This window comes from Scomber japonicus, chromosome 20 (assembly GCF_027409825.1).
Source record: "Scomber japonicus isolate fScoJap1 chromosome 20, fScoJap1.pri, whole genome shotgun sequence".
NCBI lineage: Eukaryota > Metazoa > Chordata > Actinopteri > Scombriformes > Scombridae > Scomber > Scomber japonicus.
Window position 1 is genome coordinate 13,678,293 of NC_070597.1, and position 144,179 is coordinate 13,822,471.

At 38.5% G+C, this 144,179-nt stretch overlaps 7 protein-coding genes across 11 annotated transcripts; 4 read left to right on the forward strand and 3 right to left on the reverse strand.

Moving 5' to 3' along the window:
• Positions 1-1,366: 1,366 nt before the first annotated feature.
• Positions 1,367-28,707, forward strand: LOC128380880 (rho-related GTP-binding protein RhoN-like). The gene is made up of 5 exons (XM_053340755.1): positions 1,367-1,471; positions 2,772-2,859; positions 21,887-21,996; positions 25,703-25,837; positions 28,453-28,707. The coding sequence occupies exons 1-5, from the start codon at positions 1,367-1,369 to the stop codon at positions 28,705-28,707; spliced, it is 693 nt and encodes a 230-aa protein (XP_053196730.1).
• A 13,264-nt stretch (positions 28,708-41,971) lies between these two features.
• On the reverse strand, positions 41,972-65,400 carry LOC128381104 (breast cancer type 1 susceptibility protein homolog). Its single transcript, XM_053341056.1, has 22 exons — positions 65,354-65,400; positions 63,799-63,878; positions 63,608-63,661; positions 63,435-63,515; positions 63,251-63,339; positions 63,132-63,168; positions 62,912-63,042; positions 62,028-62,632; positions 59,897-61,937; positions 59,608-59,678; positions 58,376-58,511; positions 57,787-57,844; positions 54,571-54,659; positions 54,004-54,200; positions 53,834-53,921; positions 51,821-51,898; positions 51,583-51,623; positions 50,420-50,503; positions 48,167-48,224; positions 45,345-45,418; positions 44,717-44,777; positions 41,972-42,199 (listed from the first exon to the last, which is right to left on the reverse strand). The coding sequence occupies exons 2-22, from the start codon at positions 63,870-63,872 to the stop codon at positions 42,105-42,107; spliced, it is 4,242 nt and encodes a 1,413-aa protein (XP_053197031.1). The 5' UTR covers positions 63,873-63,878; positions 65,354-65,400; the 3' UTR covers positions 41,972-42,104.
• Positions 65,401-66,673: 1,273 nt separating this feature from the next.
• becn1 (beclin 1, autophagy related) lies at positions 66,674-75,026 on the forward strand. 3 transcript variants are annotated; one of them, XM_053340744.1, is made up of 12 exons: positions 66,674-66,799; positions 67,055-67,187; positions 67,873-67,937; positions 68,550-68,608; positions 68,803-68,896; positions 69,081-69,217; positions 69,374-69,568; positions 69,649-69,795; positions 69,958-70,107; positions 70,873-70,933; positions 71,034-71,176; positions 74,068-75,026. In XM_053340744.1, exons 2-12 carry the CDS (start codon positions 67,061-67,063, stop codon positions 74,234-74,236), a joined length of 1,347 nt encoding a protein of 448 aa, XP_053196719.1. In that variant the 5' UTR covers positions 66,674-66,799; positions 67,055-67,060; the 3' UTR covers positions 74,237-75,026. The 3 variants fall into 3 exon arrangements, with proteins under 3 accessions (XP_053196719.1, XP_053196718.1, XP_053196720.1); XM_053340743.1 differs by having other exon boundaries at positions 66,692-66,895; XM_053340745.1 differs by having other exon boundaries at positions 66,692-66,895; positions 68,806-68,896.
• Positions 75,027-75,210: 184 nt separating this feature from the next.
• On the reverse strand, positions 75,211-87,220 carry LOC128380862 (serine/threonine-protein kinase tousled-like 2). Of its 3 annotated transcripts, none has more exons than XM_053340730.1 (21): positions 86,744-87,220; positions 85,232-85,326; positions 83,937-84,008; positions 83,265-83,337; positions 82,906-82,943; positions 82,585-82,677; positions 80,741-80,848; positions 80,041-80,133; positions 79,568-79,678; positions 79,279-79,415; positions 79,034-79,186; positions 78,713-78,779; positions 78,521-78,618; positions 78,331-78,412; positions 78,144-78,235; positions 77,904-77,993; positions 77,342-77,511; positions 77,105-77,243; positions 76,860-76,971; positions 76,637-76,744; positions 75,211-76,250 (listed from the first exon to the last, which is right to left on the reverse strand). In XM_053340730.1, the coding sequence occupies exons 2-21, from the start codon at positions 85,322-85,324 to the stop codon at positions 76,077-76,079; spliced, it is 2,103 nt and encodes a 700-aa protein (XP_053196705.1). In that variant the 5' UTR covers positions 85,325-85,326; positions 86,744-87,220; the 3' UTR covers positions 75,211-76,076. The 3 variants fall into 3 exon arrangements, with proteins under 3 accessions (XP_053196705.1, XP_053196704.1, XP_053196706.1); XM_053340729.1 differs by having other exon boundaries at positions 83,868-84,008; XM_053340731.1 differs by lacking the exon at positions 82,585-82,677 and having other exon boundaries at positions 83,868-84,008.
• A 5,204-nt stretch (positions 87,221-92,424) lies between these two features.
• On the forward strand, positions 92,425-94,009 carry LOC128381105 (GTPase IMAP family member 9-like). Its single transcript, XM_053341057.1, has 2 exons — positions 92,425-92,437; positions 93,150-94,009. The coding sequence occupies exons 1-2, from the start codon at positions 92,425-92,427 to the stop codon at positions 94,007-94,009; spliced, it is 873 nt and encodes a 290-aa protein (XP_053197032.1).
• Positions 94,010-96,904: 2,895 nt separating this feature from the next.
• On the reverse strand, positions 96,905-115,415 carry LOC128380881 (integrin beta-3-like). The gene is made up of 15 exons (XM_053340756.1): positions 115,219-115,415; positions 114,335-114,420; positions 113,313-113,517; positions 112,849-113,101; positions 110,703-110,865; positions 110,363-110,524; positions 110,162-110,257; positions 109,289-109,378; positions 108,594-108,728; positions 105,631-106,075; positions 100,901-101,123; positions 100,702-100,802; positions 100,030-100,149; positions 97,902-98,068; positions 96,905-97,207 (listed from the first exon to the last, which is right to left on the reverse strand). The coding sequence occupies exons 1-15, from the start codon at positions 115,289-115,291 to the stop codon at positions 97,139-97,141; spliced, it is 2,388 nt and encodes a 795-aa protein (XP_053196731.1). The 5' UTR covers positions 115,292-115,415; the 3' UTR covers positions 96,905-97,138.
• A 3,101-nt stretch (positions 115,416-118,516) lies between these two features.
• cpn1 (carboxypeptidase N, polypeptide 1) lies at positions 118,517-133,438 on the forward strand. The gene is made up of 9 exons (XM_053340742.1): positions 118,517-118,983; positions 121,049-121,245; positions 123,049-123,204; positions 128,093-128,269; positions 128,387-128,498; positions 131,225-131,364; positions 132,039-132,138; positions 132,592-132,710; positions 132,932-133,438. Exons 1-9 carry the CDS (start codon positions 118,749-118,751, stop codon positions 133,040-133,042), a joined length of 1,347 nt encoding a protein of 448 aa, XP_053196717.1. The 5' UTR covers positions 118,517-118,748; the 3' UTR covers positions 133,043-133,438.
• Positions 133,439-144,179: the final 10,741 nt, after the last annotated feature.

The following is a 144,179-nucleotide window of genomic DNA, read 5'->3' on the forward strand; positions in this document are numbered from 1 at the left end:
ATTTACTGTAGTTATATCATTATTTAAAGCCTTCACTTACAATGAATAAAATTATGCTTTATTTTGACCAGAAGATGGCGCTAAAACACTTGTGAAAAGTTACTCTGCAGCTCCAGTTATCTCATCTTGTTACAGCTGATTTACTAATGAACCTCATACATGCACAAAGTGACTCATAGGCTACCAAACTACCATGAGCCATTTTTTTACGCAGGTTAATTAACCCAGCGCCCCTTATTAAAATAATCTAAAACTCTGTCCATTCATGTGTGAAAAAAAGCTATTATTATTAATATATATTTGTTATGTATTTATGACACTTGTTCGCATTGACTAGTTGCTTATTTTAACAGTACTCATCAGGACAGTTACTTAATTGAATCATTAATTATTCTACTTGTGTGTATGTATTTGATAGGAATAACTATTGTACTGTGTGCCAAAGCTCTAAAAACTGCACCGTGTCTTATTATTTGTTTTCTGTTACTCTCTGCTGTTTGAATTTGTATCAATAACGTAGCCTACAAAATGCTGCTAAATAGAGTCCTCCTTAATAAACTGGAACCCAGCATTTACCATAAAGTAGCTTATTCTCTCACATGCGCCTGAATGGAACAATATAATTCAGACTCCTGACATGCAGAGATTGATCCTGTGACTTGTGAGTTAAAAGTCAGAGGATGGGATGGAAACGTACGGTTGCTCAGCCAAGCCAGCCTCAAAAGATGGGAAGTACAGTGACTTTTCCTTCAAAGTAGGAGTCGTTGTAATAGTAGTTGTAGAAGACCACTATTACTTCTACCACTGGTTATAATAATACAGCCAATAACATAAACGTGTTTCATTGTTTTAACCCAAATCTAAGGTGGTCAGAGGTCTTAAGATAAGGGCCAAAGCTTAGTCTCAGTCTCACTCTCTGACACTTGTATACCGACTGAAACTTAACCCCCTGCTGTGTGAGGTTAAAGTTGTATCATTATAAGAGTCATTAAGTCCAACCTGACTCCACCCTGATTCTTGGTCAGTTTTGCTGCACCAGCTACTGTTCACCACTAGCACGCGTTTGATAAATACATATGGGTTTATTGTGAAACATCTAACAGGAAAGCATTTTATAGTGACGCTGTCTTGACAGGTGGAGTCAGTGTCCCTTACTTCACCGGTGGAGCAGCGGAGCGCAGCATTGCGCAGAGCATGTAGTCAAAACTACACCAGACTGTGGAGCTGAAGTTTTTAGTCTAAAGAGTTTTCTTCTTCAGGAGAAACATTTACAACAGTTAAGACTTGTTCATCGACGCTCAACTTGTTGGGAGCTAAATGACAAAGAGACAGCAACACAGAACCACTCAGTGATACGCCGGGCACGATGGAGAGCAAAGGATTACTTCGCTGTAAGATTGTGGTTGTCGGTGACACGCAGTGTGGAAAGACGGCTCTCCTCCACGTTTTTGCCAAAGACTCGTACCCAGAGGTAAGGCAGGATTACATAAAGATAAACGCATGGGTGATGACTGCAATACATGTGCGTAAAACCCTTAAACCATATAGCAGCACAAAGTCTCGACGTAGTCTGACATTTCCAGTAAAACTTCAAAACCTGCGTGAATAACCTACATTCTGGAAACTGACGACTGATGACTTTATTTGTTTACATTTATTTATTTTAATGTGACTTTGTCCTTTTCTCACCACGAACTGACGCACTGTAAATTGGAGCAGAATGACACCCAGGGGTGATTTCTTTAGATAGGGTTCTCTATTTTTTATACAATGTTCTCTGTTCTCTATTATAAAAGCAAAGCAACAAATAAACACAACATAAAACAAAAAAACGATAAACCACTTTGGGCTTCAGATCCCTGCTCATATCTTGTGTTTCTACAGCGCATTAAACGCTGGTAGTTTGTGCGCTTTTGCGCACCGCGCGCGTGTGCTGCCGTCGGTCGCTGAACTGGAGCAATCTGGTCTGTAAATACAAAAACATCACAGCAACCAAAATTCCTCTGAGCAACACGCTGAATGACCACCTGTGCGTGTACATGTGCATGTGTAGGTTGTGTGCTGCAGAGAGACATGTTGTAGTGTGGGGTCCAAATACTCTGGTTGTCTAATCAACAATCAGGATAAAACAATTTAGGCACCAGAGTTTGTCTCTTAAAGATATTAACTACTGGACATGACACTTTTTGTGAATGACTGCATAAAATAATCTTAATCTCACTATGCAGGAACATGCATGGTACTGTAAACAATTTGGAAAGGATCAATTCAGATTTTGAACTGATAAATACAATATTATTATATATATCTTACCTGTGTGTAAATTCTGATGTCAATACATGTACAATACACTAACAACTACAAGGAATACAAATAAAATTCATTTACATATCTTACACTGAGCAGATGCAAAACATATTGTATTTTGTCCCAAAGAAGAAATAAAAAAAAGATGTCTTGGACTTGAGGGTTTTTTTTTTTAAAGTTCAATCTAAACTCTTGAACAGTTGAGGATAATCGAATCAAAGCTTTTTGACCTAAATGAGTTTGAAAATAGGTCAAAGCTTATAGAACTGGCCTTATCTACTTCCCATACACACCATCTTGTGCCTCTCATGTTTATCATTGCAACCTCATCTGCACTACAGTTGATTTAATGTATTGGTTTTTTTCTACCCTAAAGTATCTTGATATACCTTCAAACAAAAATGACAATGTAAATTACACACCTCCCAGTTTCAGTCTAATTTTAGCGATATGTCTCATTTCAGAATTATGTTCCCACGGTGTTTGAGAATTACACAGCCAGCTTCGAGATCGACAAACAGCGGATCGAGCTCAACATGTGGGACACTTCAGGTAAGACGCTCTTGGATTTGGTTTGAGCATCACCCATTCTTGGCAGGATTACAGTAGCATGCCAACGCGATGAGAGGTGTACCGCATCATCAGGCCATGAAGAAGTTAACAGGCTCTCCAGATTGGCAGACAGCTGACTCCTCGGAGCATTCAACAACATCCAGGCTGTGGGCCAAAAACATTAGCAGCCACAGCTAGAGTGTGTCACGTTAATCTGTTGGGAGTTCTGAGACATATATAAAAAAAACCACTTCAAACTAATTTGAGTCTGTTTTACATGTAGGCACAGCAGTGGCAGACACAGTACTAGTCAGTGTTTATGTAACTCCACTCCTGTCATCGCCTTTAGACTTAATTTGACACTTGTAGTTGGTTTTAAACAGACGCTTCAGAGTTACAGCAGCTCTGTGAGAGGATAAACAACTTGTCATTCAACACTTATCTGTTCCACATAAAAGCAACACTTACGCATGCTGAGAATTGGCTGCATACATGATTCAATTGCTCTTGTGAATTGGCATCATGAACAAATAGATGCGACAGTGTTGTAACAAGTTAATTTTGTTATTTTGAGATAAAAAAAATGTTGACTGCAGAGTTGTTTGTCCACTCCAAGTACTAATATAGCTTTGGGCATGTTGTTCTAAACCGTAAAGTTAACTGTAATATGTCCGGATGTCGCAATGTTGACTTTTACACTCAAAAAGTTTTTCAGTGCAGGGTATTGAGTAAAAAAGCTGATTTTGTACAGTCAGATTCTTTCAGGCTCCAAATGCAAACTAACTTTCTTCCTATTTTAGCCTTTAGGCCCTTTGGCATTTCATTCCCACTTATGTAACAACACCCTAAAACTTGTTCTCACAACGCAGCGTTAATGCAGAGCTTCCCATTTATCTCCACCCAGGCAGACAGACAGACCAGCTAAACAAGCTGCTTAAAAGCCACAGCTGCTTAGGCGGGTGTTGCCTCTTGGTACGCAGTGGGTGAGGCCTCTCCACTGTGTTTGAATAACACCCTCTAACACTGCTGGTTGTCCCACACACACCTTTCTTTCATCGAGCTGTGTGGTTGATAACAATTGCACCCATGCAACACTTAAACAGTAATTTACTGCATTGCACAGACCAAAAACATTAAATTCATCGCTTTGTGTGAAATATTTGACATTCAGGCCATTACTGTTTTATTAATGGGATACAATAAAGGCTGGATAGGTGTGAATGTGTGTACCTTGATGATTAGGATGTGTGAGGTGTTTGTGAAAGAGTCTTCATGCTTAGCCAAGTTTTGCTAAACCTTCTCCATAAATACATTTAACAAAAATCTATTTCTGAGCATCTGTGCAACCGGGAGAGAAAAATAGTATTATTTTTTAATAAAGAATACTTATAAAGAGTTTATGAGAGGATACACACCAGCCAAAAGGGGATTTTTACAACCTGGCAACCCAAATGTTGACTTTTTTGATGAATTTTTACTGAGTTATAAAACAACAGTAACTAACTTATTTGCCTTTTTTCGAACATGACCTATAAGAGAGTGATATTAAAAGCTGTAGAGGTAAAAGTAAAGAAAGAACCTGAGTGGCACCAGGCTTTAACAAACACATTTTGGGAAAAAAAGGTTTGTGAGAGTTAGATGAGAAGATTGATACACATCTTAAGCTGCTAGTCTGGCTCTCTCTTGAGGTAGAAGGTATCTGAATACCAGTACCTCTAAAGCTCAAACAAGATATAACATGTCAATAAGTCAGCTTTGTTGCAGAGATACTAGTAGGCAGATTTTGTCTAGTTTCCTGTTTCCACTCTTCATGTCAAGCTAAGCTAACCAGCTAAAGGCTCCAGCTTCACACTTAAAGGGTAGCCTATAGCTGTTTATCTTAGCTTAGCATAAAGAAGGGAAACAAAATCTCAAATTAACAAAGCTCACCAATTAACACGTTACATCTCACTGAAGCATAAAAATGTGTGCGTACATATTAAACACATGGGATATACTGTGTTGAATTTGTGAGTTTTATTTTATAACCTTTAGACAGAGCTGGAGCTTTTCCCATGTTTCCAGTTATTATGCTAAGCTAAGCAAACCACAGCTAATCTTAGGCTCATTTTTGATGTGGGGAGAAATGGGAGTCATATCTTCTAATCTATCTCTGTGGAAAAAATGTAAAAAAATATATGATTAAATTGTATCTAAAAGATGAGTAAAAATGTTGAATTTGTCCTTTAAATATAATAAATTGGATACCTGCTGAAATCTAGTTCATGGCTGGTGATCCATGTCTGACCGTCGCTGACTTACTACACCTCCCCATAATCTGTTGAGAGGAAATGTGTGTGTGCGTCCCGGTGAGCTATTCTGGGTCTGTCTCAGCAGACAGGTGAATTGGCACCTACATCCGTATTATAACAATTCCCCCCGGTACCTGCTTCTCCCAACTAATGACTCAATAGGGGGATTACAGACACTTGGCGAGCATACAAGGACGATTTCGTGTGTCTGTGTAATACCCATAAGTTTTTAACTTCTGGTCTTACTTGCATCACAATTTCTTATGCAATAACACTTTTGCTGGAATATGTAGCTACATACCTAAGCTGGTGTGTGTTTGTGTATTCACAGGCATGTGCAGGCATGCGTGAGAGACAGCCGGGCAAATGTTTGTAAGCATTCAGTTTGTCGGTGTGTGTGGTTTTGTGTTGGTGTACGGCATGCCAGTGTGAGCCGTTAGCACAATAGTTGAACGACACTAGTGGGAGTGAGGGAATGACTGAAACTTCATAGACAAATCTGTTGTGTTTTCATCACCGAATATCATAACCATGCCATTCGTCCGACAGCCCATTATTTCAAAACCCCAATAGTTCGTAAAACTTCCCATTAGACCAAAAGCCCATTAGTCTGCTAGCCCGTTATCCCAAAAACAAAAGCAAACTGCTCCAAAAATACACACTCTCCCTGCAGGTTTTTTAAAACTTTAATATTTTAGTGTATTTTGATGTACAGTTTACAGAATGCTTGCTTTTTAGTGCATACTAACCCAAACCCAAAAGATGACAGACGGCCTTTTCAGTACATACCTTATATAATGGCAGAATCTGCACCACTGGCATGGGCATTGTGTATTTTTGGAGTAATGGGTGTTCTTTTATCGAGATAGCAGGTCGTCCAGTGGGATATTGTACAAATTATTGGAGTTTCAGAATAATGGACCCTTGGACCAAAGAGCAGTCCCCTAATTTTGAATGATTAAAATGACATCAGGATATAAAGCCTCAATAACAGAATACTTTCAGGGTAAAATATCAGACTTTAATTGATAATCTTGGGTTTGCAAGTAAAGTGGTACAAACCGAATCCTATCAAATATCGCATTTATTCAGAAAGCACCTTTAACTGAACTGATTTGTGATATGTGGCTTCAGAGCACCAAAGTACACAAACTCATCACAGATTTGAAGATATAAAGCCAGAGCTGCTATGTGGACAACAGCAGAGTTAAGATTAGAAGAAGGGAAGATAGGAAGAGATGGAGCAGGTCGGGTGTTGTTGAGTCTCACAGAGAGGAGAGAGCATCAGGCAAGGTGCCAGAACGAGCCTCCGAGCCGCCTGCTCATTGTGCAGAAACAAACAGTGGGTTTAATTAATCGGGCACTTGCTGTGTGACCAAACACTTGCCCCCTGTCTCCTTCATTCTTCATCTCGCTGCACCCCCCTCCAACTCGTCAACCTCCTGCCTCCCTCTTTTACAGCCTTGTTTTCAGACTCCCTGCCTCGTAGGTTAAACTCTATTTCTCTTTTTTTCTTTCTTGCTGCCAAACCAAATTCTTCTTTCCGTCTCTTCTGTGTACAACTGCATTAGCCCTCAGTCTTCTCCCATGTTAGTCTTTCTCTTTCTCTTTCTTGCACTGATGAAGATGAGGAGCAATGTGATTTCAGCTCAAGACCATTACTTGGCAACTGTGTGCCTGCATGACAGTGTAACGAGAAGTTAAAGTGATACAGAGGCGATATTTCTCACTCTGTGCATGAGCGTGTGTTTGTATTACTTAATAACTCATTTGTGGTAATATGCTTCAGTGAAGAGTTATGAATATGCATCATGTAAGCACAATATAAACAAATAAAAGACTAGATTTCAATTTAGAATATTAAGATTATTATTATTATTAGATTAAGCCTCAAGATTACTGTAGGTAATATTGCTTGTGTCACCTTTAGGCCCTTATTATTCAATCTTAACAAAAAAATAACCTAATTAGCAAATAATGAAATTATCACAATCTAATTGGCATATGGTGAACATGGACCCCTTTGGCTCCAGAACTGTGGGTCTTGGGCTCCAGAGCAGTTGTTGCTAAACTTGATTGTTAATCCTGTCTTTAAGTGATGTTCTCCCTCTTTGCTATTTTCCATTTTTGAAGGGGTTGTCATTTTGCTCTAAACTATAATACCAGAGGTGGTTGGAATGAACAGTTAGCTCAATGTTTTTCATGTCAATCAAAGAAATCAAAACCTTTCTGTGAGGTTTTTTTTCCTCATCTTTTTGGCTGTGGCACATGCCATCAAAAAATTGAAGAAAGTCTCTGCACACCTAAATATGTGACAGGTGCGTCGGCGGAAAAGCACAACTTGAATAAAACTCATCATAAATGAATAAATACTCCAGCAGTAAGTGAGACCGTGTGTGTGGGAGTTTTTAAAAAATCATTGAGATGATGTCCCCGTTCTTAATCCTGCTTGCAGAGCTCTGATTGGCTTGGTCATTTTTTCAACCTGGCTCTTGGTGCATTTACCAATAAGCTCAATGCCTTGTTAAATCAGGCAGCAATTCAGAGGCCTGTAACCAAAATCTATCGAATACTTACTCCTTCAGTCTGTTTTGTAATTGTATAAATGTTTCCTGTACGCTATAATGCTAGGCTTGAAAATAATCATGAACTTGAAATGAGAAAAACCAGGAAACACCTAAAAATCAACAAAATAGTTTCTGCTCATAACAAATTGCTCAAGTCCTCCTTTGTAAGAAGCTTCTGCAATATTTTAACATGCAATGGACCTTGTGGAGTCATTAAAAAATCATCATTAGATCAATTCACCATAAAACTCAAAACAGTCTCATCATCTGTAAAAACTGTTGATTATAAATACACAATAGTTGTGTATTGAGCGGTTTTTACTCTTACTCTTAAATAAAAAATACAAGACTAAGAACATGTAATCTGATCCCAGGTGACCTCATGTGCCATACATTTTAGTGTCTGGATTTGCTCTTCTCTGCTCTTTTTCTTCATCTCTTTAAACTCATTCTTTCTTTTTAATATCCACTCTGGCTGCCAGCCTCTCACCGCTCTTGCACTTTCTCATTGTTTCCAACAAGTCAAGGTCAAGAGTCCCACTGTATTGGGGCAGTGCCCTCTCAGCACTCTTGAGCATGATTGGCTTACCTTGCGTTTTCTTTGTCTGTCTCTCCATCTGTCTCAATGTCTCTCTCACTCAATCTTTCTCTCATTTCCTCTGAAAACCCCCACACAGTCATCATCCTTTCCTCTGTGCATCCTAGCATTTCAGATACCACATATGGCTCCCTCTAATCTATCTCTATGTGCTGTGACAAAGAAGAAAAGACTGTGCTTAGTGTAATTTCACAACTGCTTGATCTGTTTCTAGCTGACCATCTTGCGACTAGTATCAAACATCGCAACAAATGATCTTTATCCAGCATGTGTGTATGAGGTGATTTGTGAATGTCTGCATGTTACTGGTTCTGTAGTTTCCCAGTGTGATTTCATTTATTTTCGCAGTTGGCATTCTTGACTGTGTGTTAGCCTAAAGGAATTCACTTTTGATGAGCATCTGCTGTGGTTATTGTCAACTAATTTGCCAGTAAGGTCATAAATTAAATTATGTAGTCATAGACAGAACAATTATACTGAATAATCAGCGACTTCGCAACAACATGACATGTTTTGTTTTTGTGATAATGTGCATAATAGGCTCTGAAATTAGGGTTTGAAGTTTGAGGTAGCTGGCAGGCAAGGCTTTTAGTCGTCTTTGTTGGTTTCATTAAGAACCGGTGTATTTTCTATTTGCTGCAAAAATAATTATAGGTGTAAATCTGAGTTTTGTGTCCTCAGTGGCAGGCTGATGACAACTGGTTTTATGCCTGCAGGATACAAACACAACCCTCCAAAAAAAGCAGGCATCACAGCTGAGCATGTGAAAGTATGAGTCGCCATATGAACTGGCTCGACCGGCAGCGTGACACTTTAAAACAGTGAACAGTGGAAGAATCCATTGATGTTTGCCGCCTTGAACTCTGTCCTCTTCTGGTTCAGAGGTTTTTCTGGGACACTTTCTTGATGGCCTGATAAGTCAATAAAAACATGTCCGAACATATTCCTGAACACAAAAGCCTGTTTGCTTGTTCATATAATCAATTTAGACATGCTGATCCTCATATTTCTGGCACTATACAGTATGTCCTGTATCCATTCCTGTATCCATCTCAAGTTGATGGAGTCAGAGGCTGAGATTGCCCTAACAATCCATCATTCATTCATGAGTAGTTTCTATGACCCCAATTACACGTGCACTCCTTGAAAGAACTACCCAGATGTGCTCTCGGTGAGCATCTGCGTGCATGAGTGGCACCTGGCTCCATGACAGAAACAAGCACAGAAAATAGCTTGGTGTGTTGAAGCGTTTCAGAGGTTTTTGGGATAGAAGCATAGATAGAGGAGAACTGGGTTTTTAGTCCAAGTGCTGTCAGTGTGTTTGTGGTGTATGAGGGTGAGTAAGCATATGAGTAAGTGCCTTGAGAGATTAGACAAGTGGGAAAATATATAAATAGAGACAGTGGAGAGAAAGAGAGATATAGTGTCAAAGAGAAGTGCTCAGTTGTAAGTGCCCATAGGCGAAAGCTGAGTGAGGACTAAATGAGTGTCAGTAGGTTTTCATGGTGCGAGCCAGTTCTCCAGTCAACCTGGTCTGATTCTCTGCTGCTCATGCGGCCCATTAGAAGAGCAAGGGTACATTGAAAATCAATGGCCTAGATGCGTCTCCATTCTCACTCCCAGGGGACTGCTGGTCTGTCTTTCAGTCAGTGGTGCATGTGTAACTGAGAGGTCTGTCCAAGAAAGACACTGAGTCTGGATGAAGATGCACACAGTAGTAACTTTTACACATGACTTTGGATTCACTCTCTCTACAAATTTCTGCATTTTTTTAAATCAGCACTGATTGGTCTCCAAGACTGAGAACTTCTTTCTAACTAATTCAGTTATTCACTCCTACTCCACCAGGCAGTGTAAGCAGGTTTATCCTCCTTTATTTTCATTTAGACACAGAGGCTGTTTTGTGGAGTTTACTACCAACCAGTCATCATCATGTTTTAATATATAGTACCGGTATGTGGTTTTTGGATTTTTACTGACAGTAAGTAACAAAACAACATACTTTATAGTTCAGTAGAATTTAGCTGGTATTTAGATGCTGTTAAATCAATAGACTATACACTTTGAGCCAGTTATCCATATAGTTAAGGTCCATTTTTCATTAAGATGGCCACTTTTACTGACACAGCTGCATATATAATAAGGTGCTTTGTTTGCTTTGACTTTACATTCTAATATTGTTTTCCAAGTCAATGTCCAAACATTTGTTCACATCATTTCTACTTTGCATGAAATGATGCAGATTAACCCATATATCTCACTAAAACACATCTTTTCAATAGAGCTTAGAAAGAATTTTGACATTTTTGGAGCAGGGGTGGAATCCCTCAATGACAAATATTTGGATTGTAACCAATAAAGAAAGCAAAGCAAAACTGAAAAGTGAATATTATTGTCATCAGGTAATTCAAGTATAGGCTAGACTAAAAAAATAAAGTACTTAGATCTAGATGGACATTTCAAGATAGAAAAAATTATTTTGTAGGAATTGGCAGCACCAACTAAAATCATTGAACTCAATTGAAGTAAACAGAACATTGTTCCAAACCCAAACTAAACTCCCTCACCTAACAACTGCTCCGTTGCTAACACCAACATCGTGCAACCAAGGTGAGGGTGAAACAGATGTCAGCTCCACAAACATGCTCATGGAAAGAAATACCTTTTGACAGAAACATGGATTTTATAAATTGTTATGAAGCCGTGTCGATGCACACAGGATCAGATGTCATGTTTTAGGCAGTGGGTCAAACCCATAATGGCTCAGTCGTTACATTATGTGGTTGGAAAAAAGTAATTAGATTTTGTAGTGCACTTTGTTTAGGCACAAAAACACACACAGAGGGCACTCAAGGGGTCTATCTATCCACTTAAGACCCTCTCTATCCTTTATCTATAATTCAAGACGTAGCAATGACCACTCCATTCAACCCCCAACACCCCAGCCATTACCGAGAGGTGAAAAGAGGAAGTGGAGTGGTGGTGGTGGTGTTGACCCTATTTCTGCTGCGTTGTTATATACAGAAATGAAGCATTAGCATTTTTCTGGTGTCATGTTTGTAGAATTAAAAAAAAAATGTATACAGTGCTTAATAAGGCCTCATTGGTCATATACTGACCTCTGAAAGCGAGATCAGATTGAGAATGGTTTATTAAACACTGAATATAAAAATGTAATATTATCAAAGCAACAAATTGTAAACTGATCCAGTATAACACACATACTTACATACTGTATTATCAAATATGTACAATCTGTATCAAGTATCATAGTATAAAATGCTTTTAACTTTTTGATAAACTGCCAATGATTTAGAGTTATAAAACTTATTTTTACTACTTGATTTTATGTCTTAAACTAAAGTAAAATATAAGTTACTCAATGTAAGTTATGCAACAGTGCACAAAGCTTTTAATATATTATTGCTCTACTATTTTTTGGTAGATTTTGATCTCTGTTATCTCTTTTCTTTCCTTTTTCTTAGGCTGTATGGCTTTATAAACCCAAGGCAAGGTTTAGAAGCAGCAGAACAAAGTGTTTGTTTCTATTAAACGAGATATATGGATCAGAGGCTCACATATATTCTCAGAGTTTGAACTCAGAGTCACGGCTGCAGACAGAAATATAAGTTTCTGTGCTGAACTTGACAGCATATAAAATCACAACAGGAGCGGGGAAGTTTAATGTGACGGAGAGATGCCCAGATGCCAGTCTGCTCCCTCTGTCATTAATTTTAGGTCCTGCAGGATTACTGCTGATTTCAGGCAAAACTGCGCTCTGGCAGCGCTCTCCCTCTGTGCTTACTGAGTTAGAAATATGCCAGAGCATCACGTAGAATTTATCATTGCACATCCCATTTTTAATAAATAAACTTTAAGTCAGAATGGAGTAATCTGATTAGACAGAGCTTCAGTGAATTTAGCTCAGTTGTGATTTGCAAGTGGCTGATAAATGTCTGACATCCTCATGCATCATTTTATTACACAATAGTTTTAAATGCTTAACCTGAAGATTCCCCATAAAGACCAGCTGTGGTACGGAAAATATATCTGTCTGTCACATTTTTGACATGCACATTCTCCTCTCTCTCTCTGCTTCTTGATGTGATTGGCAGCACCAGCATCACTTATTCCTCCATGCTGCTTTTCAGGCTATTGTCTCATACTCCGGCAGAGGAGTAAGCATGACAACCAGCAGTTTCTGCTCCACTTACATGAATTCATGTTATATGAACACTAAAAATGGATTATGCTCAACATAGAAAAGAACATCTTGTAGTGTCAATTCGCCACAACTTTAAAATAAACTTTGAATTAAAGAAAGCATTCATCCTCTTGAGCTATTGTTAATTGATTTTGGTAACATTTTAGATGAGGCACTGCTCATCAGGCAGTTTAACCTCTTATGATCACATTGTTAAACATACAATTAGTATAAGTTCTCTAATATTTACTGCAGTATGTAAAGAGTCTCCTTTAACATATTGTTTTTCTGACTGGATTATAACATACAAATCTATCTTTAAAATTCCCTCATAATAAAGCACTATGGGCTGTTTCTTCCCTTCTAATTCCATGTTTAAAATAGAAGGTAAATGATATAAAATGAAACCAGACAGTCAAACTCAGATGTGTGAGAAAGGTCCACGCACAAGCTTGTCCTGGAGCTTTTAACCACAGCTCACAGCCTTCAAACATGACCAAAAGACCACACAAGAGCAAAAGTACAAAGTTTAGTTCCATTAAGACTTCACTTGTGAGAAAAAACATCACTGAATCAACAGTTGCAAAATCTGTAAGAAACCTGTTTTATGACCTTTCTTTACATAGCTAAACTGATCATTTGTTTTTATCAAATGCAAAACAACCTGACACAGTGGAGACAAAGCAAAGCTATATCAGGATTAACTGAATATTGATGTAATTCTGGACGAGGAGAGAGCACATTGTCTCTGCAGGGTGTCTCAAAGTGTTCACGCGTATACGCTGAGTGATTAGCCACGCTGAGCAGGTGTGTGTGTGTGTGTGTATGTGTCTACTGAGTGGACTCTATTACTGTATGATAATCATCTGAACACACCGGCTGATTTCTCTCTTCTGTTATTTTGTAGACAGTTGTATCATCCACACTTTTCACGCAGCGTGAGTGTGTAGCAGTAATGGCGAATCTCTGTGGGTGGTATTATTTTTATGTTCAGGTGGTGGAACTAAAATTCAGTGTATTGGCGTTGAATCTTACTGCCACTTCCCCCATTGGATGTAGCACAGGATTTCAGACCTAGATAAGAACATGAAAAGGCGCTATTTGGTTGAAAGGGCATGACTGGGACAAACAGGATTGTAATATTAATGAGAATTACTGTGCTCTGATGGAAATTGTCATAAGAAAGGATTAACAATGATTTTCTCCGCAAACATCTGAAGGTGTGTGTCTGTTCCTTATGAATGACGCACAGCTGTGAATACTGAAAGATACAACATGAGTGCGATTGTTTCTTATGAGTCACTTTACAGCTTTGAGCTTGACTAACGAAAGAAATCTCTGAAAATACAACAGTGGATGTTTAATAATGAGTTCAGCCAGAATGAAAAAAAAAAGAAAAAAAAAGGAGATATCTCTGGAGCATTGAAAATCACTAACAAGATTTGCCATATTTAACATAGAATAGATAATATGCCTCCCTTCATTTCATAATTAAGAAACCTGCCTAGTGGGGCTCATTAAAGGTTGCTCATCATGAAATTCATAAAAAGCTTATATTCCTCTAAGCTGAATTTATAGCACAGGAATACACACATGGGGTGAGAAATTAAAGGGAAAGTCTGAATAAATACTTGGAAAAACAAAGAGTGCAGGTGATTATATATATATAGAGAGTGTAAGGGTGCTTTCAACCCAATTTAAAACTTAAATAGAAGAATTTGGAATGAAATATCCTTTGCTAAAGAGCATTCACGCTGGCCTGGAAGCTCATGGTGGCCCTTACTAAGACCGTTTATGTTACCTTGTCGCCCCCTAAAACCACAAATTATTGTTTTCTTGCTGTTCAGATTGCAGGAAGTATTAATTAATAAGCTTTAGAGGTGCTGGTAGGCGTATTTCTAGCCAGAGTAGGTAAGCTGTTTCCCCTTGTCATTATGCTAAGCTAAGCTAAGCTAACCACCTCCTTGCTCCAGCACCACAGTTAACACAGGGACATTTTTCTCATCTAACTGTCAGAAAGTATATTTCCCAAAATGCTGAACAATTTCTTTCATCTTTCCCCCATCTGCATTCACTAATTAAAACAATGTTAGATTTATAAATCAGGGAAATGTATGAGAGCTTCGATTATTTAGGGTTATTCTCTGATTCTTTATCTTGGTGTTGAATAAAGAATTGTTAGGGTGTTACCTCTGGGTACTTCATTTAAGCTGTGAATGAGTGCTCCCCTGTGGCACATTAGGGCTGGACAATATCATCTCAAATCTGTACAACAACATACTGTCACATTTATCTTTATAAATGTAATGAGAAGTATGAAGAAATATTCCAGTAGGCTATATGATGTTTCCTCTCTCATGCATTCCCTTTTTATATGTTTGAGTTGGATTCAGGGTTAGATGTTGTTGGTTATTGTAGATATGCTCCATTTAACATCAGATTGAGATCATTTATTTGTTAGAAACTGCTATGAAAGTTGTTGATAATTGTAAGTTGTAAGAGGAAATTAGAAGTGTGGTTTACTGTCCAGCAATATAGGACAACAAATGATGTGCATCAAATTGCACATTTACTTTACTTTGAAGGAAAATGTGTGCATGTTGAACTTCGTGTGTGTATGCTGCCTTCGTCAACTCACAAGGACTCATGCCAACCCTTTTGGACACACCATTATTCCATCTGAAATTAGCAATCTTATGCTTTGTTCACATTTGCTGCCTGGATCGACACATCTTGGCTTCTTCTTTTGTATGAATGATGTACTCTGAAAACTTTGTGTTACACCCAGTGTCTGCTGCACTCAAGTCCACTTGTGTTTTGAGTGCTCACACTCAATGAATTATATGTTAGGAACAGGATACACAAGCATAGTTGATCCTGTAATGTATCATGTAGATTGAGGTTGCTTACATACCAGCTCCTCTGTATTTAAAACTTCAAAGCATGTACTTAATTGAGGGCTTTCTGTCCAGCTTTACGTGTCACATGCAGAAATGTGGTGTAATTCTCCTAAAAGAAAAACAAAATCATTCAGGGAGGACAAACCTTTCTAAGCAGCCACTAAATGCAGAGGAGATATGTTTAAAGCCTGACACAAGTGGATTACATAAAATTACAAGGGGGCAGGGACAATTCATACTTAGCGGTGTGCTGCTGCAAGTAACCAAACAGACAAGAGAAGAAAGGAAATGCAGCTTTCATAAGCATCAAACATCAAAAGTATGACAGAGCCATGTGGAGTCACAGCATGGTGTTGCTGTTTTCCGGACTGCTGTGCGTCACTGTGCCAAACGTTACACAGCAGCCACACATCTAACACAGGCTTGACGTTTTGTTGGCTGCTTATCAGAGAAAATAAAATATAAGCCTGTATGTTATTTTTTACATTCCGTCCTGGTTTGTAAAACATCGTCAGGCAGGATATTACGATTTCAAACTAGCTTTGACGTTCTGTACTTATGTATTTTGGTGTAAACATGTCAAAAAATATTGCCAAACAGAAATGATGTAGTGGATGGTGCCTTTAAATGCTCTAATAATGTCTTTTGAGAGTGTTTGTTATGAGTTAGTTCCTGTTCTGCGGGTTTTACATGGAGACAGATGGTCTGAAGTCTCTTCCCATGAGGGGCATCATACTACAGGTCCCCAAGAGGGTCAGAAAAGCTCACAGATCAATACACATTAGCTGCGGCTCCAGTGCTGAACACGGATTAGTTGACATCATGGAGCCTTGAGGGTAGAGCTTGGGTTGCTGTTAGAAGTGTGTAGGTGTGTGTGTGTGAGTGTGTGTGTGTGTGTGTGTGTGTGTGTGTGTGTACATGTGTGTCTGTGTCAGTGTGAATTTGTCCTTATTATGAAGAGTCAAGTAAGCACTTTCATTATCCAATATGCTAATACTGGTTTTATGAGGAATAGTACGGCTGAATTCACTTATAAGCATGAATGATTTCTTGGTTTCCTACATTTGAAGTAACATATTTAATATAAAAAACATAATAATATGATAATAATGACAGTGAAACGACAATGGCTACAACCTCAAACCCCCTCTAAAATGATAAAAATAAGGATAGTTACAGTTAAGTGCACATGTTATTGAAATAATTAAACATTTGCTATTCTTGGAGCAAGAAAGGAAGGGTTTATTTTGGGGGAAAACATGCATTTGCGTATATTTCATTATCACTCTCATGTGTATAAAGTGTGGAGCTAAAGCCAACAAGTGATTAGCATAAATTTGCTTAACATAAAAACTGGCAACAGGGGGAAACATCTGGCCTGGCTACCAGCCTTTCTAAAGCCCACTAAAACACATTATACAGGTTGTTTAATCTGTACAGACACATTAAAGGATGGGTTCACAATAATCAGGTGTTCATATGAACACTGGAATAGGCCTTTCTTTTTCAATATTATTTCATTATATCATACTGACCATTTGAGGATCCCCTCTTTATGCACTTACAATGTACTGTAAGTGATGGAGGACAAAATCCACAATCCTCTTTCTGTGTAAAAATGCATATTGAAGTTTATCTTAAGCCAGTTTGAAGGTTCAGTTCTCCAAACAAGTCAAATCAAGTAGATATCTATCATCATTACAGTCTTTTTAGTGCAGGAGTATAAAATAATACTATAGTTACTTTACTTCCACTGCAGGTCACAAAAAAGAAGGAATTCAATGCTAAAAATACTGCAAATGTGGCAGATATCAATTAAATATGACTAACTCAGACAGAAGCCTCATATAGGCCTTGGATCAACTTTTAAATGCATTTTTGCATAAAATGACTGGACACACTATTGATTTTGGCCCCCATCATTTGCACTTTTAACAGCCAGTATGAACAGGAGGGATGATTACAGCAAGGAAAACCTCTTTCAGTGTTCATATGGATACATTACTGTTGTTTAAAACAGAATTGGAAAACTTTGAACCTATCCTTTAATGTAAAAATGATAATAATCATGGTGACAACAAAGATGACTCCAGGCAGTCATTGCACACAACTGTTGTGCAATCTTTAGAGATACCCACAGGCATATTATCTAAATTTAGACAGAGCCAGGCTAACTCTTTCCCCCTGTTTCCAGCCTTTATGCTAGGCTAACTAATCACCATCTAGTTCCAACTCTTTATTACTGCACTGTTCTGGTTTTGTATCTTACTTTCAAACAAGCCAGTCAGGCACCACATGAGACTTCCATCCCATTCCTTTATCTTCTTACTGTGAGATGATTTTGCTTGTATGTCTTCTCTTGACAGATGAGGCGAATGGATGTTTGAATATGTTATGTAAATGTGTGTATCTATGGTGTTATGTGTACTCTGTGTATCTGTAGTGGCCTTATGCCAAGTTCAGATCAAAGTAGCATAATGCAGGCTAAAGAAATTATTCATATGAATTCAAAGTATCAAAACAATAAGCAATAATAAAGTCTGTTGGTTTAATTAACTTCTTGCTGGGTTAGGATTAGGGTTGTGCTACATCATTGGTTGATACCAATTTGAGCCAATCATCTACCAAAATATACTTGAAAAATGGCTCCAACTTGCTCAAACATGAGAGTGGTATCAATCTAGTCCTCAGAAAAAAGCAAATAACTGTATTTCCCATATGTACTATTTAAGGTACAACCTCCTGCATGTTGTTGGGATGGTTGATGGCACAATTCAAAAGCCTTTGACAGTTTAATTAAATGACAGTTTTTTTTCAAAGCTGACTCTGAGGTATCTGTTTCTGAAACCATTGATGAGAGAAGGAGGATTCAAGTGCAGAGACACTCCAATCTCAGGAGATTCTCGATGCTTGTTTATTCTGGAAGCTGTAGATGGACTGAACAGAGGACTGAATACACCAGAGAAAAGCAATCACCTAAACCTGACAGACAGGTTGCTAAATACACAGCTCACGTTGTCTTTATGGGCAGCAAGTTCTAAGACTAAACATTTTGGAGTGAGGGTACCAAACAGTTACATTAGATAATGCTGTAGATATTTCTGTTGATCAGTTTGATTATCTGATCTACCAGCAGGAAATTTAGCTCCTTTACTACATTGACAGTTACAGAGTGCACTGCCTAATCAGCACCCTGGATAGCTCTTTTATATCAGTTTATTTTAAAAAAAATCGTGGTGCTTATTTGCATAGACCTGTTGTTGTTTGCAACTGTTATGACTCCTAACTTTTATAATGGAGAATAGATTTCCAGCGACATTATTTCCGCTTGAAAAAATGCAGACGTGGACCAGAAAGTTACATGCCTTTTTAAAATAACATTAAAGCACAATGGAGTTTCATTGTTATTATTCAGTATTCAGCTGTGCTCCTTTTTATTCTGTCTTGCCTTGGGGGGAAGTTTAGGAGAGAATTCATTGTTGTGATGGGAGGCTTTATAGAATAGAGAGAAGAGAACATTTTTGAATAAAACTTGACTTTCATCCCCAAAAAACCCAATCATAACTCAAAGTCCACTTACTAGCTTTTTAGAGAGCTCGTGCCCTCTTCTTGCCTTCCTCAGTAGATGGAGTTGCTCAGTTGTCATGGAGATAGCTCCATTATTATGACTGGTCGTCAAATATGTTAAGACTTGATTATATATATATAATATCATAATTACTGAGATTTATTTTTCTTCCTCATTGTCATGATTGATGCACAACTTAGTCTGCTGTTCAATCTTTTATAAGAAGCTAAAGACAGAAAAAGATGTGGATAATGAAAATAATAACTTATATCTTAAGTTGGTTATCTCTGTACATGAAATCATTTTAGGTGTGTGGTAAAATTAATTTGTTATTTTGCAGTAGTCGGCATGAGTTACAATGATAGCAGCTAACCAAGAGAAATTACTCTGCTGTAGCCTGTACAGACCCGGTGTACTTCCAAAAGTGCTTGCTAAGCAGCTCTGCAAATGACTTCTTTTACTGCATCCCATCCTATTGCTCAGATGTGGCCAGCAGTATTTCATAAATACAGTTTGCATGGCTTCAGGAAGCTTGTTGTATCATAACTGCAGAAAACAGATTAAAAGATATTAGATATTTCACATTCTTTCCTTTTCTGTTGGAGCCATATGTCTGGCACTGTTATAAAATAGCTCAACATTTTGCAATTATGTAAATACAAAAAAACACCAAACATCCCAGTAATATTTAAAAACAAATGTCTGAACTGTACAGCTTTATGAATACAAATATAAAAAACTCAGACTTTTCAACACTGCAGCTGATCACATTGGCTATCTGATGCAGAGGTGGAGCTGTCAGTGTGAAGCTGAGCTACAGTTGTCAGAGACGGTTCACTGCTGCCATTGAGTACGTGTGGAGGCTGTGGAGACCATGGTTTATGGGGACCATCGGACATGCTTTCATTCTCCCCTGTTCCCTTCGCCTCTTGTTGAATGAATCGTTCTCATTTTCTGCAGATATTTAGATAGTCTGAACTCACTAAATGCTAAAATGCAAAAGGGAAAGTGAGATAGTGTATGTGTGCATGCATGTTCACATGTGTAAACCCCAGGAGCACGAATTAGTCAGCGTGACCGGAAACAATGGTTAGGTCTTTAATTTGAGATGTCTGACCTGGACAAACACTTTTTGCTTTGGGGTAGATTTTTATACCACAGTGAAAATTACATTAAATGTGGCAGCTTTTTTTAGCTTGTGTCTTCCACACAAGCTATCTGTTTGTTTGCCTGCAGGTGTGTTGATGTTGTATAATCAAAATATGAAATTACCTGGGTGAGTGTTTTTCATAGTTTTGGCCATCCATTATTATCAGCTGTGACATCATTTTACTCTCTAAATGATACGAGACAGGTTGCAAACAAAACCCCATTTTCATGATTGATGTTATGTCATATATCAAAATTACAATACATTGGAAAATTGTGCTTAACTTCATTTTAACTTCCAAATTTATGCAGACAATACAGTTTAACTGGGGATTTGTTTACAACCTGAACCCTGTTTAAAATTGAGACAGAGCTACATTGTTTAATAAAATATCACAGCTGATACAAGATGGTCAAAACTACACAAATTGGGTTGCAAAATAACAGAATTTTCATTTTAAAGTCACAGTAAAATGGCATCTAGCTTCTTTAATGTGAACTATTTCTGAGTGAAATGTAATATGCAGGCAGGGTATAACTTTGAGAGGGATTTGATGAAATTGTTCAGGGATTATGGTTTGATCACTCATAGTGGGAGTAGCTTTGTGAGCATGGAGTCTCTGGAAAGCACAGTGATTTGGAGCTGTAGATTTATTCGCCTCCATTGACACATCTCTCAATATTAAAAAATTATAGGATAGTCCTCAACCACATACAGTACCAATCAAAAGTTTGGACAAACTTTCCCATTTGGTACTGTACATTGTAATGTACACTGAAAAAATGTAAGATTTATTGCTGACTGATATCTGAACACACTGAAAATATAGCTCTGCTCAGTATTATGACTAACAAGCAGATTAGACATGATGTGCGGAATTAGCTGGAAACCTGAAATCACATTACATTGGCTCATGTATATGCCCCTGAGTACAGGATGAGTCATCAAAAATGTTCTATATCTTGCAGGAAAAGAGAGAAATTCTTATTTTTTGATACATATATTTGGTTCATATCAAGAAATAATATAGCAATTAATGCTGAAAATATATAATAGAAACAGATTAAGGACTACAATAATGCAATTTCTATTTCACTTGATCTGTAAGAATCTACTACAACCATAAAAGTTTGATTATTTCCAAAGTAATGTCTGTGTAAATAATTTAAATGCCATGTATTGTGTTTTTGTTTGTATGTGTGGCAGCAGCTCTAGAGACAGCCAGGCTCTATGGGAATTTTCTCTCGAACCCGTTTTTGTTTAGTTGCCAAAGCCCTGTGTATTGATACAAAAGCACGTAGTGTTGGAGACAATGAAATGGAGAGAGAATGTTGTCCCCTCTGGATAGGAATGTGTCCTCTTGCCCAGGTCACAATGCTCAAATTCAGCCCGGGCCCCCGCAAAAAAAAATGCCATTCTGAAATACCAGGTGACAGTTTTTGTGAGCCATTCATTATATCACTGTCACTGGTCTGCCTGTTGGCTTATTCAAGACTGTCAGACCAACAGACCAGTTGTTGACGAGGCCCCTCTGTTCATTTTGAAAGTCATGAATCACACCCACTCATTGTCATGTGCTGAGCGGGTTAGTTTATTGTAATTACATTTAATCATAGTAATTTCTGCCAGAGGTGCTCCATAATCACTCACCTTGTGACAAAAAAAACGTAACTTTTAAGCCAAGTAACTAAATTACATACAATCGACCTGGAAATTTTGGTCACGTCTGTTTGCATTTTTCGCCCACAGGTTCAGCCTACTATGACAATGTGCGGCCGTTGGCCTATCCCGACTCAGACGCTGTACTCATCTGCTTTGACATCAGCCGCCCGGAGACGATGGACAGCGTGCTGAAAAAGGTCAGTGTCACATTACTAAAAGTGTGAATGTGTCCTGATTTTTGCCTTTTTTCCAACATAGCTGAAACTGCTTTAAGGTACATTTTGTCTCCAGCAGAAACAGGGCACCCTCAATGGATAGGATGGTGATATTCTATATTTGATTATTGCTGACAAATCCCATTTAAACATAAAAACCAATGATGAAACCCTGAACTCCATTGTAGCTTATTCCACAGTGCTATAAACCTCCATTGTTTACCAAATGTGCAGCTTAAAATAGTCCCCAACAAATGCACTAATTAGAGATGTCTGCAAAAAACTACTGTGCCCAGCTGTTTTAGTAAATTATTTATTGTTTTTGGGCCTTTCATTTGGTTTACTGGTGATAAGACAAATATAAAATAATGCCAGATTTATCCTTTAAAACTATGTAAATAAAACTAAGTGGACAAAACCTTCCAATTACGAGGTAATTTATTCAAGAACTGCTGAAAGGTTTCACAGCTAACTAACACATATCAGCATTAAGCATCAAGTGCATTGGAGCGTTTGATGGGACCTCCTTTCACTTGGTAGACATTCCTTCAGTTGACGCCTTATTCATTCAATCCTTGACATCATCAGCACAAGACAAAACACTTATCTTTTATGTTGAACAAATTCTCACATCTACAGAGGGGCCCATTTGAGAACTAACTTGAACTTTGACCCTATTAGATGACCTCAGTAATAGTGGTGAATATATTGATCTCACAATGCATACACAGGATGCCAAAGTGACAGGTTGAGGGATCACTTTATTCATGTTTAGAGGAGAAATCATCGTCAAGCACTCCGATACAACTTCTTGGGTATCTAATTTAAGTGCTCAAGTATGGCAATGTGCCATCGTGTCCTGTTTCCATTTACTCTGACATGTTTTTTTATTTGCCTTCAGCAAGCTTTGGTTCACAAATAATGCCCTTGCGGTACAAAGCACTTTTTCTTCTGCCATTTCTGACAGCCCTCTGCCGAACCAATTCATGCACACTCCAATTTTCTTTTTAGAAAGACTATTCTTTCTCAGCATTGCTAAGCTAGAAAAATACCCCTTCTACTCCTTATCACTTCCCTTTTTCCTTTTCGTATCCTTTGTTCTCTTCAGTCCAATCTCTCTTCGAATGCTCATTCCAATCTCCCATGTTTGGCTGTCTGTATTTCTCATCTAGCATTACTCAACCTAAGATGTTATCCCCGTCTCTAGCCAGCTATCACACTTTTTTAAACACTTCAACCCTTTCTTTGCAGCTGGCAACATTTTCTCACCCTTTCGTTTTTCCATCACTTCTTTACCAGGACCCTACTAGCATTCTCGCAGCTCCTGTCTACATATTTTTTCTCTCTCTCTCTTCTGCTTTTGGTTTGGAAAATTCTGAAGATTATAAAAGCTGTGTTGAGACAGCCACTTCATCCAATTCTCAAAGAATAAAACTAAGAATAAAAGATGCTACACAAACTTCAAGGCAGAGGATGACAGATGCACATTCAAACAAACAGCCCCAGCTGATGATGTAAGGGTTACTGTAAAGTCACAGGTGTTTTGGCTGTTATGGGAATAGTGACTACACCATGTATGTAATCATATAATATTAACTTCTCAGTTCATTAAACACCACAAATTCCTTGTCATGTTACTGAGGACATGACCTCAGTGTCCTTAATCATGTCTGGAGCCTTAGTGGTTCTCATGTATTTTGAAAGTGCAGTTACCTGAGTAGCAGTTATTGTTGGATGAAACATGAATACATGAATATATGCTAAGGTAAAATTGTTTCCACTAAGTCTCAGACAGTAATTCTTACCAGACAAAAACTGAATTGTCAGCTGAAATTACTGAAAACACCCAGTCTCCATTTTCATCCTTCTGATACACCAAACTCTCAGCTCCAACAGCTCGTATTCTGTAGTATCCGAGACAAAACTTTCACCAATTCTTAACATTGACGCAAACAATAAACCTCTCTTTCCATGGGTCCTTTGTGACTCATGTACAGTAAATTGCTGCTTTTCACCATTTGCACAGTGTTTCACAGAGAGTCCTATTGAAAGGCAACAGCTCACTCTGCACGACAGCACAGCTAACTGGAGCCTGTAACAGCCACGACACTTGCACACAAGGAGAAAACATCTCCTTGTAATCGCGAACAAATGGAACAACAGTGCTCAACATGGTTGCCTGTGCCATGGTGTGAGGAGATACTGAATGGACTCTCAGAGAGAATGAGCTTAATAGTTAAAAACATGTCTGTGGGCTGTAATGAGTATTGTGTCTCTGTCTTCTCCCAGCATCGCGCTGTTGTAAGCTCATTGTGGCGCTAACAAAGTATCCATATTGTACTGTTAGTATGTCTCTTTTATCCAAATGTGGTCTGCTGAGGCCTGTTTGAGTGTCTCATGACTGTCATATCAAGTGATGTGCAGCAAATCCTGGGTATGGGGTTTTAAAGGACCCTACTGTGCCAATGTTTTTCTATCTTTTATGGTGTGTTCAAACCAGCAATATCGCCTGTAGTAAGAAAAATACACACGGCTGCACTGCTGTGAGTGTTGCTACAGGTTACTAGTGAAAAAGAACAAATAAGAACCAGGAGGTCAAATTTATAAGACACATCAGCTTACACTAAAAGTTATCATGGCAGCAAGATACAAAAACAGTGGCACAGTCCTTTAAGCTTTGCACATTTTGTTATTTGAAAATTTACAAATACACAGTATCATCCTGTAAAATTTCAGTAGTACACTAACAAAAAAGCATTTTCTTTCAAATCTAAATCAGCATAATAGTTTGAATAGAAAATGTGTTTTTGTTTTAAAATGAGTACTGTTAACAGCTGTTGTTATGCTGTTATTAAAAGGGCTGGATATTGTTTGAATTATTTAAATAACTGAAAATTGATCAAAATGTAAACAAGACTGAAAAGCTTTTGGTACTTGACAATTTGGGATAGTTGATGATACATTTCAGATGTTACTCCAAAAGGACTGAGACTCATTATTCAGCCCCTGTGATGGTGGAAGATAGTAGCCTCAAGCAGGTAAACAGAGATTTTGAGCTGACAGTTCAGTGAAAGGAGCTTTAAGTGATCTCTGACCCGCTTTCCTCATTAAAGTTAAAGTTAAAACAAAAAACTTTGACTGCTACACATTATGGCCAAAACTATGTAGACACCCTTATTTACATACCTGGGCTACTTAAGTTCCCCCTTGGCCCAAAATTAGGCAGAGGTGGTACCTCATAGTTTTAAAACAATATTTATCCTCTGTTTTTTCCCCTCTTAAAAAGGCATTTTAAGACATACGTATTTGGACCTTGAACCAAAATTTTAAGATGACTGTAGACAATAACTATTTTCCAACTTTGTGGCTACAGTTTGGGTGAAGCCCTTTCTTGTTTCAACATGACAATGCCCTCATTGTAAAAGCGAAATCCATAAAAAAAAATTCTTCCCATGGTGTGGAAGAATTGACTAGTCTATACAGAGCGTTGATCTCAACCCCATCCATCACCTTTGGGATGAACTGGAGTGCCAGGCCTGATCGCACATCACCTGAAGAGTGGAGGCTGTTGTAGCAGCAGATTCATGCTCACAAACTTTTGGCCACATGGTGTATCATCCTCTGTTCACCTCATATTTAATTTATAAGAGCTCTGTGCAGTGATTTGTATTTGTCTGTTGATCCACAGTGGCAAGGTGAGACGCAGGAGTTCTGTCCCAATGCCAAAGTGGTGCTGGTCGGCTGCAAGTTGGACATGAGGACAGATCTCAACGTCTTGAGGGAGCTTTCCAAACACAGACTCATTCCTATTACCCATGAACAGGTGAGGAGTGCAAAGAAAACTCAACTCGTCTTAAATTTGTATGCTTTCTATTCTATTTCCAGGCAGTATCTGTAATGATCAACATCATCTACATTCAAGTTAACTTCTGCTCCTGCAACCATTAGTAAAAAAATACCCTGTACACAACAAAGTAACAGCAATTCTGAATGTATGAAGCACTGAGCCATATCTGTGGCATTTATTTAAGATAATAATATTTGGAACATGCATGACATATGGTTTTAAATGTACAGTCCTCTATAATTTTCCACTGCAGTGATTTTCATTTGCCTATAATAACAGTGATTTACGTACAAATATCATAGAATAATTCCAGTAAAATGACACTCATTACTTCACTTCCTTGTGCACGTAAACAAAACTTCTGCAAATGAATTAGAAGAATGACATTTGCTTCAGATCATAACTTCAACAAATATGGAAGCGCAAGGGGCCGGATGCATAAAACTCTGTAGATTCATGAACAAAGACAGAGACAAAGAGCAGGATGTGCGATAATGCAATTGTTTTGTTTGTGTCTTAGAGCAATGAACAGTGGCATGCATGAATTTTAATAGCCTATTTTCATGTAAATGTGAATTCCCACTTCTTGGCAGCCTTTTGTCAACAAATTAATATTTTCTCATACCTCCAACAAAGCAAAGGTAACAACCTTCATTGTCCTGTCAGTAATGGCATTAAAATTGGTCCATCACAATAGATTAGTTTCTCTGCATAAAATGATTGAAATCCAAATCAGGATAAAACCTTTGATTACACATATACACATTTTTTTTTAAATGTAACTGCAGCCATTTTAATCTTGAAAGCATTTTCCACATTTCACATTAATTTGTATTAAAATCCTCACTGACAGCAACTTTGACATTGTTTGACAATAGATCTAAAGCTAATCTCCCTAAATTAAAAAAAGAAGTTTATTTTAGCCGCAATGAAACTATATGAACCTACAATTTTCTATTGACCTGTTTTTGCCACATTTATCATTAAGGAGTGAGCAATTAACACCAAAAAAAGGAAAAAAAGCGTTTGGTGTATTTCAGGCTGAATAATGTGAATCCACTAGCTTTGTAGTATTGCACAAGAGAAACCTTAATCCTGACAACAAAGACATAAGCACAGTACGTCTGTGGTCAAACAATTGACGTGACTGTGGTCAGACTCAATCAATATCACAGAAAACAACAGGTTGAAAATAGTTGAATGGTGTACTGTGAACCAAAGAGCTTTTTTTAATGAGCTCCATTCAAAGAGCTGCGCAGCAAATGGCCACAAGCTGGGACCTTTACATTTCAGCCACTTGACCAAGTGATGTGATCCCCAGGGGAAGTGCATTTGCCAGAATGAACAGGACATGAACTGCTCATCTACTGCTGGCAGTGGCGTCAAAATAGAGGCTTGAAATGTTGGAAGATTTCCATTAATGCAAAAATAATGCAGCCTCGCTCGTAACACAGCTGAAGCCATTAATACTTTTTCATAGAGAACGAATAATATTGCCCCATCTGCCAGCTGGATACTCCTTCAATATGGCATATCTCTAACACTGATGACTCAACACCTATGCTGTCACGCAGTGTAGATGTGTCATTGCCAAACTGAAACCGACTGATGACACACTTCGCAAAGAATGAAATAAAGTGAGAAGCAGACCGAAGGCAACAGAGAAGTGTTATCTAAGAGCAGGTTTAGCTGAATCAATGACCAATCAAGTCTAGGTTCACCCTCTCTTATTATCAGATACAGCCAAACACACAGAGTCAGTGTTGTTGGAGACCAGGCCGACAAAATGAAAGCATCCACTAGTCCAGATTTAAGATGGTACTAACCACTGCTGGGAATAAGCTGAGCTTTTACACTCGAATTTTACAGTCACATAGATAAGCTTTGAATATTTCATAGCTGTGTGGGGGATCTTAGATTTCTGGACGCCCCATCTAGCTATCGTGCATCTGAGAGTTCAGGCTATTATTAAGTGGGGAGTTTTTACTGTACATAAGCAAGCAAGAATAATCTACCAGGCCAAATAATACAAAAAACAAATGATAAATATCTAGAGGATGTTTTGCAAAAAGCCTGCTGTGTATGCTGTGCTAAATGACGTGTATGTTGTGCAAATGTTTCACTAACCTCTACTGAATTGCATGATGTTTCAGTCAGTGTACAAGTATTTTGTGGGTTCAACATAGTTTAAAGACATTAAAGGTTGCAGAAAAACATCATTTCCACCACATGACCCCTCTCTCTCTAACACTCACACAATTAGTTTGTCATAGCTCTAAGTATTGGCTCTCCACAGCTCTCTCGGTGAGTCACCTGCTTTTGAACTACAAGTACGAACTGAGTCACACAAAGGTGTAGCTGCCCAGCACCTAAGAGCAGACATGCAGTTAGAAACTAGCTGGACTAGATAGTAACTACAGAGCCAGATATTTTCCACGGGATTCATCAGGTTGCCAAGAACATGATGATATATCAGTGTTGTTTACAGCTTGTTCTAATTGGCCAAAAAAATCAGTTAATGTAGCTTTAAGTGTTCACTCGATATTTGCCCTCTTACAAGACTTGTTTTCTGTGTTTTTCTCTATTTGTAGGGCACTCATTTGGCGAGGCAGATCGGTGCCGTGGCCTATGCAGAGTGCACTTCAAAGTATTCTGAGAACAGCGTCCGTGATGTTTTCCACGTCACCACAGTGGCGTCTGTGTCCCGCATCCACCGGCCTCAGCTCAAACGTGCTGGCTCACGTCGCGGCCTCAAGCGGGTCTCCCAGCAGCCGCCCCGGACTGAGATTCACGAGCATCCCCCTCCCATTAGAAAGGACCGGGCCAAAAGCTGTGTGCTCATGTAGAGTCGGACCAGCAGCCTGACCTGTGCGTGCTGATGGATGCGAACCATACTGCACATGAACTTAATTTATTGGTGAATTCTTGTCAGATCTTATCACTGCATAAAAGACAATGTGATGAAAACAAGAACGAATACTATCCTGTGGAGTTCTTGGGGAAGTGTTTGTCCATCTGTAGCAAAACTCTCCTTGTTATTTTTTTTTTTTCCTGTGGCTGTATTCACATCAGGGGAGGGAAAAGCTGTTTTTCTTTAATGCTTTAACAAATGGACAACAATGGTCATGGACACAAATGGGCTGGTCAGCAAATGAAACAGAATGAAAAAAGTGAGAATGAGGAGTTTGAAAATCCAAAAAGAAGAAAGAAATGTGAATTTTTAAGGTCACCTTAAAGGAACCAGCAGTAACATTGCTGGTTTGACCTCCATTATGTTGTTTTTTCTGTTTTGAAATGCTATTCTCTCTTTAAGTGTTTAAGTAAATGAAGCACAATAAGATGCACGCAAACTTTTCAGAGTTATCTATAAATGTCAGGGAATGATAAGTTCATATGATAAGTTGTAAAGACAGAAATATGGGCAGACAAAAAAAAACAACTCGTGGGCTGAGATGACACAAATTTTCTTAAACCACAAGTGCTTTTAATATTAAAAACTAAATAATCACTCACCACATAATACTGAAGTGTTGTGAAATTAATATTGTTCTAATAATCCACAATGGGAAGGAAAGTCACAGAAGGAGTAAAGAGGGTGGCTATTATATTGTACATGTGATAATGAAATAATAAAAAAAACTTGCTCTGCTGAGTGTCTGAACATCTTTAATATGTAACATATTCATTTTCATTTTCATATTCATGCTCAAGTTGGATGTATAAATGAGAAGTTTTTTCATTCATTATAATGTTATCTTGGACAGTTTTTTTTTTCTAACTGCATTTTTGTTCATTGGAGCAGGGAGCAAAGTAGTTTCCAGCTCTGAACATTTTGTCTGAAGAAGAACATTTCTCTTTGAAAAAGCTTCCTACTGTTGAGGGAGATAACATTTCACTTAAAGAAAAGTTTCCAAACTGAATCAATATCACAGAAAGCGTAACTTCACACAGTAGCTTTGCTTAAAGGTTGAATATGTAGAATTAAAAGCTATATTTAAAAAAAATAATAATACAGCCACGGGGCGTTTTGAGGGGTACAGAATGAAAGTATTGCTTTTCCATAAAAAAAAATATTTAGTCTGAATTAATATTTTTAAATTTTTTTGACGGGTTCGACAATGACGTTCTGACACGTTCTGTGTACATTGTACCAGCCAGTTAGCGGCCGGAATTGCGGGTTGCCAGGGTTGTCTGTTGTTCCGGTGCAGCTACTGTAGGCTGGCACTGGGTGAAATGGAGTTGTAAACAAACACGGCCGTGTTGGACTTACTAAAACCAGCGTTTTTTGCTCTCAAGTACAACTTTTCATCACAAAACTTCGAAGGTAAGACAGAATATCTGTTAGTCGCTGTAAATAAGTGGTTGTTTACCTTTGTATGCTGCTGGTTCACTGAGTTTTTAGCGCAATAATAGTGGTACTGTTGAACTCGCCAGGGTCTTAGCTTTCATATGAGATGCTATTTGTTTGTGTACCATGAAGTATCAAAACGGTAGCAATGGAAATGTGGAGAGTGGGTTGACTTTCTGACGCTATTTGGATTTTGATATTTGATCATTAACCTCTTAACGCACGCTGTTCCGTTCACGGGACGGGACGGATGTTAGGAGGTAGCCACACGTTCTTCTGAATGTTTTAAACACCAACCCTTAAACATATATACTCATGCCGTACATTGTTGGAAAGCTTGGATTGTTCTGATTCATTCAAGACCACTCACGACTTATATGGTTGCTCACAGCCGTAATAGTATTAGCGATTAGCTTGGCTAGCCACTCAGCTAAGTGAGAAAAGCTATAATGCCTACATACCTTCAAAGTCTTCCCTTTATCCACAACGATCATCTTATGACACAGGACTTTATGTACAGCTCGCCAAGTATCCATTCTTGTGAAATATGAAATCCGTTTCCATAAAACCGAAATATTTTCCTCAATATGTCCATGTATTTAGTCCAACACGTAATGTAATAACACAAATAACAAACCATATACGGTCCGTTTACGTCATTTCTTGACCTGCGCGTCCATCTCAGACTACACGTGACTAGATGTTTACGACCGTGAGCCTCTTCTGCTTCTGACGACACCACACACAAGCCAATCGGTGCTTAGGATTAGGCAGTACATGCAGAGACATTGCTGCTACTCCCACTGGCGTGTTACAATGTAATGTACCTCGGTGGTTTCAAGTCAGTTACAGCGAGGATATGTTCGCTTCCTGTTTTCAAAATAAAAGCACCAACTCTATCGTTATGGTTTTCTTAATAATAAAAGGCAACGGGTGTTTTATTTTGTGAAAATGACCGGAAGTGCGTTAGTCGCTACGGCTAACTTGAGTGGCTCCGAATTCGCAGGAACAAAACTTTAAGCAGATATTATTTGGACAAATTAGCGTCACATTGTTGATCTAAAGGGCTACTTTCTCACCTAAAAAGGTTAGACATGTGGATAAAGTGGTATATTTACAGAGTTAGAGCTAAAATAAAACCCGGCACTGGACCTGGCAACCCGACTGCTGGAATTACTTTTTGGTTGTTGCGACTAGGATCTCGAGACACTATGGCGTTGTTCTGCTCATTCTACATATTCTACCTTTAAATTAAAATAAAAAAAACCCCAACAACTTAAAATCATAAATATTGCTGTGTGTAACAATTCAACATAAATTAATTAATTGGTAAGTAGCACATAAAGTTAAGATAGCATATAAAGGTAGCAGCTGGCTTGTCAGATAAAGACAAAAGGACAATTGATTTATTAACAAGCACAACAGGTTAGTTATGACTTCTTTGTTAGAGGCTGATTCACTCGTAACTGCTCTGAGCTCATGCTAAACAACGCTCGACCAGGAAATGTTTGTCCACTTTGTGCTGATGAGTCCCTCGAGTAAACACATTCCTGAGGCACTTAGTGTATGAGATAAATCAGTTGTACCGCACCTGCATGATTGTCATTCTAAGGAAGTTGAGGTGTGAATCAAAAAATGGCCGCACTTTTTCTAGTTTGAAAAAAAAGGTCTTTCATAACAACCTTTAAAGTGAAACTATGTATTTTTAACTATTAAAAGAAAAGCAACACCCTCTTCCTCTTACAAATGGAAAACTAAATTCAATACACTCATGAATTTTGCTGCTACAGTCTTTCTTTGTCTGCTAGGGCAAGTACAGTAGGTTATGGTGACTAATGTATGCTAATGTTAGCAAACTGAAGAGAGACATTTCTATGTAACTGACATTACGGAGTCTGTTTGCTGACTGTTGTCTTTTTATGCTACTCGGGCACTAATTGTCAAACTGAACAGCATTTACTAATTGTCACTTGTGGCCACTGTGGCTGCTAGCATCAAGCTAAAGTTACATAGTCTTGCTTTAAAATATAACTGCTACTGAAGAAAGTGTAAGTGTTTAACATTTAGGAGGATTTGTATTATGAATGGCTGTATTGGCCGCAATGGTCATTGAGCACCAACTAAAATAACAACTGTCCAACCCTGAATAGTTACAGTGTATCCTTAACAGCTGTAATAGGAAAGAAAACTTTATTTTGTTTTATTGCAAGAATTTAAGAGAACTGTAATTCTCTTAAAAGAAGAGAAGCTGTGAACCAAGGAAAGCTGTAAAAAGATTAAATTAGAATTTAGGCTTCCTCATCAGACTAGTTACAACCACAGCGAAACCTTTAAAATTACCTATTTATATGGTGCAGTAGAATTATGGTTGTAAAGTCATAATACAATACAAAGCTGTAGCTGGCAGTGTTTTCTATCTCTCTTCCAGACCCCTAACCCTAACCCTAACCCTCTTTTACACTCGAGGGGACCATTGGAGTGATTGTGGAAATACATTGCCATGTTTTCTTTATTGAAATGGCAGTGTGACAAAGCATGTATATATATATATATGTATATGTATATGTATATATATATATATATATATATATATATATATATATATATATATATATATATATATATATATACATATTTCTATGCTTGGTTTGAGCTAATATTTTTGATGTTGATAACAATTGCCAGTAGGCTACTGCCATCAAAAATTGAATTTTTTAATATGACTTATAGAAATACTTTGAAACTATTCATCAACGTTATATATAGTATGGATATACTCTCCTCATATTTAAAATGAATACAGCTGTTCTGGACATTATTTATGAACTTCTTAGTCTGACCTTTAATTGTGAATCTAGTTTCATTTGTTTCCCACCACCATGGAGAAAGCCCTGCAGCCACTTGCTGCCTCTGTGAGCAATGGCAAAGTGACATTTCACAGCATCGTTGACATGTTGCCGTGCAGGGAGCGTGAGGTCGCACCACATGCCTGAGGCGAGACAGAGCAGACCTCCAGTCAAGAGGGTAGAGGACATCCACACAGATGGAATATACAGCATTTATACAGTATATGACAATGTTTGCATAATAATTTAATACATGGGTGCTAGTGGTGTCAATAAGAAAACACACTCACACAAACAAATTGTATCTGATCAGCTGACACAATTTGTTTGATTGTGTCAGCTAATCAGACTCATGAATAAGGATTCTCAGTAGGGTGGTCAAATTCTAAAAATAGTGTGTTAAATACTAGTTTATGATCCACGAACAAAGTCATGTTCTCAATTATCATTATCAAAAGAAAGAATAAGCCTGGTGGCCAGCTGCACTGTCAACATAATAGGGCTTAATTTGAATTTTTATCTCTGATACTGTACACTTTAGGTCTGCATGCCAGCTGCAGCCCTTTGAGGGTTCAGTTAAACCAAGTGATGGGATAAACTTACAGACCACAGTGACCTCAGCCTCAGGCATTGGGTCAACTTCTGCTTTGGTCGAAGAAGTGTTTGTTGATGCTACAGAGAGCGTGAAAGATGTCACTTTGCAGTCTTTCTAGCCTCTGGCTGAAGTGAGCAAACATATTTAGTAAACACTTGTCCCTCTTGTCCTTGCAGCCTCACCTGCCTCAGTGTTATTCCACTCAATGGCAAAGTAGCACTGCAGAGAGACTGCAGAGTTCACATATAGCAAAGACTTTCTACAGTATTAATAGCAACAATTTTTCAGGTATTATCAGATGCTTCACACTAAGTCGAGAGGGTCTGTAATAAGTAGGCATATAGGGCAAATTAGCTCAAAAATATCCCAGAAGATATATGATGCAAGATGCCAGAGAGGAGATCATTAGAAACCCACATGGACAATGTTTGGAGAGCTTTTCCATTGTTAGAAACCACAGAGGATCTAAAGCTTTAGATTTCATCTTAAGGTAATATGCAAAGACATTATAACCTCATTACAACCCACTGTGTTTACATGTAGCGGTCAGTTTAAAGAGGATGAAATGGGGAGACAGTTAACGATTATCACTTTAGGTATTTAGCTTATACTCTTATCCAGAAGCACTTACTACAGGTAGAATATAATGTAGTTCCTGGAATAAAAGCAATCAGGGATGACTGTACAAGAGATGAATATAAAAAAGGAAATAAGGTGGAGCTAAGTGGAGAGGTAAAGTGGCTTCAATATAAGAGAAAGGGGACGAAGTCGATGGAAGACAACAGGATCCTGCTGCAACTTATGAGAAGTTGATATAATCTTGAACTTTAATGCCTTCATTAGAAGCCTACACGCAAACAACGGAGCCGACTCTAAGTCTTCAAATCTTACTAACAGAGCAATCATTTCCATGATGACCACAGCACACGTATAGAGGGCCCGAATTTAACAACTAAGATAATAATGAGTTGTTAAAAAATTATTGACTTCAGCCTCCAGCCGGTAGTTGTCACTTGATGCAAACACATGACTGCAAATGTCAGTCAGGCAAGTAGAGATGAACGCCTCAATTTGCATGCAAGGGGGGCAAAATAGAAAATGTAGAGTGGAGTCTCATCATGCATAGCAATACTAATGGAAGTGGTGTGATGTGTCGCTAAATCAAAACAAAAAAAGAACAATAGCCGACCTGAATATAAGACCATTAGAAACATGGTTTTGAGAAGAAGGAATACAAAGTGAAGGATGCAAGCTATTTTGTTTCAGGATTATGTAAGAGCATATCCATAAAAATAATGTAACAGGCTAATGCAATAGCTGTATAACAGGTTGAGTACATGCAGCAAATGCCAAAAGCCTTCTGTACCCATGCATGAAAATGGCAGAATCTGTAAAATGAAGGTAATTATGTAATTAATTTCTGTCTTATCCCACCAGGGGGGAAATTCTCCTTTTGCCTCAATTTGGGACAAAGGCTCAGCTGGTACTGTAGGTAAAGCAGTCTCGTTGCAGAAAGGTGTTACACCAGAATAGTTGAGCAGTTACAGTTTCTAACAACTGTTCCTCAGGATTCAGAGCCCTGAACTGTGAAGTAATGCACACAAATACAGGGAAGCAACAGTGAACTCCGAAAAGTACTTTCAAATCTAGTCTATGACCTGCATTACAAGTATCTTGTGAGATGAGCCAGTCGCATGTAAAATAATGTGAAGTCATGTACAGGTCATGTGAATAGCTTACATGAAATTATGGTAATAGTGACATGTAAAATTAATAGTGGTATTTCTGCAAAGGAAGGAAGTTTGTTTTTGCACTTTTGAGTGAAGCAGGGATCTGTTTAGATGTGTTTCTTTTCCTTCGTTATTATTATATGCATCATTATCTTGGCACAAACACACTTTGCAGGGCCTCCATTTTTCATTTTAATTCAACTATAAAGTAGCACTGATCAGTGACCACCGAGGTTCAGCCCTTTTGCATCTTTAATGCCTTTCCTGCTTGGTAGCTATAAAACTACACTCTAATGCTCAGAGGGTAGGGCATGGCTGACAGCAAGCCTATATTATCAGTTCAGTTTTACTTAAAATCTTGCTTTTACCATCAGGGAATTAAGGGAATTAAGTGAAATGAGGCTGGCAACAAGCATCAACCACCCAATACAAGCAACACAATAGCAATGCCAGGATAATGGTTGTCGTGTCAGTGGGAGAGAGCGAGTTATTAAAAATGCAAGACCCATTTAAACAGTATGTAAAATTGAGCAGATTAAAAATATATGTGCCCTGTGTCCATGAGAGCTAAGGCTTCTCATTCTGTTCTCTCTGCGCAACAATGAAGGCAGCAAATTTGTGGAGTCAAGACCGGGGAGAGCGCATACACAAAACAAAATGTAGCTGCACATATAAGCATGCATATGGGAGACACACACATACACACACATAAGAAAGGGTTATGTTTCTGAAATTGGATTTTCACTACAGCGGAACTCCTGCAAATTTAACCTGGAGTAAACAAAGCTCATACTGGAGGGGCTGACTTGCTAAAAACCACTTTGTTCCAACTATGTAAATCCAGTTTCCTTTCTATAATGAAGATAGTTTTAGGGCGGTAAGGAATTGCTTGCCAATAAACCAAACCGGCTGGTTTTCCAGGTAATTTCCCTGTTCATGACCCGGCTTTAAGGACCTTTTGAAAAGACACTTGTATGACAGTGTTTGGGTGTGACCAAAACACTATTGAAACACTCCAGCAACTAATGAGGATCACAGCAGTGCAGTGTGAGAGCAGTTTGGGTTATCGTGACATGTGAAAACATTACTCAGAGTCCAGAATAAAGTCATGTGGTCAGTTTGGACATTTGTACCATTCTGTGTGATACTGACCTAAGATGATCCTAACATATAAATAAACCAGAGGGGTGTGATAAGATTACAAAGAACATACCTGAGTTGAGAGGTGAAATGTAGGGCTAATATCAATTAATCTAATTATTCATTATATTAGTCTACTATTTGTTTCTTCATAAAATGTCAAAAAATAGTGAAAATGGCACAATTTCCCAGAGCCTGAGTTGGCAAATTCGTTGTTTGCTTGAATGTCTGAAAAGCAGTCCAGAAATCAAAGGTATTTAGTTTTTCTATTATAGCTAACAAAGAAAAGCAGCAAATCTTGACATTCTAGAAGGTGATACATCTTTGCTTGAACAATTATCAAAATTATTGCCAATACACTTTTTGTTGATGGACTTATTGTTTCATCGACTGGCTCTACTGGAATAATAATGCTAAGAAATGTGAACAATAAGAGTCACAAGACATTTGGGTTTTTCCGCTTCTTCTTGCCTTATAGTTTCACTCGTCACAGCTCTGGTAGGAGGGACTGAAAATCCCAAGCAAACAAATGTTCTTGTGTCACTGTTTAAAACAGGAACGATCACTCTGCTTATGCTGAATTTAGCTGGGGGGTAAATTACTGCCCTCAGGTGTTTGAAGCAAATGCCAATCTGCTTGTGCATATTTGCATACACGCACACAGATGTGCAGTTTCACAAACAAACAAGCACAGTGAAACGTTCCAGATGGCCAAGCAGATTGTTTTGTACTAATTTCCCATGTGAAGCGTTTGAACAGAAATATCATCCACGGTGGGATACCCTGGTCTATGCTGAGGCTTCAAGACTCAACAACTGCAGACATCTAACAAGCAACCTACTTTTTACACAAAGACCTACTCAGACATGCAGCCGTAACTCAGTTAGTGTTAAAGAAGCAGACAACTACACCTTGTGACCGATTATATCTAAACTGGTTATTCTCTGTACTGTGAATAACCTCAGTAATTACTGTCAAATTAAACTGCCCAGTTCTAACACTCATTTCCAACTTCATCTGACTATAATGTGTCACTCAAATGTTATGAAGTATAATTTGAATGTGGTGGGCAGTCTTTAATGTTAGTCTGTTGGAAGGTTATCCACTTTGATAAAGACTGAAATATATCAACAACTATTGGATGGATTAGGAGTTTTGTACAGACATTCATGGTCCCCAGAAGATAATATATAGTTATAACCTCTAGCACCACCAGCAGGTTGACATTTTTGCCTTTTATTTAAATGTCTTGACAACTATTGAATGGATTGCCATGAAATATGGTAGATATTCATGGTGCCCAGAGGATGAATTCTACTGACTTTTTCACAAATGCCACCATTTTTCAACAATATAATATAATATGATGGATTGGTACAAAATTTTGTGTAGACACTCACGTTATCCAGATGATGAATCTTCATGACTTTGGAGATCCTCAGACTTTCCTCTAGTGCCACAATTAGGGTGACATTCATGGTTCTGAGTCAAATGTCTCATCAACTCCAGGATGGATTTCATGAAATTTGGTACAAACATTTCTATCCCCCTCAGGATGAATTATAATAACTTTGGTGCCCCCTTGACTTTTTTTCTAGTGCCACCAGCATGTCGAAATTTCAATTTGTCAAATAATTTGGTTTCTCAAATACCTGAGAAACTAATAACAACCCCTTCAGCCTGATGTCTTGTTTTCTCTTCTACGACATTTCTTGGATGCCGTGAAATGACTGATTTGTGATCTGAATTGTTTTAACAGTGGTCTGATATTCAGTGTCAATATCTAACAGCTATGGTATGTGTTAGTGTTTATATTCTTAATATTATTAAACTTTGGATTAAGAATCAGGATTGGCATCTCTAAGTGTCTCTTTATTAAACTAACAAAGCAATCAGGAAACAATTCAGTTAGGTGTGAGCTAAAAGACAGTAACACAGTGTTGCATTGAGTGAGAGTCTACTCAGCTATCCCGCTGTAACCTCTGCTTCCATTGACAGTAACTGAGCTGTATGTACGCTTTGCTGCAGCTCTGAACTGAAAAAATCAGCTGACTGGAGGAAAGCAAGCGCCCTGGCACTTTGGCGTCTGGCACCGCACATCTGGCATTTAAAAAGGCCTCGGAGCAAACGTGCTGACATTACTGTTTCGTGTGGGCTCTTTCTCTATTCTCAGCCACCTGGTTTTTGATATCTGTTGTCATGGCGATGAATGACACTACATGCAGCGTTTGTGTTTGTCTTGCACACAGATGTCACTGGCACAATTTGCAAAACCACCATTGATATTAAATTAAGTAAAATTCAAAATGGATCTGTTGACCTTCATTTAACATGCTGGAGGAGTTTAACTGAAGAAGTTCCCACACTACAGACTCGCAAATAATGTGTCTTAATCTCAGATTTTTGGAAAAATGAAGCTATATAAAATGTCAGCACTAAAACACTCTTTATTAAAAAGTATAGGAAGTTATAATCAACACTTTGGCTTTCCAGCAAGCATCCATATGGGGTAGATATGGTGTGCAGTCATTCAAGTAGACTCGTGTCCTAAAGGCATAATTGTTCCAAGCTCGTTCTGCTACACAATTTGAGAGTTGGCCTGCAGGAGCAAATGTTTTTCTGCTTTGCCTTTGCATTCACACAGTCGCTCACTCATTCATTCCCATTTTATGTTTCAGTGGGTTATGATTCTGCAAATATGATTTCCCCACAACATCAGTTCTGGTTATTGCATAATTACAATCACAACCGTGCAGACCACCATCGCATCCTTAGAGATCTCGGGCTGTAAGCAGAAATATATATTATTTAAGTGGCATGTTTTGCTTATATAAGGAAAGATTTTACATATCGTCCATGCTTGATGAGCCTATGCCTCCCTGTGAGTGAATTAACGGTAGATTCATTTTTCATGAGGACTTTAAGTTATGAATGGATCTCAGTGAATTGCAGTTTTTAAATCTCTAGAAAGCAAGAATCCTTATTAGCTAATAAAAGAATTTGCCTTTATTAACATAGGCATATTTAAATAAGCTTATTACATTATCAAATGAGTCTTTGTTTATGAAGTGCTCATTTCTCTGCTGCTTATATAAAAAAAGTACCTTGGGTAACAGGCTGATGTCTTGTAACTTCAGGCCTGGGAATTACAAGTGCATAAGGGAGAAATGTATGGAGACAAAAAGGATAAATGGTGTATGTAATATTGTGTACTAATGAAGTTCATAAAATTAAGTTGAGCTAGCATCATTTTCACAAAAAACATGCTAGTTGAACTCTGCTCACACAGCATGAGACTGAAATTTGCTGACATTAATACACAGTGTCAGAAAGCTTGAAGCCCCCATTTCACCATAAGTTGAACTGAATCTTGCCCCTGGAAAATGATCCAGCAATAAAATATGGAAGACAAAAGTGGATACTGTAGGAGCTGGTGAGGCAAGACTGAAAACAGAGAGGGTTGGTTGAGGCTAAAACAGTCAAACTTACTCAAACTAGGTTAAAAATGGGAAGAAGTATGTGAATCATCTCCTCTGGACAATTTTGTGCTGCTCAAGTATTTAGTTTGAGGGAAATGCGCCTTTTATTAGTAGAGTAAATGTACTCAATGCAAAGAAACTTATATTTTTCTCACTTAACCATTTCTCTAAAAACTTCACAGCCAGTCTTTAATTAGCTGATATTACTATTACTGATATTTTAAAAGCAGGAACAGTTGCATATTCATATAAGTGGGCAGGAAATGGACCTGAAATGCTCCTTTTGTTACCCTTTCCAAAACCTAGAATTTACAGTTTGTATGTACTCCTTTCACATGATTTGTTTGTTTTTAACATTTGGAAACAAAAGACTGCATATCTAAAAGTGAATGTTAAAACCCACTGGTATTTAGAGTGCAACAAAATGATTATTTTTAATTAGATTCACAATAGCAGCAGAAAAGGCCAGTGGCACTTAAGCTGCAAGTAGTCAAGAAATGCTTTTGCCAGAAGGGAAAATTAACAATCAAGGAATAAGCGTTTATTACTTAACATTTAGCTGCTTGAAAAACAAGTGTGGGTGAAATGAGGTCAGGTCAGGAAGTTTCATTTCCTGTAATGTTAACATTTTAGTTACAAACAACATTAAACTGTTAAACCTTGTTAGCAAACCAGGTCTGATAATAGAGGCTTACTATTCATTAGTAGAATAAGATTATGTACTTTCAGTCATTAAAGGGTTAAACTGAGGATGTTCTTTGTTGAAGTTATTTGTTCTTAGTGTCCATGCAGATTTTTGATGTGAGACTTTCTTTACCATACACTTTCGGAAAGATGGAGATTAGGAGCAGATAATGTGGATGAGGCTGATGCTATATTTAACCTCCACTAAAATGGGCTCTAAATTAATTATTGAGTTAATTAAACAGGCGCTTAATTCAATTTTCAGGCAAAAATAACAAATACTCTCTGGTTTCACTTTCTCAGTTGGGAGGATTGACTGTTTTTCTTTATTGTTTGTGATTAATAGATTTGGGTTTTACACGGTTGGTAGAATTAAAAAAAAGAAGCAATTTGAAGACATTGCTTGAAGCTTTAGGAAATTATCTTTATGAAATATTGTGATTTGTCACATTTTCTGGGACATTTTATACAATGATTAATTGATTTATCAAGAAAACAGTCAGGGGATTAATCAAGAATAAAAATGATTGTTTGTGTAGCCTTAATTTTTATCACCATCACATATGTCAAGAGGATTTTAATCTGAGAATACGTTTTAGGTTGTACCTTTGTAATTAACGCTTCCATAAACCCAGTGCACACAAGTAAATGTTACAGCTACATTTTCTTCAGCTATTTTTAATGTAGTCTGATCTGTGCCTTTGCTCCTCTTGGGGTTACATGAAAGCTAACAACTGCACAGACAAGGGTCATTCTCCTGCCCTCATATGGCCCATTCTTCTAAATCTCTTCCCTCTCATTGCATTTCCACACACTGGCTGTTCAATAATTCAAGAAAACACTGTATAGGGCATGTTGCAGCATAGTGGCTGTGTTCAGGAAAGCTGCAGGCTTTCAGTCACACAGCATCGTAACAGCAGTAGGAGCACTAGAGAACATGGACGACAAGAGCTTATTTAAATACATTATACCTGACAGGAGACATCAAGTCCTAAATACTGAAAATGGGATTTATTTTTAACTCCCTAGGATGATACTGAGCATGAAGGTTGTGAAGTTTAGGATTATGCTTGGCCTTTGTTTTTCTGCTTCCATAGTGCAGTGACCTAAAACCAATTCACATCACATATATGCTGAACCGCGCAACAATACAGTGTCTGAAACTGTATGGTATGCATGTATGTGTGCACTTACACCTGCACTATAGAAACAAGACAAGACTCGATTTGAGGATCTTCTGTTGATTAAACTTTATATACACATCAGAACACAAGTGAACACAAAGACAGTGCTTTCTGTTTATCCACAGAACAGATGGATTACAGAACAAATGTATTACAGAACTGGACATTAATAAATGGAAATGTAAAAAAGGGTCAAGAGAGGACAATGCAGGACAATAGTAGTGATGATACAACAGGTCATGTTGTATAGTTGCTATAGGTTTGGAGGGTGTAAGTTGCCACTGTATCCAACAGCCAACCACGAGTCACAACTGTAGCCTGTCTAGAGAGACCTGTGGAGAAAATAATAAGACATTAAATTATGTTTTCTCACTTAGACCATGTGTTACACTTTAGCTTCAGTATGAGATCAGCTGCTGAGACTTAAACATTTCACTGTTTTACAACTAAAGGACAAATCTGTCATACTGGCTTATTTTCTAATTGTTAATAAATCCCATGAAAAGACCAAAACTATACTATTTTACTTTCAATACTTTTTAAATGTCTCTCACTTTCTCAGGTATTGGTATTAGAAAGAGCGTAATAATGGAAGTAGAAAAAAAGTTTGTGTATGCAGTATAGTAAAAGAATTGAAACTTTAGTCTAATGGCTGAGATTAATTAGTTGATGAATCAGTTAGTGGATGGGTTTGGTAAAAATGTCAAACATCTGCTGGTTTCAGCCTCTCAAATGTGAAGACTGCATGGTTGCATGTGTCTTCTGCAAATGTAAACTGAATATCTTTGTGTTTTTTGATTATTGGTTGTTACCTGTTTACCTGTTAACTCAACGATTACTCGAGAAAATATTCAGCATAACAATCGATAATGAAATGAGTCTTTATTTGCAGCCATACTGGTGTTCTTTTATATTTTTCTTATTGTCAACAAACTCCACAAAACGATCAAACCTAACAATGTTTTTGCTCTTTTAATACGCTTTATTGAAAATAAGATAAACATAGAATTTAAAAATGCATGACTGTCCTTGTGCATATCCCCCTGTGACTATCACCTAAAGACAAACATTCAATTATCATTGCAGATAATGAAAAATACCTTGGAGAGAATAATTAAAAGATAACCTGAATAACAACACAAGAAATAGGATTCCAGAAAGGAGTTCATTTCAAAATGCTGATCCAATCTGAATGTGTGTGCAAATGTGAAAAGTAGGCAGCATATTCCTTTAAAGCAATAACTTGAACCAACAAGTCCAGACCATATGTCTTATGGAACATAATTTGAAGTGTGTGATCATCCTCAACTGCACATGGCTACATGCAAAAACATTTCCATTACATCAGAGAATGGTTGAGAGACAGACGGAGGTGTGTGTGATTTCAATCAATGGTGCAGAAAAGGAGGATAATGGGGGATCGAGGAGGAGAGGCTTGTGGAATACTCGATTACCTGCGCTGTGAGTGCCAGAGGACGCGGAAGAAGGCAAGCTGCATTAAATATGCAGCAGTGCAAATTAGGATGCCAGGAGGAAGGAGAGAGAGAGTGTGTGTGTGTGTGTGTGTGTGGTGGGGGGCTCAGAGACACTTGCTTGCTCCTCTTGTTCAAACTGTCAGCTCTACTTGTGCTATGGCAGCCTCACTCTTCTGTGGCCAACTTGTTTTGACATTTCCCCCCACTCCAATCTGACATTTTCTCTTGGCCATTTCTCTGCTGTCTAACTTCTTTCACACTTGCTCTCCTGGCAAATCATTCCCACCGCTCTTGTTGGGAACCTGGCAGCATCTGCCATTTCACCGGACTGTCACTCTTCAACCGCCCCTCACACAGGCATTCAAATCCACGCGCTGATGGATAGACAGGTGCACCAACCACAATATTTGACCCTTTCATTTATTTTTCTAAACACACCAGAAAGTGTTGTAAAATAAATGGAGATATAATTTCAGTTAGCTCATCAAGCCTTCACAGACACAAGCTAACAAAGAGAGCCTGGCTACGCTGCTTAAATCATTGTGTTTTGTAAGAAAACAACTGAAACATTACATAAGCTAACAAAGTGGAGCTGGACTAACTCTAGCTGAGAGGTCAACTTAACTAACTACTTTAACAGTCGGGTGAGGTTGAGCAAGCAGTCTTCCTCTTAATCGCCTCAATTATGAAGTTGGGTGGAGACGTGCAGTTAATATGTGAGGTCATGAAATTCCATCAACAAATAAGAATAAAAAAGGTGGAGCTGCCCCATCCTAAAACTGATTAGGCAGGTCAGAGAGCATTTATGTTACAACAGTGAAAATCCTCATATAGAGCAAAACACATGCCTGTTTGTTGAACAATTCATCACGTGTTATTGCTTATTTAAACGTTAAATTGTATTTGCACAAACATGTAATCTCAACATTGATTGTCTTTCTCTATAAACTTGCTTAACTTACACGTGTGTACGTGCAGATCCTCCTGGATCAAGATTAGATCAAAACCTCATATCATACTATTGATAATGTCTTTATACATCACCAATTTATGATATTTCAAACATTTCTGCTGTTGATGAATGCCCATGTGGTCCTCATAGATACAATACAAATATATATACAAAAGACCCACACACTCTATATGTCTTTCTCTGTATTCAAACCCCCGGTGAAGCTATATATGAATTATGTAACAAGCTCCAGCTGCTGCTGTCAGTCTAATCCCTATGTTTATGAGCTCTTTATGTGTGTGTGTGTGAGAGAGAGAGAGATGTAACGTGTGTGGTCTGTCATAGGCTACTTTTGGAGACACATTTCAGATATAGGACCAGTAGAAAGTGAAAATTAAATTGTGTTCTCTGATAAGACTCACTGCTGTATGTGGACGGCCGCGACTCTGATCCAGGTTGCACAATAACCAGCTGATGGGACTTCTGTGTAACAACAAGGATACAAATATTTGTCATAAAAAATAGCATAACTTTTCTGTGGTTTCATAGAAGAACATAATTCAATAAATGTGTATATCACTGTATGCTGTACTAGATCAAATTACAGACAGCAAAGTTGGAACAAAGTTATATTTTTATCCCTCATCTCAGTTTTAAAACTTGACTGAAATGTTGTTTTATTAGGTTGTAGTGGTTGCTGGGTCTGAGACACTGACTATTTGTTGAGTTGTGATTTTTATTGGAATCAATATATGTGGCATTTGCTAACACCATTGAATTTGTGTTCTATTTTTAACAGAAAACCAAACTCAGGATTCAAATAACAATCATAAAATGTTATGTAGCTTAGTGAATAAGCAAACTAAAGTTCTAGTGGAGACAAGCGCTTCACAGTTGTCTAGTCACAGCAGGTAATAGTTTGCTTAAATCACATACTTATGATATGAATCATAAGCGAACTGGAATCATTCAGAGTGAATCATGCAATGTACTGCAGTGAAGAAAAATAACACAAGATCACACATCACATGACAGGTAGACACTCCTTACCTGTTTACCGTCAAGCAGAAGTGGATCTGTCACAACAACTGCTCCACATAACTCCACCATCCACTCCAGTTCATCTAGAATAAACATACACATGAATGTAAGTGGGATAATGTGTGACAGTTTTTTGGGGGAAATCAGTGGTCACATCTAAATGCTAAATGCATGCGACCGCTGAGACCCCAAGGGGACTCACGTTGACTTGCTTTAATCAGAGGGATGAAAACAGGTCAATACTTAGGTCTGCTCTCAAAAATCAATCTGTACATCTCACACAATCAGTCAAAACAGCTGCTTTTTAACCTGATTTGGAACAATGTGCTCTTTCCGGTATTTCAAGAGACACACAAAACAAAGTAGCCTTTAACACTCAATCAACTGGCTGCATACTCTATACATAACCTCATCATCTAACATACTGTACACAAACCTCTGCGTTTTAATAATGGATGAGATCCTGTCAGGCTGAAGAAAACAGACTCCATCCTCACGCTTGTGCTGTGTAAAAGAAAGTCTCTAAACTACATGTGCTAGCTAGCAGATGTCCACCCATTAGCAAAGCTTCATCGATCCAGCATGCAGCGAGAGGATGCTGCAGGAGCATTTAAGAGCCCCGGGAAGAAGGAAACTAAAGAATGCTACCTTGTGGGTTTTTTGAGCAATGTGCCCCCTGAGACTTTCATCCATGATCTATGTGTTCATTCATCCGTGCTGGAAAGGTAAAGCATACAGTGTTTTGTATGAAGGGCAACCAAAGTCTACTTAACCTTGAATTTAGAGATGAATTAGAAAGGCTATGAACAGTTTCTATTATTAGGACTGAAGTTCACAAACAGGAGTGCAGAAGCTGTAAGACCAGAGTTCACGTCATTTACACGGACCGTAGAAGCACTTTGGCTAAGAAACTTCAATCCCACTTTTTTTTTTAAGAAATAATTTCGAGGCAGCAAGCAGACTCCATAGCAACTGCTGTGCAATAAGACAACACTGCACTAAAAATGTCTCACACATCTCCTTAGTCCGTATTCAATCCACCCACATGCTGGAATCACTTGTCATTGTTCTCTAGTGGCAGACTGACAGGGGTTAAAAAACAGCATAGGTTTCAAGCTGTTCTGTGAGTCAGTCAAAACCCTGTGTGAGCTACTCTCGCTGCCCTTTTTTATCGTGTTTTTTTTTCTCCGCCTTCTCTTTAAAGCGAGGTGGGTGTCTATCGGAGTCCTGCAGGACACCGACATCAATAAAACTGAATAAGAGTGGTTGAGCGGGGTAATTCATGATTCAGAAAACAGAACAGAGCAAACAGCATGACGGCAGCAGGAAAAAAGGCGACAATTCCATAAAATAACACCTTGGGTACTCTCGCAGTAGTTTCTTTGAAAGCGTATGCAAATGAAGGCATAAAATAAAAATACTTGTGTTTGTGGTCAGTAATCAGAGACATTATTGAGGTGTTGAGATACCTGCCGTGTTTCTCAAACGAACAAGAAACTGAACAAGACTGCTCTAATGTTACACAGAAAATCACATTAACTGTTGATGGCTTTAAAGAGGGTGACATATGATATATTTGTATCTAAACCTATTGAGTAGCCTTTACTTTCTACGTTTCATGGTGTAATAGAAAAAGAAAATTTACAATGGTTTCTCCTACAGTGAAAATTTCAAATGAATGGGACAAAACTGTTTTAGTTTTTTAGGTTCATGAACAGTTTTTACCCAAGAGCAATAGTGTCGCTGAATGCACTTAAGGCATGAAAAAATGTGCCTGCCTGGTGATCCTGCAATAACTTGAATGACATGTTGTATGTGAGGTGTGTGCTTGGTATTTATGTTTTTTATTTTTTATCCTAGTATTAATGTTTTTATCTTTGTACTTTCATGTACAATGACAATAAAGATCTATTCTATTTGAACAAAAACTTGCTCATCTTATGCAACCTCTCTACTAGCATGGATGATAGTGTCTATGAACTAGGAGTTAGACATGCCTACTTCACCTTATAAAGCAGGGATTAATGTAACGTCATAGCAATACACTTGCAAAGTGGAGTGCAAGTTTTGGGAAAAAATGGTTCAGCTAATACAGTTTACACTTTCAAGACAACAACAAAATGTTTTTTATCATTTAGAACCAATGTTTCTATTATACAGTTCGTCTAGGTTGTAAATTGTCCCAATCAGTAAATATCTTGAACATAGTTTATCTAGAAAAGGTGATAGCTGTTTTGGGAAAATGTGCTTATTCACTTTCTAGCTAAGAGTTAGGTAGGAAGGCTGACACCATTCTCATGTCTATTTGCTAAATATAAATATACAGCCAGCAGCCAGTTAGTGTAGAATAGCATGAAGGGGGGAAACAGCTAGCCAGGCTCTGTCCAAAGGTAACAGCACCTCTAAAGCGCACTGATTGACACTTGATATCTTGTTTGTGTAATCTGTTCAGTGCAGTGACTTCCTGAAGTCTCAGCTGGTGACCAGTATGAGATGACTCCTCTCCTTTAATTCTCAGCAAGAAAGTGACTAATTTCTCAAAATGTTAAATTACACTACTAATAACCACATTTAAGGGCACCTAATCAATTGATAATGTTCTGTGCTTATGTAAACAGACAAAAAGATGGCAGTTGTTGTCTGAGTTTTTAATTTCTAAAATTTCAATGAAATCTGCCTTAAAACTCCAGTACTGGTCGTTTCTACTAAATCTCCAGATAGCGAGACTGAGAGTAAGTACACAGGTATAAGTGTTTCCCTCTCTCACACTGATCAGAAATGACATTTTTCCTCGAGTTCTAGTTGTAGTCTGTCATCTTGTTGCTGTTTACCTGTAGTCATGTCTGTAAAAGGTCCTTGGAAGCAGATTTGGTAGTCCTTCATGAGCAGCTAAAAAGAAAAAAAGAGGAAAAAATAAGGTAAAGGAAAAATGTAATCAAATGTGCAATGTCTGCAAAACTTCCACGGTAAAGCCAAAGAGAACATTTAATTCAGTGAATTTAACCTTCGGACAGTGTTCAATAACACAGTATGTGAGCGACTTCACCACTGCTGCTCAGTGTGTTTCTGAACTCTTCACTGGTAGAGCTGAAACACTTTGCAGAGCATATTCCACAATTTATAACAGGCATTCCTCACTTACTGTGTAAAATAAAACCACACAGACCTTGTTCTTTTTTTTTGCTCTCACTGTAAATTCAAGGATGAGCTGAATGTAAAAGAGCAAACAGAGCCGCCCCTCGCCGTGGTAATATCACGCTTTAAGCCCGCCCGACACCAGGGACACATTGTTTTATTGCACTCAGGGTCAATAAGCTTGCTTGAAATGGGAATATAAAATTGTTTCCTTGAACCATGGTAGCTACCGACAGTCTCATACAGTGTCTGCCTGGATGTTGGGGAGGATAAATGTCGGAGCTACTGGAGAGAGAAATACTCATTTCTCACACCTCCCTGTCTGTCCATAATGATCATTAGCCAGAGGTGCTTGGTGAGATGAAAAAGTGTTTCTGTTGCAGATTTTTAATTTAGACAACACCTAATGTCCTTGAGGAGGTATTAGAGTGGGTGATGTGATAAAGTGTACACCAGCCATATATAAGTGCAAACTCATTCACACACACACACACACACACACACACACACACAAACAAAGACACACACACACAGAGTTGCTTTGACTGATTTTCTGGGCAGACTCCCTGGCACTCCATTTCATCTGTTAGTCTGTGTTTGTCACAGTGGTGCAGGTGACAGAAAGTGAATATGAACAGGACTATCTGTCTGGCTCCATCAAAGTGCCGCGGCTGTGGTGAAGCCACTTAAATAAGCCTGAAATGACTAGCTAATTCAATTAGCAGAGGTTCTTCAAAGGCAGCGATACGGCCAACATGACATCTAGCCGTTTCTAATTTTCCCCCTCAGTGGCAACAGAACCGGTCCCACTGGCCTTACACCAAGAGGAAAATTACCATTCCTCTTTACAACAGGACCCAAGCTAAGAGGCTGGTGCAATAGGAGGAAACTGTCTGGTGTTGAGGATTTTTATTTTCCCTTCTTCATAGAATATTCTCTGTGGTCAGAGCTTGTGCATTTTTACACAGTGTGGATGACAATAATTATTATTAATAAACTAAGTCATTGATGATTATTAGTGTTCTTCACAAAAACAGATGACTGTTATTTGCATGTTTTAGGTGTTCAGACTGTTCTGTTCTTAAATAATGTTCTTTAATATGTTTTTTGTCTTTTCAATCTTCTCTTTTAGTAGTCTACTTTGTGGAAACTGGTAGATCCCTGATTGGCTGACTGGTGCCTCTTCACTCCATCTAATGTTTCTACAATCTACAGTTTAGTAAAAGTAAAGTCCAGTGATCAACATGTAACCTCAAGGCCAGTCACACAAAATCATTTCAAGCCATTCCCCTCGTCACTACATTTCCTGTCTATGACTGCTGTGCTGCCACATAAGAGCAAAATGACAGTTTCTTCTAGGCACTGGCGTGGAAAGAGGACAGATGTTGTTAAAGTCATAAAAACACATAAAACTAAAAACTGCAGAACAGGACTGACAGTTTTAGTCAGACAGACTCCTACTGCTGATTGAAGGTGGAAAGGAGCTAGTTGCTAAATCTGATACAAAAGGAGATTAATGTGCACATGGCTGCTGACAAAGACATTTTATTACATAAAAAGTACAAATAGGATGAATGTATGGATAGCCCAGCTGTCACTGTTTCCAATCTCCAAACAGAAACTAGTTTGGAGAAAAGATGATCATTATTCAAATGCTGACTTAAGTATGTAATATATTTAAATACATCAATTGAGTGAATGTTTCCAGACTTTTCTCTTGTTGGAACTTGTGAGGTGTAAAGAGAAAAAATCTACACATGCAGTTTCAATGTGCAGGTATCAAATGCTGAAATAAAACATTACAGCTGCGGATGAAAGCAAAGCGTGATATATAATCACTATTTCATTCTTCAGGGAGATCCCTGCTTGCACTTCTTACCTTTGGACACTTTGTAGATCAAATAAGCATTATATAATAGAAAGTCCTGTGAAGTGTGTGAGGGACTCACATTGTTATCGTCAGTAGTGCGAGCTCTCGTGGGGCCCTGGTGGTCGGGCCCATTCACCACATCACCTCTAACTTCAAAGATAGTCTGTTGGAAAATTCAGCAAATTTATTGAGCGTTAGTCATTATGTTATGACATATTTCCCACTGGTATTATCTTTTTTATTACTGAGGCCATTATTCTCAAGTAAGGCTGCAATGATTTGACTGATTTGATATTATTCTGAATGATTTTCACACACAACCCTGAAAAAATACCACAATGTGTCTGTGAAACTACATATAAACAATATGAAATGTGGTTTATTTTGTGATGACCAGTTATACTTTTTTCATCAGTAGGCTACCATACAAACTTTGTGCGCTAGATTTCCCTGCTGCTCTCCTCATCTCCTACTGCTGACTGTGATCTGAGCAGGTAGAAGCTGACAGTTCACTAACTAGAATGAGGGAGCACACTGCAACAAGGTTAATGATCCACACAGTGACATCATATCATTGACATGACGCACAAAAGTGATAGAAAACCCATCGTTTTATACGTGTGCATACATGCACCTGCACGCTTCGTGCCAACCTCAGCAGGATGCCGCACACTTTCTAGTTTTTTTGCTCCTACACTTTAGATGATTTCGGGTGGACACCAGCTCTGCTCAGCTGCGCCTGAACTGCTCTGCGACTTGGCGAGTAATGCATTAATCAAAAAAATAAATAAATCGCGCGACACAATGAATCAATAATGAAATTTGTTACCAACACTTTTAATAAATCGATTTTTATCGATTTTATTGATTCGTTGTTGCAGCCCCATTCACAAGCACACTGAACATTCTTCAGTGTGACAGTGTTCATCTTAATATTGAGTCTCACTATGTTTCCATACACACTGCAATACATAGGAATGTTTACAGACTGGATTAGATGTGATGGAAATAACTTTAAATTAATGACTATACAAAACTAATCTTGGCAAAGGATTGTACTTGCATAGTAAAGAACCATATGCAGGGATTGCAAAAGCAAATGGATGACAAATAATGTATGAGGTATCATTGCAAACCACATGGAGAGATTCATCATGCAGCCTTAATTCAACATCGAGACATACAAAGATGTAACAAGGAATCATCGGTGTGCAAATTCATGGAGCGCGCAGGCAAGCCTACCTCATCTAAGAGTTTCTTTTGTTTGAAGCACTCAGCAATCCCTGCAGAGAGGAAAGCAGAAAAAAATTATATGAGCTTATTGTCAGAAGCACAACCAGTATTCTGGTGGCTACTGTATAATGCAACACCCCTTTTATCCCGGCATATCCCTCCATCATTAGCTTATGCTTCGTATTTTGAGTAATTGTTCAAAACTCATCGGTGAAAGAGCATGACAGCAAAGTCCTGTTGTACTCACACTGGAAGCTCACTACCCACTTCCTGCCTGCAATGCCAAGGAAGTACTTCAGCGTGCGCTCACACACCAGTCGTTCATCTGGCACAGAAAAGAAAAGAAACAGAGATATGAGCAAAAAACAGTACATGAACCCCCCCGGCACATACACCTTGCTTTAAAAAGAAAAAAAATAATTGATATTTCAGCTGTTATTTAATTAAGTTCTGCTGTCATACATCAACCTAAAAGCCTCAGAGGAATTTACTGTTTGACTCATGAGGTTACACAAAGTGGTGGAGCTCTGGAGTACACATTCTCACATTGGAAATACCAGCTGAGACACATGAAGGTGACACAGACTGGAAAACATACTCTAATATGCAAATACAGTCTGATAACATGAGTAGTAATTATAAAAACTTTACTGTGATGCCAAACAACATCCTGCTTTACTACGTTTAGTTATTCAGAGAAAATACTCCAAATTTATCATATTAGCTGATAAACAAGTAAAGCCTGAAGAAAAATTATTTATTATTATTCGCGACTGCAAATGGACTTCATCTGTCATAAATCACAGCATGTGGCAAAAACAGCACAACATGGGGGCCAAATGGTTATTGTGATCAACAAACACATTGGGTTAATTTGTTCAGCTTAGCTTGTGAGTTTCTCCATGTGTCACATATCCATAATAACTTCATACTGCGTTTGGTCTGGTTTTTGTTCTAACAAACAACAAACAAACAAAATAGACCAGAGTTTTTGGACACAGTTTAAGAAGGTCTGGCAGCAGTCATATGGTCTAAATAAAGGCTTCCTAATATGGGGGTTGAGACCCCTCAAAAGTGTCACGAGATGATGAAAAAGTAATCTGCAAATTCAGATATTGTTAAAAATGAGAGATTTCAGTTTAAATTCTTAGTACATTTGTAGTTTAATGAGTAAAAATCTTGTCATTTAAAAAAAACTTACCTAAAGTTTACAACTTAATAGTGAGCAAAAAGTCAAAGGGTTTGAGTACTTTCTGAATGCCTTGTATTTTTTCTTTGTAAAAATACATTTTTGTTAAATACAGTTAAACAGATTTAACCTTTCAGGTCTCTAAAATGAAATTACACCATTTAAAAAGAGAGGATCACTTTTAAACAGCTCACTGATATATTGAACCTGTAACATAAGGTCGCTGGCAGACATTGCTTCATTTTAAATGGACATAAGCCAAAAAGGTTGGGGACCAGTAAGTCAGCTTTTTGTTTGACTACTAGCCTTTTCACTATCCAAACTGAATGAAGAGTTCATTTAAACTGCGCCAAACAGGTCACATGAACGCAGCCTAGAGCAGCAGGTAGCCGCACAGACATAACCCATGGCTGATCAGCTGGGTCAGGGGTTATTCCCCCTTCAGGAAATATAGTAATTACCCAATGATTTGTATTCAAGACAAAACACACTTATGATTTTAAATTATTTTCTGTTAACAGGTCGAATGGGACATCTCCTGCTCCTTTCCAACCTTTAACCGCAAAGATCAAGAGGCCCAGCGTTCCCATTTTTTGGTTGCCAGGGAAACAGCTGCCATTAAAAAGGTTTCTTAAACAGTGACAGTTAATATGGTGCTTTGGAGACAGCGAGCTTTGAAATTGAAAATAATCTATCAGAGAGGGTAATTAGCATAGAGCGGATGAATGGAGGAGCTGGTGTGTGGGTGAAAGAGAAACAGAGAGCTTATCTCCAAGGAGTGCTTTAAAAAGACGCACAAAACTAGCTGTAACTACATGTTATAAGAAAATGTTCCTCTAGAAAAAATGGAAATGTTCTCGCTTGAAAAAATATTTAAACAGGGGAACTAGAAAGATCTGAAGTGTAACTTTAAGAGCCAATGTACCTGCTTTAATGTCTATCAAGACACTTATCAACCCTTAATTAAAGTGGACCAATTCAGTTACAGCAACACTTTTAACTCATTTATTGTCATACAGTCACATGAGTGCAATGCATATATATACACTTGTACTGTATGTGCGTACATACCTGTGGACATTATGATATGCGTGACCTCTGGCGTCACCCGGGAAACCACACGGGCACCGATACGCTTGGCAAACTTTTTCACCATTATCTGTAGACAGCAGAATCTGACTGGTTAATGTATCCTACAATTAAATGTGCTCAATGAACAGATTTATTTACTGAGTGGACACCTGTTCAGTGGGCTCTAATCCAGATGACACTAGCACCATTTTAGCTTTACTCCTGTCTCTCTCAGGAGTGTTGTTTTCTTTGTTCTCTTGCCCATCTGCTGGTGAAACTACTGTTTTGGCTGCTGAGCTTGAACTAGGTGTTTTGGAGGCTCCGGTGGCTTTTACACTCGGCCCTGTGTGCGTGGAGCGCTGCACGGCTGAAGAAAGAGGGAGAGAAAGAGAAAATTAGAAACTTCCTCTAATCGGAGACATTTCCTTTCATTTAAAACACATTATGATCACAATTTTTGGTTATCTGGCACATAAAGGCAACCATGAACCTCTTGAACTCAGCTCAACCTTATCAAACTAAACCTTGCTGCCGTGCATAAAACATAATGGGAAGCGATAAAGAGTTATTATCCTTAAGTGGCAGTTTTCCATACAGATCTCCTTGTGTGTATTTGGACAAACCAAATGGAAAAGTGCAGACTCATCACATAATAAAAAAACGGACGTTAGAAATGCATTCAAGCTTTCAAAAACAAAACATGGAGACATTTTCTGACATCACACCAGTAGCCTTACCCATCTCTGCAATGCCGCCATGCTTTGACACACCTTTACCATCACATAGTCGTGAATCAGGCTCTCGTCCTGCATCAGGAACATCATTCCTGCAAAAGAGACAACATGTATGTTAACTTGTGTTAACAATGAAGGAAAAGAGACAACATGGTGAAGATAGTACCTTTAATTGTCAAAGAAACTGCAGGGATGTCCAGTGCTGACCTGTAAAACCATTATTTGGGCCAATCAAGGTGATTTTATATTGATTGGTAGTGCCTATATTAAGCTTGTGCAGGTGTCTTCTCCCCTGAGCCACTTACTTAGCTTACTTAAGTGTAGCTCTTGTTTGAAAACTGTAGATAAGTCTCAAGTCTCACCAAACTTTCCAGTCATAACAGCTTCAGACTGAGAACTCCCTGTGCGCAACACAACACAAAACTACAAAAACCTCTGCACACCTAAAACATTCTGTGATCTATGTATGTTTTAATGATGTGCTACCAAACTCTATTTAAACTGAATTGGGAATGACTAACTGGATTTATGCAGTGACAAAGTATTGGAGCGGTGACACGTGGTTGTGGTTTTGACTTTGTCCTCAAACAGATTGGATATGAAATGAAACAATAACTATAAGTGCTGACTCTCCTCATTTATTTGATGGTGTTTATATTCACACCAGATGGGCAGTGAAGCAGGTACCTTGTTACACAGTAGTCATACAAATCTAAGGGGACACAAGTAACAAGATGAGATACAATTGACTGAATTAAACCATCAAACTATGGCTGGATGATATAGCTGAAAAAAAGTAGCAGAATAAATAACCAATATTGACAATTACTTACCATTTTCAATGATGTATTTTTAATAATCAACAGTTCACTCACTGTCTGTGCTCATTATCTCACTACACTGTTTCTATTGTTATGTCACATGTCGATGGCGCAACCAATCAACACACCTATTGAATTATGCCACTTGTAGCATGCTCCATTATCTAAAGGTATGATAGCTTGTTTATGAGTCTGAAAGGGAACACGCTTTTCATGCTTGCTGTTATTGATTGTTAAGTGTCTATCTCCCCTACATATTACTATCGTTTTATCGCCCAGGCTTACATCAGACAGTATTTCACATATGGTCCCTGATAATCTTTTTTGGGCACAGCCTACATGAAGTCTACAGATATATCTTTCTTGGCGATGCTCTAACACACCTGCACTGCAGACATTCTCACTTGTTGCTTATTTCAATGGATGTTTGCTTCAAATGAAACACATGATAAGTTAGATTGATGTCAGGTAAATGACATGGACAGTCAGCAACATTGTACTGTTTGGAGGTTAAAGGAAAAGTTGTCATTATCCTGCTGCACTGTCCTGAAATTGGGGGATTATTCATCCCTAAACCTGAGTGACAGAAATTTACGCTCATAGTCATAATTTCATTTTAAATCCAATGTGTTTGCGTGGAGGCAAAATAATAAGACACACTATCCCCATGCTGTCTTACTGCACAGTAAATGTGCACTATGTAGTTGTATGAGGAAGAAACATATAAATATCAGATCAGAATTGATTTATCAGGGATAAAAGACAACTTGATTGATTCCCTTTATATCCAAAGTTTTGGAACTTTTCTTTTGGGTTCATTTCTTCACTCAAACACTTTAGTAAGCCTGGCAACTGGCAACAAGCCTACATTTAAATTACCTGTACCAAAGTGATAAGGGCACATTGAAAGCTTGTCATATACTCCAGGGCCAAACATTCTTTCCAATTTCACCAGCTCGCTCATGGAACCAGCGCTTTTTAATTTAGAGCACAAACTCCTGTCTTGTAAAGCTAAGCCCCTCTGTTTTTATCTGCTGTCTCTCTCCAGCTTTCCCCTCTCTCTCTCTAGCCTGGAGGACGGCACTTAGAACCCTGCAAGGCAAGAGGTTGGGGGGGGGGGGGGGGGGGTGCAGCCAAGCGGGAGAGATAAATTACTGTGACAACACAAGTTTCTCTCTAAGTGCTCTAAATGACATATAAGATGCAGTCAGTAATGACTTTTTTATTCTCCACAGCATAAGCAGATTCTGGGTTCATTAGTGAGATTATCCGCCTGTCCTCTTGAGATGCATCACCCTGAGAGAGAACAGGACTAGCATCACACAGACACCCGCTAACTTTCTCCTTCAGTTACAGGCTGAAAGAGACTAATTACATGCCACTTGCTCCGGTTACTGTTCTGCTTAATATGGCTATATTGAAATATAGCTCCATTTAAAATGTATTAACAATGTATATAACTCTCAGGAGAGAAATGCACAGCACTGAGGCAGATATCATTTAATTAGATTTGTTACTGAAGCCAGGTTTGATAATAAGAACTGTCACATGCTTTGTAGCCTAAAACACTGACATACCTGGATTAAAGAAAAACTTTCTGCTATCATTTCTTACCTGAATGAATAATCTTCCTGTCACAAATTGTTTTGTATTTCAATTTGAATACCATCAGAGTTACCTAAAGTTACTTAGCAGGTACTGACAACCACAAATACAGAATAAATATCCATTATACGAGCAGGCAGAACCTGGCACAAGTTATATAACTACAAATCTCCTCATCATTCAAACACATTATCCCACAGACAAACAGAAGGAAACCTCAAGAATTTCCGCCCTGTAGGAATGACAATGCTACAACCGGTTTCTAACTGTCCAAATCCTGTATCATTTGGCTGCGATGCTATCAGCTCCTTTAATCATTTCCTGTGGTCTGCAAATGATGACTTCATGTGGGCAAGCAAGCTTTCATGTTCCTCTCCTGCTGAACGTGAGCCATGGTAGTCAGCATTTCTGCGGTTTGATTGTGGTTGTACCTGATGCCTGTTGTTTCAGTAACAGTTTACATTTTTCCTGAACAGAGATGAAGCAGCAAAGCCTTAAACACCTGCCTGTGTTATTTTTCCTGCAAATTGTTATGGTACTGATAATTATACTTCTTATCATTTAAGGTTTCTTTTCTAAAATTTCTAAGGTTTCTTAGTCCATTTTACTGCGGTTCATGGTAACTCATTTACTTACTATGAAAAGATGGTTAATTTGTGGTTATTCCATTTAATTTACTTCACTGTTTTGTGGATTTTCACTTTCGCTTGTTGGCAAGAGAAAGAAATTCTAGCTGAACGTAAACATTTCTACACAGTAGTGCTAAAAGTTCACGTTAAAAGTCATTACTTACCTGTCTGAACTTTGCCTTGCACCCTGGTCACATGGGAGGGGTCTGTGCACATCTGGGCCTGGGGACAAAAATCAATCATCACATTTAGGTCAGCTCCCATCAATCAATCTAATCCATGAGTTGAACTAAAAAATAAAAGACCTAAGTTTGGGTTGTGTTGGATTGTGTGATATAACATAGTTATAACACACACAGATCTGCACTTTATATAAAATTAGAATATATTTACATTGAATACCAATAATACAACATACACAGAATTTAAGCCTTATAAAGCAGCAGTAAAAAAAGTAGGGCTACAACTAACAATTATTTTCATTACTGCGGATTATTTTCTCAATTACTTTACCAGAGGCTCAATTGATGTCTTTAAAAAGCTCCCCAGCTAACAGTCCAAAACTCAAAGAAGTTTAATAGTATAAAGAACTAAAAAAAAAGCAAATAATCACATTCGAGAGACAGGACAGAGTGAATTTTTGTTCAAGAAATTACAAAAAAATCTGAATGGTTAATCAAGTGTCAATCAACTAACTGATTAATTGACTAATTGTGTAATTTCTGAAAAGTTCAACATTTGTTATCTGCTTACCTGTGGTCTTGGAGCTCGGGTGTGTTTCTGAGGGGACTTTGCTGTTGGGGCTGTCCTCTTTCTCCTGAAGCACCTCTGACACCAGAGCCATCAATTTCTCCAGCCTAAACAGCTCCTTCTGCATTTCTATCTTTTGCTACAAGAGAACAAAACAAAGTAAAGAACAGATGCTTATAATTACAAATGAGTCATACCACTTAGTAAAATACAAAGGGAGAGAAAGGATAGCAGTAAGAAAAGAAGGAATGCTACAATGCAACTTTTACTACAAAATCATAGAGGGACACATCCTGGATGACTTGCAAAACAATAACAAATGTCAATCAGTGAGGAGAGACCCACACTCATACAGTCAGTCATTACTGGATGTAAGTGAGTGTTTCTTCTGCCAGTGAGAAGTTACTGTGATTTAAAGTATATGAAGGAGGTTAGAAAGCAAAAGGGAGAACAGTCCTTTCAATTGAGGTTTGTTTAGAAGAAATCTCAGCTCCTTAATAGTCATGATGTGTTAGGTTTACTTATTGCAAAGTCAGCACAGCATCAGAGTGTGTTGCAGATTAATCACAGAAAATACAATCTGAATGTTTAACGCTGCTACACAAGGCTCATACTTTGAATTTTATCTTTTAAGTTTACAACCCAAGTGCATTGATTACAGTTTGTATCAACCCCAGCTACATTAACTCTGGCATATGTGTGCGCAAACACACAATGCAAAAATACCAACGCTCTGTTTGCTGAGATGTGTGTGTAATTCTGGGCCCTTTTTAAACCCCGGAGCATGAAACTTGAACTCCCAGTCAAATACAGTCGACAGATAAAAGTGGGAGCACTGGAAGATGGATGAGGGAGAAAACAAGAATCATCTCCTAGACTGCATTTCCTCTAACGTAAATGAAATGCAATTCAGAAAGCTGCTGAGGGGGACATTTTTTACTGAGCGAGGTAGTATGTCATCCTGGAGCTGACAGGTTTGGTTTCAGAAAATGTGTTGGCTGCCCTCTGTAGGACATAGTGTGAAAGTGCATCCCTGAAAGCACAAAGAAACTGAGTAATGCTGAACAAGCACATAGGCAAACTTGTGAATTTCTCATGTTAGATTTAATGGAAAATCTCACTTTGACAAATCACAAGCCCTGTCCCTAAACTAAATTAGATCCACTTAAAAAAATAATGTATTTATAGTTATATATAAAACAAAAGAAAGTAATTGAGAACATAATTATATCTACCTGAGTGACAAGGACATCGCTTGAGAATTGTGATGACTCAACAACATTGGAGTCATTTACTGGAACATCACCTGCAGAGAAGAAAAAAATCTAATTGCTTTGAATGGGAAAGCTTGAGCATTTTTTTCCCCATACATACATTTTTAAAGTGGGAAAACAACACAGCTTGCACATCTTCTGCATCTTTGTAACAAAAGTGAAGATTTATTGCATTGCTTTGTCTCAGCATGCTGCAAAACTTTAAAACGAAGCCTTAAAAATTGGATTCAGCTAATAAGGATCAACTTACATTCATCTGGTGTGCCAAACAAGTCCACAGACGCTTGGCTGGAATTAACACAGTCGGGGCTCGGGCACATAGGTGGACGGCTCAGCTGTTCTGCTTCATCAGCTGTAACACATGCATCTTCACATCTGGAGTCTGCCTGATCCTGGTCATCCAGGCACACTGCGGAGGGAGGAGCTGATGTTCCAAAAATTTGGGTCAAAGTTGGTAATTCTTCTTTGGCTCCGCTGCAATCAGACTCGGGAGAAGACTCGAGCCTCTGAGCCTTCTTCTTCTTCTTCTTTCTCAGTTTGCTCTTGACGGATGAATGGATGCTGAGCTCTTCACTTCCATGGCTACTCGTCTGTATTTCGGGGCTCACTTGGACAACTGGTATTCCAAGGCCGTCGGGAGTTAAAGATGATTCTGCATTTAGGAAACCCTCTGCTGCATTGTCTGGACTCTGTTTTCCAGAGACAGCTGAATTTTCCAGTGAAATGTTGTCTCTCATCTCCTTCACTTTCTCAGCATCCCTTCCAGTACAACTAAGCTCATTGTCTGTGATTTGAGAACACTTCGTCGGTTCATTTAGCTCCTCACGTTCACCACCTTCAGACAACTCAACAGCTCTGAAGCAGAGCCCGGAATCTACTACCTGAGGTACAACAGAAAAATGAGGAATCTCTGTTTCATGCTTTGACACTTTATTAGGGCTGAGGGCACTACTGACACTGTTCCCGAAGTTTCCAGCACTGCACTGAATAGAGCTACTCGTTTCAGGGATCAGGACTTCTTCAACCAATTGATCTCCTTTTTTGGAGACTCTATTTCTTGTCAGGATGGACGAGTTAGATGGGGGGATCCAATCACTACAAGATGAGTTGTCATTGTCTTTTAACACAGGTGAATTAGTTACGTCAGGGTTTCTCAGCTGTTTTGCCCCTTTGACTCCAGAACCACTATCACTTCTCTCCTCATGCACATTTTCGTCACCTAAACCTCTGCTCCTTTTCACATCTGGACCTCCAAGATGGAAAGATTTCCTTTTTGTGGATTTGAAGCTCTTGAGCAGTTGCTCTGTGTCCAGCTCGCTGTCATTCTTATCCTCCTCAATTTCTTTTATGGCACATTTAGTCTTGCAAGCTACAGTCTGCGACTGAATGTTATTTGGGCATTCATCAGTTGGATTATCACTATCAAGTGCTGGATCTTCTACAGCCTCGGACAGAACAATGGACTCTTTGACAGATGTAACATCTCCCGTTGGCCTCAGAGAAGACGTTCTTTCACCAAACTCCATGTTTTCAATTCCTCCGATATCTTGATCATAAATGCATCCATTTATTAAGTTTCCATTTTTAGGTGAGGCCGAATTACACGATATAGCACCTTTAGCATCCTCAGATTGCTCTGCATCACTGCTGTCTTTGTCATGTATACTCTTTCTCAAGTTTTTTGGAGCGCGTGCTTTCTTGGGACCTTCCTGGACTTCCTCGGCAAAGAGTTGAAGCCTTCTGCTTCTCCTGGTGCTCCTCATAATGGGGGTTTCGTGGTCGTCACTGCTAGGGTAATTCTCAATATGAACTTGGATTTCTTCTTCTACTTGTCTAGTTATAGGACTGGTCTCTCCATTCTGAACTCCAACCAGAACAAGGGGCTTCACCACTCTGCCAGACTTGCTTTTTTCTGACTTTGTGTTTTTACCTTTCCTCTTGTCAGTTTTCTTTTGTTCAGAACTTTCCATGTTTGGCTTAGCTTGCTCTTGCAAATCACTGTCAACGTGCTGACGAGTATCACGCATCCTTTTCTTCAACTTTCTGCCTGGTTGAGGTGGTTCAATATCAGACACAAGACAGGGAACCTCATCTTTGCCATTATTGTCATCATCTCTTTCTGGAATGTTGTTCAATTCTTCCTCATATTTGTCTCTGGTTTCCTTTTTATTATTTTCCTCTGTGACGATCTCTTCTGCTTCTTTAAAAATTTCACTGCAGGTATCATTTATTTGCCCTGTCATTTCTTGCTCTTCCTCCATGTCACTTTCATATTTATCTTCAGAGCTGGACTTCTCTACAAAATCAGCAGAAATTATTCTGTTCTTCTTTCCTTTGCATACTTTTTCAGGTGTTTTTGTTTCTTTAGTTAAGGGGTTAGCATTTAGTGGAGGAGAGGTGGTTCTGTTCCCTCTTCGGCCTCTTTTGTAGACAGCCCCGAACACCTGCTCTTCAAGCGCTTTAGCACGATCCTCTCTCTTTGGATTCATGTCACTATAGTGTAGCTTGACATTTATCGTTGAAGTGGAAGAAGCGCTGTCAGAGTCGTCTGGGTCACAGGTGTCTTCAGCAGGTTTCTCTAACTCCAGACTTTCCTCAGTTGGAACTTTCATGAGCCACTCAGCGACTTTCTCAACACTTCTTTTCTGTCTCTGCTCTAAAATTGTTTCAGGTTCCAAATCAACTTTCTGCTTCTTCCTTAAGGACCGTCTTCTAGGTTGGTTTTCTGTCTCATCTGGAATTAGAAGAAGCGAGGATTCCTCCAATTTGGCATTTCTCATTTTGCCTCTAGTTCTGTGTGTTAAGGTTGCCTTTTCAACAACTTCTGATGTTTCTGTTTCTAGTGGTTCTGCGTAATCGGTGGGGCTGGGTGTTTTATTTTCTGGAATTAGAAGGGCCCCACCGAGGCCACTATCCAGACCTTCATTTTCTGTCGTCAAGGGACTTGTGTCTTCAAGTCCCATCAGCCTTGCAAATCCATTCTGGGCTAAAAAACAACAATGAAATGACAAATTCATAACCTTCAATTACACTTTAAAAAAAAAAAAAGCATAATGTATCAACAATGCCTAATAACTCTGTTCTTATCAACTTTAGCTACACCCTAATCAAGATTCGTTTAAAATGACTTTTTCCCCCCGAAATCACTAATAATACCATTTATTCTAAATTACTATTTAAAAAACCTATAAATAAAAGCAAATAAGACAAATGTTTCGAAGTTTGAAAAAAGATGACCTACAAAACAAGGCCTGTAAGATTTTACCTGCTACAGTTGAAGAGTGGGACATTGGAAGATCATCATTGTTTGCACTTTCAACGTTGTCAGGGTCAGTACCAGGTGTGTCTCCGGATGAACCATTGCATGTTTGTTTATTAGCTTCAGCATCTGTGACACTGGTTAGAAGAAAATCCATACGCTACAATTAAAATTGAGGTGAGTGAGTAACTGAGGATGAGTACAATGGACTACAATTGTGTCTTACCCTGGTTGTATTTTTTGTTGGGACATTCCAGTAAAGTCTGAAAATGTAAAAAAAAATAATGTGAGATTATTTAATGCAAATCATCAAGTTATTTCAAGAAATCAGTGATGTAGTCTTACAGTTTGTGCCAGTGTCGTGCTCATAGGCCTGTATCATGTCTTGCAATCCTGCTACAAGTCTCTGAAACCCTGGGCTCTCACGCAAACTCCTGCACGAGTCAAAAAACATGTGTTATTAATATAATGTAGTAAAGTATTAAAAACAATGAACTTTCAATATGCTATAGTACTGGTGATGTCCAACCTTTTTGTTATCTTGGCTTTACACACTGGACAGCTGGCTTTGTTTTGTTTGGTGTTGTCCAAAAGCTTCAACATACAAAAGCTGGTGGAATACCAAAATATGTATATTTCTGATTAATACATTTAAAAATATTTACAAATGTTTACATCAATCACATAAAAAGTGTTACTTACTTGCAAAACTGATGGTCACACTTTGTGGATACAGGTGCAGTCATTAAATCTAGACTAATGGTGAAAGAAAGTATGAAGTAAGTAAAGAGAGTTTTTCTAAATGACAATCATCATCTCATAATTTACCAAAAATACTACAGAAAATGGATTTAACTTATTTAATAAATCTATTTGTTCTGAATGACACTCACCATATGGGGCACTGCAGAGTCTCCCAAAGGACTGCAATCCCCCTTTTGACTTCTGTGGCATTTGGGGTTTTCATGGTATTCTTTTAAAGAGATACACATTAAAAAATCAGAGGACATACACAGATTATAGATGATATGCAGCTGTCAGAGAACTACTAAAACAAAAATACATAGTTATGTATATTCCTCAGCTGGACACATACTAAAAATGTAATGATGAATTAATATGATTTTCCCTTTGTCACTATTAGTACATTTTAAAATACTCTATAGTTGACTAAACTAAATAAGGTGAAACAAAACTTAGTGAAAAAAATAAAGAAAACCTGCTCTATGTGATGAACTGTATGTCAGACTAAAGTTATGACTGCTGTATAATCATGTGTACTTTGGTCATGTCTCATCTACTGTACAGCTTTGTTTTCCAGGTTACCAGCTTTAATGATTTATGTCAACAGCAGATTACTAAGGCTAATAGTTAAGGGTGGCCTACAACATGCATATTTATGCATATTTATCAGCTTGACACCCTGCATGGCTGCTGGAATATGTAGGAATTGAACACAGATACTTTAACTGAAATGAGTCTTGTCAGCTACTTAAATATTAAAATCCACCACCACTCAAAAATATGTATTTCTTCTTGAAGTTTGAGCTTCACTTGGCAGAATGATGGATGTGCAGATTTTCACACTAGAGGGCTGTTTTCACATCCATCTGCTGAACGTGGAAAGTTTCTCTGCACTCATTGAATATCACATTTTAAGGGGTGGACTTGCAAGCAAGATTTATGACATTGCAACTAGTTCGGAAGCCAATAACGGTTCAGTAAGAAACATATTAGTAATTTTTTGATGTGATGTGGAAACTTGAAGTCTGCAGTGTACATCTAGTGAGACTCAGACTACAGTGTAAATTTGCATTACAGGAGGCAGCTTGTGTCCAGAAATAAACTTGTAAAATTAGCAATATTTGCATATTCACTGCTTCTGCATTTGAGAGAGAATGAGTAGATTTAAAAGATTTTAACGTGTTATTTGTACTTTTATTTTGGAGGAAAAACCATATCAGACGCACCAAACAGAATATGTTTTATCTCCTAATACATGCCTGGAGGGGATCTTTAGGTTTCTAAGATGCATCAGTCAAGCAATAGCCTAGTGGAAGGATTAGCAGACCAGTCAATACTATGTGTAACGTTATGTGATTATACATAGTCATCATTGTGTAACAAAAAATACAAAACAGAAAACATTTATTTAACTTAAATCAGTCGTAATTAACATTCGTTGTTACCTTAGAAAACCCCGTTTAGTGTTACTACAGTTGTAGCTGAAGATGACATTAAAGTAAACATCAGTTTAGCTAGTTGTAAAGTTAATAGCTAATGGTGTTTACAGAGGTTACAAAACTAGCAATGCTCTCTTTATGACTTTGAGGTTGAGACAATCGACGGCAACACGTCGACTGAACAACAGCTGAACTCACAAAGTCGATTACGGGTTTTTAAAGGTCGCTGGATTTAAGTTAAAAAAGTACTTGTTTATAAATTTACCTTTACAGTATGAAGGTAAGAAGAACAGCAGGAATCACTCGCTTCAGTTTTCCCGCAACTATCGTCTTCTTCTCTTTTATTATAGCGGATGTTTGCAGCTAATATTACAGCGCCACCCACTGGTCCGGAAGGGAAGGTGAGGCGCTGTATTGCATTACTATTGTGTGTTGGGGTGTAACCATAGGTGTAACTAGTTATATGTAAGGGCGTAATTTAATTAAAATAAATAAATGTAACTGTACTTACTGAGAAAAAAATGTGTACTTAAATTACAGTTACTTCTGAAAATGTTGATGTTTACAAAGGGAATTACATCTGAAGTCAGACCTTTATGGTGCTGTTTTGAATTCTTTGAAAACAATATATTTTTACATTTTTTATATTTTCTAAATAAATCATGACATGGACTTATTTGGAGCACACGTGGGTTTAAAAACCTGACAGTCTGGTGTTCCACTAATAATCTCATCCTGAATAATAAGACGACAAAGGAGATTGTAGTGGATTTCAGGAAAAAGAGGAGAACAAATCACAAGTCAGTGTTCATTAATGGTGAAGCAGTGGAGAGTTTTTAATTTCTGGGGGTAACCATCACTGAGGACCTCTCCTGGGCTGCACATACATCCACCATCATTGTGAAGGCACATCAGAGTCTTTTCGGAAGCTGAGGAGAGCCGGTCTGCCACAGAACCTGCTGGTTAACTTCTACCGATGCACTATGGAGAGTATCATCACATACTGCATCACTGCGTGGTTTACCAGCTGCACCAAGAAGGACCAGAGGGCTCTGCAAAGACTCATCAAAATGGCACAATACATAACTGGGACCCAGCTTCCTGCAATTGGGGACATTTACCAAGCCCGTTGTCAGGGCAGGGCCTTAAATATCATTTGTGACCCAACACATCCTGTCCACCACCACTTCCAACTACTTTCCTCTGGCAGGCGATACAGGACAATTCAGTCACACACTACAAGACTGAAAAACAGGTTCTTCCTCCAAGCTGTTAAACTAATGAACACAGTCTGATCCACACACACTCACTGATTGTGACCCACTGTTACAATGAAAATTGCTACTGGTTGCACTTTTTATATTGTATATTGCACTTTGTTGCTCTTATAGATTGTTAATGTTGTATTTATGTCTTAAGTTGTTTTTAATTGTCTTGATGTTGTTATGGCTCAGGGAGTGCTATCTAAATGTCGTTATATTGTTGTCTGATAAAGCTACTAAATTAAACTAAAACTAAACTACAAAATAAAAGTCCACCGGCTATCACGTGACTTGCACGACTCTAATATGACGCCACATCCGTCGTAAACAACAATAAGGAAGTGAAGTCCCGAGGTGCAAAATGCGACAGTCACGCAAATTATATCAGGAGTGATTTCTCTTTTTTTTTTTGTTGACGTGTAATAGTTGTTCGTCTTTCACAAGCGACTGTGAGTCAATCTTCCTTTTACACACACCGGTTCACTTCAGAGCTGACGTCAGCCAGTTAGCTTTCTGGTTAGCAGCTTAGCTAAACAGCTTTCTAGGTAGCTAACAGCCTTTAATGACTTACGTTCACTTTTACACCAAAAGACGAGCTGCCAAAACGCTATCATGCTGCCAGTAGTGCTAACCACCCAGACATTGTTTTATACACACCGATTGCTTTGATTTGTTAGTTATATTTGTAATTCTTGTACTTGTAGATAGCGATGGAGGGCTCCAAGTCGTCGAGCACAACGATGCAGGTCAGCTTCGTGTGTCAGAGGTGCTGCCAGCCGCTCAAACTGGACACATCCTTTAATGTGCTCGATCGGGTCACAATCCAGGAACTTATAAGTATGTATGCACTTAACAATCATCCATCATTGCGGGTAAATGTACGTAACATTAAAGGATAGACTCACAAATGTTCAAGTCTATATGAAAACACTAGTCAGGTGTCTATATGAACACGTTTCCTCCTGTGCACTGCCTGTTAAAAGATCCCCTTCAAATGTCCTTTCAGTGGAAGTGATAGGGGCAAAAATCCACATTTTGTGCAAAACATCCATTCAAAAGTTTATCTGAAACTTATGTGAGGCTTCAGTCTGAGTTAGTCAAATCAAGTTAAAAATAATGAAGATAACGGCCACATTTGCAATCATTTTTTAGCATCAAATTCCCTTTTTGTGTTTCCTTGGACAGTGTTTCCCTGTTGCGCTGCAGTGAAAGTACAGTAACAAACAATTTGGGACATTGGCACTAAAAAAACATTGACATTGAAAAATATCTACTTGATTTGACTCATTTGGACATCTGAAGCGTCATATTAGCTTTGCAAAAGCTTTTAAATAAGTTTTTGCACAGTAAAGGACCTTCAAATGGTCAGTATGAACAGGAGGAATGAGCATGGCACTTGACTGTTGTTTTAAGATATATTTGAAAAACTGTAAACCTGTCCTTTTAGGTGTTATAGTGTAACAATGTTTAAACTACCCTATCTGTCATGTGACTTCTCTGTGTCTCCTCTTCTTCTCTTCAGCTCCATTGGTCACAGTGACTCCCAGCAAACAGACTGACAGTAGTGTGGGGGAGACAGTACAAGAGGTAAATACAGCTGAAAGGATATGTCCTAGCATTGGAATCTGAATTATAAACAGATTATTGTGCTCCCAGGTCGAGGACTGCAACTAGCAATTATTTTCATCATTGATTAATCCCTCAATTATTTTCTCAGTTAATCGATTAGTTGTTTATAAAGTCTCAGAAAACTTTGAAACCTGTCAGAATAACTTTTTCCCAAACCTTTGAACAAGATTCAAACTAAGATGTCTTATCCACAACACAAAGATATGCTGTTTACTATTTTAGAAGAATAAAGAAACCAGAAAATATTCACATTGAAGAGGCTGGAACAAGATCATTTTTACAATTTTTCAGTCAAATAAGAAACTAATCGTTGCAGCTCTACTCAGGTCCTTCAAAAGCATACACTAATAAAGTAAAAACAAAAAGTAATCACAACAAAAGACAAGTGGTTTTCTTTTTAATGTCATCTTTTCTGTTTATTATTATCATATACACATACCACTTTTCAGTTATGTTTTTATATTGAAAACTTTCTGTAATCTGTAAGACTTTGAGATACTTAAAAGCAAATGTATTGAAATGTTTTGTCAGAAAAAATGTCTGAACCTCAGAATTATATTTTCATCCCAGGAAACATTTGTAGAAAATAAGCAAGATGGAGTGTCGAGAAAATACATCCCCCCTGCACGGTGAGAGCTCATCCGTTTTTGATAACTGCTGCTTTAACTAATAAAGCTTCACTTGATGCTGCTTTTTAAATAGTTCCATTATAGGAATCATTAAATAAGAATTTGATATGCTTCTTTGTCAAATGAGGTGTGAACTGGTACATATAATGTGAGACTTTTAGAGTTCTACAAAGTTTGAATCTTGTCCTTCTCAGCAGGATGATGTCCACAGAGAGCGCCAACAGCTTCACACTGATTGGAGAAGCATCTGATGGAGGCACTATGGAAAATCTAAGCCGGAGACTGAAGGTAAACTACTTTAATATGGAGGATGTTTTTAAATGAAGTCATGTGTTTTATTTATCACTGATCATGTTATTTAGGCAAGTATAGACTGTCAGGGTGATGTATTTGAATTTGAACTCAAAACGTGCACGTTCACATGCACGATCATCATAAATGGCCATTTTGTGTCTGATGTTATCCCACCCAGGTGACCAGTGACCTGTTTGACATCATGTCAGGTCAGACGGATGTGGACCACCCACTGTGTGAGGAATGTACCGACACCCTACTCGACCACCTGGACACACAGCTCAACATCACAGAGAACGAATGCCAGAATTACAAGTGAGCTAGTACACAACACAATAAAATGCCCCAATGTCTCATGTCTGTTTTCAACCAAAAAAACACTCAAGAGAGGGAGATGCTGCTGGTGTTCATCGCTACAATCAAAGTCTCTCTGTCTGTTATAACATGTACTGTGTTTGAATGCTTTCTCAGGCAGTGTCTGGAGCTGCTGTCACACCTGCAGGTGGAGGAAGAAGAGACATTACTGACAGAGCTGCAGCAGCTGAACGAAGAGGAGGAGGCTCTGGTCCAGGAACTGGAGGCGGTGGAGGAGCAGAGGGCCGCTGTAGCCCAGGAACTGACCCAGAGCAGGACCCACTCACAGCAGCTGGACACAGAGGAGCTGCAGTGAGTGATGGGGTGGTGTAGACAGGTGTCGGTGGGATACTACAGATATGTCCCTTTACACTGTTTTGTGCTTGTGTTAGGTACCAAAAGGAGTACAGTGAGTTTAAGCGGCAACAGCTTGAGCTGGATGATGAGCTGAAGAGCGTTGACAACCAGATGCGTTACTGCCAGATTCAACTAGATCGCTTGAAAAAGACCAACGTCTTCAACGCCACATTTCACATCTGGTACGCAAAAATAATGCTGTTGATGTATACTAAGATGAAATAATTAGTTTTTCTCTCAACCAATTAAATGTGACGAGTATTTAATACAGACCCCCTCGGACAAAAGTAAATCAGTGCTTATTGGATGTGAATCTGAATAGTTTTGTTTCTGTGTCTTTCCAGGCACAGCGGGCAGTTTGGTACCATCAACAACTTTCGTCTTGGTCGACTCCCCAGCGTCCCTGTAGAGTGGAATGAGATCAACGCCGCCTGGGGGCAGACGGTGCTGCTTCTCCATGCTCTGGCAAACAAAATGGGACTGCGTTTCCAGAGGTACACACACATATTAACGCACATAACTTAAAGGATAGGTTCACAATTTCTCGAATCTGTCTTAAAAGAAAGTCAGGTGCCTCTTATTGTTACTATATTTCCACTTCATATAAGCTTCAGATAAGCTTTTAAATGCATTTTTGCACAAAATAACTGTGATTAGGCCATATCACTTACATTGAAAGCATATTTGAAGGAGATCTTTTAATTGCCATTATGAGCAGGAAGAACGATTAGAGCGAGGAAAACTTCTTTCATATGAACACCTGACTTGAAAAATTGTGAACTAATCCTTTAATCTTGCCTGCATACCATTTTATGTTTTCGCCAGCAAAGCACTGAATTTGAAACCCCTAAAGTTTAAATAGTGCTTCACAGTTTGATCTGTTGTTATTAATGAATCTAATAACTTTGCCATATTTCCATGAAAATTTAAAGGCACGAAAGTGTGTAATAACTTTATTGTAATAATGTTTAATTTAAATGTATTTCTCTCATTTCCATCTTCACATTAATTTGGTCTATTTGAACTAATCTTAATTCCCAGTTCCACCACATTGTTTCTGTTATTTAGATTCAATATCTTCACACATACTGTGAGCTCAATTTCCATTCTGTTGCTTTTGTTTATTTTATTTGGCATCGGCTGTTTACATTTAGTACATCTCTTGTATTTTTTTTAATAATACTTGTTTGGTTATTCAGAAAGTAAACTTTAACTTTAAACTTTAATCTCACCTAACACTAACTCTGTCCTCTCTTCAGATATCGCCTGGTGCCATATGGAAACCACTCATACCTCGAGTCCCTGGCGGACAAATCCAAGGTAATAAACCAGCGCTCTCAAGCTGAGCTCTCACATCATTATTAAACACTCCTTCAGGCTACAACTATGCTCTCTCTTGCTTTCCATCTTGTTTGTGTAGGAGCTTCCACTGTACTGCTCTGGTGGCCTGAGGTTCTTCTGGGACAATAAATTCGACCACGCCATGGTGGCCTTCCTAGACTGTGTCCAGCAGTTCAAAGAGGAGGTGGAGAAAGGAGACACAGGCTTCTGCCTTCCTTACAGGTCAGATAGCTGCAGGATGTTTGTCTTCTTCTGTGTTCATTAACTCAGGTATCTTTGCAGCCATGTTAAGATGAAGCTCTAAATATTTATGAGGTTTGAATACAAATTCAAAATAATTACTTCAACTTATTCTAGAGGGGCTGAAGAATTGTCTTATTTGATTATGCTGTTCAGGCAAATGAGGTACATTTAGGAAAGCTTTAATATACAACCCCTTGAATATTTAAAGCATGGCCACCAGTAGGGCTGAACGATTTATCGTTTTCTGATCGAAATTGCGATTTCAGACAGCGCGATCATGTGATCGCCAAAGCTGCGGTTTTTGCAGCGCTCCTGACTGACCCAGGATCTGTTGTGTCAACTATTTTACACATACATGCCGTCTCCCTACCATCCTGCCAAGCTCACCAATCAGAAGCGGCATGCTACTCGTGGACAGGTCACGCTAACCAATTAGTATTAACCGGCTCCTTAATTATAATTATTCAGAAATAGCTTCAGCTGGACCTGAAGTGGAGTTAGGGGATATAACCCCCAAGAAAACCAGCACGTCGGTCATTTGGGAGTGTTTCGGGTTTGAGGCTGCAGACGTGCACCTAAAACAGGTACTGTGCAAAATCTGTCGCGCTAAAGTTGCAACATCCAGCGGAAATACAACCAATTTGTACCTGCATTTGAAAAATCAACACAAGCATTTGCATGACGAAAAAGTCCGGTGAAAAGTCCGGTGAAAATGATACTCAGGCCCACTGTAGCAAACAGACTACAATTACAGCATGTTCTGCCAGTGTAACTCCGTATGATAAGAGCAGCGGAGACACCGAGAGATTTAAAAACCTCCTCCGCACGCTGGACAGAAGATATATGATTCCCTCCCGCACCTACTTCAACCAGGTTGCCATCCCACAGCTGTACGCAGAGTGTAAATGCTGAGTGATGTAAAGATGTCAGGGAAGAGAGTATTATTGTTGATTTAAGTATTTTTGGGATTTTATTTGTTCTGCACTTCACCCTGACGTGTGGTGTCAGCCTTTGTTTAAAAAAAGATATTTGAGTTTTATTTTATTACCATTACTTGTCAAATTCACTTAAAAAGATAGTCCAGGTTTCTGAATATACAGTAGGGTTGAATAAAGTAAAGAGTTGTTGAATTTAGTTTTTCTTATTACTTATTTAACATTGTTTAGTTTTTTTGGAATTGTTTTGTATTCTATTTAGCTTTTTTTTTTTTTTAAATGAATACAATTAAGGATTTTTTGCCATACTTTTTTAAAGTACTCTTTTAGTTCTTCATTTGTAATAACTGCCATTGGTCTTTAGTTTTTATCCTTGCATTGGAGTAATAGCATTTAATGTTTTAATGTTACTGTACATTGTGAATATTGCACTGAAGCTTGATTTGAAGGAAATCGTGAATCAAATCGAAATCGCAATATCTGCCAGAAAAATCGCAATTAGATCTTTTCCTAAAATCGTTCAGCCCTAGCCACCAGTACAACATTTAGTAGTATACTAAATCTTGTACATTATAAATCCTACTTTACCTCCAACAATCACTTCTAACATCCACTCTACATTCAGCATCTGCATACACTTCATTCTGTAACATTTCTGGATGGGAGGGAGAGGTTATTCTGTCCATAAGTGGGAGAGACTTATTTCTCATGTAATATATTTTAGTAGTTGTCTGTGATTTAAAGCGTTTAAAACAGAGATTGTATTAAAAAAAACTAAAACAACTTTATTTAACAAGTTCAGAGACGTTTGAATAATTTCTGTAATGTGGTAACAGTTAAACCTTAAGCTCCATTTAAACCTGTATAAATATTATTGGAAACTTAATTCGTTATAAATGTTGAGTTAAACTTACAACTAGGGCAAAGTTAAAAAAAAAAAAAAAAGTCTAATTTCCCTGCACCATAAAATCCATGTATTATCAGGCTGAGTGGCAGACTGATGGGACTGATGGCTGTGGTGGCATTCAACTTTTATAAATACAAAATTTGTCACATTAAACAAATTTGTAGTTACACATTTATATGGCACATGATGTTTATTTTACAACTGATATATACACACTGTTTGGCTATTCCTAGTGATACATGTGTTGTGGCATGGAGGATGTCTGATCCATCAAAGTTTGAATATCGTGTCTTAATATTCTAGTGTGCATTTTCTGGTCTGTCCAAAGCTCTGATCGAGACTTAACATTTATCAACAGTCCAGATGTTCAAATATGATCTTCCCCAGCAGATGATTCCTAGTGATTCTGTGCCCTCCCCCCATTCTTCTTGCATCATCTTACCACAATTTTCACCAGCACGGAACAAATATTTTCTTCTATCTGCTATCTGGAAATTTACTGAGAACATTTAAATTTTGCATTTTGACTACAGATACTGCTTCTTGCTGCAGGCCTAAATTTCATCTTTGTGATGTGTTTTATAATCTAATCAGAAGATTGTCAAGAAATTAACTAAAACCATTCATCACCCAGAGGGGATTTTTGCTTTTAATATGACCCCCATGACCTTTTATTTATTATCATCCTCAGGACAAACTAAACAATTTCAGTAGTAATGCTTAATAATAAATCATCAGTGTGTGGGATGTAAGCTGCTAGAACGACTACATACATCCTCAACTAATAAGACAACATTTTAAACCCTGTCTGTGTTATCTGAATATATCAATATATTATCAGATTCTGAATATTTTTGACTTTTGAATCCAAACTTTCAAATATTGGGATTCATAGGGTCTGTTTAACACAAAAGAGAACCAACTCCAGGTTTAACCACAACTTGGATCATTTCTAATGTCAGGTTACAATATTGATATCAGTATATTCACCGGATCATATGTGATGATATTTTTATTCTGTGCTTCAGGATGGATGTGGAGAAAGGCAAAATCGAGGACACGGGTGGCAGTGGTGGCTCCTACTCCATCAAGACCCAGTTCAACTCTGAGGAGCAGTGGACCAAGGCACTCAAATTTATGCTCACCAACCTCAAGTGGGGACTGGCCTGGGTCACCTCACAGTTTTACAACAGATAAACCCACTGGACGGACGATGCCTTGGGATGTCAAACCTCACCCCATAGTCATACACCCTCCCCCCTCCCTCCTCTAATAACTGGAAACCGTGTGACTCTTATCTGGATACATGGGCAACAGAAAAGGAATGGTTACATCAGTGCCATTTTGCACCATGCATAGTGCACGAAGCAGTGTCAAGATTTTTTGTTTTTACATGTTCCAAAGAGATCATATGAGTGGCTGGAGATAGAGATTTGAAGTCCACTATGGAAGCAATATGGCAGAGGATGTCTCTCTGTGGTTTAAAAGTGAGGATGATAACTGCAGGTATGTCTCCTGTGTTGATGTGCTTCACTTGTTTATATCTGGCATTTTCCTACAAGTGTATTAAAACAATTTCTCTCTCTCCCTCAGATTTGAATGTACTTTAAAAGAAAGCTTCCCCCAAATAGTTTTAATGACTGTCAACTTCACCATCTCCGTTTGCACTGCATAACTATGTAATCACTGTCAGATAATTGTCTCTCCACATTGAGAAAACGTTTTTTTTCATCCCAGTTCTAAGCTGCAAGATTTTGTGATAATTGTGGAAAGAGTTTAGTATTCCACAAGAGTGTCAGTATTTCATTAACCTCAAATGCAGTTTATTCATTTGTTACACACACTCACACTGCAGGCAAACCGTTGTATTTAGAGATGCACTAAGTTACGTTGTATTCATTCTCTGCACCATCACATGAATTTGCCTGCTTCAGATATGACGAATACTTTTATTGACGTGTGATTTGAGTTAATAAAAAAAACTTATGCTGTGAAAAAAAAAAAAAAATGTCCGGTGTGTGTGTGTTTAAATGTGTTTGCATTCATGTAACTGCTAATATATGAAACACATTACATTCACATTCATCAATGCACTTCTATACCAAAAGGGTTAATGGAGTGAATTACAATAGTTTGCTTACTTATTTTCCCAAATTAACTGAAACAACACAGAGTTAACCAAATGTTTTTTAATGGTATCATCATTACTCCTGTTGAGAATCTTACCTCTCATCACAACACTCATTCATAGTCATCCCCTTTGTAAGGTTAACAAAAACATTTAAGGGGGTAAATTTAATGGAAAAATATGGACTTAACAACTGAAATAAGCAGCTGACTTCCAGTTACCCAGTAGAATATTCAAAATAGGTCAAAACCAAAACTTCTCAGATCTTCTGTGTTAAGTCATTTAAGAACCTCTAACAGTGCCATGTCATCAAGGCAGGCCTTTAACTTTGGTCATCATTCCTCATTCACTGTAGGAACCCTTCCTTAAAAGTCTCAGGTTAAAATCAATATGGGTACATATCTGAAAATGACCACTATAGTACTGAAAAATAGTTTGATAGATGATGCATTTCAAGCAGAATGGGATGAAATTTCAGTAATGTTTCTTCTTCTAAACCTTCCACAGAATAGAGGCAGGTGATCTTCCACGAACGGCATATTCTCAGCCTCAGTTGTGCAATCTTTATGGGTGCTTTTACTATTATTCATGTAAAATAGCCCCTTGAAACGAGCCCAAAGTTTTTGTGTTAGTGCATGCATATGGGCGAATCTTTGGGTTCTACTGAGCCCACAGCCAGAGACCGGCCCTTCATTTTTACCACTTGGCCAAAGGTGGTGGGCACATTTACTACTAACATCACCACATCATCCATCATTTTGGTTCCATTCACACTTTCCGGTTGCCTCCATCCTATCATGCTCTCTGCTCTCTTGCAACCAAAAGAGCTAAGGAGGAGTTTCAGAGAGTGTGTAACGTCTCTGTGTGGCTTTGTCTTCACAGGGTTTTAATCCAGACTTTAAGCTCCCTTCATTCAGAGGCGTTGCTGCTGTAGAAGCTGGAGGTGGAGGGAATAGGAGGTGCCACAGGTGTGTTGCTGCCCAATGCCTTTCGATTATGGGGCATTAGGAAAGGATCGCTTGCCAACTGCAGAACGTCCACACGGTCCTCCTTGTGATAAGCCAGGCAACGGCGAATGAAGGCCTGTGAGGGGAAATATGGGAAAATACTTTAACTCTTCTCATATTTCTGCACCTAATACATCTCCTCCTTCTTAGGCTACTTGCTGTTATACTTAACTTTCCTCAAAAAGCTATAAAAGTAAATAGTCTGAAGGTAGTGGCTGCTTATGCCACTCTGTATCCTTACAGAAACCATGAAGTAGACACTTTTCTTTATTAGTGACTTAATCTTGCACTACCTCTGCCCCTCCTAACATATCAAACATCCCATCAGTTTACATTTAAGAAGCATCCTGTACTTCCATGTCCCGCCCAAACATCCTGTTTAAAGGTCAAAAATGCAGATTGTACGAAAGGAACAGTACATTCAGTGAGCCTGTAGCTGTGTGAGAGAAACAAGTACCACACCTTTGCTTCTGTGGTGACCACAGGTTTGGGGGGAAACTGCACCTCGGTAGCTTTTAGTATGGTGTTTTCTTGGAGGATATCCTGCTGTGACTGGTTATGACCGAACGGCTGGAGAAGCACAACAGGGAGTGTGTTAATATGTAGCTTGTTCATTTCACTTCAGTTAAAAAAAAAAAAAAAAGATCATGACAATCTGTGTTATGGAATACAGGTTAGGGATTACCTTGCGTCCGTATAAACTCTGGTAGAAGATGACCCCGACTGACCAAACATCCACTTTGTTGGATATTTTGGGGGGTTCCTTGCCCACCACAAAACACTCAGGAGGTAGGTACCTGTAAGCCACACAGTCACAACTTGAGACTGGTTTTCCTCTATGTTCTCCCAGCACTCTCTCTGCTATGAACTTGTGTAGTCATTAACAGTCTCATGTTGATCTAAAGATTTGAAAGATGTCTCTGTACGTACCAATAGGTCCCTGCTCCTTGGGAGGTCAGCTCCATGCCATCTGCAGAGCTGTAGCTGTCATCATCCATGATCTTAGACAGGCCAAAGTCGGTGATCTTAATCTCTCCGCAAGCTGTGCCATTAACCAACAGGATGTTTCCTAAGCACAGGACAGTAAGCAATCCGGTAAACTACTCTGCAAAGGAAAGATTATTACAAAATTGCTACTATGTGCAAACTAAAACTCTTTTGGACTACCAGGCTTGAGGTCGTAGTGGATGATGGGTGGCCGAATCTGGTTGAGGTACTTAAGGGCGTTGACGATCTGCATGACAATAGAGCGGCCCTCCTTCTCGGTCATCAGCTTATTCTGCTTCAAGTAGAAGTCCAAATCGTTGCCTTCACAGTACTCCAGCACTGTGCAGAACCTGCAAGAGCAACAACAGATGTGACACACATTTCTCATGTAAACAAGCAAGACCATCAGATGATTGGACACTTCTATTGACCTAAAAAAAAATCATTTCATGTGCTGGTGGTCAAATTTCACAGGGAATCTTATTCTGGTGTCAGCTTAGTACAGTCCGCCATGGAGGTTACTGCTTATATTTTCACCCAGATTTTTCAGCTCCACGACTGTTAAAGTGTCAAATGCTAAACCTAAAACCAAACTTCAGAAAAGATCATCCCTTGTGTCTGGGTGATACCACAGATGCTACATTCATGTTTTTACAAGCATTTAAAAAGCTGCATGTACATTGAAGTTACATATTAGTATTGGCAAACCTGTTACAAGCTTTATGTGAAATGAAGCACTTACGAATCTGTGTCGAGCGAAAAGTAGTCGTAGAGTTTTACAATTCTAGGGTGGTCAAGTTCTTTGTGGATTCTGTACTCTCTACAGGCGTGTCTGAAAAGACAAATGTATGGTCAACATTAAGTCTACTTCAACATGAATTTTATGTTTGAATTTCTACAACTAATCAACTGTAGATCAAATCATTTTCAACCAAGCAAATGAAGAGAATAGCTGGTCAAGTAAACAGAAGTTCAGACTTACTTGTGGTAGTTCTCCTTCTTCTCCTCCCTCCAGTTCTTGTTGAGTTGATGGATTTTAATGGCCACATATCTTTGCTCTGTTAAATCTAAAGCCTGGAAAAGGAACATCAGACATTTCAGTAATAAAAAAAAGAAAGCTGTTATTTGTGAGGAATGGACGCCAAAAAAAAAAAACAGCATTTACTTACCTTGTAAACTTCACTAAAGCCTCCTCTTCCAAGTAAATGTAACAGCAGATATCTGTCGTTCAGTGTGGGGTGGTCTTTAAATCTACAAAATAAGAATTGCGTCAAATCTTTGACTTTTTTTAAATAGCATAAGTACGTTTAATCCCCACCATGGAACAGGTGAGGAAGGGTAAACAGAGGTGGCACGTACTGCGAGTTGTCCTCATTATGGATTCTCTTCAGCTCCCGAATGTGCAGGTTCCTGACCCGCTCCAAATGTTCCAGCTCCGACTGGATCTCTGCTTCCTCCTGCGGACAACCACACAAATCTATTACCTCCCTAAAACCCTTGATTAACAAGTTGCAGCAGCAGCTTTAGTGGTAAATGAAAATGGACTGGTACCTTTTTTAAATGACCAATTCGAAGTTTGAAAATCTCTTCTTGCTCGTGATATTCTGCGAGTGACAATCTGTGTGAGATAAATTAGAAACAGGTCAGCTTCTAAGAACCAAAATGTAATAAGCTACACATTTATTTCAGATCAACAGAAGAAGGAACAAGGCAACACAAACTCAATCCTGACAATTGATGTCAACAAAAAGAAAAATGCATGATTCTGTAAAAACAAATCTTTAAATGTCCAAATCATTACTATTAATAAAACTGAACAATAAAAAAATGTATTACAATAAAAGGTTGAAAGTAATTTAGCTGTAATCTTACGTTTCATTCTCCTGGCCGTTGCTCCTGCTCTTTCGTTTGTTCTGTTCCAGGCTGGGTGGAGGTGTCTGGGCCATGGAGGGCGGTTTCCTCTTCCCCAGCAGCTTCCTCTGCCTCTCAATGTCCTCCCGCTGTGAGTTGATTCGCTCTTGCTGCCTAGAACATAATAATAACAAACTATCATGCACATTCTTTTATGCAGAATACATAAAATAGGAGCATATGTTTGTGCTTATTTGCATGCTGACTTGATGAGGTTCTGGAAGGCATATCCATCTGTCCACTGCTCAGTGAAGGAGGCTCCATGGCGTACGGTGGTGAAGTGGCCCAGACGCAGACGGTCCTGCATGCTCTTATCCCTGCAAGCCCTTTTCTCCTGCTTTGACTTTAAAAATAAATTACATTTTAAAATAAGTGTCCACCAGGTAGCAAACACATTAGCATGCAGCTATAACAAGGTGAGACAAGCTGTCTCTCCGAGACAAGCTGTCTTTCTGAAGAAAACACTTTTGAACACAAATACATGTTTACACCCACCTTTTCAATGAGGAGCTTCTTGCTCATGGTCACACACTTGTTAAGCCGCTCCTTGAAGCGCTCCAACATCTTCTGCTGCTCATCCACCTGTCGCCTCAGGTCACAGTTAGCCTGTCAAAACATCCATCATCACTCACATGTAATTCTTGTTAGGATCCAAGGTATTTTTCCATTCTTACACTGATGATAGCAAAAAATTAAATTTGAAAGTGAACAAGCACGATCATGATCATGCATGATGAACTACAACTAGATTGTTGCTGTTGTGTGAAGTGCTAGCAAATATGTTTACCTTGCAAAGTGATTACATATTAAATCATATCATATCATACAATCATTTAAAATGTAGAGGTAAACTTAACTGAGCGTATGACATTAATTCTTGTTATTAACTAAAATATTTTATTTGCAGCTTTGAAAACCAGTATGAGGTCAGTATGAAGACAGATTTCATTCATTTTTTCTTCTCTTACCCTCAGCAGGTCATCTATCCTGCCCTCTTTCTTCTCCAGGTCAGAGTTCTTGTTTTTCTCCAGTGCTGTCAGTTTCAGCAGTGTCAGTTCTGACTGGAGCAGAAGGGCAAGGACAACAAGCCAACAGTAAGCATTTCATCTCACATAAATGATACGCGCACACACCCCTTGGGCAGTCAGTAATAAAACACACCATCACTTTGAATTTATCAAAAATCAGACTGGTGGCGTTTTTGATATTAAACATGATTACAAAATGCTGACCTTTAATTAGGCCAATTATTTTAATTTGCCAGAATAGTTGGATGTGTGCTGATGAAGAATCATCTCAGTTGAACCACAGAGGAGTGGCAGGGCCTTTTCAAAGTTTGACCTTTAATTCTAACATTCACATCTTGGCTCAGTAGTGTGACTGTTTTAAATGGCAGAGTTTAGGTGTGAAGTTGTGTCATCCCTACAAACTTTGTCAAACTCATTTCAGAGAAACCACTTTCACTTATTTCAAAACAGTGGAAGAACAAAACCGTTTCAGCGGTAAATGTCAAAAGCTGAACCCAATCCCAAAAGGCATCCAAACCAAACCAAACCAAAGCAGGGTGAAATTGTCTTTTAGCGGACCTTCTACAAGGTGTCACAATCTACTGAATGACAATCAGAAAAGTTGGTATTTAGTGGTGATCCGGGTCAGTCAGTCAGTTACCTGGATGGCTTTGTGTGAGCAGGTGTGTGGGGGGGCTGTCTTAACAGAGCTGCAAGATGAAGAGTCTGTGTGGGCTGAGCCTGTGGATGAAGGACTGCCGTGCTGAAACTGGATTCCAGAGAGACCGAGGAAGAGGGAGGGAGGGAAGCAGAAAGACACAGAAGGTGAAATATAACAACTGGGTAACACAGAGCGTCTGTGGAGATTACAAGAAGATGAAAGGGACAAAAAAGCACATCGTTTCTCTTCTGTCTGTATTTTTCCGAGTCTATTCTAATCTTTCATTTAAGGCCAGCTACTGCTCAATGTCTGTAGGGGATAAAAACAAACAAACTGAATAACACAGTTAATGTTTATGTAAGATTGAAAGAAAACACCTTTTTCCTTCCTGCAGCCTTTTACACTGCAGATCACAATATTTTTACTGATATGTAAAAATTAGTATGTGACAGAGTCTAGTCACATCATAACATTGAGTAGGTTTTCTAAATCAGATATACATCAGAATAGAAAAAACAATGGCAAAACCACCTACAATAGAGTCTCTATTTTTTGGCAAAGGAATAGGCTAAAATGTGTTTGCTCATTCATAACATCATCCATCATTTAAAGGCCTGTTCAGGGTGAGAGAGCATTTAAAAAAACAGCAGTCCACTGGGGCCACTCATCATACTCAATGGCCAATCAAATACGACATGTTCAAGCTCAAATTCCAGGTACCATCACCAATAACTGGCAATTGTTAAGAAAAAGAAGATGGCAGCCATGATAACTTGTACGGATTGTAAAATCTTAACTCAGAGTGTTATAAGTCACCGAGCAGCGTTTCGTGTCTGATTATCTTCAAACAAATGGATTTACTACACAAATTTAACATCCTGGACTGTATTTGACTGTCCACAGCTGGAGCTTCAAAACACATGCCCCAACACAACATCTTGGGATCGAAGTGCCCATTAGCTATTTTGGTGCAGAGTTTGGACCAGAAAGTGAGTTATGAAAGCCATAAATCTCATAAATCCAGCTTTAGATCTCAGCTAATTGTGCAGTCAAAAGGTACTGATTAAAAACTCTTTCACATTCCCTGGTATTATGGCCCTTTTGTGCTAAGGGACACACTTATCACACCTTTACTTCAGTGCCAATTTACATACTGGTAAATTGGCACTGAACAATGTTTTTGTGGTATACAATGAGGAAAGATGTTATCTTAACATTACAGGAACAGAAAATGATATGTGAACAGATATTTCAGTGATAAAATACATTAAATTGTCATCAAAACCCAATTAAGGTGTTGAGTGCAGGCTCCAATCTTACATAATATACACAACACCCTTTATTGTTTCCTCCCATATCTGGTTTAAATGTCAGCTCACTGTGTCCAGTCTAAAACCAAAACAACTACATCTCAAAACATGATGCAACACCCGCACTGGGAACATAACCAGTGGTCAAGAGAGATCCTACATCTAATCATTCCAGAAATGTCACACAGTCTATTGTTCAGTCACTGACGCGGCAAGACTCGCTCACTTTTATTGTAGTTTTTCCTGAAATCAAACTGTAAAAGGACTAAAAAGAAATCATTAATAGAGTCTTACAAGATCTCTGTAGTTAAAGGACCGTGGCTGACCAGAACCAGAAGACCAGGAAATATACACGAGCGCACCAACTCAGTCCAATTAAGAGGATGCTGACATTAAGTGAAAACGGACACAAACAAGTGAATCTCACTCTGGCTAATGGTTTAACGGCTGGTATACCAAGAGTAATAAAAAAAAAAAACTAAAGAAAGAGTATCAACGCGTGGGAAAGCTATGGAGGTGGACAGTGATGCTCACCGGAGGATTAGACAGTGAGTGCTGTGGAGAGGAGCGCACCAGAACAGGAATGCCCCGGGCAGGACTGGTGCCAGAGCCACTGCTACCAGCAAACTGGCCACAGGATAAGAGAGTGGAAACCAGACAGAAAGAAAGGAGACAAGACATGTTATTTCGAAAGAATTTGAGGAAGCACCGTACTCGCGTAGTTGGGACGTGAAGGAGAGACGTAACACTAAAGTTTGAGACTGGCCTGAAATAATGTGCACCACAGTGACTACAACACAAAATACATTCGCTAGGATCAAGACAGACTGTGTGAACCATTAGATTTGTACTCACCTCAAAATAATCACTTATTTTGTGCCCCCTTCCTTTGCCTATAGAAAAAAAACAGAAGAAAATCATTTGATTCTATTTTATGTTAATCTTTTTTTAAGCATATACATCTGTTGCAGCATAAAAAATGAGCCAGATCACATGATTTATGTCCCATATTGTATTTTTAGACCATTTTCACAATTTGCAGACATTAATATTTGCAGCCAAGAGTAAAGCCGTGATGAAAGTGAGACCAAAGACAGCTGAGAATTTCTGAATATAAGGAGCGGCTTCTGTTGAAGCGTGACAGATTTGTGCCAGTAAAGTATAACTTCAAGTTGGAGACAATAGGTTTCTTTTAATAAGTAGGTTGGATTTACCCTGGCTGTTGCTGTCATAGATGTCTCCTTTTCTCTTCCTGCTTCTCTGGTCATTGGCCTTCTTCTCTGGTGTCTGAACAGAGCAGGAAAGCAGCTCATTAACATTACAGCAAAGAATGCTTTAACATAATAAAACCTTGTACCTGTAAGTGATAAACAGATAATTACACTCCCTTCTCAAAGAAACATTTTTGAGATTATGTAACATTAACAACAGTTTCTTTTCTGTGCTCAGTATCTAATCGACTATGAAACACACACAGACACACAGACACACAGACACACACACACACACACACACACACACACACACACACACACACACACGTACATGTCATATTACGCCGTTCACGAGGCATGGTTGATTATCACATACACTGTTACTTTCTGGGTCATGGTTCAATCTCTGAAGAGTGAACATGTTTGTGCTTGAGTGAGTTTCTTCTGGGCTACTCATTTCCTTGATTCCCGAATTGGCCCAATTCAAGTAGATGGATAGACAACCAGCCAGTGTACCAAAATGTTTGCATGCATGACTGTATACAAAAACATTTGACACAAACAATGACTAGGAGATACCATCGAGAATAAGCTAGTGCATACATGGTTAAAGGACCTTGAGGAGAGGGCACAGTCACTTGTCATTTTGATTGATTCTTTCCCCCAACCAACCTCCAGTTCCTTGTCACTGAGTGATCCGGCGCTGCACAGAGACTGGTTGGATGATTCACTGTTGGCTGAACTCTGGAAAAACAGGGCACAGACAACAGACTTGATTGATTAGTCATCTGCTACTTTTAGGAAATGCTGTTGTTTTCCGCTCTAAATGTCCGAGAGTTATGTTGTTTATGTCCTCTTATGAAGCCTTTATGTAGGCCTGTTAATGCACTTGTGTAGTTATTAAGGATAACACCAATTTCAGCACATACTAACTCTTACTGTTACCAGCTAAAACCGGAAAGCTTTCGTAATTGTGCAACACTACAATATACACACAATTTGCATCTACTTGTTAATCTGCAAATCTTCAGTTTACATCCAGTTGGTAGAGTCAGCGTGGTGTGGTGCATACTATTCATGGCCAGCTGCTCAGCCTGATGAGGAAACAGCAGGCTAATTGGTGCAGGAGGCTAATGCTTTAAAGGCCTGCTGGCTTTCTGCTGCTCAAGGTCACACATACAGCCAAGAAATTCTCCCATTTTTCGTCTTGACATGTACATTATACATGCTCAGTGCAGTTTCTAGAAAAGGCTTCTTTTCCTAACATATTCACTGTAATACCGCAACGAGCAGACCCAAAAGTGCATTTCAGAGCACATAGAGGCTGGAGCATGAATGATAGTGATTTATTTCTCAAGGGTTTGCCATTTTCTCACGTGCGCACCCACACACACACACACACACACTCACTGTTTTACCCAGTTCAGCAGAAAGGTTGCAGCATAGCACACAGCCGATGCCGTAAGCTTCAGCTGCGGTGCCATTTCAGTGTCACTAGTCTCCGCTTGAACAAAAAGCTGCTGGCCGGCTCCCATGTCAGCCAGTACAGAGCTTGTGTTGTTTTAGCTTTAGCTCGGAGAGATAGGGTCATTCCACAGAGGGAAAACTCCTGAACACAGAGCATCAGTCAATATTGGAAATAGAGAAGACTAAAAGGAGTAGCATGGGAGTGCTGACTGACTGCTCATGTTTGCGTTCACACACAACAGTGGGGATGTGTTTGCCTGCGGGAAAACCGCAAGCTAGACTTTGGAGCAGGGCTAAAAAAAGGAAACCTCATTCTGGTTTAAAAAATAAATAAATAAAATAACACACATATAAACTAACTCTCGGTATATAGAGAGTAATATCTGCACTTGAAATTAAAAATGGTTATGGTAATGGTTTTAAGCATTATAATAACTAATATGAACTTTTCAGTGCAGCCTCTAGTTTTGCTTTTGTTATTAATTTGAAGAAATGCCAACCTTTGCCACACCAACTCCAGTGAAGCGAGCCTCAAGCAGTTCCTGTCTGCGTGGATCCAGGCTAATAGCCTGACTATTAAGTCCCTCCATCATGCCTAGAAAGAGAGAAACAGTGAATTATATGGTCACTTATGTGAAACAGCTAGTACATTAGGTTATCACAAAGGATAGGATTGACACTCATCAACCGGGAGGGAGTAGCCCATTAGTTAGCAATATTAAAATATTCTTCCTGATTGGTGCAGGTGACCTAACAATCTAGCCGATCCTGTCTTCTGACAAGCAAAAAGTACAAGTTTCAACAAGGCTGCTTGAGAGCCAGGGCTGGGTCAGAAAATTTTACAGCAGACTGTCTAACATGAAGCACAAGAAACTGATACAAAGCAAACTTTGTTTTTGTTACTAGCTTACTAACCTTAACCGAGAAACTATTTTCAGTTCAAACAAATCACAGTGGAGTGAAAGGAGACCAACAGGATGTATTTTTTTGGGAGGAATCCCTCTGAACTAATTCTTGAAAGCCATGAGTTGACAGGAAAAAAGAATGTTTATTGAGTTTAGTTTTGTGGTCAATTAAACCAGCAGTAATAAATTACTGAAGGTACCCAATCCTGACAAAGAAGGGAAAGAAGGACGCTGCCAGATACTGGTGCATATGTACTGTAATGGTAGTCTTGTCTATTCTTTCCAGTGAAGTTAATCATAATTTCACCATTTGTACAAGTTAACTCTTGCATATGTCCCACAATAGTTTTGCCTGCTGAATATTCAAAGTTGTAAACCCACAGCAATAACTGGATGAGAGACTCTGAATCCAGACATCATTGTTTAGGAAGGTAATGAAGAGCCATGTAGTTATAAGGATTAGTAAGGTCATTTCTCTCCATTTCTCCCCGCCCCTGGTTATCATAAAGACATGAAATGGCAGGGCACACGACCTAACAGGGTATCCACCATCAACTAACCGAGGGACGGTGTAAAATAGTGATGACAGTTATTTAGAATAAAACATTAACATCCATATAACAGTAATCATCATAGTTTTGCCCGTGAAGTCAACGTTAGTTAATACATTTAGCCCCAAACGAGCTCTTCAATTTGTCCATCACAACAATGCTAGTCAGCAAACGTTAAGTTACCCAAGTTAACTGGAGTATGTACAGTAAGTTAGCTTTAACACAACTTTCATGACCAATCCAAAAGCTCAACTTTGTTAAAAGTCAGTCGATGTTTCAGCTGAACTAACTTCACATCAGTTAATTGGGTTAGGGTTAGTTACTGATAAGACTTACTAGCCTTTAGCTCGCTAATCAAAATGCTACCAAGACGTTTAGAGAGAAAACCGAACAAGCTCTTATCGAGAGTTAAATTATAATGCTTCACTTCACTATAGAAGTTTGAAAAAATGTTAGTAGCGGCCAGCTAGGTTAATAATGGTTACTGAATAGCAGCCATTTGATGCTACATGGTAGGTTACCTTAAGTAGCTGACGTTAACTTGAAGTTATCTCACCTGGAGAAGCTTTTGCAGTTTTCACTGTCACTCACAGTCCTAAAAAAGGATCTTGTCCGTCCATTTGGCGACAGAAAACCCACCCTAACAACTCCTAGTCCTACATTTGTTAGCTTAGCAAAATGCTAGCTAAGAAGTGCAGTGTGGCTGGCTCCCGCTGGTGTCATTCGGGCTGGAGGCCCCTGATCCTCGGGGTTTCCTTGTTCGTCTGGGTGCCTCTTGTACGGGCTAACCCGGAGCTGTCACTGCGCTGAAGAAGCCTCTTTACAAGTGTTGTCACATTTCTGCTTCGCTCGGTTTTTTTCTTTTGTCATTGTCGGGCGCTGAAAGACGGTTTGCACCGGGAGAAGAAGTTCAGCCACCTTTGTTAGGGTCCATTATTTAACTGGTGATAATTAAAAAAATAAAAAAGATCATAACCCCCGCAGCGAGGCCGCACAGGGCTCCAGGGAGAGCTTCATACGATGCCTCCCGTCCTGCGCGCTTGTTTGGCAGATAATGTAAAAGCCTCTCAGGTCAGAACCACCCAAATAAACAGCAGACTGTCGGTATTTCCTTAAGAGGACTCCACCTGCTTTAATAGTCTTGCTTAGTGACTTATCACTCAATGAATGTTAACTCACAGATACTCCCCTTTCTCATTGTTTTGATTTTACTGTTTTATTTTTTACTTAATGTCACAACCCTGTCGCTACTATTGAGAACACTGTCTGATGAGAGGATTTTTAAAAATGTATTTTAATTTTGGGGTTAGTTGAATCAGCATGACTAGGTTTATTATTGAAGGCACTGAATCCTGTTAAAGAAGGGAAAGGTAGATGCTGTCAGATTGTGGTGCATATAGGCAGGGATGGGAAAGTTATTTTGGAAATGTTATAGGTTACAGATGACTATATCCTATTTGAAATGTAATAAGTAATGTACCTATTTCAATCACTTAAAATAATTTTACTTATTTCTTTATTTTTATTAGTTTTGTTTTTTTGACTAATTGTCTAACAAATGTTTTCAACTGTTAGGGTAAGTGTACCCATTAGCCCACCAAACTCTATTCAGGTGATTCACATGGATACTGACATGATTTATAAAAGATATAATTTCTTATGAAGTAAGGTGTGCTCTCATTTGAAAATGTATCCATTAGTTCATGTAGATTTTGGAATATAAAATAAAGATATTTTATGAAAAAAGTCAAAAGTTAGATTGAGCGTGCCATAAAAACCAAGAATGCATCAAGAACAGTATATAGCTGGGTGGATCAATACAAGAGATGTATCCAATGAATGTCTATTTCATATTTGAAATTATTTAAAACAGTTTATGTATCCTAAATGCTAGTATGTTGCATGCCATATTAATTGTCAAACAATGACAATCTATATGAATGAAATAGCCTTACAACACATCACAGTATCATGTGTATAATTAAAGCTGATTAATCAAGGCAAGGTCAAACTTGAGAGTTGTTATTTTCATTACTCACAAGGCCATCTTCAAAATCTAATAATTACAACAAAGCACAAACACTTTGGGTGAATGAAATGGCCTCACAGCAACCATCTAGCTCAAATCTCACCTGTTTATTTTACACACAAGTTCTTGTGGTGGCTCCATAGCACTAATAGCTGATGATGTAGTTGTAATGTTATACAGGAATGAATAATCATAACTTTAAAAGCAGATCATTTTATCTGGCATTACCTCAAATCAAGGGCTATTTTAATGTACAACTCAGGGGGTGAGTTTTGGTGCTCAAGACTTAAAAGAGCCATTTTAGTCTCTTTCCATTTCAGTCCAGACAGCTCACTGTAACTCTTCTATGGAGGAGATTTTTGGTCATAATCAAAATTAAAAGTCCAAATAGAAATTAAAAGACATAACATTTAAAAGTGTATTATTTTTCTACATTACTAGGAATAATCAGGCCATAATTAAACTTAAAAAGGAAATTTAAAATGTAAAATCATAATCCGAACATAGAAAACAATGACAATGAAAAGGTGAAATTTGAAGTGCAAAAAGGTTAAATGGAAATGTTCAAATTAAACATTTAAATTGTAAGCATGAAGGGAGGGAGGGTGCACAGCATGAATGCTCTTATTAGAAGCTCTTAAAATATAGCCATGGTTCACCTTATGGCCAGCAGGGGGAGCTGACTGCTAAAGAACACATTGAGTCAGACAGAGGTCCGTGTATCTTTTAGTCATTCGATTTTCTTTTCAGGACGCAACAGATCCCCACTGACTCACTACAGCAATAAAATAAATAGATAAATAAAAGAAAAAAGAAATAAACAAAAAACAGCTGAGATGAACGAAATAAAACCTTCTTGGATGCGCTAATCTTACCTGTCGAATTAAGACATTCTCTGACCAGACAAAACCTTGAGGTGCCGAAATATTGAATTTATGAAAATAACAAAGTAAACCTACTGTCCAGATCCTGAAACTAAATGAGTACCTTAGACGAATTAACATAATTGTACACACACTGACAGGGCGTGGACACAGGTGGAGGTCCCTGATTCCCCCCGGAGAAACACGTCATCAGGAGGGATTGCCGATGGCTGCGGTGTGTGAATGTGTGTGAATGGGTGAATGTGACATGAAGCTTAAAAGCGCTTTGAGTGGTCAAAAAGACTAGACATGCGCTATATAAGTACAGTCAATTGTCCATTTACCATTATAAGAGCTCTTATAATAATACATCCATGGTGCACATTATATGGACAGCAGGGGGAGCTAACTGCTAAGGAGCAAAGTGAGTTTGGCAGAGCAGTATCAGTCCAAACCAAAGATGTATAAAGGACATCCCCCCTCCACTCAAAAATGTCTTCTTCGTGTTTCTTCAGTTTGATTTTGGTCTAGTCACTGTACAGAATGATGTATGTGCAGAGTTTGTTGCCAAATTCATCTGACAAGGGGACATTTCCGCTCACCTTCATTCGGTGTTTAATGTGTGTAATTATGAGCATGTTTGTGACATCACAAGTCAATTGTGGTCAATGATTGAAGCCTCCAGTGCACAAAGTAGAAGACAGCTTGTCCTGCATTTCAACTAATGGACTTTTGAGTGGGACTTAAGGCTATTGACTTGCCCATGTGGTGGAGTTGGTCTTCTGTCTTCTGTGGTCTAAAAGATTGCAGAATGAGGTTATGTCTGAATCTTTCTTTCATCTTAACAAAACAAAGGATTTGAAACATGTAATGTTGTGATTGTCAGAAAACAAAACATGAGGAATAATTACTGGCCTTGTGGAATTCAGCAATCTTGTATCTTTTTTTTGGTGGGTATTATTTTGGGCAATATGCTGTAGTATCGGTATTTACAATAGTTACGAAATACTGAAACTTCTTATTCCTCAATATAAAAACAGGCTGAAGCTGAGCTCCCAAATTGAAGTCTGTCAAACTAAATACAAATGCCAATGGGTCAATCCTCATGCATGATGTACCACACATAACCTTTAACACCACCATTACCCACCAGCTCCCTTTTGTTCTCTCCCAGCTACAGTTTCCTCTTCCTTAGTCAGAAGAGCCTGAGAGAAGAATGGCACCAGTACGCTCCACTAGGCCAGCTTGGTCTGAAAATCTGTGTTGCTTATCACAGTAAACATTGTTATTTGAATCAATCTCTCCTATCATCACACTCTGCCATTAAATATAATGGGTGAACATTATAATTTCCTTCTGTTCTATTTCTGTCATTTCCACTTTCCCACACTTTCCAAAATCCCTTCATTCTCCATTCTGATGTCACCACAGCTGACAGTGATCTTTGTTGCTACGATCTTCCAGCCAATCAGATTCTTTGTGCTGTTTTTTCAATATCATTCTAATTCTGCACTCTGTGTTTCAGACCAACTATTTTGCAGCCCACCTCTTCCCCAGCACCATCATTATGTGAATGTTGTCCAGAGAGATCCATGAAAGAATAAAACAACAACAACAACAACATTAATTTTGCTGCATTATTTTGTCATGCAAAGTCCAGTCACTGATATGGCTTACTGGGACAATTGATGGAATACAGCAATCATTAATGTTATAATCTACACCTTTGCTTTTCTTGCTATGACAGCATCTGCGGTGAACAGGGTCTGTCTGCCAAACTAATCAGATACTAAGACACAGAGTAGTTTAGTTTAGAGCTTTTGTTAATTGTTTTGAACTATGTTGTTTTAGTAACCTTTTTGTGGTTTGTTTTCTCCTTTTGTCTAATTTAGTGGAGCTTGTTGCTAGCCCATTGTGGAGGTTAGTCACAATGGGCGGGGGATTGGTTGACAGCATGCTGTTGTTAAAGACACTGGGACACATAATTTGCACACCTGTTGCTCTAAAGGACTTGAGGTGGTGAATATTGTACATGGTGCCACACCTGACAAATCGAAAGAACTCATGTGCTGTTGTGTCAACAGAGGATGATTTCATGCATGAAGTTACGTAGAGGTTTAGTAGTAGCAGAAGTTCACTTATACACTGCAGCATCTGCTCTCCTCTCTTTAAAACAACATATTGATACAAGTCAATATATAACTGTATTCATAATATTAATTTATCTAGCAGATTAAAACTTTTGTTTTGTGTTTTGAAAATGTCTTGAAAGCAGTGGAAAAAGGATCACTTCTCTCAGTTTTATGCCTAGAGAGAAAAATGTTAATACGGCAATTCCTTAACATAAAGTCTTATATAGTTATTTTTATTTATTTATTTATGTTTTTAGCATTCATACAAATAAAAATGTAGACTACATAATTAATAAAAAAAAACACTGACTATTAAAAAATAAGAGATGAACACTTCATCATTTCTTCATTTTTTCAGCTTGTACCAAGGTTTTTAGAAGCTCCATGCTTATAGCCACAAGCCTCTTTATTGACACCTTTGCTCTTCTTGTATTTCTCTCCTCTGACCCTCGATGACGGCTGCAGTGAAACTCCACTGACTGGATTGTATTTACTGATGCCTTTAGCACACTGTGCTAACTGAGCCATAACTGATGTCTCTAAACATGCGATATTATCTGTCAAGGCCAGTTTGATATGCTTTTTACAATGTTTTCTTGGTTGCAATCATTTAAACGTTGGACCATTTCATGTAATTCAAATACAATTAGCCTAAATAAAAGGCATCAAGTTGGAAGTACAATCTGGGCTGTCTTTTTCTTTCAACGCTTCAATAGGTAGATCTTGCCTTTCATCAAGGTGGAGTTCAGGGATCTTGGGCTTAAAAAGGTTGGAGACCACTGCACTAGAGGTTATGGTTTCACTCCTTGGCTGAGGACTCCCATAGTGAGATGTTTTTTGGCATCCAAATTCATCATGTCATCAAATGCCTATCAAAAGGAATCCTGAAAATACAGAAGGACTGAATTCCTTACTCTTAATGATGATGTGAGAGTGCATCATGTGTCATTTTTGAATGTTTGTGATGGTCAAAAACATTTAAAACATATATGTAACATTTAAGCATATAATTTAAACAAGTCTATGACACACATCATTTCATGTGGGACATTATGCAAATTACCCCTCTTGTTTTACTTTGCTGTGAACAGTGATGGGTGCGGTTTGTAGCCTTGTCATATAAAGAGGCAGAGTCACAGATAGACTGAAATTTACTTCTTCACTTCAGCAGCAGATCTGCTCTTCTGTCTTTAAAACAAAAATGATTGGCAACATGACAAAACAAGGTAAATCAATATATAACTGCATTCTTAATATTTGACTTGATAAATTTAGTAAAGTTTAAAGAAGTATAAAATGTTTTGGAGAGGTTAAATGTATTTTTACTAGTAGATGTTGATATCTTGAAAAACAATTTCTTATTGAAAGAAGAATATTCTTGTTAAATACCATTCTGACTAGTGATAATACAGTTTTGAGCAGATGAAATGTTATTATGAATCTCTAAAATGTAATTACAGACAAGAGTGTGGCTGGATTAAATGTTAAAACAGCTTGTCATAATTGCACACACAGATGAAGGTGCACATACACAAACTAAATCACAAAACACCTCTCTGCCAAGTCTTGCAGTTAAAAACACATTATTTTGGAGGCTTTTTTACCTTTATTTAACAGTTGATGGCAGAAAGGCCAATACGAATCACGGGGAGAGACAGACATGGGGATGACATGCAATGAAGTTCCCTTGCTGGACTTGAACCAAGGACATTGCTGGTATTTACCATGCACTGTAACCACTCTGCTATGAGGGCGCTCAAAAATGCCTAATTTTTACCATGTTTTGTTCCCAGCAACTAAGAGGCAAAATACTCATGGATCCTAAAACTGTGCACTGTAGGCAACTTGAGCCTTTCCAGCTATAGTTATCCATCCCTGGTGTGGATTGATTTAACACATTCTATGAATACACATTGATTGTTTGTCCTTTTTTTTCAGCCTTTTTGTCTACACTTCCCACAGTTACAGCTTGTGGCCCCACTTCTGGCATAGGATTCCCCACCATCAGGATTGTGATGGTGGGGAAGACTGGAGCTGGGAAGAGCGCCTCAGGAAACACCATTCTGGGGAAACAGTGCTTTAAATCTGAGTTTTGCCCTCAATCTTTGACAAAGATCTGTAAAAAGGCTGATGGTGAGGTGGATGGACAAAATGTTACTGTTATCGACACTCCAGGCCTGTTTGACACCGGGAACACTGAAGAGAAAACAGTTAAAGATATTGCCCAGAGCATTGCTTGTGCTTCTCCTGGACCTCATATCTTCCTGGTCGTCATCAAACTGGACAGATTCACAGAGGAAGAAAAGCAAACAGTGCAGAAGATTCAGAAAATCTTTGGTGAGGAAGCCAACAAATACAGCATGATTCTCTTTACCCATGGTGACGTGCTTGAAGGAAAACCTATCGAGGAGTTTTTGAAGAACAGCAAAGATCTGCAGCAACTTGTGACAAAATGTAACAACCAGTACCACGTGTTCAATAATAAGATGGAGGATCGTTCTCAGGTCAGCGAGCTGCTCAAGAACATCAGAAATATAAACATGAAGAATGGAGGAAGCTACTACACCACTGAAATGTTCAAAAAAGCAGAGAGAGTGATTGAAGAGGAGAGAGAGAGGAAGCTACGGGAAGCACAAAACAGGGTAATGCAAGAAAGACTGAGTAAACCCAAGAAAAAGCAAGAACTTCAGGCCAGAAAGAAAGCTGAGGACAGCACTTGGGTCATCCAACTGCTAATTCAAAGTTCCAATGTGGTTGGTTCACTTCTTCAATTAATCTTACTTTTCAAAAGGAGATAGAAGGTAACAATACAAACACAAGTGCTGCAGACACCAAACTATATGAGCAGCCTCTCCCCATCCATGCCAATCTGCTCCTCAGCCAGTGTAAAATTAATTGAATTATGGAACTAATTAGTAAAATTAGTCTCTACATGAAAACAATGTTCTGTATGTAGCCACACCTTTGGATCTGCAGTCAACATCCTGTATTCTGCACCATGTTTTTTTTATTTTGCTTTCTTGTTTGGTTTGATCTATAAGTTGTGTGTTAATCGATATTTTATTGTAACAATAACAGAAAATGTATGGTTGATAGTTATTGTTTTATTACTATATGTATATCTGCAATATTAGCCCATATGTGGAATTAATGACATTATTATCAATAATTATTCAGTAATGACACAAATGATCAAGAAGATGTGTTAAGATGTTTTAAAAAAATAAATGATTATTTTGATTCAGAATTTATGAGGTTGGTTGAGTCTTTATACTGCAAAGTTATTGGTATTAATTTAACTCACAGTTTTAATATTAACTGTCATAGTGTTTATATAATCCTCACAAGTTCCGAGTTAAAGTTACACTTTAGCTAGTGTTAACATGCAACTCTTTTATAGTGTTACATTACATTACACATGTCAGCTTCTATTTTTGCCGGACGTGGGAGCACGGCGCATCAAGTCAGCACAGAGCAGATGTGCGGGACAGGAAATCGTGTACAAAATACAAAATAAAACACCGGGTTAATTTTCAAAATAAAATGCAGCGTGTTTACGGCGGATCATATTTCCCTCACTACAGTTCTGAAGTACAGGTCCGAGGTTTAGATATAAAGTTTATTGTGACTTTGCTACTACTGTGTGGGCTAACAAAATAATAATAATAATAATAATAATAATAATAATAATAATAATAATAATAATAATAATAATATAGTAATTTAAGCATTCTGGGGATATAAGCTGTAGGTTATCTGTGTTTGAAATATTACAATCTGTATTTAAACTTGATTCATGTGGATTATTCCTGCAGCACAACACCAAAAAATTTGGCGCCTTTTCTGATTTTGAGCCCCTGCCCCTCCATAATCATGTGCACATCCCTGCTCCTCTCAGTGGGAGTTGGATTTATCAATTCTAATAGTTTGACTCTTAAAACCTGCACAGAGCTCCAGTAGATGATGACTTCAGGAGACTCCTTAAAGTCTTGTTGGGAGGGCCTGCAGTATATCCTCTAAACGTAGACAAAAATGAAACTCTGCTCAAACAGTAGAATCTATTTCTAAAAGAAAACTCAACAAAGGTGGGCACTGGTGTCCTCAAATCTTCAACTCTAAACTCTATAACCTCCAATATTGATATTTGGTGAAATGAGCGACTGGTTAGTTATGAGCATAAGTAAAAATGTGTTCTACATTACAGCATTACATTTCAGCACTTTATCCATTAAGTCATATAAACTCATGTGCTGATCATTTCTTTACAGTGAACATTTACTAGGATACACCCTGTATTAAACTGTAATGAGTCATGCATTACTCAAGCCTGTGTTTTGTAATAGTGTTACCTTGCTCTTGTGCTGACCGAACATATAAATAAAACCAAAGCAAATAAAATGCAACCAAGCCACGCCTTGATAAAGACTGTAGTTATATGCATATACATAGCATAGATAGACCTCTCTAAAACACCTTTTCATCGTGTTGAGTTTTGCTTCTTTTGCTTTAAAGTTTCATGACTACAACTTTAAATGTCCATTAAAATAAAACTTTTAACATGTTTAAGTCCCAGTGTGTTTGGTTAATGTTTACCAGTCATATCATTCACATATCACTGAGCTTCATTTTCTAGAATCCTCAGTATTTCTGCAACTGTTCTGTTTGTTGCTGACAGTTTGTGGAGCATCTTTTATGAAATGCCCGTAGTCATCACACAGCAGGAAAAATGATAAGTGCATCTTTCAAACTGAGAAAGCCTGTGCACATTTAACGCATTGATAACTAAATGACTTCATGAGTGTGCAAGGCTTTTTTTTGTCAGTAATGCACTTCTTGAATCTTCTGAACTTACTGATCCATGTATAATAAATTGTTTCTATGACATAGTTCATCTTGTATATCTACTGTTATTCTTGTGGACAGATGAACCACTTCACATACTTGCAGTTTGAGTCCAGGAGATGGAGGCAGTGCATTGCTAACAAAAAATTCTGCATTTTTCTGTGACAGTCTTGGCACAATATCACAATCATCAGAACGGAAATCATTTCAAACAAATATTATTTATCTATTGCAGTCTTTAGTAAATTCCTGTAATGTAATGTGTGCACGAGATGAAGTAATTAACATTAGACCTTCATGCCACATGATGTACACATATTTTACTTATAGCACACTATCAGTAACACTTGTCCGCAAAGGAAAACGTTTATCTCTTTCTACACACAAGAAGCTGCACCGGTTTTCAGTGAATTAACATTTTTTACTCTAAACCACATCTTATCTGTACAATGTCACTGAACTAATGACAGTTTATCTTGCTGTAGTCCTACTTAGTACAGCCGGCAGGAAATCCCAACATTGTGATCAGGAAACAATGTACATTTCATATATGACTATCTGCCCTTCAATTCATCCACTAACCTCAAGCATTAGTTATCCCTTTTTTGTCATATTTTCGCACTTAGCCCAAATGTTATCCCGTCATGTGGATATCGTGTCCCATCATTTCCATTGAGCATATTAGGCTCCATTTGCCCCCGATTCGGGTTTTTGGTGACTTCAGAGGTATGCAAAACAGGGGCAAATAAAATAAAAATGATGTACACAGTAAATAAGTAAATATATGTTTTTTTGTGTTTGGGGTGTACTAAACCTTTATTTTTTGCTGACACAACACAACATTTCTTAGGCAATCACACTAGATCAAAACAAGATCATATGTCTCAGTGTAGTATGAATGGGAGTTTATGATGAATCCATGATAAAATATGTCCTCAGAATCATTTCTACATATTTACAAATATAATAATTAATTATCATTTATTGTCTTGTGACAGTAGAGACCTGCACATGATTCTGTGCCTTCCCACAAAGGACAGTAAAAGTCTATTTCATCCTTTATTCTTCATCCCAATTCAGTAGCATCAGTCTTTTCCTCTGTACGTGATGTTCGTGAAGGTGGATGTAGCTCCTTTGTATAGAGGATTGTGTCCCTGTGAGTCAAATACACATGAAAAGATGTGAGTTAAGGCGAGTTTGACAGAATAGATTAGAAATGCTTTGCTGACCGTAATTTGAGATTGAGATCTGGTAGCCTTGCTTGTAGTTTAGATAAACATAAACACGTGACTTATGTTCTCACTTCTGTTACTCACGGAGCGTCTTACAATGACTGTGATTCTTTGTGGTTTCACTCCTCTGGGATTTGGGTGTTTTTGAGGCCACAATTACCAGTAAAGGCTAATTAGCGTTAGCAATTTTAAACCCAGCCCTTCCGCTGGCTGCCTTTTGTTCAGCTGGGAGTAACAGCAGGCCACAAAAATAATCGAAAACATGTTGGGAAAAAAAGAACAAGAAACCGCGTGTGTGGCCTTTTGCGTGTATCCATATGAAGGTGCCGACATGTTTGGCATGAGGATTTCTTATCACAACTGGTTAGACATTAAAGGGGCATGATTTTTTTATTTCAATCTAAATAAAATATAACTGTATCTTGATCTTGGTATTGAACAAACACCATATTGTTGGAACCTGTACCAAGAGCTGTACTGAAAACAAATTCCACCAGCCTGGCTGTGTGGTCATTAAATCAAATCAATCAATAAATCAAATCAATATTATTAGTTTCTGAGTACAGCACATCGGAGTATTTACACACGCTTGCCGCCTCATGCTGAAGTCACTTACTGTGTCCCACTTTGCACGAGCACGTTCTTCCTCAAATTTGGCGAACTCCCGTCTGTCATGGATGGTAACCAGCAGCTTCCAGATAAGCAGAGCCGCCAAGCCAAGAAATAAAATGGCTCCTGCAACTGACAGAAGCACCACCAAAATGTCTGGACCTTTGGGACAGTCTGGACGGAAGGAAGGAGAGATAAAGGAATGAGTAAAGGAGACAAATGGGACAAGATAAGCCAGAAGCCAGGCCAGAGGAAGTCTGATTTCATAATGCTGTTTCATTTCTGTTGCTTCCTTTAACGTTTCTTTTGCTAAAAACTTCTACTTTTCAGACAAAGGAGTGTTTGTGAAGAAAACAATGTGGTGTGGTTCCTTCTAGCTGTCAGAATGACAGCTGCTTTTTTTAGGGCTATCATTTCTGAGAAGTGATGCAAGAGGACAAGGGCAGATAACAGTGATGAACAGAGACCAATGGGGCTGTTAAATACCAAAAAGTTCAAGGGATAATAGGCTGAAGTGGAAAATAGTAACCTGTTATGGCCAGGCCACAAATACTCTTTCCCTCATTGTGGTCTGGCAAGATGTAGTAGAAAATTAGATTTGCCCATTTTTTAGAAGGCCATCCAATATATGACTGACAGTCCTCTCTTTTAAACAGTCACTCATATGAATCCTTCCTACACCAGACTGGAATAACACATTGCTTGTTGTCATTTTTTCCACATATGTTGATGTTCTCCAAAATTATATCCACCAATTAAAGCTCTGTATAAATCTGAGAAGAGTACTGTAGTTGCAGAGTCATTCATCATTTTATTCCGTCAGCATCTAGTTTAAATGGTTGTTCACAAAGTTTAGGAGAAAAGCAGTCACATCATCATCATCATCTCAACAGTTGTGCTATTATAAATAACACACTGAGAGCATAACCAAAGTTTGGCAACAGTTCATTTTGCTCATTGCTAACAAAAATGCCTTAGCTTTACACTTCTCACAACTGTTGATAAGAGCCATCTGGTTGATGTGTGTGTGTGTGTGTGTGTGTGTGTGTGTGTGTGTGTGTGTGTGTGTGTGTGTGTGTGTGTGTGTGTACTTGTTTGCCAGCCTTGATGTATACTGTACATCTAACCATTTGATTATGTGTGCCTGTATGCTCATGGGTATTTGGATAGCTAAGTGTTGGGTAACTTAGTGGGGCAACCAGGGTGAAGTTTTACAGCCAACATCAAAGCTTCACTCCTCTTCCTCTCTCCCTCATTCTTACCTTGCTCTACTTCCTGCTTTTCAAATGACCCTTTTGATCCCTATCCCATTACAGCTCACATACAAATCTTGTCATGCTAGGGTTAAAGGATTACATGTGTCAAATTATTTATTAACTTCTAAATGAGAAAAATGCTGATTGTGTTCTCCATTTTCCTCTCCTCTGTCTTTGATGTTTCCCTTTTTAAAATGTTCTCTATCCCTTTCTTTTGCTTACTTAGTTTCCTCTCTATCCCTCTGCTGCTCTCCTCTTGAGGATATGTAGACTCAGCGGTTCCTCAAGGAGCTGGGCAGCTGTTTACGACCCTCTTTGACACGGCAGGGTGCACCGTGTTCAAGGCAAATTTTGGTGTACTTCTCTGCAACCCAGTTGTGTCTAAATTAAACACACGTATTCATTAAAGACAGACCCACGGGACAGACTTTCTCTGCGGGCACTGGTGGTCATTAAAAGGCTGTTTTACTGCCCCACGCTTTTTCTGTTTGGCCATTTAACAAGCAGATGAAGGGCATGCAGCAGGGAAGTGACAACTTGTACTCAAGTGAAGAAAAAGCACACTGACTTAGTAAGGTGAGGAATTTTGCAAGGATATATATTTCTAGATAGGCAAGGCAAGGCAAGGCAGCTTTATTTATATAGTGCATTTCATACACAATGGCAACTCAATGTGCTTTACATAAAACAAACATTAACAGTAAGAATACTGATACTGAAATACTACTAAAAACAAATTTAAGTTAGATCACCATGGTTTTGTGACTTTTATCCTAGATGTGATTTTGGCTTCCCTAATCTCTTCCACATATAATATGAACCACCGTTATAGTAACTGAATGTTTGCATTGGTGAGGTGGTTCACGCAGCATCTCTTACCTGGCTCTTTGACGACAAACAAGATGGACTTGCCACTGGCGTCCTCATAGTACTGGAAACGTTCAACGCAGTCATCCTCATCCTTGTAAGTGCAGTTCACAGCATTTGTATCATGAAGTACTGGATGGAGGACCAAAAGGAAAATTGTACATCAGTTAGTCAAAGAATAGTTAAAGGTATCTTGTGTGGTTTTTGACCTCTGGCTGTGCTGTGCATATATATTATTTTTGTGGGTGGGTCCCTCTCTCAATGGTTTCAAACTATTCCACTGATCTACAAATGCAGTGATGTGTCAGGCATCACTGTATTTGTAGGCAGTGAAGAAGATGACAACCAGAATTTTTTTTTTTTTTTAATTAGAGGTGTGTTTCCATCTCCTAATAATAAAAGTCCAACATGCACATTTTTTTAGCTCTGTTTTGGACTTTAATAACTACTAATAAAATGTCCAGCCCAGATGTATTGTCTGTTTCTATCACCAGATTTAAACTACAATTTGGAAATTCTCTGAGAGTTTGCTGTTAAGATTACAGAGCAACGTTTTTGTTCATATTTAAGAGGCCTTTGAGGTGTGTGACAGCTATACAGTACCAGTCAAAAGTCTGGACACACTTTTTCATTTAAGTGAATGGGAAGATGTGTCCAAAATTTTTGGTTAGCAGGGTGTCTCACCTAATTCATCTACAAGCTTAATTTCATCCTTGCAGATTCGAGAGCAGGTGTTGTCGTCAAACAGCTTGCCTCTCTTGAAGTGTTTGCATTCTACACACTCCCTGTCAGGAACCAAAAAAAACATCAACCAGGCCGTCAGCTTATTTTAGGTAGATTTCCAGACAAGCCTGTGTGTATATGCATCCGTGTACAGACTCACTTCTTCATGGTGCAGGCATCAGGACAGGTAGGGCACTTGTCACATGTGGCCCCGTAGGCACCGGGCTGAGTGCACTCACAGGCCCCACACACACATTGGCCCCTGCCACTGCACAGCAGACCCAGGTTGGACATACAGGTGTCAGTACGTCTGGAGCAGTTACAGTTCTCACCCTGCCAGTCTGGTGCACACTGGCAGAAGCCACAGTTACAGACACCGTGGCCTGGGAGAGAAGCAAGAAACGATAGAGGGGGAGAGAAAAAAGATGGAGGGTTAAAATTCCAACTATTAACAGCTTGAATTCTAATATACCCAATACATACTTTGATGTTCTGTTATGAGGGTTTTCTGCACATCATACATGCTAATATTCTTCTTGTGCTACATTAAAACACATTATATTTATGAATTATTCAAATTGAAGATATCATTTATTTTATGGCTGGATTACATTTTTTAAAATGTTTTACAGATTAATATGTGCAGATTTCCACACTGAGCTATAATTATTATTCTTAGACACAGTGGGATCTTGACTTGAATTTAAAAGCAAATACAATTACTGTAACTGTTGGTTTGAAAAGGTTCATTAATTAACCCTAATATAATATAAAGGCTCTTTGGCTAAGCCGCTTGACAATGTTTACTGGTATAGCTTCTATTTCCAAAGAAGGGTGGTATAGTGAAAGACGAAATGAAAAACAATAAAGGGGAGGAGGACAATGTGACTAAGAGAATTGTCTGTGAAACCAAGGGTGGGATGGATATTGAGAATCGTAAGCGGGAGCACTTGTAATTTCAATGGTTGTGCATCATCTGTTTAAAACAACCGAATTGGATAGGCTAATATTAACTAATGTTTTTAGTAAAATAATAAGTTACCTCTTCAACAAGACTATTATTCCCTTTCAGTTCTTCTTTAAATGTCTCTAATGGTCTTATAATCATTTTTATTCCACTCAATCTGACAGTATCATATGCAGTATTATTCAGTATTGACTTGTTCTAGCTGTTCATTGAAGCTATATGATGTTAAAACAGAAATATTCACTATTAAGACTACATATTTTTGTGGCTGCACAATTCCAGGAAATGGAAATGTCTTGTCTACTATTTCATACACATTTCCCAAATTCAGCCTGACTGCTCGGCATGACTTAGTATTGACTGGCTGTTGCTGGTTAGGGGATTTTAAACGAGTGAATTCACCACAAGCCTGTGTTGTATTCTCTGAATCAAAGTCCTCAATGACCTTGGAAATATCAAGGCTGTTTCTCATTGTTTATAAAAAAGCAAGCATATTCATTCCAAATGTTACAACTAAAATTTTTCAATATAAGAAAACGAGTTTCATCTCTTGGTGAAACATTTCACAACTTTGTAATTATTGATCTCTTGGCTTTTAATCCTAAACACTAGCAAGCATTCTGTTGGAAATCTAAAAACCTGTTTCACTGTGTCCCTAGGGGGGCTTTTATTTTTGTCTACATGACTCAGAGTGTGTGTGAGTGAATGTGTGCGTGCTGGCATATGTGTGTGCGTGTCAATAAGAGAGTGACAATGCAAAACACATTGCGGCCTATCACCACAAAACAATGCCCAGATAAACAATGATACAGGAAACCACTTGGAACAGTCTGACTGGATAAAAGATTCATGACCAAAACTGTCCTTACCACCTGACCACAGAACTTCTGGCCTTTAATTAAACCATTCTGCGGGGGAAGAAGAATGGCAGTTCAAGACAACAGCAGACTAATTTTTTTACACACACATACTCACAGAACATTTCCAGAACTCCCCTCCTCTTGGCCCTTTTCTGACCAAACAAGGGTTTATTTTTAGCTTAACACCACACCAGGCAATGAGTAAGCACAAAGGTATTTTCATGTTAATCTATGGGCCTTTGGGAATACAGCAAAACATTTCTGTGTGAGAGCAGCAGATATGTACGTGAGTTGAATGATATATGAGGTTTGATAATGTGATGAAGTATGAGGCAGGAAAGCAGCAGAAACATTATGTAATTAGCAGTGATCAATTAAAATATCCTCAGCAACACTAGTTCATGTATTTTAAAAACTAATCAGTAACTAAGAGGAAATGTCTCTATTAAGTTAAGTAGTTGTGATAAAGGCCTGTACATTTTGACGACACAATCCCTGTTCTTAGCACCTTACAGGGGCAATTTTGTCATTTTCTTTTAATTCGTTCTTTGTGTTTCCTGTCTGACATTTTACTACTGCCATAAAATGTTCTTGTATTAACAGGAATAGACGGACATTTTGGAAAATATGCAAATTCTTTTCAAGTGTTTACCACTCTCACGTCTTTGTGTTATGTACAAATTAGGTGATTAGCTTAGGTAGCTTAGTATAAAGCAGGATGATACAGCTAGCCTGATTTTGCCCAAAACTGTTGACAAGTGTATTTTAGATCTTTGGACAGAGCCATTCTAGCTTTTTTCCCTGCTTCCAGTCTTTATGCTAAGCTCACCCCTTGGTTGTAGCTCTATATTTAATGTAGAGACATGAGAGTAGTAAGGTTTTTTTTCTAAATGTCAGATGCACCAAGATTTATTAAAGTCAATATTCCCAAAACCAATTGTCAGGTATAAAATGAGATAATTGATACAAAAACAAACACACAAAAGATTTGCTGGTTAGTTAAATCTTTTAAAAGTCTATTCAATGGTAATCTTACTTTTATGAAAGTATATTTCTATTGTTGGAAACATATGTAAAATTGTCTGTTTCTGTAGCCTATGTAATGTCTAACACCTGCTGTACACAGCTCATCCCAAAATCACTCCAGATCTCAATTAAAAACATCATCATGCTAACCTCATGTGCTTTGACTTGATGATGTACTGTCTTCTTTAAAACACTAGAAGCAGAGTGGTTCAAGCTCTCAACAATCGCCAAACAAAAACTCATTCCCACTGTTTAGACATTTCGCCCGTGATAGAGAAACTTTCAGAAAGATGAGAGTCCCTCCTGACTGGACAAAGCTACCATCAAACTTACAAAAGCTTTGTCTTTATTCCTGAATCTTGTTGAACTCTGTGGTACAAAAGCTTGGCCTGGCTGACACAAATACACAACCTGAGCTTACACACACACACGTTACACGCACCGCACCATATGTTTATTGTGAATAGAGCCCATGTCCTGGACAGAAAGGGGTTGTTATTGAATGTAATTCTTCCCAGATGAAGTGAGGGGCAATTCAGTGTGGTGAAGAGGACTGCCAGCACTGACTACAAAGGTACACACATTTTATAGCAGAAACACCCATAATGGATATGATGATATGACAATTTTAACCTCCTCTCTATCTTTATTCTCTTACTTTACTTACTCTTACTTACTACTAGACATACAATATCTCCTGCTTCATGGTAAAGTTCAGTCTCTGTGTATGTGCGGTGGAGGTTTCAGGTTTCCACTCACACTTTAGTAACTGGTATGTACAGTATGGTTGCAACTAACAATTTAAAAAAAAGATCAATTAATCTGTTGATTATTTTTTTGATTTAACAATTAGACGTTTAGTCTATAAAATGTCAGAAAATGTCTTGTTTTGTCCTGACCAAGTCCAAAAATATTCATTTTACTATCACAGAAAACTGAAGAAACCACATTAAACAAGCTGGAACAAAAGGATTTAGACATTTTTTCATAAAGAAGGGTAGGTCAAAACCCAGTATATGGCAGGACTGTGTATGACATGTTTGAAGATATATGCTTGTTTAAATGGAAGATGGTAACTTCTTCAAGAATTTATTTTTATAAATGTAAAATAATGACCAAATAAATTATATATTGTTCATTACTAGAGAATATTAATAACAAATCATGTTCTTTAAGTTAAATTTCTTTACCAAAATTAATTTTAAGATACAACTGAAAATCAGCCCCAACTATAAAGATACTTGTCAGTCAGAAGCTTTAGCCACCTTTGGCTGACATCTGCTGACCAATCGTGTAATGCTGCTCAATCAGTCAGTCACAGATAATTGTAATTATAAAGCTAGCTCTGCTATTGCCGTCCAACCAAAAATGACTTAAAATGTGAAATGAGTCAATTTTTAAAAATAGTTGTGATTCATTTTCTAAGGAGGATGATACAAATTGACTAGACTTGTTTAAGTTGCTTAAAGGACCATTATTAGCTTCCACATTAGTTATGATGTCAAAAAATAATGCTTGTGGACATGTCTTAATGTGATATTTAAGGTCAGCACAGAGAAACTTTCCCCCTTCAGCAGACACATTTTAAAACCTTAGGTTAGGTTAGTCTGAAACTCTGCACAAACAGTACATCATTACACATTAAGTTGTGTTAAAATGAGGGGGAATGTGTTTTGGTCATCATTTATATGGTTACAATGTAATATTAGCTGTATTATTGTTTTAATTGTTAATCTACTATCCTTTTTTTCTAACTGCTTAATATTTGGTCCATAAAAGAAAAAAAAACATGATGAAAAATGCCTCTTAATCTTAATTTCAAAAAGTCCAAAACCCAAATATACTCAATTGTTAGTGATATAACACATAGACAGGCAGCAAATTCTCACAATTTAGAAGCTGTAATCAGTGATTTTTTTCCTTGATAACTTAAATAATTGAAAACTGAAACAAGTCTGTCCATTGCTCAAGTAAATTAATTTAAAGACAAAAACTTCTGCCTCTATGTCAGTTCAGCTTATAAGATCACAATCTTACCTGAGCACAGTTCTCCCTTGTAGCGCAGGCAGTTGAAGTCATCACACTCACACAGTTTGCCCCAGACTTTGCCAAAGTCACTGCTGTGACACACACACTGGCCACACACACAGTCCCCACGGCCGCTGCAAATCACAGACTGGGACCCTCTGGAGCTCGCTGGCCCACTGCAGCGGTCCTGCTCTGTGGGATTATAGTCGCCCTCGGCACACTCACAGTGTGGTCCCAAGCGACCTGGGTGGCACAGGCAGATGCCACACTCATAGGTGCCATTGCCATGGTTACACTTCGGGCTGTTGGGCTGGGCTTTGGCCTGGCACTTGCAGTCGCACTCAAAGGTGACTGTGATGGAGAGGGAGTCCTTGAAACCTACAGGCTTGATGATGAAGGTTTTTTTCTTCTGTTTGGGACAACCACGAGCTCTGGCCTCCACACTAAAAGAGACCTGGATGAGAGGAGGGAAGTGACATCGTAACGTCAAATTATGGATGAATTTTTTTAAATATTTCTTAATGGCAAAGAGTTTCTGCATCCAGATTCTACATAATTAGACACAGACGGGGGATAGTGAAATGTGTGTCGATAGTGTGATGGATGTTTTGTGGCTAATACAGAAATCATGCATCTGTGCACATTACATAACATGTATCGAAGCTTGATAAGCGCAGTTTCAGGAGCGGGAACACACACCAATTACACCCCTTCTGGCTCCTATATAAACAGACCTAACATCTTCCCCCTCGTTCACTTTCGCTTTCGAGTTTCCCTCCCCCCGCCCTCTCTTCTGTTCTTCTCTCCTCTCTCATACAGTAGGTTCCTAGGGGTTCGTCACTGCCCGGGCGCAGCGGTGGATCCTTCATCCGACCTCCCCACACCGCATCAAGAATCACTGTATCAAGAATCACTCCGCATCAAGAATACACAATTCTTCAAATTCTGTCAATAAATCTGTTAAAATGTATCTCATTGGTGATGTGTTCCTTGCTCGTGAAACTTCACTTTACTGGTTCATTCAGTGTTCATTTAATGGCTGCTCAAATTTAAAACATTGTTTATTCACTGTAAGCTCCTTTAACGAGAAACAGCTTAAAGACATGACATGGGCAATGCCTCCATATGTATTTGGTCAAAGTAATTGTTCATTCAGCATTACATCCAAATCTGGTAAATGTCCAAAAGTGGGCAGTTACTACATCTGGAAAGACAGCCATATATGGAGAAAATAAGAGGAGCTGAGGCAGAGAAAAAGAAATGTGTAGAGGCCAAAAAATGTCACCTGGAGTGAGGAGAGAGCGAGGAAAAGAGCCAAAGAAGCTGCGATAAAGAAAAAATGCAAAAGAGGGGAGGAGGGGGCTCTTTAAGCAGACAGTTTGCTCTGCTTAAGAAAGAACATAGTTGATAGAAAAAGGACAGAAAGACAAGAAAACATCAACTAAGAAAGACAAGGCTGGAGACAGCGCTGATCCACTTTTTTCCATCATTTGCTTTTTGACACCATAAAGTAACGGGGAAAATCCCACATTCAAGACATATACTATAGATAGCAGCAAGCAAGGAATGGAGAAGAAGACAAAAAGACAATGAAAAATAGTACAAGGAACTAAGCGATATGTTATTTTTGCAACTGAGTGATTATGACCACCAATAGTCTCTTGGTATTTTTAATCCACAGAGATGCACATTGATTGAGGGTGCAAAGGTAGGCATAAAAGTTGAACACATTTTCTTATGGCTACCAATTTTTGGGGGAATTTTAAATCCAGTTTTCTTCTTGACATGCCAGATGGTTTGTTACACGTAACCATCTGAAAAATCATCCTGCTTGGAAAAGGGCCAGCACAAAAATATCTTGCAGATGATTAAATTAACTATCTGTCCATCACTGTCTTACCTTGCGAGGCAGCTGGATTCAAAAGATTATGAGATCACACAAGAATCCTTGTGGGATGCTGATTGATCTGAAACACTGCTGGTTCAGACACAAGTGCAAAACATGAAGCCTGACAAGATGGATTCTCGCATGATTGCGCGATATTACAAATCCAACTTTCTCGCAAGGTAATTCTTTGAATATTTTATGCTGTAGTCTGCTTTATCCAATCTTGTTGCAGGATATTGACATAACTTATTGAAAATGTCTAAAACAATGGAAACTACACTAAGAACGAACATAAGTAATCTAATCAAGGTTTTTTTTTCTTATTATAAGAAAAGACATCTTGTAGGCTAAATGTAAAATGGGACAAGAAGGGTGCTTTTTGACACCGATTGGCTTGTGTGTGGTGTCGTCAGAAGCAGAAGAGGCTCACGGACCGTATATGGTTTGTTATTTGTGTTATTACGTTACGTGTTGGACTAAATACATGGACATATTGAGGAAAGTATTCCGGTTTTATGGAAACGGATTTCATATTTCACAAGAATGGATATTTGGCGAGCTGTACAGAAAGTCCTGAGTCATAAGATGATCGTTGTGGATAAAGGGAAGACTTTGAAGGTATGTAGCATTATAGCTTTTCTTACTTAGCTGAGTGGCTAGCCGAGCTAATCGCTAATACTATTACGGCTGTGAGCAACCATATAATTGGTGAGTGGTCTTGAATGAATCAGGGCAATCTAAGCTTTCCAACGATGTACGGCATGAATATATATGTTTAAGGGTTGTTGTTTAAAACATTAAGAATAACGTGTCGCTACCTCTTAACATCCGTCCCGTCCCGTAGACGGAACAGCGTACGTTAAGAGGTTAATACACATATAGTGATACAAGCCACATAGTTTCCCAGCCAATTTGAAATATATCTTTGCTTCCTTGGACAAGTAGTATTTTTATATAATACTTTGATAGTATACTGTGCTTGTTCATGGATTCTGTTATCTTGACAATTGTTGTGTGAGTGAGTATGTAAACTAATGTGAAACTATTCTTGCAAGCCCTTATTTCAAAGTCTCGTTACACTGACCGTGTCTCCGATCTTTAATCCAGAGCAGGACTTGAGGCCAGGGATGACCTCGCCATTCAGACATGTGGCGTTAAAGGACAGAGAGAGCTCCTCCGGGACACCTTGAAGCTCCAACTCCACCCTTGAACGAATTTTCTGGTGACATCAAGAGCAGAAAACACATGCAAGCAAAAGGGTGAGTACACAGACTTACACCAAGAGTTCAGATTTGGTAGTCAGAAGCTGATATCAAGTCTTACTGATTCAAAACTAATTTCAAAGTTGATTATATTTTCTTCTGTTCTTTAATTGTGTGCAATAGAATATACTACGTGAAAAGTGAAATGGTTCTAATTCAAGTCTGTTTTTTACCCCCATTTGTGTGTATGAGACTTCCTCGTATTTATTTATCATGTTCACGTTCAAGTCACAGCCATGGTTTATGATAGATTACATTTTAAGCTCATTCACTCTGCATAATAAAACCTGAATGAATAACAAACACAGCAAGGAGTCTCCCACATTTGGTCAGCTGTATAGCTCTGCCACTGTGGAATTTCTAATAAGACTTTGGCTTGACTGTGTGTATGACGCAGACACCACGGGTGTGTGTCAACAAACGCATGTCATCCACTGAAACACTGTCTAGCCACTGGTGTGTGTTCATGTATGTGTGTGTGTGTGTGTGTGTGTGTGTGTGTGTGTGTGAAACTTACAGCGTAGGCATTCAGTATGAGCTGAATAACATTGCCTGAGTCATTGGACAGAGTTCCTACTGTGGTGCCAGGAATCAGCTCACTGTAGTTCTACAAGACAGAAAAGCAGACAGACTGGAAGACTGTTGTCATCCTACATAGTCAAGGAAAATACAGGATCTATTTATAGTCAATCGTGTATCATGTGTTACAGATATTTATAATTTACACCCCTTGTAAACTGCCAAATACTTTAAAAGCTTGTGAAAATATAGTATGTTTAACCTGACCCTTAATGAGTAAATATCCAAATCAATATTCATTACTTCAAGAGAGTTCTGCTGATGATCAAATGATAAAAACTAGCAATGAAGGGACAATTATTATTTTTAAGTTCTATTGAGTTATTAAATTCATTATGACACTTTTATGACACTCAAATATATGTATAGCATCATTAGAATTTTTTTATTAAAGCTTTTTGTGGGAAGATATTGAGTTTTTCTTGATGTTTTCAGTTTGGGAAAAGCTGAGTTTGCATTCTCCTGCTGTGTCCGATCAGTGTGTAACAGCGTGATTAATTTTGAATTTACATTCTTCCAGTGCAGGATCCAAGAATCTCTGTTTAAACCATAGAGGTTTGGATTACTTTGGTTTAAAGTGTACTGCATGTTCAACATGCAATGATTGCAGACTGTGATTTGTCATCTTTGCAGTTTCCGTCTAAAAACATTTGCTTAATTGACTTATTTTCATTTTTCCAAAACATTAGTCTCTGTTTTATTTGGCTAAACAAAATTGGGTCAGTGTACATTCTGTGTGTTGTAAATTGAACTGAACTTGTACTGAGCTTGAATGGAACAAAATGCTTGAATGCAATGCAGATATGCTGACCTGGTACAGAGGAACCACAGGGTTGGTGACAGCAAAGATGAGGTTTATGTTGTTCTCTGACATCTTTTCTGTGATCAGAGCCAGAGATGGGTAATCCTGTGGCGACAAACAGGACAGTGTGGTTAGCAGTTTCACACCCAATCATCTAAATGTTTCTGTTATTACCGTCTCTGAACACCAAACACACACTTGAACACTAACCAATGTGGTAGACATGCTGTACATGTTGTCAGAGTTGAGGTGGCATTGTCCATCGTTGGGCTGTACGATACCAGCCAGGCGACCATCCAGAGCCACATGAGTCTTTGCATCTGATGTGAAGATGAGGAGGTGGGATGCACCAGGGCGCCAGCCAATCTGATCCTGGTTTCCATAAAACCATCAAACAATTTAATTCAGTCTCTAGCTGACACACATCAGCAAAGCCATTTTTGATTACTGTCAACCCTATTTTTAATTTTAATTTTTATTGTTTAGAAATGACATGTTTTTGAGTCTATATGTGTGTGTGACATGTGAAAACAATTGCGTGTGTGCACACCTTGCACACAGCAGCCTGTATGATGGCATCAAAGCCTCCTTCTGGGGCATCTCGGTTCCTGGATACCATCTGCTTCTTCACTTCCTCTGTGAAGCGGCCCACTTTCTCCGTCAGAGACAAAACGTGCTTGTAGCCAAACTGGGGCAGACAGGTGGTGTTAATGCTGTCAATCAAAGAGAGATGAACTGATCAGTCAAATATCAGAGAACAACAGTGCTGATGGCAGCTTGTGCATTTATCTCCAACATCTTTATCAAGATGTCTAATTAGTGATAACATACATTATTATACACATGTTTTGGGAGTGAGCAAACTGCTAGATGTTACATGTGCTACATGTGAGTTTATATGTTTAAAAAATGTATTTAAATGATTTTTAAAAAGTCCTGTGAATCTTATGTAATATTAGTAAGCTATTTTCCAGTTTGATTTTGCTGATATTACAGATGTTTTGTTTGTATCATATTAACTGTAATGATCAAATATCTCTAAAATGAAATTGTGATCATTTCACATAGCAAACCATGAATGTACTTGTACAACTGGGAACATATTCATGATGAATTGTGGCATTTAAGCTACAATCCATCAAGAATAGTTGTACCATATTGCATGGCAATCCATCTCAAACCAAAAATGTCAAGCTCATAGCTGTGCATGAGGGAAAAAAAGTCAGTGGATCACCAAAGTCATTAGGAAACAATTCCATGGTAATCCATCCAATAGCAGACCACCTAACAGACCTACTGCTAACATGGCTAAAAATGGTCAAACAGTTAAAAACACTTCAGAGTTGTTTCACCTGTTCATCAGTAAATGTTACTGTTCTGAACAATGCGTTCCCCAAATGCTCTTGTGCACTCCCAGTGGACCCCTCTTTCACTCTGTACAGTACACCCAAAACCTCAACTTGTCTTATCTCTTATCAAAACATTCCTGGAGTTTGGATCTCAGCAGAGTGTTTGTAAGCGGGAGAATAAATGATCCAGATGGAGCTTGAACCACCAAATCAACCTCAGAGCAGCCTTCTGCTGGGTTTACACTAGCCCGCTTTGGGACACTCTTGTTCTCAGAGTAGATTACCTGCAGCTGATTCACAACAGCTGACTAAGCAATAGGGAGCCACCATAAGCCTTTAACAAGTGCTGTGACTCTGAGCCTGCCTGCATTTTTACTGTACAACACTGTGTTTATAATGTCCTCACGAAAATGACATCATCTGTATAATGATGTTACTTATGCAGTCATAAACAACATGACACTGTTCGGCATGTATTGGGAATGTAAAACGTTGTTAAATCTAAGAATGCTGCCACTAAAATAAACTTTCCATTGCAGAGAAGTCTGGATACAGTCTTGTGTACAGACATGGAAACAGGTTAGGGTGGCTAATCTTGGCGTTGTTGTCATTATGTTGCCAATTTTAAAGGAACAGTTCCTTTTATTCATGTAGCTAGATAGAGCCAGAATTAGCATTAGCTTAGATTAGTATAATGAAGACTGGAAATATCTAGCCTGGCTCTGTAGAAAGGTAACAGAAACCTCTAAAGCGGATTAATTAACATTTAAAACTTAAATTTCTTAATCTGTACTACTTAATCTGTATCTAAGTGTAAAAAACAGGAGTTGTGGATTTACTCCTGCTTTGTGTCTTTTTGCTAACCTAGCTGTAACTTGATGGAAAGTAAAGCCAATAAGTGTATTTTCCAAAATGTCAGACTATTCATTGAAAAAGTCATTGAAATTTTTTTTCCATTTTTTTTGTGTTTTGGGGTCATGTCTCTAAATGAATGTGATCATATAAGATTGCAAAATATTTACTTGTAGGCTATAGAATAGCAAAAACTTTTCCCTTTAAGAGTAGAACATGATTAAATCTGAGCAAACATCACAAATATTAAGTTAGAAGATGAATTATTTGATTGAGGAATGAAAATGTTTTACTGCTATGTTTTACTGTCTCTACTTCGTTTCGGTTACATTTGTCTGTTTGTCTTCGATTGAGCCATATCAACGATTAATTTCTGTGACTAGCTATGTGACAGAGAGTAAAGTACAATATGGTTGTATAACGCACTGTTTATTGAGCTACTGTAAGAAGACAGCATGACATCAATCCATTAGGACTGAAGCCTTTTTCTTTTACCTGTAGCATGGGTTCTTCACAGCCTGTTTGGGGGAGATGTACATGTAAGGTGAAAGTGGCTTGTCCACAAAAGCCCCAAACCCCATGCGCAGGTTGCTGGTGGTGCGGTTCATGGCCTCTGCCAGGCCTTTTCCCAGCGTCCTCAGACGGAAGAGGTCATCTTTCATGGAGTAAGAGAGGTCCATCAGGTAGTAGAGATCCACAGGGTAGTCCTCTACCTGACGCACCTTCACTGTGAAGCGCTTGGCATCATCTGGGAAAGGGAATAAAGGTATGATTAGAGCTTTTTCAATCACACATAGCTTACACTACACTTGGATTTATGCACAGGAAACCTAAGCCTGGAATAAATAATAAACAAGTATTCCTGTGTGACTTCACCCTGGATCTAAATAAAATCTGCCATTGCTTCAGTATATTTGGAACATGTTTCACTGATCTAAAAAGCAGATGGAGAAGCTCACCTGGCCTGAGGGTGATGTGGAGATTCTGGGGCTTGATCTGGGTGACATCCTGCGTGGCCCCTGCTGCTTTGTTGCTGAGGGGCCGGTCTTCAATCACCTGCAGTTTGCTGGTTGGAGACTCCAGAGCTGATGCAGCACAGCCCGCTGCCACCAGGTTACTCTTCAGATCACAACGAGAAGAGCTGGCAACCCCATGACCGAAATCCTGGCACAGAAAAGCAGTCAGTTTGCAACAACATTATCACTGATTTGGAAGTACTTTTTCAAAAATGTAGCCAACTGGTGGTTTATTTGTAGAATTCCCATCTGTAACAAAGCTGTGTTGAGACATGAGGACATATTGGATCAATTTAAAAGCTGAAAAAGTCCAGAATAGCCCAGAACTTTGTTTCTATTAAATCTCCTGGAATGAAGAAGCACTCCAACATCTCTATGTAGACCTAAAAGGAAATTCCACCTTAAATCAAAATGTCCATCTTATCTGTTCACCCTTTCATTGTTGAAACAGTGCTGATACTTAACATGAAGAGCTCCCAGCCAAAAAAAAATAACACAGTAATCACCAGGCTGATGTCATCCTGAGAATTTTTTGCACTTGAATGAGAGGTTGAGTTTTATTGACTCGCAGAGTCATTAGCTCGAATCAGAAAATATGGCTCACTCCGTGCACTCGCTCGAGTTCAGTCAGTGTGCCAGAAGTGCCAGGACTCACATTAGCAGCCCATTCAATGTCAATGAAGCAGCTTTAAAAATGACTAGCTCTAAGAGAGATGCGCTTGTTCATAAATCTAAAGCAAAACAGTTCCGATTTTGGGTGTAGATTTGACTTAAAAACACAAAGAATTAGGGATTTTTATTTTCACACATAAGGTCTTGTCTCTAAAACTAATCCACTATACATCAGCATACATTCCTCCCCAGCAGATTATATCTGGTTGATGGAAAGATCTGTACCACCCAGCACCAGCCAGCCTGGCAGAAAGCTCATTGCCTGAAGGAAGTGAAGTGGAAAACGAACCCACCTCTTGGAAGCACCATGCACAGCTGGGGTGCACAGCCAGACACTGCTTGCATGTGCTGGCCCCTCTAGAGGTGCAGACATTTGAACCTGAAACAAAAGGGGACTCATTAAATAGTCGAGTTTGATCTCTCTTCTGTTTCTCAGACCCAGTTTTGTTGCGTTGGATGCGATTCTTGTATATTAATGTGTTTGGGTGTAACTTTTTGAAACCTATACCTATTATACTGCCATTTTAGCTAAGTCTCCCTTGTAAAAGACATATTGTATCTCAACAGACAGTTCAGTTTCAATGAAAATAATCATTAAATATCACAGTAACCCAATAAAACCTGATCTGAGGTGCCCAAATTGCCACAGTAATGTATTCCAAAGAGAAAATAACTTTGGAAGATTGGCTAATTAACTGTAACTTTGAAGTCATATTAGCTTCTGATCAACTTTAAACAAAATGAACACTGTGCATTTTGTCCCCCATCATTTAACACTGTAAGCACATTTGAAAGAGATATTTCAATGGCCAGTATGAACATGAGCAATGATCACAGCCAGCAACTTCTTTACATTTTCATTGGGACACCTGACAGTTGTTTGAAGACAGACTTGAAAAAGTATTAACCTATCCTTTAAGACTAATTAAGATGCATTCTCTCACTGTCCTAACTTCCCAAATTATTTCTCAAGAAAGTAAGACATAAGAAAATAAGAGTGACACCCTGAAATGATTGAACATGTTGCCAGGTCAAGTGTATTTTATCCTGGTTGAAGACTTAAGTAGAGTTAAGTTTAAGTTCCAAGACTACTCCTAGTGCCCCGTTTGTCTTCCTCTGCAACTTAACAATAGTGTTGGCTACTCGTGAAAAACATCACAAAGACAAAACAACTCACCGCAAACTGCTGTTATTCCTGTAAAGATCAAAACACACATCCATAGTTTCCACTGCGCCGGGAGAGCACCCATCCTAGTGCGGGCTCTCTGTGAGGACGCAGCCTGCCTGACCAAAGAGCTCTGCTGTTAATCACAAGTTTAAGACAAGAACAAGAAAAAAACTTTTCTTCATATGCGACCAACACAACTCCAAATACAGTCAAAATGTCGTAAAGCCACCCCCAAGTCCGCATCCAGCCACAGCTCCCATTATTATACTATTACATGTAAGTGGGCGGGGGAAGTGCAGCATCCAGCTTGAGCTGAGAAGTTGGGAGTGCAGGTTTGAGCATCAAATGTCTTGCTACATCTGTGTGATCTGGCTTGAGTAAAAGTTTGATGTTTGTAGTGATAATCTCATAAGCATGTAGTGTACTACTTAAATATCATAATAGCTTACATGAGCACATTTGATCACAAGAAAAAGACACAGACTGAACATGAAGGCGAGGTCTCAACACATTGTAAACTTGGTTGAACAAAGAATTCAACTATACTATTCTAGTAAACAACAGATGGACCCAATACAAAAATAAAATAAACATTCATGTGTAATTAAGTCTATGTGAGGTTTACTTTAGTGCACACTGCCCACTAGTGGGCGTAACATGTAATGACGCTGAGAGTATCCAAGACTACAGCACTGGTAGGTCTGAAAGCTATTTTAATGCTGCTGTGGCCAAATAATTCTATATATATGTCTTATTTAAATGCTTCAACATTTAGAATAGCAAACACAGTTCTGTATTAAACATACATACTTGTTTGTATTGAAGTCTTCATTAAAACAACAAAATCTGACAAAAAGTATATATTTCCATGAACAAATCAGGCTATAAATGGATTGAGACCAATTTCCTTTAAAATATAGGTTGTTAACTGGAAGCAATGTTGCCTAAAATCAAATTGTTGCACATTTTTCTCAAAATTGTATTGTTAATGTTGTTATTGTTGTTGTTGCTGTGCCTCGCTGTCTCCTCTCTCTCTGATGTCCTCCTATCCCTATCTCTCTCTCTCAACCCAACCAGTGGAGGCAGAGCCTGGTAAAGCTTGACATTTCTTCCTGTTAAACGTTTTTCCCTTGCTTCTGTCGCCAAGTGCTTGCTCATGGGAGACTGTTGTTTCTCTGTAAATCACACAGTGCGATCTAGACCTGCTCTATGTAAAAAGAGGTAACTTCTGCTGTAATTCAGTGCTATTGAAATAAAATTGACTTGACTTGACTGACAATTTAACAATTACAGCTAATGTAATTGCTGATGTCTCTTTCAACCCCTATCTGTTTTGCCTCAACAAAGCAGAAAACATGTACATTTGATTTATGCAAAGCTGAACCGTTCAACAAATGTAAAAACGTCTTTGTTTATGTACTCTACAAGCTAACGTTTCTTAAAACATATTAATCTGACCTACATGGCTATTATATTAATTATGCTTTAAAAGGCTGTTATAAGTAGACTGACAACAGTCACTATACAGCTACTTCGTGTCAGTGGTAGTAGTACCACTTTATTACCACCAGGTGTCATTTCCTTACAATAATGGCGGGTATAGAGAGCTTGACATTTAATGCTTTTGCTCTAAGAAATGACTCATCACACATAACTTAGATTAAAAATACATTATCGTCATCCAGCAAGTTTGATAATGTGCTCTTGAATCTCCAAATGAATGCATAATTGATTATTTCTATGTATGGATGACATACATAATTCATTTTTACTCACTCTCAGCCACATTCAGTTTCAGTCTCCTTGGCATAGATGATAATGAACATTGCAGAAAACAGGCATAAATGTAGCTGCGATTTATTTGAGCTGTTTATATAAACATTCCTGCACAATTCTCGTGGTTTCAAGAAAACTTCACTAGTCCGTGCACATATTTACACATCTTTGCAACTCCAGCTTAACTTACTCAAGGTTAAATTCAAGGTTATATTCTTTGACTTGATACATGGTGCTTTGACTTCAAGAGTCAAACTGAACTTTGTTGTGAGATGTTTTCCGTGAAGATCCATTGTATTTAGTTAGGTGAAGGATGTTTTGGGACATTTCGTTTCTGCCTGACAATCATGTTTCATTTATCTTTGAGTTTGTTTCATGTAACTTAAAGTTACAGTTGAGAGTTGATGCAGTGAAATGTGAAGAGGATTGGCGTGCGGAGTGGAGCCTTGACGCATACCAGATGTAAACAATGAAGTAGAAGAAACCAGTGCAGGCAAAGTCACAATCCTTCAGCTTGCCAATTAGAATGCCACCAATGGCATATGACATGTAAATGTGAAAGGCAGAGTTTCAATTTTACATTTTGAGGAAAATCAATAACAGAGAAGCCAATTTCCACTGATTCCAGTCATTCTGTAGCCAAATTTGTCTTCATCTTAAACTCAGTTTCTATTGTAAGTTCTTCCTTTCTAAGCATCTCAGCATTTGTTCTTCCTCTTGAGCCCCCCTGTTGCTCAATTTTCCATTTGCAACTCTTTCTCTTGCTTCACGTTTGCCTTTACCCTTCCTTCCCTCTTTTTTTGAAACTTCCACAAGCAGTTGCACAACTTTCTGAGAGGAAAAAGCTCCTCTTTTCTCCAGCAGGTTTGATTGACAGCAACCCTTGCACACTCTTTAGTTTGGGTGTGTGTGTGTATGTGTTTGTAGGGGGGCATTGTGTCTTGGCATCAACCTGTGGCTTTTAAAATTTTAATTGCAGCATTTAGTCTTTCTTCTGAGGCCATAACAGCATGTGTGGTTATTTTTGTTGTTGTATCTGTGTGTATGAATGCTGTTTCAGGGAAACAGAACAACAAATCAGTCCAAAGGTTGCGAAAGAGCTTTCACACTGATTCATCGGAGTGCAGGCACACGTGCATGCATGCACACACACACACTGGGGTTGTGTGTTGACTTAAGAGTTAATGAATGGATGATTGAGGGCTGCAGGGGTTGGGGAGAGCAGTGCCGTGGAAACAACCCTCTTTCCCAGGAAGGGAGTATAGAACATGAGTTAGAGACAAAGAAAGGGATAGAAAATGAGTGTCTCAGAGACAAAATGAAATTCAGATTGTGTGTGCAGAGACCTGAGAGGGCTGTGGGGTGAACTTCTTGAAGCAGAAGCTTTCTAAGTGCCAATAAAGCAAGTAGCATGTACTTGACAAGGACCCAAAGGGAAAGAAAGAGTGAGAGAAGCAGCTGTTGGAGGAGGAGAGTGAGACAAAGAAGGAGCGGGGGGCTGTCCTTACTTGCTCTTCAGTGTGAGGACTGTTATGTGGGAGGAGGCAGAGAGAGGGAGAGCAGGAGAAAGAAGGGGGAACAAGAGAGAAAGAAAAGAGCAAGCAAAGAGTATGTGTAGTGTGTGAAGAGATAAATATACATCTGAAAGAGCAGCAGGGGTACAGAGAGTGAGACAGAGTGTGTTGCATAGTTGCAGGCAGTCTCTTCTCCTGCCTCCTCTCCTCCGCTCTCCTCCTGTGCTGCACAACTTAGGCTGAGGGACCATGAAGCAGGGTTGGACTCTTCCTTGGCTCGCCGCTGTCTTGCTTGGGCTGATGGGGATCCGGGTGTCAGGCTCAGAGTTCCAGCATCACCGCTACGAGGAGATGGTGAGAGCCCTGTATGCAGTGCACAGTGACTGCCCCTACATCACACGCATATACAGCATTGGTCGCAGCGTGGAGGGGCGCCACCTCTATGTGCTGGAGTTCAGTGATAACCCGGGCATCCATGAAGCATGTGAGTAACACCTGATTCTCTGTTTGATAGTGCAGTGTGAATGGACATGCATTAAGATTTGAAGTTTTTTATGAGGATTTTTTTAATTCAACAATAACTTGCAATAATCTGAAAATCATTTAAGACTTCATGTTAAGCAAGCACACGGACTGAATGCTGAATTTTACAGATGATTTAACAAACATTATACTATGTTCTGGTGGAAAAGACACATTTTTTTTTATGAGATTATGGATTTCAAATGTACAGGCTCTGTCATTGGTTGCCCATTTGTTTTTCACTTTTTGCTGTGTGGAGTGAGAACATAGCTGGCAGGAGACACACAGTTTGTGGGGGGTTTGGGTTTTTTTTCCCCAAGAAATGAAAGCATTTGATTTTTGAAGTTGAATTTCTGTGTAATCTGTTATTTTAAGGCCCAATAGCCAAGAGGAGGAGGTTTCTTTGGTTAAAAAAAAAATGGAGTGTAATATGCGGAAAACTCAATGAGAAAGAGAAAATGGGAAAGTGAAAGAATTGTGGTAACATCTGTGATTAATTTCAAATATTTGCCATCCAGCCACTCACAAAATGTAGGGTGTTATTCAAAGTTGAATAGATGACATAAAAGTTCACTTTGAGTCAACAAGGGTTTAACCCTGAACCCGATCTTGCAAAAGCTCTGCTTTTTTCCCCCCTCGACTCTTAACCACAGAATCAGCTCTTCAGGTATTTATTTTGGTTATAGATTACAAATTAAAAACATAATAACCTCATCATATCTAATATTTTCATTGGAAACAAGCCAAAGGGTCACATTCATTTAAGTGATTTTGATGATTTTTCCAGTCTTGCATTATTTAATAGCATCTAGAAGAGAGGGAAAAAAACAAAGCTTGACAACTACAGGGAATGCTGTTTTGGCTGGGGCTTAGCTTGCATTTTTCCTGCGTTTGCACACGCAGGGGTTTCCTTCAGTAGAATAGAAGGATGTGCGCCTGTTCTGTTGCAAGGTGACCGAGGGTGAAAAACAGGAACCGTGCACTTCACGGAGGGGAGTGACCTGAGGTCTTGTCTGGGTCAACCCACTTGCCTCCTTTAGGAAGTTCAGATCTTTCACATGCTGCTTGGTGTGTGTGTGTGTGTGTGTGTGTGTGTGTGTGTGTGTGTTTAAAGCTGCATGCTAGAGCCAACACTGTTTTCTGAACCCAAGGCCAGTTGGCCCTGTGTTAAAGAAAAGGAGGTGAATTGCAGCGCTCAAGTTGCCATTTGGGTGCCTGAAGCAATTAGTGAAGGATGTTCATAAATTTGGACGTATCTGTTCACCCAAACAATACCCCAATCCTCCAAAAACTACATTTACTTCTTCTCTTGAGCAGAAGAACAGAACAATCACAATACAGTGTTATGTCCCATGGTTATAATGTAAATTCACAAGGTAGCACTAAACATTTCTGAGGTTATACCTCAGTTCTAGCTGTATACCTCCATAGCTCAGTGGCTCCTGTGTTTTGGGGTCCTTGGTCCTCTACAGCGCTGCAGCAGTGATTAATGAAGGAATCCCTGGGATGACCCAATACAGTGAGACACTGTTTGGATAGTTGTCTCACCCAATCAGTGACAGATATCCACAGGAATGCAAGATTACCTTAGTCAAATAATCCAATCAGTTGCAATCAGAATCACTCCTCACAACTCAACTTCATCAGAACCTCAAGAACCTCCTTATCAAGATGCTGAAATAATGTAAAAACATTACAGTTGTGAATGGTGAATAGTTGAAAAACTTACTTTATTTATGTTATTAATTTGTTCAGGTCATGTGACGATAAATTCTGTAATGTAGAAACCCAAGACACTGGATAAGAAAAAAAAAACTCAAGAAAATGAAATGGAATACAAAATAAGCATTCTAACACAAAACAGAAAGCCTACTCATTAAGTCTGGGATCTAAAGTATTTTGATATGTGTGAGTGTGCTCATGCATGTGTCCATGCTCAAGAAGTCATTTTAAATGTCACGCTTGGCAACACTATTTGGCTTCTTGACCTGACGCCTTCCCCCTCCACCTCTTCACTTCCTTCCCAGTGGAGCCTGAGTTCAAGTACGTGGGCAACATGCACGGCAATGAGGTGCTCGGCCGTGAGCTGCTCATTAAGTTCTCCCAGTTTCTGTGCGAGGAGTATCGAGCCGGAAACCAGCGGATCATGAGGCTGATCCATGACACGCGCATCCACATCATGCCCTCCATGAACCCTGATGGCTACGAGGTGGCTGCCAGACAGGTAATATACACCCTGAAACACCATTGGAGATCCTACGCTTGCACGCCCCTACAAGAAAACCAGGAGAAATCTCCCAAAGGAAGGCTGGTGTAGGCTGATTTTCTTCAGCAATCATTTGCCACTTGTGGAAAAAAAGTTTCCACATTTTCTCTTAATTGTTTTCTTGCCAATGGAAATGTTAGAAAGGTCCAAGTCTCAGCCTCAGTAACACTAAACACCTGAATGTTAAATCACAGCACAACACACAACATATCTGACTTCAACAATAGGTGACTGTTTTGATTTATACAAGCAACTAGGAGCTAAACACTAACTGGAAGTTTTTTGTAACTTAAATCCTCTACTGTAGCCTGTAATGTCTGTAATAATCCCATCTATCAGCTTCCTGAGGGAGCCCTTTGCTTTCTACTGGGGGTAATTATATGGGCTGTGACACAGACACATATGCAACTCCCTTTCCCACAAATACACACACATGTGCACAATCTCTTTGAGACTAAATATATGTCCTGAACAGGCCAATTGCCCGTGACGTTCTCTCGTGTTGCCACTCAGATGACACACAGGGACCACACTATATTTTGTTGCATAAACAGATGTTTGGGTGCAGAAGCATCTGGAAAACAATTGGAAGGCTGCTTCATTGCCCAGCATCCTAGATAGCATATAGTGTTGATTTTTAGTACTGTTTGAGCTTTTGAAGAAAAACAAGAAAAATATCTTGTTGTCTTACAGCAGAGAAGTCTGTTATGCATGGGGGTATTGTGAAATTCCAAATGGAGATAGACACTTTGGAATTAATCATTTTTTAAGAATATGCTCCTAAGAAAACTAGAGTGCATTTTTGCTTTATAGTCAGTAAATGAAAAGTAATTTGATACTCAGTGATGAAAATGATGTTTAGAGTCACAACAAATGCGAAAAATCCTAAAATTTGCTATTTAGCACTTAGCACAAAGTACAGCTGAGGCCAACAGAATATTATTAGTATTGCATGTATTTGGCCATAAACCAAAGTATTGGACAAACTAGTTTATAGATCACCAAATCGATTACAGTTCATCCCGATTGTATAGTTGTTGAGACCTTTCCCAGAACCACACATATCAACCTTATTATTGTGCTGGAGGAAAAGTCATGGAATCATTAAAATCCTTTGGATTCATCCTCTGGGCACCATGGTTATCTGTTCCAACTTTCATAGCAATCCATCATGTAGCTGTCAGTAAAAAAAAAAAAGCGAACTTCATGGTGGCAGGAAAATCAGGGTCACCAGTGTCGGTAGGATTCATCCTCTAGGAATCCTCCAATAATTGTTAAAATATTTCAGTTAGGACAAGTGGTGGACTGGCTGTCTGACAGAGAGACCGGCATTGTCATCCCTAAAAAGATTCAATAGAGTGTCTGCCATGTGATATTAAAGGCTTAATATTGCACTCAAGACTCTGACTGCCTTGGAGTTTTCTGTCTTGGTTGGTTTAACTTCAATGTCCTTTAAAGCCGTATTGGGAATGATTTGAGTTTGAATTCCTAAGAATACAAATAAATCATTGTGAGTTAAATGTTATATCTCCCCCATCCCACCAAAAAAAGAAACTGTTGGAAAATAATTTACTGTCAGTTCACTGCAGCTGCCTGTGCAGTTTGTGCAGTATGAAGGTCAGTTTTCCTTTGCTGCTTCCAAGTAACATAAAGTAATATCTTAAATACACTAAAACCCCAGATGCAAAAACATAATATTCCAATCACTCAAGTGGCAAAAGCAACATTTAGAAACTCAATATATTGTCTGTGGGTCAACAGGGTCCAGAGTTCAACGGCTACCTGGTGGGTCGAGGTAACGCCAGAGATATCGACCTGAACCGGAACTTTCCAGACCTGAATGCGCTCATGTATTACTATGAGAAGACCAACGGACGAAACCACCACCTGCCGCTGCCGGACAACTGGGAGCAACAGGTCAGTGCTACTGGATAAATACACAGGCCACACACAAGACCCCATTTACTGTATCTATCTGTCAAGTCTCTAAGGGAAATGTGTACGTGCAGACATGTGGGGGTCTGAGCATGTGTGGATGAGAGAGGAAGATAGATGGAGTACATTTCTCATGCTGGTGTGAGTGTGTGTACAATGTTTGAATATGGACTTGAATAATGAGCAACTGTACCATACCAGAGTTATCTTGGCTTTAACTCTGTTGACATATCTGAATTTGTGAGATTTGCACTAGATTAGATTGCACTGCCAGTTGAGCTTTTCGTAAATAAAACTAAGAAACTGTCCATAAATTTAAACATGAATCACACAGTAGGATGATTTAAAGCCTGGCCCTTTTGTATATGTTTGCCTGTGCTGTGTTTAAGGTTCACACAGTCTCACCATGTGGATGGGTGTTTTCTTGTAAACCTATATCTCCTCATATAAACTGTACTTTTCCTCCTATGGGTCAGAAAGAGGCCTCTTTCCTTTGCAATCTAAAATAGGCGGGCCTCCCTCTTTCCAACAAAGTGAAACAAAAGCATTGCTAAAAATAGCATTTAGATTCACTGTACAACCTTAAACAAGTTAGTTTGAATATTTTGACATTTGCTGTCTACAAGCTTATAATTAGCTTTGTAAATTTAAAAGGATGCCAGAATAGAATAATATGGGAGCCTCTGAAGCAGCCATTGCTATCTCACTCTTTTATATAACACCTGATAAGAGGCCGTACAGTATGTGACAGTTTTCAGCTGCTTTTTGTCGCTGCCATCAGAATTTAAACTGGCCTTCTTTGCGGTCTCAGAATCTGAAACCTGCTTCCTTCAGATAGTGCCTGACTCATGCAGTACAAACCTTTAATGTCACTAAAATTAATGAATTCATAGCTGAGTTTCTATATTTCAGAAACTTTCTTCAAATGATAACAAATACTAAAAAAAGCTCCTTGAAATATTTTCAACTTGGCAAAAACACATCTCTCATCTCTGCTGGTATGGTTGTATTGGGAGGACATGAAACTCATGTCCTGTCCATTAAAAATGATTCGAAACAGAAACTTGCCCTGCACTGTGAACAAAACTAGAAGGATAAACTTCATCATTCAATGGAATAAAAACATTTTGGCAGCTGATCTATTACATTAGTGGCTCCATACTGCAGGTTACATAGTTCAGATTGGCTGCGGGAAAGAAATAGTTTCATTCTGGATGACTGAATGGCCTCCTCTGTATTTCACTCTGCACTTATTATTTTAGACCACTGTGGTGTAAAATGAACAGAGAGGAAAGAGAAGAATTAGAGTTTGCTGTCAAACTATTGCTGATAGTTGGCTGAAAAGTTTTAAGTCTTAAGGTCAGATCCTTTGGGGTTTGTCGTTAAATACTGAAAGTGGTTACTACTAGGAGGGGAAGGCTGCTCCAGAGTTACTTAATTTCCTTTAAATTTTTGGCTAAATTGGTCTAACCTTTTGTCCCTCCTGCTTGTAACTGATAGCATTACAGTATATAATTAAAGAATAATAATATCGTAATAATATGAATATGTGTCACATTATAACATTATGATGATATTTATTGAAGGCAATGATACAATAATAATTTTGAAAATAAACAATGTAATTGAAATGTTGTAACACTCCTTTGGAGTCTTTCTGTCATTATTGTTGTATATCATCAATTAGAGTAGCCGTATGTAAGAAATATATTCCAAGTAATGATAAAATGGCCCTGACATGTCACCAGACATTAAGGAATCATGTTAATTTCAAACACTGATATCACTGACAGTAGTAGTCCAGCCAGAATATTCACATTTGAAAAGCTAAGTCGCAGCCTACAAGTAATGTTTATGTTGTCATTTTGTGTTTTGGCCTGATGCGCCACACACCACCTATGTACCAATCACAAAGTCAGTAGCGTTTCAGCATCCAGGTTGCCAGTTACCACTGAGCTGCAGCTAGGAACATTGCAGATAATGTCTGATGTTACAAAACCAAAAAAGCCTTGTTATGACTCTCAAATACGTCGTGACAATTTGAGAAACAAAACAAGGGTATGTATAGGAGATGCCTTTGAAACATGGAGACGCTGAAAATGTACGGAGTCAGACAACTCTACACCACACAGGAGAGGAGCAGCTAACTCACTGTGTGTGTGCGTGTGTGTGTGTGTGTGTGTGTGTGTGTGTGTGTGTGTGTGATGTTGTGTTAATCAGATCAATAACACGTTATTTTCGGATTATTTCACAGCGGTTATGTTCAACAATGAGTAATAATAACATACACATTAGCCGGTCAACTTACACTGTGATTGATAGCGTCTCCATGACACCCGCAAATATTCTCCCGGAATCTGGAGTGAACCAGCAAGAGCACGCACTAGAGAGTGACTGTGTGTGTGTGTGTGTATTTGTGTTTGTGTGACATGTCCCCCCTCCCCCCGAAATGGACCATGTTGCGCTTGTCTCGCGCATGCAGGATCATGTCCAATAACTGGCAACCCGCGTGAACGTCAACTCTAGAAGGAGGGGGCGCGGAGTGACAGCTCTCTCCCGTGTTTTGAATGTGGGCTGCAGTACCATTTCTAAACGCTTGGTGTCAGAGTTACACACTTGAACTTTAAAATGAATGATATAATACACTCTGAAAGTATAATATACCTCTTGTAAAGTTAAAGACAGGAATTAAAGTTATAATGTGATGCAGTAGCATTACTTTAGGAATGTATAACATTCATAGGTACATATTTCAACATACTGCCACAACACTACATAGATATTCATCTTTTTACATTTTTTACAAGGTGACACTATGCATTGGTTTGTTTCCAAGCAGAGGACAGCTGTTGATTGCTAATTTTTAGTTCCTTGACTGAAAATGCACTGAAAACACTGGTCCTCCCAGGCTGGCTGTCTCCCCACATGACTGCCTCCTGAAGGGGAAACACAAAAGAGTAACTGTGCCACTGTTATAGATACTTCTTTCATGCCAGTCAGGATTACATCCTCTCAGACGGTGCTTCTCTCATAAAGCCTCAAGCCCCCTGTGCTCACCAGCAGGCTCAGCCATGCTACATTAGCATCGTTTAATTAGCCAAATGATGAGTTTCCATCCAGAAGATTGAGTTTAATTTTTTTTGCTCCAAAAAATATGTCCAAGTAAGACAGGACAGATATGAAAAAAATGTTCTGGGTGACAGGTTAGGGGGGCTAATCTTAACGCTCTTCTTGTTTTTGGAATAGTTTGACTGGAAAATGCATTTCTTTGCTTTTTGGCTGAGTTAAATGAGAAGATTGACAGCACAATCATTTGTCGTTAGATAATTTGTCATACAGGGCTAACAATGGAAAGTTCCAAGGAAGCATCAAGTAGCTAACTAGAGGAATAGTTTGACATTTTAAGGAAATTCACTTATTCATGCCAAGACTCAGATTAGGCAGGGGCGTTATTTAGGGACCAAAGCATAGTTTTAATTCTTAAATCTTTTAACTGGAAAACAGGGCCAGCTTTTGTCCTTGTTTCATTCTTTCTTTTTTGTAGATGTCGTATTTATGGTTTTATTCACTCAGGAATCCATTTTTAAAAACGTTTTTCATCAGCTGTAGTCTGGCAGCGGGGTCTGTTTTTAGAAAAAACGTATTTACTTAACCTCTGAAAAAGGACCCACCTCATACCATCAGTCCAGCCTGTGCTTTTGCAAGAGTATCCACTGACAATTGATTTGCCTGCAGAGGATATCTCTCCTACAATGTGAAAACTAACCTTGAATTGTCTGCCAGTGAACCACTGAGTAACCCAGTTTATGGAATTTGCATTTATTTGTATTCAAGGCGGTTTGATATTCTGTGTTGGCTCAGATGAGTTTTAACACTAAGATATGATTATTTGTGTGAATTTGTGTGTGTGTGTGTATGTGTGTGTGTGTGTGTGTGTGTGTGTGTGCGTGTGTGTGTGTGTGTGTGTGTGTGTGTGTGTGTGTGTGTGTGTGTGTGTGTGTGTGTGTGTGTGTGTGTGTGTGTGTGTGTCCTTCATTTGTAATCCTACACCATTTTGAAAGCTCCAACTTCAAAGCAAGCATGGGTGTATATAAAGATCCACACATAATAAATACCTGCCAGTAGAATTTGCACTTCTTGGTCACAAGTGCTGCGTTCAAGGCCAGTACACTCTGAACGACTTGATTATTCTCACACATGTAACACAACCAGACTGTGTTTATTGTCCTGCATACCTTATTCAAGGAGAGGTATTACCTCTTGTCTCCATTCTTGATTTATGGCGAGAAGTGTGTAAGCATAGTTAGTGCTGACAGTAAAAATAAACTGGCAGTATTAACTGGAATTTAATCAGGTAAATATTAATTTGTTAGATGTTATTCAATGATGTAAATAGACTAAAAAGATAGCACACTGTTGGCTGCTGTAGAAATAACTATTACGTTTCCATCCTGGTAGAGTGCATCATCTTGTAAACTCATCTTTTTTCCATTAAAGGCTTTGAACAAATTCTGCCATGATTCATCAAGAATAAGACTATATGAAATGAGATATAATGCAGCAGCAGCAGAGGAGGAGGAAGAGAGACAGAAAGGCAGAGGATATCATGAAAAATGTAACCGTGGTTGCCTAAAGATTAACATGGTTGCTTAAAAGTGAAAAGAGGACCAAAAAAAGTCACAGTGCAAATACTTGCATACTGCAGGGCAGAGAAAACTAGTATTTGTCCGGGTAACCAGCCAAGCAGAGAAGCCAGTGGTTCTGGTTGAAAAGAAAACCAGATGTCAGTCCACTGATATTGTTTGGGAAATGTCAGGGGCGACGTGTAGGCAACGTGTAATACTTAAAAGTATTTAAATATCTTCCACAGGTTGAACCAGAGACTTTGGCCGTCATAAAGTGGATGCAAAACTACAATTTCATCTTGTCTGCCAACCTCCATGGAGGAGCTGTAGTGGCCAATTACCCATTTGACAAGTCGAGAGACCCCCGCATCCGAGGGAGGACCACCTATGCAGCAACTCCAGATGACAAAATTTTCAGAAACGTGTGTAGCAGATTTTAAATTTTTTCCCGATGGTAATGTTATACTCATCTGGTATCATCACTGTCGGATGATTGTGAACATCATCAACAACATTTGCATTTATGTGTGTAATGTCAGTTGGCGAGGACCTACTCATATGCTCATAGCTGGATGCACAAGGGTTGGAACTGTGGGGACTTCTTTGATGAGGGGATCACCAACGGGGCCAGCTGGTACTCTCTGTCCAAAGGTAAGACGAAAAGCTCTGTACCTCCTACTGAATGGAAAGCAAATGAATAAGTCAGACACTAAAAACACTAGAAACCCCACTGGAATCCTACTTTTTACTTTTACATTACTTTTGGAAGAATATGTGTAGCTTTCATAAGTTTGCTGAAGTTATTATGGTTTAATAAATGTAGTGACTGCAGCTCTATAATCCCACTAGAATAATCTAATCTTGTATACAATCAAATCTATATTAAAGGGGACATATAATTCAGATTTCCAGGTCTACATTTATATTCTGGTGCTCTACTGGAATATCTTTGGATGATATACAGTTCAAAAACTCAGGTTGTTTTAGCTGTCTTGAAGACCACCCTCCCAATGAATCCTCTCAACCTGCACCTCAGGAGATTTCCTGTGGATGTTTACCCAGAATATAAACTTTATAAAGTTACTATTTGAAAAATTCATTGTGTAAATAAGTCTACTGCACGTAAAGCTCCTGGCTCACGAAATTCAAATCAAACTATCAAACAAGGCATTTCAAACTATGCTATTTCTAGCATCTTATGTTTTCAGAAACATACATAATGTACTGTTTAGCTTTAATATGAGAGAATCTTTGTCCAGGCCATTGACCATTTGACCATTTATAAAATGGATGAGAAAAAATAAACAAACACAACTCCTAGTACGTCACCCACCAACACATAGTAAAAAGGCAGATTGAGAAGAACACATTCACAAGAAACCTGTGAGTAAGAGCAAGCTGGCATTTTTCTCTCAGCACTGTTAAACACAATGCTGACTTGCTACCACTTGTACATGAAAACCCTTTGGTTGTTCTCCATCCATATGCAAAATGTTTTGAAGGCTTCCATTAGCATTCCTCTTCCAAAGAAACACAAGGCCACCTGCATAAATGATGGCAGGTGCTGGCATAATTTTCGGCATGAATCAAATGCCTTTCCCCTGTGTCATCATGAACTCCCTGACTCTTTTCAACCCCCTATACACCAGCAGCTGCACTTCTACTGACCCTTTGTTGAGCTGCTAAAGTTTACAAGTGAACCACAGCCAGACGCCTACCTCAGACAGGTGACTTGACTTGACTCATATCCACAGGACTATCTCCATCTGCTTTTTCCACAAAAAAGTTAAATGACCTTGTTAAAATCCTTAACAATAACATCTTATCCTTCTCCCGCAATGAAAAATACAGAATATATGAATACACAAATATTGCTCATTTAAAAAGTTGAACTGCTGGATACAAAATGTCTCCTGCTTCACTGTTCACTGGAAAGTCTGTTTTCAGTGTGTGTGTGTGTGTGTGTGTGTGTGTGTGTGTGCGTGTGTGTGTGTGTGTGTATGTGTGTGCTGCAGGCATCACATTTTCACATCACTTTTATAAATTGCATACTGGACTGTGATTGGCTCCAGACTAGCTGTGATGTCACAAATCATGCTCATAGGTACAGGTCTTTAAGTCACAAATGTTTTCACCTTTCAGCAGTTCAACGTGAAAACCATCTTTGAGTGTCAAACTCTGCACATACATAATTGTGCACAGCAAAGCTCAAAACTCCAAGTGAAGGGACAAGAAGAAAAATGTACCTTTGACTTTAGGTGGACTTTGATCTGTAACAGCCTTTGAAAATCTGTGTGGCCAGTGGATAAGCTTCAGGTTTAGTAACTGTCACAACCAGTCTCGCAACCTATGTTAACAACCTCCATCTCCTCTGCACTGTTTGATTGTAGACTACTGTAGTTCTAACAATAGAGAAAAGGAAAAATCATTTTCATTTCATTTTACTGGTACTGGTGCCATATAAGTTCAAAAATATACTCATGAACATATGTTGTCACATCTTTTGGACATATGTGCAATACCCCAGATTTAAATGTATACATGCACAGTATTTCTGCATTCAGTGCCAGTTCTGTAATGTGTAAATACATTAAATTTCTTATCATGGCAGATTGACTGTGTTTCAGTTGCACGTAGAATATAAAAAGTGAATATTTGAGGTCTGTTTTTGCATTTATGTGCGCCTGAATGCTCAGTGGGACTGTTATAGGGGTGAGGTTTAATATAATATTATTTACTGGTCTTGGCCGACTAGATGCTGTTACCAGTTACTTCATAACTGGCAGGCAAGTTAAAATCCTCACCCTCCCTGGTTTGGTTAAAGTATTGGGAAACTTGTGCTTCTTTGTAAGATTTGATGAATACTTATAGTAATATTTTGCCATATGATGCTTGGAAGCTACAGTACACTGAGTTCATTAAACCTGCCTGGGCATATATTCAATTTCAGTTAATCCACGCCTGCAATAATAACAATACCCTTTTTCTTTGATGTGTAAATCCTGGTCTGGGCTGGTCTGGATTCTTCTTTGGAATGTGAATCTGTCGAGCTTTTGGGTAGAAGCTTTCGAATTGGATGAAAACGCCCACAGTCACATTTAGTAGGAGTACGTTATGTTTGTTTTAACAACTCCATTTGCTCCAAGTGTTATGTCATGGTCTATGAGCTTACATTTGAACTTTCCCTCCCAATCCTGGCCTCATATGCATTTGACTTCTATGAAAAGTACTGCTGTATAGTTCAATTTCAAACTGCATAACCAATATGAAGAAAGCCTGATTGTCTGATGTTGGGCATATTGTAAATCCAAAGACTTCTCTAGAAATCTAAGTAAAGACTCACATAATTACATTTTATATCCATCTCTGTGTTTCAGGCATGCAGGACTTCAACTACCTCTACAGCAACTGTTTTGAGATCACCCTGGAGCTGAGCTGTGATAAGTTCCCCCCAGCATCTGCACTGCCAAGAGAATGGCTGGGCAACCGTGAAGCACTGGTTTCATATCTGGAACAGGTCAGAACACATACAAAAAATAAAGAAAGACACAAACCACACACCCACACACGCTACCAAAAGTCAAGAGTCCAATTCCTCGGCTTCCTGTAAATATTGGCTAAGATTTCCTGGATGAAATGACTCAAAATGAGCTGCGTGAAATTCAGTGTAATACAAGTAAACTGACTTTTACTTTCCGTCAAGCATGAAAAAGAGGCCTTGGTTTGAAGACAAAATGCTCTTTATCCCACTTGTCAAAGTGCTGCGATAAATTGCAGTGATGCATTGCCGCTAATAGTGTTTCTTAAGCCACGAGGGAGGGCTCAGAAATGCATACCTTATTCTGTGGTACTGATTAGTCAGAGCAAACTCAAGGGATCTGCAGATACTGCTCTGATCTTGTTATACAATATGTCTGTTGCAGATCACAGAACTGTGGAATTTTGATACAGTAAGGTCAAAGCTTTTGGAAAGTTTCTTTGGAAACGTACAGTAGTTTGAGACTTTATGCAGATTACAATTGATGCAGGATCCCACTGCAGCATTCAACCTTTCTGTGATCACTATATCCAACCCTACTATATCAGCACATGTACACTATATTTTAGGTGGTGCAAACAAACTCATTTCTTAATAGCATCATCTATAAATGAAATTACAGTATGTAGTTAATAAGGTTTCTCTTTTTTCAGGTGCATCATGGGATAAAAGGCATGGTGTATGATGAAAACAACAACCCTATCGCCAAAGCTGAGGTCTCAGTGGCTGGCATCAACCATGACATGACTACTGGTGAGAAAGGGTTGGAGGAGTGTCAGTTCATTGTTGTACACATGTGGTTGTTATTCCATTTTTATTAGGGATTTTTTCTTTTCAACGCCTTAACCCCAGTGTTAAAGAGGTATGTGAGTTAGATTTGTGTTAAGATATCTGCTTATGTGTTGGCCAGCAATGTATAAGTGTCCACAATGTTATAATGATCTTATAATAAGTCATTAAAAAATGACTTTTAGAGTCAAATAAGCAGTGATTGTAGGAAAGAAGTCTATTTTTAGCAGCTATTTTTACAACTGAATTTTACTGCTTCCAAATTGATACTAAGTGCAGTCAATACTTAGACTTGAATGGAACAAGCTGCCCTCTAGTGGTCAAAAAAAAAATACATTGAGAAAACCACTCAAATTGCAGCCATGAAAATAACATGAAAATAATAATATTTTTCTTCCCATATGTGTGCTGCTCCAGGAGCGGATGGTGACTATTTCAGACTCCTGTTACCAGGCACCTACACTGTGACAGTCTCTGCCCCGGGTTACGTTCCCTCCACCAGCACCGTCACTGTGGGACCAGCTGAGGCTATACTGGTGTGTATGAGGCATACCTTATTGCATAAGTCAGGAAATGTATCAGTTGATTCAGCTGACTCACAATTTTACTCACCACTTTGTTAAGATAGTAGGTAGTCGGTTTAATCCAAACATGCTTTAAAAAACCTTAGACAAAGCTTTGGTTTGATGTATTTAAAATGTTGTCTGTACGTGTTGGTGTGCCTGACTCATTACTTCCTTCATTTCTTCCCTGACAGCTTCATTTTTACTTGAAAACGGCACCAAAACAAAACCTGAAAGTGAAGCCCCACAACGGCAAGAAGAACCTCTCATCTCCCAAGGCCCCCTTAAAACTTGGCCCTAGATGAGACACAGACAGTAGTTTAGACAACACACATACACTGAAAACCCCACGAAACACACACACACACACACACACACACACACACACACACACACACACACACACACACACATTGAAAACCCCACAAAACACACAAACACACACACACACACACACACACACATTATGAAAAAGATTACCATAATACCATTTATGTAGTCCTATGATTATGTATTTCAACCTTCTGTGCTTTTTTGTTGGTAAATATAAATTGTGTGTCTGTGTTAAGGAATTGTTGGTGTATTTATGTAACATGTTGATTTGTATGAACACAACGATCCTGTATTTGTAAAGGACTTTTTTTGATTTTGATAACAGTAATTTGATGAAAATAAAATAATGTTTTTGTTGTCCAAATTTACCATCAGTGTGTGTTTGTCTTTTTATTGTTCTTGAATAAGATTTTTTTTTCGTTCTTTGCTTACATAGTGATAACAATAACAATAATAGTCTTTATTTTACATTATTTCAGTTCAGTCAAAAACACACACATACATAAGGAGTACATGAAACACAAAAATAGCTAAATAACATACCAGGAGACATGGAAGTAAATCTATAAACAAACATGACGTGGAGGCAATATTAGTGAAGATAATATCAATACTGTAAATAGCACCATGTGAAGTTGACCTAGCTTCAGCCAGGATACACTGAATACTGGGCGGCTGATTCAGTTACAGTTAATGTTTTAAAACACGCTTCAATGAAACTGTAAAAACTCAGATACAGAGTATTGAACCACTTTAATGTTTGCTTAGTTCATCTTGTGTGTAGACATTATATAAAAGTAGTTATAGGCCTGGAGAGTATTCAAAATAATATTATTTCAAACATAACAAAGATCAACAGCTTTCCTGCTATATTCAAAAGCTGGAAAGCTTCATGTAAATAGTTCACTGCTCAATGGAAATAATTTACTTTTATCTGATGATGTTCTACAAACTTTCAGCAGATGTCACTGGCTGTGTTTGTCCTATTTCCTGATCAGTAGAAATTCCTGAGAATAGCAGTTATCTGGAAAAAAAAAGAAGTAGAAAAAAAAGAAACAGTTATGATCCTGTAAAACTAAGCAATTTAATTATATAATTATGGCTTCTTTTTTTTCACTGTCCTGCTTTTGACTCTGAGGAGATGATACGTGGCAAGATTTTGTTTCAGCCATCTCACCAGTGCTCTTCTGGACAACGCCACGAAACTCAAGTTTGGATCTTTGTAGATTTATACTGCCTGACTCTAAAAATTCAAATATGGATTTCAAGAAGTAGGGAAAGTTCTGTTTTCCTTGCCTCATGTATCACTATAATTCACACTGATTGGGAATATGATAATATGCCATTTAACCTCATAAACTGTCCCTGCTGGCACCATGTCCAATAAAAGTACCTGCACAATATTAGAGCTTTATCAGAGTTGTCATCACTACTGTCAAATGACAAACTGAGAAATGTAGATTGTGTTTTTACTTTTCTATATGTACTGAGTTAATTCAATGATTCAAGGAACTGTGTACACTAAGGAGATCATAGTGTAATGTGGTGTTACAGCACAGCAGCTTCATGGTTCATGTCAGTGATTGAGCCTCATCTTCCTGCAGGTGGCAGCAAAGGACAGGATGACATCTGGTAGACTGACGAACAGTAACATGACTGCCCATCATAATCTGCTGAAATCAACAGCTCCTCATTAGTATTATGAATTGGTCCCCATATCTGTAAATATTTATTAACAAGTGTTTATATACAACATGAGTGAGAATGTAGCACATTAGAAACAAAGCTCAATTATATCTGGACCATTTATATGAATTAAATACTTAATACTTAACTTAAATACTAAAATGCCTTTTCTGCTTCAAATTCTACTAAATCATTATTTTTTTCTTTAAACTAAATTTTATTTAGTTTCAAAACATGTAGCTGAAAAGTGAGATATATTTGTTTAATTACTGATAATATTTTGCTGTGGTGGACATTTGGGAGGCTCTGGTATTTCCCAGTCCATTGAACAGAAGATAATCCTCCTAAACAAAAACAAGGGACCCTTTACAAAAAACTAGACTTGGTTCATTATGACTTAATAAAAGATCTTTCCACTTGTGTGTCCGGTGCCATTCACGAACACTTCCACATATAACAATATCTCCTCTCTGATGAACAGGAAAGAGGAAAAGCACACTTCACTGGGCACTCAGTGACAAACAGCTTTCCCATGGAGACACGCATGAAAACACACACAAATAACAACTGAGCCCAAACAGTTTACATTCAACGATTTACCTCTAAAACCTCTAAAACTAAAAGACCAGATACAACCGCTGTGCTACTATTACAACTGAAAATAGTAATACAGTCACATCCTGTCTGTTCTTTCTGTTGTGTTTTAGTTTGTGACTTATTTTGAAAGATTTTTTTTTCTCTCTCTCTCTGTCTCTCTCTCTCTCTCTCTCTCTCTCTCTCTCTCTCTCTCTGTCTCTCTCTCTGTCTCTCTCTCTCTCTCTCTCTCTCTCTCTCTCTCTCTCTCTCTCTCTCTCTCTCTCTCTCTCTCTCTCTCTCTCCCTCCCTCCCTCTCTCTGGCTCTCTGGCTCTCTGGCTCTCTGGCTCTCTGGCTCTCTCTCTCATTATTAGAATGGGATTTCATTGCTTTACCCTTGAACTTGCATATAATTTATGAATGATGTATCTTCACCCTTTATTTACACTTGTAGCCTCAAATTAGTTTATGAGTAGACTAGATTTTTTTTAGGTAGGACAGAATGTGACAGCTCAGCTACATTTCAAGTAACCAACAATAGACAAAATGGTCAGAGGATCAACATTTTGAGGAACATGAAGTGACCTTATCGAAGAAAAGACTTGCTAAGAAAAGCTGAGGTGGATTATTCTGGTAAGAACTCAATAGTAAACCACATGAAATAATTTGGCATAAGTCATGCTGTATAAAACTCATTGTCATGCTACAACTGAGTCAGAATAATAATAATAATTCACTGACTTCAGTTCCCAAATTAGTCCAGTAACTACAATAACTGAGTACAGTCATTCTCATTTTTTTAGCCTACTCAAACACTTTGTCACAGCTGATGTTTCACAGAGGAGACACAAAAGGATGATTGTATGACAGCCAATGTATTCAACAGAGCATACAGTGATGATCAACTGCCAGCAAATATTGAAAGACAACAATAGACCCACATACTCCCCTTGAATGAAAGTGACCACTGTGAGAGAAGACAAAGCCAGCATTTTATACAGTGTCACTGATCGGGAGCATTCGCAGTGGTAGTATGGGTGTGCGAGGGCTTGCACTTGCATTTGTGTACGTATAGTTGGTCGAATATGGCGTCAATGAAGCCCACCAGTGGTCCGTACAGTGCCAGGTATCACCTACACTAGCTTGCCCACATTCATTGACTCAGAGTTTTCAGAGAAATTCTACGACATTCGTAGAAATGGCATGACATTTGCAATGGAGGACCATGGCTTACCAGAACTTAGAGCAAGGGAAATCAAGGGAAAAAACTAAATTAAAACTATTTAGCACCACAATTAAATAAAATCCAGCAGACAACTGACAACAGACCCCTGAAAAAGAGTATGGTCAAACACTGCAGACAGAGAAGGAGGTGTATTATGTGTTAATCCAAGCTGGAACAGCCTGTATGTTTTGCAATACATGTCAGTATATTATACTACTATAATACTGCATATTATAAAATCCATCTGTTATCTATTACCACAGATTCCATGCAGAGTTTTGGGGGCCTGGAGCTCATCTCATCATTCACTGGGTGTGGTGTATCCTGAACTGACAGATTTTTCACAGGCTCCAATTTTGGTCATAAAGTGTATATCCCTTATGTATCATTTGCCCAACTTCAACTCAGCAATCTCACTTTGACCCTGTTAACTTTGATACAAACAAATTTGAGAACATAAAGTATATTTAGAGCTTTATTAGAGAAACATGCAAGCTTAGAGTGAATTTAGTAGTTAGTTGTAGAAGCGCAGGACAAAAAACAGCAACAAGGAAAAGAAGAGGCTCCCAAATATTTATTGCAATGTTTCGATCTGCAAGGTCTTCATCAGGCAAGCATGACGTAATGTATACTTCCTGAGTATGTTCATTCTTATTTCCTGTTTCATTTTGTAATCACCTGTCCTTGTATGTGATTGCCTGCCCCGTCGTGATTGTTGTCACCTTGTGTATTTAGTCTGTGTGATCCCCTTTGTTGCTGCCAGTTCATCTCATCCGTTCCTGTGAGTGTCCCATCCCTTTCCTAGTGTCTGCGACCCTGTTTGTTTTTTTGACTTTGTGCTTCAATTAAACTCTTTGGATTTTTGAACCGTGAGTGAGTTTATTACACATGACACAATTGATATGATCATGTGACCTCCTTATTGTAGGTGAGGCATTTTTTTGTATATGTATATGTTTTTGTTTTCTATATATATATATATCTTGTTTCCTGTTTATATAAATGTTTGCCTGACGGAGACTTTGGGGTCAGTGAGTGGACAGCCTGTCCTTTTCCAGTAGTGCAGTATTACCAAAAGGCTGTAATTTAAAGCCATCCACTGACACAAGATATATTATAGATTTAGCTGTATCACATTATACTCAACTTGGGTCGTGATAGACCCAAGTTGAACTCCTGCATGTATTGAGAGCTGTTTACCTAAATGTACCGTGAGATTTGAAGCATACAGGAAGCTGTGATGCATATACAATAGCTAGATGAAGTTCTTCTGTATTTATGTGTATATCTATGGGTGAGTATATGTAGGCATAGTTGTGTGTGTTTGTCTCTCTTGACCTCTCCTGAATCTTTTCCTTTTCCGTGCCAGCACTTGAGGTTCGACTGGCTTTGTTTCCTGTGATTGTTCTGTCATACAAGATCACATATGAGGAAGCGGCCATTTCTGCTGACATAGCAAAAAGTAGATTCACTCTTTCACACCACACACAAGCACATACAATGGCCATAGCTGAAGCAAGGTTTACCGAAAGTATAATCCTGGTGCAATGGCTGTTATTTTCTGCCTCTAATAAAAGGTTCTCAAATGAAACAGCTGCAGTTTTCTGAGGGAAAGGAAAACCACAAAAGCAGAATACTGGTTACACCTTCAGGATGAGTGTCAGGAAGTTTTATAACAGGCAATCTTTTCAACTTCTCTCACCATGTTACTTTTACTCCTGCCATGCTGAGACCTGTAACTGCATCAATCCCAACCAGACCTGACAAGTAACTGAGGTTGAGCATTATTTTTTCACTTCTAAATTAATTTTCTGAAAAGCTGCAACACTAAATACAGAATTACCAAGACATATGTTCCAAACTGAGATAATACCACTTCCTAAAACTGCTGTAACAAATGTTTGGTCTGGGTGGCGTGGACACTTCAACATGTGCTGACCCGTACAGGAATGAGGTAAAGAATTGAGGAAATCTGAACCCTCGTCACATAGATTTCACAAACCAAGTTTATAAAAAAAGATGGGCTGGCACATTATGTAAACCAAACTGGCATTTCTGGAAAATGGAGAGTAAATCTAAATTCTTAAATCACTACCAACCATTTCATCACGAAGTGGATTTTGAAGCCAAGCCTTAATATATGTTTTATATATAAGTTATAAGAGGTAGGGCATTTGGGAACAACACTGCCAAATGAAACACATGTACTGTAAATTCTGAGTATGTTAGTTTGGATGTTTTTTTTGAGAGGATTTATTTGTTATTGGCAGGGGTGAATGAATTGGTAGTCATTAATAATAATACCACAATGTGTAACTACTCAGCTACGAGCGCGCATTCTGTATTCATAGTGTTATTTGAGTAAAAGAGCATAAGTATTATCAGTAAAATGTACAGACTGTGTCAAAGTAACGCTGAAATTACAAAAAATTGAGCAGAAATGACCCAATATGACTTAGTTCCAGCTCAGTCATGATAATATTGTTTTTTATTGATTATATGATAGTAAACTGAATATCTGGGTTTAATTCATTGAATTAAGTGAAAGCAATAAGTTATTTGAAAATGAACAATAACAATACTTGCAGCCTTAATCAAGAGAAAAAGTATTCATATGGCAGATAAACTGCTAATGTGAATGTTACAATATACAGTATTTTATATGATAGAATTATTATAACTGTAGTATTAAAGCTCAAGCCCCATTTAAAACGGTCATTTTTTACACAGTCAAATTTGCATCAAAAGCTAAACTATAGCCTACAGTAGTTTTCAGATACATGCAGTGCAGTAAAACAAACAAACAAACAACAACAACAACAACAATATTTCCCTCTGAAATGCAAATACTTAAATCATTTGATTTATAATGAAATATTCAATGACATTTTTACTTTAGCCATCAAATCGTCCTTGTTATACTCATGCAAGTGGTGATGTGTTTTGGGATTCAGGATATTATTGCTTATTGTTCTATGTTGTTATCATTGTTATAATAATTATATTTGACATGTTATTTTGTAGTTAGTTTTATGTCGCCTATGTTTCCATAAATAAATCAAATCATAAAGCAAAAGCAGGTAAAACAAATATAGTTACTTTGCATCACTTGTCACTAGCTTAGTTAATGCAAGTGTACATTTTATGACAATATAAATATGCATGTCCTCTCTTTGTACGAGTTACGATTGAAAACGAGTAATTTATTAAACAGTTTTGGAGGCTTTTTCATTTTTCTTTTCAGTCAGGCATTAGCAGGGCAAGCTGCGGGTCTCAGAGGGAAAAGTGGGTGGCGTTGTTGTGTGCAGGCATGGAGAGAGGCGCAGACCAGCCCTGCTGCTGCACTTTCTAATGTGATGACAGCTGATTCTACCTAGACACTGCCTCGTCTCTTTCCCATCGGCAACATGTTTTCTTGACTCGTGAAAGCGAGGGCTGTGCTATCCTCTCCTGGAGACAATGATGACTGTACGCCTAGCTAAAGAGCTGCGGGAAGTGTAGCTGCTTCAAAAAGTTGCGTCGCAGAGAGAGAGAGGGAGAGAGAGAGAGAGAGAAAGAGAGAGAGAGAGAGAAAGCGACGCCACCACATCAGCAAGCCTGAAGAAGTTGGATATCTTGTCTGACTGGATCTAACTTAACGGCCTTTGCTCGCTTTTTCCTCCTCAAACCACTTCACAGGTAAGAAAAGTTCCCCTCTTTTACTTCATGCTTGTCTTATACAGTCGTACGAAGAGGAAAAAAACGCCCATGTGTGATGAATGATACTCGTGTGTAGTAACTCAAGGACACTTTTGACATCCCTCTGTAGCACTCCATTTTCCCTCTATCCCTCTATTCCTCTATTAGACCTATCTGAACAGCTTTGAACTGTTATAATAAAGTGTTGACAGTCGTTTGGGCGTATTTTAAACAGGATTTATCCCTCCACACACACACACACACACACACACACACACACACACACACACACAGACTCAACTAAACACACACATGCACACACAGTTGAGTGCAGCAGCCTCAGTCAGTGCTGAGTGTGAATACTGAGCTCTCACTGACTAATGACGTGAGCTGAATGAGTGATGGCAGTGAACAGAAGTGCTGCAGACCCAATAATCCCCCTGCTGTCTGTGGGTCTCTGTCTGTCTGTGTGTGTGTGTGTGTGTGTGTGTGTCACCTGTGGCCGCTGCTGTCAGTTGTTCCACCACCATGTGACACACACAGACACACACACAGACAGACAGACAGACAGATGCACACTTATGTATGGGGGTCTAGTCACAAACTCTCTGATCAATGTTTCCTATTATGAGTTCTGTTCTGTTACTCCTTTACTCTTTTTCTATCATGTTCTCTTCTCTACATTCTTTCATGTTATATTCTGTGCTCCTTTACTCTATTCCATCATATCCTGTTCTGTTCTCCTTTACTCTATTCTGTCATGCTCTCTTCTGTTTTACTCTATCATGTTCTGTTCATGCTCTTATCTATTTTAATCTATTATGTTTTGTTCTCCTTTATTCTACTCCGTCATGTTCTGTTCTTTTTTGCTCTATGCTGTCATGTTCTGTTCTGTTTTACTCTATGCTGTCGTGTTCTGTCCTCCTTTACTCTATTCTGTAATGTTCTGCTCTGCTCTAATTTACTCTGTTGTATCCTGTAATGTTCTGCTCTGCTCTCATTTACTCTATTCTATTCTATTCTATTCTATTCTATTCTATTCTATTCTGTGTTCTTATTCCTTAGTTCTGTTCTGTTTTATTCTACCCTGCTCTGTCCGATGTATCCTACTCTATGTCGTCTGTTTCGTGCTGTTACATCATACTTTCTCGTCTGTTCCGTTCTATGATATTTGGTTCTCTCCTGTTTTGTTCTGTCCTGTTTCATTTAATTGTATCCTGCTGTGATCTGATCTGTCCTGTTGTGTCCTGTCTGTTAAAGTTGTATTCTGCAGTCTTCACAGCACTTCTATTTACTTTACTGCCAGTTTTTTTTCTCTTCTGTTCTATTATTGTTCTGGCATTACATACTTAAACCTTCAATGAGGGGTGGTGGATATGGATCAAATCCTCTATGACAGTTTATGTCATTTTATATCACAGTTAAGACATTATAGCCTAAGTTTTGTGGACAATCAATCAAAAATAAGAGGCTATTAAAGGATAACATATACAGACAGGAGTGTCTCTGATGGATAAGACAGCAAATAAAGTACGTGGCAACACAGGAATCTTTGTCAAAATTAATGCAAAAATCATATAAAAGTACAGTATGAATCCATAAATGTAATTTCTGTTCATTGCCCACAGTGATGCAATAAACCTCAGGATATTAAAGGGATAGTTACCACAGTATAAATCTGATAGTACACAATTTTATATCAGCTCACTGTTTATTCAGGGTTGTTATATTGCCCACTAATATGTTTAATACCATTACTTTATATCAAGAGGAAATGTGTTATACTCTATTATTTCATTACATTCTACAGTTTGTAATAACAGTGTATTAAATTACTCTAATACTCTTGTCTGCTCTGCCAGGTTGTATCCTGTTTTGACAGCTCTGTTTAGTTAATCGTTTTTCTTTTCTATTCTATTCTATTCTATCCTATTCTATTCTATTCTATTCTATTCTATTCTATTCTATTCTACAGAGCATTAGCCTTTGTTTGAGTTAGACCTTATTGAGAGCATTAGCACACTACTCCAGTTCCACACACCAGCTGATCAGAGCAGACTGTGAAGACTAAATGAGTGTTGATACAAATGTTAGAGCAGCTGTTTTTTTTTTAGTTAGGACAGAGAAGCATGTCAGTGTTGTTTACATTGTAAGTTGAGCAGATTTTAAAACTCAAATTATGTCCAGTTTGTTACCTGGACTGAGTCAGCTGACCTGAGTTTGTGTAAGTGTGTGCCTTTCAGTGTATGCTGCAGATGCTCTCCACACTATGGAGTACAGTATGGACCAGAGTTTATCTGATGGAGCTGACAACCACATGTATAATATGACTTTAAAAAAAGCCAGATCTTAACAAACACAATGGATTTTGGGGAGAAATCTCCTAAATATGGGGAATCAGCAGGGAGCTCCTGGTATGATATTACAGTATATTATTGATTATCAATCGTCAATTAGACATGCATTCCAGTATTGCAGTTCAACAAATGTTGTCTTTAGCAGTTGTTTTGTTTGGCTGTTTATTTTTGGGCTATGATAACAGACAGGTAAAGCAAGAGATTAGCTCAGCATTCATGTCTGTCCTGTATGTTTCTGAGCCATGACATGTCTGTGTGTTTGTTGAAATTTTGAAATCCAGATGAAAACTTCAATCTGTGTGGTTGCTTCCTGAATTTCTACTGCACGCCTTTTTATCATCAAACATTTATCCCTGTTTGTTATCATGTTCTGTTGTGAGGTCACATGTGAAGTGAACATGTTAGTTTGGCACTTTTGATCACATTTAACCCCTGTGACAAAAATTATGTTTAATTTTACAAAGACATCACCAAATGTGTAAAAGTGATTTGTAACTAAATCATACTTGTTTCCCATCCATATGTCTCACTTGTATTCAACCTCTGCAGTCAGTCAGGATATCAGTAAGTTTACTCCACTGAGTACAAACCTGACAACCCTCCTGAAGTCTACTTCTGCTTCTTTCACTATACTTCCAGAGCATTAACTAAGTGAGGGTATCTTTTTTTCCTCTTCTGTTGCCACACTTTTGTATTTAGTGCCTAGTCAGGATTTTGGATGCACATAAACATTGTGCACACTGAATTATTCATCACCGGCAGCAGTGTCTCATATCTGCACTTGTTGACAAAGAAACTTGAGACGTTTGTGTCAGTTTGCATGTGTCACATGTCACACAAACACTAAGCTGTAGATGTCCCACAAATCTGGTGCCTCATGTTATTACTGAATGTGTTTTAAAGCCTTGTAACAGCAACAGATTAGATTATAACTGATTATTATAATGCAAAGCTGTAGATGCACATCAGGATGTCAAGCAGTGGATTCACAATAAAAATATAAATATAAAAACGGTAGAAAATAGAATATAATGGTGAAAGAAACAGTATAAACAGCTCTCACACTGCTTGCTCCAGTTTTCCTCTTATTTATTGTTCCAAGGTGACGTTTCAAGCTCCGCTGCTCTTCATCAGACTCAGTGGGGCTGGAAACGTCACCTTGGGGCAATAAATAAGTGTGCGAGTTGTTTATTTCATGATTTGCTCACTTACAATCCAACACCTGCCCTCTCTGCTTTGCATGTGCACGCATACTTTCCACTATTACATGTGCCAACACTTCAGAGTGAAGGTATTTGTCAGACATTATAAAAATGATAACATTCCTGACATTCCCTGCCGGCAGCACTGTATTAGTTAAACTGGCTGGAAAGGGAGAGGAATTAATTACATTTGAACTGCATGTGAAAAAAATGGGGCCAGTGCACTTCTGGTTTGACAGGGCTTAAAGCTCTCAGGCATCATATCTGATCTCAGCAGTAGAGCAGATTTTAATTCAAATAATACTTCATTCAATTCTTTGTACACATTTCGGCCTGGACAACTTTTTGGACTCACAAATCTTTTCTGTGTAAGAGCAAAGGCTGCAG

What these genes read in the sequence shown, in the direction of transcription:
- LOC128380880 (XM_053340755.1), top strand. Translation starts at nt 1,367, where the DNA reads ATGGAGAGCAAAGGATTACTTCGCTGTAAGATTGTGGTTGTCGGTGAC. An exon ending in TGGACAGCGTGCTGAAAAAG is followed by an intron (nt 21,997 to 25,702) that starts GTCAGTGTCACA and finishes GTTGATCCACAG; the next exon opens with TGGCAAGGTGAGACGCAGGA. An exon ending in TTCCTATTACCCATGAACAG is followed by an intron (nt 25,838 to 28,452) that starts GTGAGGAGTGCA and finishes CTCTATTTGTAG; the next exon opens with GGCACTCATTTGGCGAGGCA.
- becn1 (XM_053340744.1), top strand. Translation starts at nt 67,061, where the DNA reads ATGGAGGGCTCCAAGTCGTCGAGCACAACGATGCAGGTCAGCTTCGTG. An exon ending in AAATACATCCCCCCTGCACG is followed by an intron (nt 68,609 to 68,802) that starts GTGAGAGCTCAT and finishes TGTCCTTCTCAG; the next exon opens with CAGGATGATGTCCACAGAGA. An exon ending in CTGGACACAGAGGAGCTGCA is followed by an intron (nt 69,569 to 69,648) that starts GTGAGTGATGGG and finishes TGCTTGTGTTAG; the next exon opens with GTACCAAAAGGAGTACAGTG.
- LOC128380881 (XM_053340756.1), bottom strand. Translation starts at nt 115,291, where the DNA reads ATGGGTGCTCTCCCGGCGCAGTGGAAACTATGGATGTGTGTTTTGATC. An exon ending in AGGAATAACAGCAGTTTGCG is followed by an intron (nt 114,421 to 115,218) that starts GTGAGTTGTTTT and finishes CTTTTGTTTCAG; the next exon opens with GTTCAAATGTCTGCACCTCT. An exon ending in TCATACTGAATGCCTACGCT is followed by an intron (nt 108,729 to 109,288) that starts GTAAGTTTCACA and finishes TGATGTCACCAG; the next exon opens with AAAATTCGTTCAAGGGTGGA.
- LOC128381104 (XM_053341056.1), bottom strand. Translation starts at nt 63,872, where the DNA reads ATGAAAACCCCAAATGCCACAGAAGTCAAAAGGGGGATTGCAGTCCTT. An exon ending in ACTCTGCAGTGCCCCATATG is followed by an intron (nt 63,662 to 63,798) that starts GTGAGTGTCATT and finishes TTTCACCATTAG; the next exon opens with TCTAGATTTAATGACTGCAC. An exon ending in GCACGACACTGGCACAAACT is followed by an intron (nt 63,169 to 63,250) that starts GTAAGACTACAT and finishes TTACATTTTCAG; the next exon opens with ACTTTACTGGAATGTCCCAA.
- cpn1 (XM_053340742.1), top strand. Translation starts at nt 118,749, where the DNA reads ATGAAGCAGGGTTGGACTCTTCCTTGGCTCGCCGCTGTCTTGCTTGGG. An exon ending in ACGAGGTGGCTGCCAGACAG is followed by an intron (nt 121,246 to 123,048) that starts GTAATATACACC and finishes GTGGGTCAACAG; the next exon opens with GGTCCAGAGTTCAACGGCTA. An exon ending in CAACCATGACATGACTACTG is followed by an intron (nt 132,139 to 132,591) that starts GTGAGAAAGGGT and finishes GTGCTGCTCCAG; the next exon opens with GAGCGGATGGTGACTATTTC.
- LOC128380862 (XM_053340729.1), bottom strand. Translation starts at nt 85,324, where the DNA reads ATGATGGAGGGACTTAATAGTCAGGCTATTAGCCTGGATCCACGCAGA. An exon ending in CATAATGAGGACAACTCGCA is followed by an intron (nt 78,413 to 78,520) that starts GTACGTGCCACC and finishes CTTATTTTGTAG; the next exon opens with ATTTAAAGACCACCCCACAC. An exon ending in AAGAAGGAGAACTACCACAA is followed by an intron (nt 77,994 to 78,143) that starts GTAAGTCTGAAC and finishes TTGTCTTTTCAG; the next exon opens with ACACGCCTGTAGAGAGTACA.